The sequence below is a fragment of the Eucalyptus grandis genome, chromosome 8 (genome assembly GCF_016545825.1).
Source record: "Eucalyptus grandis isolate ANBG69807.140 chromosome 8, ASM1654582v1, whole genome shotgun sequence".
NCBI classification, from domain to species: Eukaryota; Viridiplantae; Streptophyta; class Magnoliopsida; order Myrtales; family Myrtaceae; genus Eucalyptus; species Eucalyptus grandis.
Window position 1 is genome coordinate 67,457,095 of NC_052619.1, and position 120,806 is coordinate 67,577,900.

The following is a 120,806-nucleotide window of genomic DNA, read 5'->3' on the forward strand; positions in this document are numbered from 1 at the left end:
TGCATAGTCAATCCATTGTTATTCCTTTCGCCATCCTAGTGGCGTTCTATCTGCAGTAATAGTGCTTACACTCTCTTGAACTTACACGAACAGTTCCTAACTTGACGGCCGTGTTGGCCACATTCAAAGCATGCTCTCTTTTTACTCTGACATTGGGCTGACTCACTCTCTTTTTCCACAAACTCAGCACACAATCGGTGAGTCATCTACTTCCCATCAAGGAACATCATGCACCATTCCTTGCACTCTGTAAGTCTGTTCCAAGTACCCCCACTAAATGTCCCGAGAAAGCATGATTCCTCTATTCATCTCTATCAACGGTGGTGACAAATGGCTGTGATTCCATCTTTCTATACGGACCATCTTCGATCAAATGACCTTATCGACACACTCAGAATAAGTCCTTTCCCTCTTACAACGCAGGACAAATCCATGCCATTTCTTATAGACACGAGACACACATCGACTGCTGAGCATTGACTTTCCAACTCTACTCTTCCGGTTGGGTGAAATAGGGCATCTTTCTTCCGACATGACTTTCTCCCCCAACCAATTTTCATCTCTGTCTAAACTGAACCTTGACTCAGATACAGAGATTTGATTCTCGATCACAACTCCAGATTAGGCCTCAACAAGCATGGCAACAACAGCGGTCACAACACTCGCAGCGGTAGAAACAACGGCAACAACGGCGGCTCGGTTTTGAACTTACTGACCCAACGAGCTTCCAAGGAACACTAGCGCCTGAACAATCCCAACAAACCTAGGATCATTCGATGTTGCTACACTCTCAGTACCGACCTACGGCGGTACTTTGGTTACAAGCGCTCGCCGAAGTTTGCGAGACCATAGGGAGTAATTCTCCGGTCCCGACAGCTACTGGGAGATCAGACGTAGCATCGGTCCATCGGCAGTGGCGGTGTACAGTGGGTCTCCAGGTTCTGGCCGGCCACCGAGACCTGCAAACGGAAATAATCCGGGTCCATAGGCCGGGTAAGAGTTGCTCGCCCCGTATCCAGGACTCAAACCACTCTGATTCGGAGAGATCCAGTTCACCCCGTATCCAGGAGCCGCTCCAGGTATGTGCGATGGACTTTCCTCCATCCCACCAATCCTCCCGGGCTCAATTTGAGGTAAATTCTGAGTCGAACCTCCTTGATTTGGCTAAATTGATATAGGGATCCATTGAATGTATGGTCCTGTGAAGGGATTTACAGGATTAAATCCTGTGTTGGGCTGTACAGGCTGCACGAGACCTGTTTGACTTTTTGATTGATTCGTTTGCTATTCTGCAGGGATAACGTCTCCTCTATGATTGTTGAGGGACTCTGGATTTCCCTCAGAAACACTGGAAGCTGAATCCTCAGTCTTCGACATGGTTCCTCCCTAAAACAAAAAATGGCGATGCGGAAGCTAGGCCAAGGCGGGAGGCTTTGATACCATGTCAGAAATATAGAAGGCCTGAAGTTTGGGAGAAAAATTTGTATTGCTTTTCTCTGTCTCTTGCAGTATGTAATTACAAACTATTTATAATACAAAGTGTCTAAATAACAAAGGAATAAAAATATACACAATATTCTAAAGATGTACATAAAATATTCCCTATAATCAAAAATCAATTAAGATCAATTTGCATCGGCAATAGTATCTTCAACACTATCGCTTGATTTCATCAGCAATCTACACAATATCATCCATCTTTAAATCCGTGTGACAATGGAAATCGAATAAATTAATAAAAAGTCAAGAAGTTCACATCCATCTCTCGTTTATTTTTGGTAGTGTTTTCTTGATTTGTCCAACATCGTCATCAAACGTTTCATTCCCATCGCTGCGCGGATTTGGGCAAGAAAAGAAGCAGCATTTGGCGGATTTAGAGACGATTTCGACCTCATCTGGTGGGATCATCTGAGTTAAATAAGGATCAAACATAATGCGATTTTAGGTAGGCGGCCATGGAAAACGTGGCTTTGTTAGAAAGTATAGATACGTAAGACAACCTCCATGTGTGCATTCTGTTCAAAGAACCTCATATATACGTTCTCCTCCACCACTTCTTACATGAATAAGGGTTAAGAGGATCTTCATCTCTCTTTCCTCTCTCTCTCTCTCTCTCTCTCAATATGACAATGGAATTGAAGGTCGAAGTTGTCGCCAAAGAAACCATCAGACTGTCGTCACCGACACCAGACCACCTGAAGAATTTCAAGCTCTCCGTCTTCGACCAACTCGCTCCCATCCTCTACACCTCCGTCCTCTTCTTCTACACCTCGAACACAAACGCTTCGTCTCACCACCGATCGAGTTGTCTCAAGTCGTCGCTGTCGGACGTGCTCACTCGCTTCTACCCCCTCGCCGGAAGGATTAGGGACAATCTTTCTGTCGACTGTGAAGACGGTGGTGCCGAGTTCGTTGACGCCAAAGTCAACTGCCCTCTCTCCCACATCCTTGACCGCCCCTGCCCAGTCTCGCTGCGTAAGCTCCTCCCGATCGACACGGAGTCCCCAGAGGCCTCCACGGGCCGCCTCTTGCTCGTCCAGGCCAATGCCTTTGGCTGTGGTGGCCTCGCCGTTGGGGTCTGCGTTTCCCACAAGATCGCTGATGCCTCCACTCTTAGCACCTTCATCAAGGCATGGTCTGCCGCTGCCCTCCTCAGCGATGTCAACGTTGGTATTGAAATCCCGCCACTTGACACGGCATCAGCGCGGTTCCCACCTTTGGTAGAATTGGCTGCCATTTTGCCCACAGTGGTGCTCCCGAAGGCGAGGTGTGTGACAAGGAGGTACGTGCTCGACCCAGCAAAGATCACCCCGCTTGCTGCCAGTGAGGCTGTGCCAGACCCGACCCAGGTGGAGGCTGTGGTGGCCCTTGTGTGGAGGTGTGTAGCCCGCGCTTCAAGGAAGAATGACCCCGGGCGGCGATCACTGCTTTCCCAAGCAGTGAACCTCCGGGGGCGGCTCCCAGAGCCACTTCCAGAGACCACGATCGGGAACTTCGTCGGGGGCTTCACGGTGGAGATGCCGCCCCAAGCAGAGGAGAGGGAAATGGAGCTGAAGAAGTTGGTGAGCGACATGAGGGAGGCGAAGAGGGAGTACTTCGATAACTACACACCAAGGCTGAGCGGTCTCGTAGTGGGCTGCATGGCGGTAGTCGAGGCTGCTGCCAAATTCGGCGCGCTGATCAACAGCGGAGACGTCGACTTCTACAACTGCAGCAGCTGGTGTGGCTTCGGGCTCTACGAGGCCGCTGACTTTGGGTGGGGGAGGCCGGCATGGATCAGCTTCGCGGGCGTGGAGTACAAGAACAGCATTGTCCTGGTGGACGCGAGGGACGGTGGCACGATTGAGGCCTGGCTGACGCTGAGCCAAGAAGACATGCACGTGCTCGACGCGGATGAGGAGCTGCTCCGGTTTGCTTCCGTGAACCCCAGCGTCTCCGGCTCGTGAATTGCGTGAGAATTTTTATTGCTCGAGTGCGTAAAAACTGGAGTGGATAATCATAGGCTCGTCCTGTATTGACAGGGGACGTCACGAGATAGATCCGGGGACTGAAATTTGATGCATATTTGAACGAGATAGATCTGGCGAATAAAATTGATACACAAGCTAGAACGAGCTTAATTAATATGTACTTTTGGCATAGACTTATGGTTTATAGATATCACAGGATAAATCGATCGTGTTTCTAGTTTATTCCTTCGGTTGTCTTGTGCATATGCATATGGCAGTATTTTATTTGTAGTTACAACATACAAATGCATCTCTCTCTCTCTCTCTCTCTCTCTCTCTCTCTGATGTATCTGATGTGTCTAGTACTAACTTCGTTTTTTTTTTGGGTCGAACTAGTACTAACTTCGTTTATAGAGTTGACTTTAGAATAGATTTTGCCTTTATTTCTTGTGGATAATTTACTATCTGAGACTCATGTCATAGAAAGTATCTTACATGTGAATTTGTCTTCCTCCATGACGTGTGATAATTATGTGGGTGCACATCATCGAGAAGAAACTTCACTCATTTTGTGCTTCTAAGGGTGAGTCTGATAGTCCACATATAATTTTAAATATGAGATAAATTGTTCTACACCGTGTCTGGTTGTGCCCTCTTGATTGAACAAAATTGGATAAATCTAAATTTTTATAAAACCTCGAACGAGGGACCTTGCGTGTCTTCATATGAAATTGAAACATGAAAAAAAGAAAAGAGACGCGAAAGGAGTGGTGGGGAGAGAGAAAGTGATGAGCAATTGTGCTCTAAATTGTGTTGGCGTTGATGAAGAAAGTAGAGTTCAGAGCCACCGTCTCGGTGGTTGCTCGTGAGTGGTGACCATTGCGACAACCGTAGATCTCTCTCTCTCTCTCTCTCTCTCTCTATATATATATATATATATATATATATATATATTATATGTATATTTATATAATGGAAGGCTGGAGGCGGTCGCCCAACAAATCAAGGTCTTTTTTGGTTAATTTATTCTTTCTAAAGTTTTTAGCTTTTCTAATGTTGAATATGACTTCATACCTAGCGACTTACCGAAAAAAGAAGTTCCCTATGTTGAAATTGTTGTACAAAGTGGAGCTTGTGAGGGGAAAACTATTGAAATGAACATGTATATTGTGTTAAAAAGTCCCATATCGAATAATTGGTGCGTTACAAAATAGCTTCATTATCTTAAGTTTTTGATAGAAGGTAAGTCTAACTGAATGTATCGATGGGCTTGGATTTGAGTTTCCTCTGACGATCTCACTAAGTAAAGGTATCAACAAATGGTTGATGGCCCCAATCTCTTCTGTTTCAGTGTGTGACCAATTTATTTCAGTCCGTGATGAATATCTCAAAAAAATGAATTTCATTCTCTTCGGAGAAAGAGATTAGGGATGAAGGTACGCATTGTGCAAGTGTGAATCACTTTAGAAACTCTCATATTCATATCAAAATTTTGGTGTATGCTCCCAGTAAAGATCTCTACATGTATTGCACTTTAATTTGCGAACTAGCGCACTTCATTACTTTTGCCAAAACGATAAAGTTTCTTGCTCAGACTGGATTTCCCCTTAAATCAATGTGAGACGACCACTAGCAGAATCCGCAATCTCGGTGTAGTAGAAATGGCCAAATGCGACAAATATACATGCTTTATCTATAATTGACATGGTGGAGCAAAAGGAGGGAAGATAAAGAGAAAAGTTGGTAATCGCCCAAGTCTTGAAGTCTCAACTCAAGTCTCTCTCAATAGCTAGGGCATGTCGCCGACTCGCCATGCCAAAGTTAATGCGGAATCTCTCTTGATGGAGACTTTCAAGGCAAAAGGAATACAGCACAAAATCCATCAACGTCTGGTGGGGGACTCCCTTCTTGCTGCTCGCGAATCTCTTCTTGCTGAATGAGAAGTGGTCTTTCTGTGATATCTGGAGCACTGTCCTACTAGAAAAGCTTCTCCAATGAATTTCAGAAATTTAAAATTACATGAAAGAAAAATGTCCAATAAATTTCTGCATAATACTATTAATGTATGCAAATTGAAATAGCAAGTGGAGGGCTCTATCAAGTAACTTTACTTCTTTTAAAATAAGCTAACTTTGTTCAACTTAAAACAAATATAAACCAAAAAGACGAGGTGGTCACTGGTCCTTTTCACGTGGCCTTTTTATTTTTGGGTGGACCAATCTTGGTTCAGCCACTTCTATCTTACGAGTAGGTCTTTGATATTCTTTTCATATTTGGGTTTTGGCAGATAGAGAAATTATCTGAATTGTTTGACTCTAAGTGGCGCACGAGCAGAATCGATATATATATATATATGTTGATTAACAACAGTCATCGAGTCATTGTCCGTGGCCTTTTCTTATATTTCTTTGCCATGCCTCAATGTTTAACATTATCTAAATTTTTCTTTTTTAATTACTCGGGGCACGAGTGCGAAGACTCGGCTATCTGTATCCCATGGAAAATCTTGTAAGCCCCATTAAGTTTAAGTCTTTGGTTTGTGCTTGTGATCTTGATTCAGAGCAATTTCTACGTATTTGGTGATATTTGAATGGGCGACATCTAGTTCAAGAGCTAAAAATCCCACGACCCTAATCTAGAGTAGTTCCCACGTAGCTGGTGGAATCCGAATGGGTGACTTCCAGTTCCCGTGCTGGAAATCCCCATCACCCCAACCAACTGCACAAACCTTGAAGGGTTGAGAAAATTTTATATAAGTAAAGTGAAGATGAAAGTGTAAGTGGCCTTATAGGCGGAAACCCACTTCAACACAGAATGGAAAAATAACTCATAGAACAGAGCACGGAGTTCCAAAAAAAAAAAAAAAAAAATCGATCCATTACAATTGGACAAAGAACTAACTCATTTTTGGAGTTGTTAGACTGTTCTACTGAGATAAAATAAAAAATGGAAAACCGCCAAAGGCCCCCAATTTAAGAACAAATCACTTACTATTAAACTATGGTTTTTCTATAATTTAACTAAACCGGCAACTATCATTTGGAGGGAAAGGCATGGTCGTGGGAAAGAATCAGATTCCTCATGGTCCAAAACCGACCCATTCCTATCCTCATCATTTTTGCATGCCTTTCTGACCAAGTTGACCACTTGAGGATACTCATTAGCATAATTAAAATTAAAATTTTAATGGACTGGGATTGGAAAGTTAAGATATGTAACAACTCTTCCTAATCATTTAGCATAGTTTTTTGTTGTCACAATTTGACCTTTGATTATTGCCCAAGCTCGCAGGCCAAAATAATCCTTTCAGATTTCAAGTCATTTGGCACTCCAGGATTGCGAAGAACGTAAACCAAAAATCGGGCGTCGCGCATTTTGGTCTTTACTCATTTGGAGTCGAAGGCTTTTCTTTTGTTCCCTTAGCCTTCGACTTTTCGTGCAAATTAATGTAAAGAGCAGGCATGCCAACTTTTGCGGGGACCCCACCCTCCGAAGGCAGGCCAACCTTCACATAATTTAAAGAGGAGACGGGCCGACTTGTCTCCCGATGGAGATCCCTTCTCATTGGCATAGCCCATAATCCAACGTAATCCCGAAATTAGTCAATACTTGCGTTATGTATTGAACTCCGGTGTCTGCTAGTAAGTTATGTGATCAAGAAAGAAAGAACTCATGCTAGTGGCCAAACTATACAAAGATAAACCGTATGGGAGCTGGCCATATTGGAACACAAACCTTTTGGCTACAGGCCAATTTTCCCCAATTTTTTTTCTCAACAATTGTCACAGGCTCAACTAATAGAATACATGTTGACTTTAAGACTGGTGCTTTTCTCGATGAAGTTTAGTATATATTGGACCAGATGTGGCCTCACATATGGAGCTGTGTAATGTGCTAAGATTAACTAATGCTTTAATCAAACTCCATCGTTTAGAGGCATGCTTAGGTGAAGGTTGCATGTGTTCGACCTGCGTTAGATGGTGGGGTTGACTTGGTTTTTGGAAGGGAAGATAATATAGCCTATGCATAGGATGTTATTGTTTCCTTTTCTTATATGCTTTTGTTCATTTTTTTTCATGTTCATGTGATGATGTCAACATGGAAGTATGATAAGAAATGTGACATATGATTGGTCATATAATCGTGGTTACATAGATACTTTTTATACAATATCCTTAACTCAGGGTATAAGAGGACTAGCTGAACTAATTCATTTTTTTGGATAGACGAGTAATTGATGGAATTACAAAACTCGAGGATTGGAGCGATATGGAATCTTGCTGTATATGCTTAGCGTACACATTTGCTGATAATGGTAATGAATGTATGGGTGAGCAAGGAGGCCGCCATACTTGTTTAGAAATGTATGTGTAAATCCGTTGGCCGATAACACGACATGTGATGATTATTAAAAACGCCCTTGTTGTTCCTTGTTTTCTTGAATTTGAACGAATTACAATGAGCACCACCACTAGGGAGTATGCGAAATCATTCATTTAGCTAGTGCTCTCTTTTAAGATTTATATAATATGTAGTCATTTTCCTTGATTGTTCTATGTTACTTGTGAAGGATCAATATAGCCTCCATAATCTTATACGTGGCAAGATTAAGAGCGTGGGCTCAATCTCGAAACACAAGGCTTTCGGCCCAGGACGGTAGCCCAGGTTCATTGTTAGGTCCTCTTGTAATATTCATATCTATTTCACTTTCTCAGGAAATATTGTCGGGTCACAGATTAGAAGCACAAGTCAATTTAAATCGAGTAATCTCAAAAGAATTTTTTGGCGAGCCCTGCCTTTTTAAATATATCTGTTCATCAAGATTTTCCACATCGCTAGGGGGATGGGCTACCCTGCGTTTCTACAGTTCTGAGCATTAACACGAGGACCCCACACCATTGACCAGGATTCGAAATCAAACCTGGGGAGAGAGGCCAACATTGTACATCACTCAGAGATTAATGTGCCCCACGACTACACCGAAATACTAGACGGCTGGAGCCCATCCATAATTGCAAGTTAGGGACATTACTGGTACAAGTAGGATCCGAAATAGTGATGTTTTCAGTATCAGGCCATAGTACTAGACTGTCGCCACTGTCACCATCAGTGATTACATGATATCGTCATTTTTTTACTTTGATCACGTAGTTAGCAAACTTAGCAATAGATGTTGTTCCTTAGTTATTTATAATTTACATAGTCACCATACAGTAATTTTATAACACATACAAATCAAGGGCGAATCTCCATGGGCTTGCTTGTCCACGACTTTGGTTTCACATCTATTAAAAACTAGCTTGTATCTTCTCTTCCAAGCACATCCAAATCTAGACATGGCCCGAGAGAAGTACGATTAAAAAAAATAAAATCTGGTCGATATATATGGTAAATGCATATAATTCGTTCATACATCAAACAATGAAGTCTTCAACTAACCATTCATGCATGGAATTGATAACAAGATGGGCACATTAATTCTCGACCAAGCCCTACCTTGATCTGCATGGTGACAAGCTTTTCACGTGGCACGATCCGCATCACTTGTTTATGCAATAATAATTGATTGGCGAACATCGCATTCATTGCAAAAGATAATGTGCGCGACCTCAATCACGCAGTCGAAAGAAAGTCATTGACGGTTCCGATTGAAGTTCCTTGCTACGAGATAACTTTATCAATGGATTGTGAAATGCAAATTAATCGATTGTCTGAATTGTGACTTGCTCAATTCGGGATGATTATCTAGCGGGATTTGCCCATGAAAATATTTAGTCCGATATTGCTTTGCAACTGGAACGTGCATGTAGTGTCATATATATTAGTTTTTATTGAAAGAACGTCCTTGCAATTGTGCAATTTTATTAAGCATAGATAAGTGCCTATTAAAATAAATAAATGGGTGATAACACAAATGGTCTCTGAACTTTTGGCTTGATATGTAATGTGGTTCTTGAATTTTTAATTTGTCCAATGTGGTTCTTAATCTTTAACTCAATGTAAAATGTAATTCTTGAACCTTTAATTTATTTAGTGTGGTGCCTAGTCTTTTGTTATAGATTTTCATTGATTTTTGCTTTTGTTTTCTTTTGTTGGTTAGGTACCAAACGTTAAATTCACAACTTTGATATCAAAGCTTGTTTTGTAATGTCCAATTAAATTGATATATATATCTTCCCATTCAAATAGAGCTCAGTCTTGCGTACGAATTGCTATTGCAGCTAGAAAGTTGACCAAAGAAAAGGAAGAAAAAAGAAAAAAAAGAAATACTTAGAAGTAGGAAGAAGGACAATAAGTGCTTGCCGGAGGGATTGGTTGGAGAGCAGGCACTATATGTGATAACATCACGGGTGATAACTATTCGTCACATGTTCATCGATCGCGACTCTCCATCTCCATCCGGACTAGGGATGACTCTTGGACCCACTCGAGACAAGGACATTTCAAATCGTCAATTCATCAGCACAAAAGCTCAAATTAACAAACATAAGCAACTAATTTTTGCCATTCTCATAGGATTGACTAGTAACCATATGGAATGATGCACGAAATGCGTGCTTGATATCCCACCCTGTCAAGTAAAAATAGAATAGTATCGTATGTATTTTAGCTTTGTGTAAGGTTTTTGACTCATATTTTAATCAAATTTAAGGTCTCAAACTTTTAATTTTTCTCCCTATGTGGGTATGCGTACTTATCTTCAAGTAAAGGAGGTAATTCAATACTCTGTGCAAGCATAGATGATTATTCAAAATATTTGGAAAATATTTGGCTGCTACCCAAATTATAATTTTTGCGCGTTCGTGCTTCCTAAGTCTTATGTGCCTACTTGCTTTATATATCGTTATTTTTCGCTTCATAGCGGCTAGTAGGTAGATTGAAGCCAAAATTCATTTTATTAATAAATCTTTGAGAAACAACCCTAGCCTTGTTAGCGACTGAACCTTGACAACTTTTTGAGTTTGGAAGGAAAATCCTAAGAAAGGGATCTTTTGCATACTTCAAATCAAAATGTACTTCCTCAAATAATTTCAATTTAATTCGCAAAAGTCACTCATCCCGTAGTATTGGGGCTAGTAAAACATTTTACATGAAGTGCGTGCCAATTACTTTTTGATTAAAGAAATTATTTACATGTGAACGGCGCACTTAGGGGGTCGCAATGGGATTACTCCCTTCTTGTTTTTTTGTTTTTTTTTTCTCTCGACTAGACATTTTTCTCAATAAATAAACAGCAAAGCAACGAAAAAACCCTAGTTGGTGAATCTTTCGTTCGTTTGCAAACGCACCTAATCCGATCATCACATTCCATCCTACTTTGGCAGCGTTTCTAATTCGTCGTGAGCCGGAGCGGACGCGTGGAAATCAATGGATCAGTATAGGGAATTTGATTCGACGATCATCCATGCAAAACATACAAAACAAAAATGAAAAATCAGGTGACGAACTTCATGTTGGTCTTTTGGATTATTGTTACTTCCATTTTCGAATTGAAACCCTTTGGTAAAATTCAGATTTCCGGCTCGATCAAGTTTGGAGTTTCAAGGAGAGGATGACTCTGCGTCCAGTTTAAGAGATTGTAGAGCATTCGAAAGGGTTTGCGAGCAGTCGGAGATTGTGTCCCGCTTCGACCTTTCCGATCGGAAGACTCTCATTTGATTGAAAGACATTGTGCTATAGACTGGAGTACCCTTTTGGCTATATTAAATATTTGATTATCACATGTACTTGATAAACAAGGCGATTTTGAAGGGGTTTCAAGTATTCGTTTCCTTACCAGAGTTGGGTTCAGGAGTCGAGACTATTTTAGTGCCATATAAGGAACATGGTCGAGTTCGAGTTCGATGCAATTTGCACTCGTATCTCTGAATAATCTCAATCGGTTGCCACATGCATAGTTGCTGCTTTTGAATCGGTACTGCAAACAGACGCGCATGCACAGCAGCAAGCAATAGACGGATTTGAATGTTCAACTAACACCATCAATACTTCAATTAAGTTGACAAGAAAGTTTTGGGCCCCACCGGCATTTGTCAAGCTGGTCTAGAATCCGTGTGTACACTCGTCTTCTCTGGTTGAATGAAGATTGATCCTGCTAATTAATTCAATAACCTCGCAAGAGATAATCAGAAGATTCGGCACGGGATTGTGCCGAGTCTATCTTTTTGCACATGCAAAACAGTTGATGCAGAAACGCTATGTAGTTTATATTATAATTGGCGATGGATCGACAACTCGATCTCTATTCGTTCGAATTTGGGTAAAACGATGATTTTGCACATGTAATGACTTGAGCCACATATAGAAAAGAGGCACTCTTGATTATATCACTGTTTTTAATCTTGTGCTTATTCATCACTCCTTGAGGCTTGAGCCCCTACCATAGAAGTGCAGGATATGCATACAGCACATAAAAGAACCGGAGATAAACATAGCAGTAAGGACATAGACAGTTGCATCAGCACACCGGTCAACACGCATGGTGTGAACATCGCCAGCTATGCATATTCCACCTTCGGAGATGCTGATGATGATGCGAATGAAAGAAGCTCCTTGTCCTTCTCAAACAAGGCCATGTCCTCCGGCTTGAGATTAGCATATGCTTCTATGCCTCCTCCGTCTCTGGTGTCCAAGAAGACGATGAGGTTCCGGAAAGGAAACGCAGAGGACCCGACCCATGCAGGCTTGCCCCACCCAAAGTCGGCCTCGTTGGTAGGGAACCGACACAGGCTTGTGAAGCTGAAGGGCACAATCTCGCCTTTCGTGATCTGGGACGAGCGTTCCTTCAAGAAGTTCAAGTGCCCTTCTCCTTCTTTTAGCTTCTTCACGTAGCTCGTGTCCACTTCCTTTATTGCTTCTCTCACCTTGTTATCGAAAAAATAGAAAAAGAAAAGAGAAGACAAAAAACAAGCATAAATTAGGAAGACTCAAAAGCATTCCATATGCTACGTTGTCCATGATAAGCAAAAGGAATTTGTATTGTAAAGCAATCTTTGTAGCTAGCACTAATGCATTATTCTTCACTTATAATCCAGAATCATCTTAATCCCACGAAGGATCAAGATTAAAATATTATGCATGGAATGTTTCCGATAGCTTAAGTTTTCAAAGGAATTAGTCATGCGCTCACTTACTAATCCTTCTGAAAAAAAAATGGATTGACGCTAATCTTAAGCTCATGTCCTCTATTCGGCTGTCTAGAATGATTCTCTCTAGCTATACCTGGTTCACGATCATATGTTCATCAGTATCAACGGTTGGCCTCGTTAGGGCAATCCTGCTAATGTTCCCAAAATGGCGGTCTGACAATGGCGGATCCATCCTCGGACGCAAGTTCACTGCATGTAGCACCGTGTATATCTTGTCATTCTCGCTGATGCGGTCCCCTTTCTTTTGCGTGCTCTCCATGTATCGCCTCCACAAGAAGGCCGACAAGGCCTCGACTCTAGTTGGCCGCCTTCTCTGGCCTTCGGCCTCCGCTATCTCAGCAGTGCTATACTTATCTCGAAGGGTGGTTATCGATCTGGCGTCGAAGACGAACCGCTTCGTTACAAGGCCTTCCTTCAGAAGCCCCGTACTCGGTGCATATCCCACTAGATTTACCGGCGGGAACAGAGAGGATGACTCGAAAATGGGAGATATTATATGGCCACCATCGCCGCGAGTGATCGCAGCCCAACTATTGAGAAAAGAGAAGAATGACAACGCGTCAGCCAGCTTGTGGGAGAGGCATAGCGCGAGGCACAGCCCTCCGCACTCAAAGAAGCTGACTTGCACGGCGGTGGTGAGATCCCCCAAGTCGTAGAGCTTGAAGGGCAAGAGCCGGTCAAGCTTCTCGGGGTCAGGACTTTCGAGGACCTCCGAGAGCTGGCACGTGGCCCGAGCCACCGCGAAGGGGACGCCATCGTCGTTGCACTCGACGTAGAGGTTGTCTCTTGAGCGCCCAGCGAGCGGGTAGAATCGAGTTAGGGTTTCGGCGAGAGACCGCCTGAGCTTGGAGAGTTTTTCCTCGTTGGTGAGGAGGTCGTCTTTGGGGAAAAAGAGGAGGAGGGGCATGAAGATGGGGGGCGAGATCTGGTCGAGGAAGGAGAGGCCATGGCGGCGGAGGTTGGGAGGCGTCGGAGAAGACGGCTTGATGGTCTCCGTGTGTTCTACTATCACATTCATCGTTTGAACAGTGTTATGAGAACTGTCTAGAGTGTTTGGGCTGGAGATGGTGATGATCGAGTGCAATGGGAATTATATAGAGGACACTAAGGTCCTGTAGTTTTTTTTTTCTTTTTTTTTTTTGTTGGAAAGGTACTTCACTCATCCACCTTATTTTGCCAAATAAGAATTTGGGCTTTGCTACTAATAATGACAATTTGTTATGCATCATAAATTTTAAAGGAATGAACCCCACAATAATTTATTATTATTTATTATTTAACTTTTATAGTTGAAAAGAGATTGTAATTCTCATCTCAATAGATTAAAGACTCTAAAATAAAGAAAATCCTCCAAAAAGCCTACACCTATTTTTTTTTTAAGGACATAATCATTTATAACTATTGTTATTTGATTTTTTTTTGATAAAAAACAGTTCGTGTTATTCTCAAAGTAAATTAAATACTGTCACTTAATAATTTCTCTAAGGATTTTATCCCATATATAAGTAAAATCGTCCGAAATGCCTACACCTTTTTTTTTTTTGGGTCGATCGTACCCTAAGTTTCAACTTACTATCAGATTTTTGTTCAATCCCTTTGTAGAGCGTAGGAGTCAAACTCTACACTTGAAACTAAATGTCTCTACCCCTGACTTCCCTAAGAAGCTAGGGAATTGAAGACCCCCACCTCCCCCTTCCATTGGGGAACGGTGTCCAATGGTTATCTAAATTAATTACAATTTGATCAATTCAATCATAAATCTTTAGTAATTCAATTATAAATCCTATAACTATGTCAATTGAATCATATACTTTTTTCTTTCTTTTTTTTTTTCTTAAGAAGAAAAAAATTAAAAGAAGGAAAGAGAAGGAAAAAAAGAAAAAAAATTATATTAAAAATTATTCACGTTAGTGCCGGTGTGCCACATAAGACGAGTGGCGTTCACATCACCAATTTCCAGTTGAAATTAGGAAAACGCTAAAAAGTTTAAGACTGAATTAATACAATTATAATTTTTAGGACTAAATTAAACAGAATACAATAGGATTTAAAACTTTTCAGAAAATTAGCATGCCAAATATATATAATTATTTATTATTTGATTTTTTATTATCTAAAACGGGCATGTTATTCTCACAGTAGATAAATATTATCACTTAATCATTTCTCTAAGGATTTTATCCCAAATATAAGGAAAGTCGTCCAAAAAGACTATACCTAATTTTTTTCTTTGGGTTGATCATACTCTAACTATCAACTTACCATTAGATTTTTGTTCTATCTCTTTGTAGAACGTGGAAGTCAAATTTCACTCTTGAAACTAAACGTCCCCACCCATAACTTCCCTGAGAAGCTAGGGAATTAAACAACCCACCTCCCCCTTTCATTGGGGAACGGTGACGCAACCTCTAGTGGTTATCTAAAGTAATTGCAATTTGATTAATTCAATTATAAATCTTTAGCAATTCAGTCCTAAATCTTATAACCATGTCGATTGAATTATATATTTTTTCTTTCTTTACTTTACTTTTTTTCTTAAGAAGAAAAAAAAACTAAAGAAACAAGAGAGAAGAAAAAAAAAAAAAAGAAAAAAATTATATTAAAAATTGTTCATATTAGCGATGGTGTGCCATATAAGACTGTTGACGTCCACATCACCAATTTTCGACTAAAATTAGTAAAACGTGAAAAGAAGTATTTGACTGAAAACACAATTATAATATTTATGACTAAATTAATAAGAATGTAATAGGTTTTAAAACTTTTTAGAAAATTGACCTGCCAAATATGTTCCGGTGGGGTGCATGTGATTAACTTGATGGTAACGATTTTAGGAATGCGTGGCCACGTTCGGACTCATTCAAACTCACCACCGTAAAGGACAAAAATCAACCGATAAATCGGAACGGGCGCGTCTCGTTAAATGCGAACCGGCGGCGCGAGCGATGGCAAACTAACCTGTACCCTAACGAGGACGAGTACTGGGAAAACCGAAAGGGTAGAGCGACACGTGGCACATCCATGTCGTGCGATAGAGAGGAGCGGACATGTACAATGGACACATCAGCAAAACGAACGGTGCCCGTTTCTCTAGTGGAGAAATGGCTTCTTTTTGCAGTCTCCTTTAACCAAGGGCTCTGTTGTTTTCCGGTGAAAAGAGAGTAAAAATTAAGGAACCCCAAATTGAAGGAGTTAGGGATTTTTTTTGTTTTTTTATTCAGTTCTTTTTGCTCCATATAGAAAACCGGTGTCAAGTATAAATAGAATAGTCTTGTGAGATATTTTAGCTTTGTAGTAGGTTTCTTACTCGTATTTTTATCAAATTTAAGTTCTCAAACTTTTAATTTCTTTTTTACCCTATGTGGGTATAGGTACGTAACTTCAAAAAAAGGAGGTAATTAGATACTCCATACAAGCATTGATGGTTATTCAAACAATAATTACGTGCTCCCCAGATAGGATTTAGAGTGTTCGTGCTCCCTAGATAGATATCTTATGTGCCTATTTGTTAGGGATAATTATCCAAAATATCCCAAATTAATTGTACACTGGCTAACTCAGTCTTAAATCTTTCAATTATACAAATTTGGTCTTAAACCTTTTGATGATTTGCTGTTTTAGTCTTAGACCTTTCAATTATAATAATTTAGTCATAATCATTTTGAAGTTTTGTCAATTTAATCATAAACCTGTTATTTGGATAATTAGTCAAAATGATTATATTGACAAGCCATCAAAAGATTTATAACTAAATTGATAAATTGTAAAAAAAGTTTATGATTAAATCGACACAATTGAAAAGTTTAAGAATTAGGACAAAAAAATTTTATGACCGATTTGGTCACCGTACAATAGGTTTAAAATTTTTAGATAATTTTCTTTTGCTAGCTTATATATTCATTATTTTTGACTTCATAGCAGCTAATTATGCTTTGGAATGTATGAGTTAAAGAGAGTTACGTAGATTGAAGCCAAAATTTGTTTTGTTAATAAATCTTTGGGAAACAATCCTAGCTTAAGCTCTTACCTTCTACTTTTTGGCGCTGTTAGTGACTAAACCTTGACAACTTTTTCGGTTTGGAAGGAAAAACCTAAGAAAGTGATCTTTCGCATACTTCAAATCAAGCCGTACTTCCACAAATAATTTTAATTTAATTCGTAAATGTCACTAATCCCATAATATTCATGCTAGTAAACCATTTTACATACCGACAAAAAAAAAAAAAAAAAAAAAAAAAACCCCATTTTACATGAAGTGCGTGCTAATCAGTTTTTGACTAAAGAAATTATTACATGTAAATAACACGCTTTGCGGGGTCGTAGTGGGATTACTCCCTTTTTAAATTTTTTTTTTCTCTCGACTAGACGTTTTTTCTCAATAAATAAACAACAAAGCAACAAAAAAACCCCTAGTTGGCAAATCTTTCATTCGTTTGCAAACGCAACTGACCCGGTCATCACATCCCATCAGTCATCATCCATCTCATATCAACTTTTGCGGCGTTTCTAATTCGTCCTGAGTCGGAGCAGAGGCGTGGAAATCAATGGATCAATGTTGGGAATTTGATTTGACGATCATTCATGCAAAACGTACAAAACGAAAATGAAAAATTACGTTACGAACTTCATGTTGGTGTATGGATCATTGTCACTTCCATGTTCGTATAGAAACCCTTCGGTAAAATTTAGATTCCCAGCTGGATCAAGTTTCGAATTTCGAGAAGCAGGATGGCTCTGCTTTCCGTTTAAATAATTGTAGAGGATTCGAAAGGGTTTGGGAGCAATCGTAGATCGAGTCCCGATTTGACATTTTCGATTGGAAAAATCATTTTTTCATTAAAAGACATTGTGTTACAAATTAGAGTACCATTTTGGTTAAGTAAAATAATTTAATAATCAAATGCATTTTATTTGTTAAACCGGACAGTTTCAAAAGTGTTTCAAGTATTCATTTCCTTATTGGAGTTAGATTTGGGAATCGAGACTATTTAAGGCCATATAAGGAATACGGTCATGATAGAAGTCGAGTTTGACCATATACTACGCAAATTTAGCACGTCGTGATAACACAATGTACCAAGCAATTCGCACCCATAATAATCTCCATTGATCGCCACACTCATAATTGCTGCTTTCGAGTCGGTACTGCTTACCGAGGCGCATGCACAGCAAGCAATTGACGGATTGGAATGTTCAACCGACTCCATCAATACTTTGACAAGAAAAGCTTTGGTCTCCACAGGGATTTGTCAAGCTGGTCTAGAAGTCTGCACGTAGGCTTGTCTTCTCTGGTTGAATGAAGATTGATCCTAGTAATTAATTCAATAATCTCACAAGGGATGATTAGAAGATTCGGCACGGGATTGTGCCTAGTCTAGCCTCATACACATGCAAAACAGTTTATATTATAAATGGCGATGGGATCAACAACTCGATCCTCTATTCGGTTGAATATGGGAAAGAAATATGATTTTGCACATGTAATTGCGCGATCCAAATGTAGAAAAGAGGTACTCTTGATATATCACTGTACATTAATCTCATACTTATTCATCGCTCGTTGAGGCTTGAGCTGTTACTATAGACGCGCACGATTTGTATACAGCACACAAAAGAAACCAAACATAGGAAAACATAGCAGTGAGGACGTAACTAGTTGCATCGACAAAAACACCGATCAACATGGATGCTGTGAACATCGCGAGCTACGCATATTTCACGGTTTGAGATGCGGATGATGATGCGAATGAAAGAAGCTCCTCGTCCTTCTCGAACAAGGCCATGTCCTTCGGCTTGAGATTAGCCGCTTTTCTTCCTCCTCCGTCTATGGTGTCGAAGAAGACGACAAGGTTCCGGTAAGGAGGCGCAGAGGACCCAATCCATGCGGGCTTGCCCCACCCGAAGTTGGCCTCGTAGGTTGTAAACCGACACAGGCTCATGAAGCTGAAGGGCACGACCTCGCCTTTCAAGATCCGGGCCAAGCGTTCCTTCATGAAGTTCCAAGTACCCTTCTCCTTCTCTTAGCTTCTTCACGTAGTCCGCGTTCACTTCCTTTATAGGCTACACTGTCCATGATGTGTTGACACCCAAAATTAATCCTAGAACCACATGTTGATCATGAGGAAATAATAAGCAAAACGCCCCATTTTGGTTCATAAAGTTAAGGGCAAATAGCTTTTGTGGAAACTACTTAAGCTGAGCCTCGATGGAATTCTAGGAACTTGGGTAGATTTTAAAATTTGTAACAATATAAATTGCAGGTTCCAAGGTATATAAGGTAAGTTTCAGATTTTAGAAAATACAAAACTTGTTTTAATGGATAGATTTCAGGTTCTAGGTGGAACTTGTACGAAACCTGAAATCGCTCATCCTTATCCATCACAAGTCTTGCGTAATGGTTTGGACTGATGGAGAGTATATAAAACAACATTAAAAAAATGGTTAATACTCTAAAAAAACTCCAAACTGGTACATATGTAACAAATTTACCAAAACTATTTTTTTGATCATGAAAAACCTCAAATTGGTATACCCGTGACAAATTTACCCCGACTAACCATAAAAAACCCTAAACTAGTATACCCGTAATAAATTTACCCCAAACTAATTTATTCAATCGCAAAAACCCCAAGCTGATAAATTTGTGACAAATATACCATCCGCTAAATTAGATTAATATCATAAAAAAATCACAAAAATTATAAATTGTGCTAAACGGAGTGTAAAATCTTAAATTGGTATACTAGTCAACTGTCACGTGTCATTTGACTTAATAATTTGATTGTAAAATTTAACAAAAACTAATATATGGTAAAATTGTCACAAGCATACCGGTTTGGGGTTTTTAGTGGTCAAAAAAATAGTTTTTGGTAAATTTGTCACAGGTATACCAGTTTCGGGTTTTTTTAAGGTATTAACTCTTAAAAAATTTCTCCACCCACCAAGAGTCTTGCCCGATGACTTTGAAGGATGACAAGTACATAGAACAAGGCCGCGGGATTTGCACAGCATCTTTGACAATGTTTCCGACGTTAGCCACCTTCATTTTGTCATTTCTAGCACTCCAAATCTCAATACGCAAAATCAAGCTTATAGATTCAAAAGTCTTAGGCTAAACAAAATCAAGCTTATAGATTCAAAAGTCTTAGGCTTTTTAATAGTACTTATGATCATAGCTCACATAACAATATAAAAATTTTAAGAAAATGGCAAAAAAGAAAGCATTTCTTCCACTTTCATATATCACATCTATAGTATTTTTGTTGCCGAGGGTTCAAATCCCTCTCTTTTCGTATAATTTGCCACGATGTACTAAATGATGACACATAACTTAATTCCAAAAGTTAAAAACATGTTTTTATATAGATTCGAAATTAGCAAAACTGGAGGGAAACAACTTTAGGAATGCGTGGCCACGTTCTGATTCATTCAAACTCATCGCCACAAAGGACAGAAATCATTCGACAAAAAAAAAAAAAGGACAGAAATCAATCAATGCGAATCGCCCGCGCAAGCGATGGCAAACTAACCCATTGACTTTTCTCTAACCATGGCTTGACCGGAAAATGCTACCGAGGACGAGTACTTGGGCCCCAACAAAAGGGTAAAGCGACACGTGGCATCTCCGCATCATATGATAGAGAGGAGCGGATATCTATAATAGACACATTAGCAAAAGGAAACGGTGCCGTTTCTCTATAATAGAAATGGCTTCTTTTCGCAGTCTTCTTTAACCGATGGCTCTGTTTTTTCACCGAGAAAAGAAAAAAGATTAAGGAACCCCAAATTGGAGGAGTTAGGGGCTTTTGGAATCGAGTTCTTTTTGCTCCAAATACAAAACCGGTGTTCCAAATTGATGATTTTGAGCGACTTTATTGGTTATGTGAAGGTGGGTATTTTTGTTGCTCAAGTAAAAGGTTGAGCATTTTTTTTTTATTATTAATTTGAAAAGAGGAGATCTCTTTAATCTTACGACGATAAATTCGTGTCATCCCTTTGGATTTGGCCCAAGAATTGTGATCCTCCCTGTGTAAACCCCACATCGATGAATCTTAGCCATGTTAATTACACAAGGGCAAAATACTTGAAAATTTCAATATTCTTGCTATGACGATCAAATGGTGTCTTAGCTCAAATTTTTATGTGCTAATTGACTTTCATTCCTCGGTTCGATGAAAGATAAACCATGCATTTTAAGGGTAAACATTTCCAAGAAATTTACTTGCTTGTAACCCAATGTCGAAATGTTCTGCCAGGTACAAATAATAAAAGAGGCGGCCAAATTTTTCATTATTTTAATGTTGGAAATATCACCTAATCAGTTGAAAACCTATTATACAGATTCCCACTCAAACTTAAACATTTCAATTTTGCTAAGTTAGTTATAGCTTTGGTGCGAAATTATAATATAGTCATTTTGGTCAATTTTACATTGAAATAGTAGTCTAGTTGTCACTAGTTGTCTTACATGACACACAACTGCATCAACGATTTTCCGGCAATAAGAAAGTCCATTTCACAAAATATTCTCCAAAAGTCAAGGGAAGAAATTCTCATTTGATTTGAAAAATAGAAAGGGAAACTGGAATATCACTCTTGAATGGTGATCTTAAATAAGTATTCTCCTTGGAAGATGAACCCACCAAGCACACTGTGTATGCTATTCAAACATGGTTGCAAACCAGTGACATAGAAAGTCCGTTAAAGGAATTTGACAAAGGAATTTTCCTCTCTTCTTCAGAAAAAACCCAAAGCACCCACAGTTCAAGACCTTTGTGCATAGACTCCTACTATTCTATCATATTTTCTTGTTAAAATATACCCATCCAAATACGACAACCTATTTCTATCATTACTCTCATTGACATTGGAGTTAATGCGTCTATTCTACATATCCTTGCTATTTTAACTTTGCTTCTGAAGATACCTTTTCCACAAGAGTTCAAAACAAACCCGTCAACATACAATTTTTGTTTCCCAGTGTTCAACAATTACGAAACTCCTCGGCTCTAGCTCACCCGATAAAGATATTATTATTGGTTGTGATATCCTTACGCATATTCCTAAACTTAGAATTTTGCCCAATGGACTACAGCTCAATGGACAATTCAAGGAATTTGCAGACATCCAAAGTTTCTTCACTATTTAGATGAACATTTTAGATCCAATCTTGCAAACCCTTCTTGAGGCATGTGTAGAATCATAATCAAATTTTGTTCAATGTTGCCCTAACCCTCTATGGAAATATCCTAACTTTTTCATCCATCTTCCTTTGAAAAAAAATGATGATATCAATCCCACCAAAGTTAGCCACTCAGGTATGAATCTAGAACATTGCTTTTAGCACAAAAGGAATGCTCAGACTTGCTTCACCAAGGACTATTTTAAGTCACTAGATTCTTAATGGACTCGTGAGGCATTTTATGTAAACAAGCGTGCTAAGTAGAACGGAGGAAAAATTAGACTGATCATTAATTATTAGGCCCTCAATCAATTCCCGCAAGATGATAAATTTCCTCTGCTACATTGGCCAAGCCAAATATATTCTCTAAGTCTAATTTCAAAGTTGGATTTTGACAATTGGGAATTAGAAAACTAGATTTTGTATCCCCAGTCGACATTTGCAGTGGATAGTGCTCCCTTTTAGTCTCCAAACAACTCATTTACTATTTCAAAAGGCCATGTGTAGAATTTTCTAGCCTATCATGGTCAATGCTCAAATTTAAATTGATGACATCTTCCTCTATAGTCTAGATGAGGATTTTCATTGTAAATTACTAGTCCAATTTGCAGAGTTAGTACTAAAGCATAGGATTATGTTGTCCAAAAAAAAAAAGAAGAAGATGATTATTGCACAGAAAGAAATCGAGTTTCTTAGAATGCACCTCAAAGATGGGACGTATTATCCTAGTCCTCATATCGTTGAGGAATTGCAGAAGTTTCTTGATGATCATCTCTCTCGCAAGCAAGTTTAATAATTCCTTAGAATATTTAATTATCTCAAGGATTTTGTCTAAAAAATTACAGAGTTTGTAAGTCCACTACAACAAATGCTCAAGAAAGATGCTCCTCCATGGGGACCACAACAAACTCAATTGGTAAAAAGAATTAAAGAAATTCTACAACATCTTCCCCCATTGCAAATTCCTTCCATTAGAAAAAGAATTTTGGAAACAGATGCTAGTGATGAATATTGAGCTGCTATTCTTCTTGAAGAAATTGATCAGAAACGAAGAGTTTGTGGACATAAGAGTGGAAGATTCATGTAAATGGAAATGCATTACCATTTTACATTCAAAGAAATCATGACAATAAAATATGGCATCAAGAAGTTTGAATATCATCTTATAAGACATCATTTTTCCGTGCAGATTGATATGTCCTCATTTTCTCATATGCTGAAGTTCAAGCAGAAGTAGATCCCACATCCTCAGCTCCTTAGTTGGGCAGAATGGTTTTCAAAGTATTCCTTTGAAACCAAACATATTGCAAGAAAAAAGAATATACTTGCTGATTTTCTATTCCGACAAAAAAAAAAAAAAAGAATTTACAGCTACCACATCCATAAATATATATGTAGTGAGAAATCTCAGAGGAGGTGTTAGGACTCAAGAAATGAAGCTCAAATGGCCTTCGTACTAATATCCACCAGAAGTCCCTAAGCTCATTGAAGACAACACTCTTTTTGAAAATCTTGGGAGTTTTATGTGGCAGTACCATTTTCATATTTTCAACGATTATGGTGGTCTTATTCTTTGTTCAGATGGACCACAACCAAAATATTCATTCATCCATCCTCTGTCTTTATTGGTATTTTTTTAATCTTTATACCATCACCATCGAATTTCTGACGGCCAAGATACCCCTCATCATTAGCAAGATCATCCAAGGAGAAGCTAAACACAAATATTTTGGGCAAATGCTTAGTTGGTTTAAACCATTGAGCGTATGAAAAATATTTTCCAAACACAGCTCAGAGCATGCAAGCTTGACTTGGAATTTAGTGTAGTTTTTTTATTCTTTAGGTTGTGGTTATTTGTCCAACCTAATGTAGATATGTTTAAAACTCCAGCAAATGTTGGAGCATCCACATATAAATCCCAGCTTGTTCCAAATAAGATTTTTACAACTCTTTTACCCTCGACAATATTGAGCATTGCAGAGAATCTTGTGCCAATACAATCGAGTCATTCCACGATAAGTGTGGCCAATAGAAGCTGATACTAGTTCTCTAGGATCATTGTGATGACTATTGCGCAACCTCACCAACGATTGATGTTTGCCTAAGGAGATGCTATGGAATTGATATGCAAGACAATTTTGTGTCACAACATCAAGATCCAACTTCATCATCGTAGGATCCATGGGGAGGACAATTGTCATAAAACTCTTTTGATCATAGTGAATTGCAACTTGCACTTAGTCTAGCCCTCGACAGAGGAATCCCATCATTTTAACTTGGAAATTTACCCCAACTTCGCATTCCATCAAGCTCCATTAATGGTCCAACAAGTCTCTCATTAGTTATCCAAAAGACAAAAGTTGTTTGAATTAAATGTAGAAGTTGTTGTAGAAATTTAAGAAGTGAAGAAGCTCCTTGAAGGACTCAGGTAACGGCATACAGATAATCCTGAGAAAAGCACATTCAATAATCCCATTGACATCCCATCAAGTTCCCATCAATCTTTGGAGTTCACAGAATATGACCAGCTCGAAGTCCTAGTAAGTTGAGAGACTCGTCAAGTAGTATAGAAGGCATAAAGATGGATGTGGCTTAGACAGCTTGGATGATAGCACTGAAGAATCAATCCATAAATATGACATGTGAATGAGTTAGACATAAGAAAAAACTAGATGCAAGAAGAAATTAGAAACATGTAGAGAAAAAGTTGGCTTAAATGCCGAGCAAAAATACTGTTAATGTCCTATTTGGCATTGTTCATCAACTATTTATGGCACTGTAGCCATTGTAGTAGTATTGTTTAGTGATGTAGTGTATTGTAGCAGAAGCAAAAAAATGTGTGATAAGAATCTGTCAAAAGCAAAATCTTAGTCTTATTAGTATAAGGGTCAAATTATTGGCATTTGTCTATCGAAAGGAGTCTTTGGGGTTTGTCTTATGTCTATATAAGGCGGTGTTTGTAATATTAAGGGGTAGAATGCACCCTTTCTAAAAATAATATTATGTGGTTTGCTATGAATCCTTAAAACTTTCTCAAATCTTCCTTTCTGCTTGGCATGATTCTTTAAAATGAGAGATGTTCTGATCCATACTAGTAGTATGATGTGCACTTATTAAAATATGAAACTTATAAAATTTTATATAATAGGAGTCAAAAAATGAAAAAAAAAAAATTAGTGGGTCATAGACAATCTCTACTCTAACGCCGGAAAGGCCGTTTAGTTGGACACCATACCTACCTCAAATTCTATTTTCGTTTTCCCTGGCCCTTATCATGGGCCAATTAGGAATAAATTCGCAAATTTGAAAAGTTTAAGATTGAATTAACATTCAAACAATGGGTTTAAGATTAATTGGACAATTTTCCCCTCTATCATTTGATCAATCTTTGATATTGCGGGTTTTAAAATTTCAACACGCGCAATATTCTCTTGTTATATGATAATTAAATTTTAACTTGCAGATATTTTTGGGAAAATGTCAAAGGTATACTTTTGAGCAAATAACCACTTACATACTTTTATTTTTAAAAAAATACTATTAGCAAAACCCCAATTGAAAAGACAAATTGCTCCTCCTTACAAACTCATATTTAGCATCTCGCTTAATAATTGAGTGGTTTGATTTTTAGTTGGCTTTGGAGGGGCTTGAGAACTTAGGATTTAGGGATAGAGATTTTTGAAAAGTAAGTGATGTTTTCGTAACAAGGGCACAGGGACGATTGTCAAATGGTTTCCAAAAAAAAAAAAAAAAAATCAGGTATGAACTTGGGATTTCCTCAAGTAGAGATGTGTAAGGGGTATCGGGTGAAACGTACTGTATGCTTTTTCTTTTTGTATTTTGCTTATATTTTTATATGACCTTCCTTGCTGAGTTTAAGATGAGTTGACGCCCGCGCAACAAAATGGGCAAAAAACTGATTGAGTGAGCTCTTTCAAGCCATATCAATTGGGTTAGGCGATAAGAAAAGACAGAATCCTAATGTTCTGTGCCAAACAATAGGGATTTTCTTTTTGTGTTGGAAAGTTTCAATTAGTATTGATAAACCCAAATAACTGCTAGTAAAAAAAAAAACGATCAGTGACTTTCCTTTTTTTTTTTTCAGATAATTCGTTGATAACTTACAACACTTCTTTTAAACTATCAATTTCTTTCAAATTGTGCAATTTAAATATTCTTGTACTAACTTATCAACTTTTATATGCATAATGTACTAACATTTTTAGTTTACTAACTCTTTATATGAAAGTACCAATCTATATTAGAGTGACTTACTAACTTTTGTTAGATTATATTAATAACTACGTCTGGATTCGTCAATTCTCATTTGAGTTCCTTCTCTATGTTTAGTTATTTTCCATAAATTGCCAACTTAGTTTTTGAATTACAGTCTTTTATTTGTCTTAGTCATGATTATATTAATAACTCCTTTAGGAAAAAAATAAAATTCAACAAAAACAAGTTTAGGTTAGACTTACTCTTAAAAGGGCTTAGAACCTCACTCGAGTCGTTTTTATGAGGGAGTGAGGATCATATTATCACCAATCAAACTTCGCAAAGACAGAGAATGGGCTACAAAGTTCCAAATTGTCGGTCCAGATGAATGATCCTACAACAATTAAAAGGCATAAGAGGTTTGAATGTCACTCTTGAACATGGGCTTTGTAGTTGCTGGGGAATATTGCAGCTGGTTTGGCTAATTGTACTAGTTATAAGAATAACCTTAAACCGACCATGAAATGGCAGCAGTGCTTAAAGCCGGCAGAGTATGTCTACTGTGAAAAAAAATGGAGATACGGTACATGCCAAATGCTCTCACAAGCTACTGCAACTAATGCATGGCAGACTAACAAAAGGTTCATGAGATCAAGTTCTGGGGTGATCATTTCAATCAAGATCAAGGCGCGCCCTACTTGGATTGTCTTTGACCTGCCCTTGCGAAGAAGGAAGAACAGTCCATAAAATCGATGAAGTTCTGTTCCCGGGGCACCGCAGTACGAGGAAATATCATGCCAACCCGAACCAAATTCGCAACGATGGCTCGACAAGGAAGAGTAAACCACGCTGAGCACTGGTTGATGAGATTTCCAAGTATCAGGACATAAGAATGAAAACCATGGCTTCCTAACAGCACTCATATATAGTTCCAAACATGATCATGGATGAAGCGCAAGCTAAAAGACCATCGAAGGAAAATGATACTAGATTAATGCAAGTCTTTCTGATGTAGGACCACACATCCCACTTCTTCACATACAAGGGACGTCAAAAAGTGGCCCAGTGAGAAAAATTTATGCGAAAAGGCAAATTTGATGAATATCTTTTCCTTTTTAGAATTTGTCATCTTTGCACAGCGAACTGGCCCAAGGATTCTATAATACGCAAAGCTGATTTGCACAGATCAGCCATTCTCGTACCTAGAAATTTGTAGGTGTCGCATTATGGAGCCGACCAATGATCCATTCACAATGTTATGTCTCGGGGCATATGCCGTGCGTTGTATGCCCTCATTATGTTCGGTATCTTGGCAATAAAGAGCTGGCCGGCCAAGGAGCATGAATCTCCTTGGATGTTTTGCACAATATCAGCAGAAAAGTGCGGTAAAAAGGGCTGGCTTGTATTTTCTGCCTCTTCTGGCTGGTATTGATCATTGTTATTATGCAAACAACATTGTATTTGTCTGTTTTTCCTAGCTCAAGTTAGAAGTCGGATGTAGTCCAGTCTCCTTCTGTATGTCAGGAAGCTGGAGAAGTGCTCGAAACTCTCAACTCCAGTTAATTTAAACAAAGTTGAGAGAACTAGTACTTGTCGACATATAGGACTGAGAAAAGCAATAAAATGAAGCAGTCTTTATGCCTAACATTAAAGAAAAAAGAAATGGAGACTTAAAGTAATCTGAGAACGAACCTTTAATTCATCGGGTGATCCAGTCATTGACCTGTACACGATTTCAGATGAGTTACCCACTTTATTCGAACTATTAAATTTTCATCTGCTGAGTGCAATGCAATTCATGCCTGCCTTCTGCTTTAAAGTTAGAAATTCTAATGCGGTTGAGATGGAAACAACTTGTAGCTCTAATCATTTGATTTCATGCAACTTCTTGGTGTAACCAGAAACCTGTACAGGAAATTGGGTAGCTCCGCGCATGTCGATGTACCTAAAGGGATATGATTGATGCATCTTACCTGAAATTAAGCAAAAAATGGGCAAGTTAGCACCTGAAGAACTGGTCAAACCTATTCGCCTGCGGTAACAATCCACAGAAAGTGCTTTAAATGATTGGGAATGGAGCAACGACTTTTTCACAAGCTAGGGCAAAATCGATGAAAAGAAAACAAAAAGGGAAAAACGTTATGGTTCATAACAAAGTTCTACAGGAAAATTTCGTTACTTTTTGCTTAGTTTAACGTGGACACCTTGTGAAAAGAGAACTACAAATAGTACAATACAAGCCGCCACAGAACATGAGAAAATCGTGGTCTGTCAGAAAGGACAGCCGTGTTCAGACAACATGAGTAAGCCAGAGTTACACAGAGCTTTGAGTCGAGGGAGATTAAATTATGCTCCAAAATGCTTGGAATTCCTTGTGGGGAAACGTTCTCTCCGATTGATCAATGCTGCCTTGCTCTATGTCGACATCTCGCAGGACATTCCATTGTTTTTTTTCATGCTTCAACATAGCTAACATATATTTTAATTGTTTGACAACGTTGGGAACGCGTTTATTCCTATGCATCATGAATAACAAGGAAACTTCACCAATGACATTAAGCATTATATATTACAAACCTGGACCACCATAGAATCTTTGTGTAGCTCCTTCTCACACATTTCGTAGAGTTTTGTGAAACTATGAGTCTAGGCTACTTGCAACCCGAACTCTATAGTGAAGATCAGTATGATGAGTCCCATGTCCTCGACCTGAACCTTTCGACGCTGGAGTGTTACTCAGTTTCATCCACGTCCAGCCTACAGAGCATCCACAGATGTTTCTTGGATGAAACAAGAAATTGCAAGAGGTTGAAGGTAGAACCATCCATCGGAGAATCCATAGAGAGTAAGGAAATTGTGCACCGTGGCTGCAGCGGTATGAGGACTAATAGCTCTAATAGCTTGCGTAAGCTTCAGTTCAGGGATCATATATGGGCATACACCCAGAGGTACTTGGCAGTCGAGGCCATGGAAGAAGCTGCAGCGGCCATCATGCAAGGTGATCAAAGCGAGATGAGGGAGGAGGGAAATGGAGACGCGATGAAACTTGTCCAGCGACTCATCGCTTGTGCAGAGGCTGTGGCTTGTCGCGACAAGACACACGCCTCCGCATTGCTTTCGGAGCTCAGTTCCAAAGCTCTGGTGTTCGGCACGTCGTTTCAGCGAGTTGCATCTTGCTTTGTGCAAGGCCTTGTTGACCGCCTGGCACTTGTTCAACCATCGGGGGCTGTGGGAATCGTTGGTCAAAGTGCAAGGGAGATGGTGATGACGAACGAGAAAGAAGAGGCTCTTCGCCTCGTCTATGAGATTTGTCCATACATCCAATTCAGTCACTTTATTGCAAATGAATCAATCTTGGAAGCCTTTGAGGGAGAGAGTTCAATTCATGTGGTGGACTTAGGCATGACCCAAGGCCTGCCTCATGTCCACCAGTGGCGCAACCTAATAAGCAGCCTGGCAAAACGGCCAGGCTCGTCATCTCGATGCCTCAAGATATCTGGTGTTGGGAATTGCGAAGAAGGCCTCCAAACGATTGGGGACAAGCTAAAACACTATGCAAAAGGCTTGGGAGTGAATTTCGAGTTTCTGATGGTCCAAAGCAACTTGGAAAACCTCCAAGCAGAAGACTTCAGTATCCTAGAAGGCGAAGTCCTAGTCATAAACAGCATTCTTCAGCTGCACTGCCTGGTGAAAGAAAGCCGAGGAGCACTGAACTCTGTCCTGCAAATTCTGCATAAGCTTTTGCCGAAGCTCCTGGTCCTGGTCGAGCAAGACTCAAGCCACAATGGGCCGTTCTTCCTAGGGAGGTTCATGGAGGCGCTGCATTATTACTCCGCCATCTTCGACGCCTTAGACGCCATGCTTCCCAAGTATGACACCAGGAGGGCCAAAATAGAGCAGTTCTTCTTCGCTGAAGAAATCAAGAACATTGTAAGCTGCGAGGGGCCCGCGAGGGTCGAGAGGCACGAGAGGATTGACCAATGGCGCAGGAGGATGAGCCGTGCCGGGTTCCAGTCTGCGCCCATTAAGATGCTAACGAAGGCCAAGCAGTGGCTTGCGAAGTTCAAGGTATGTGAAGGTTACACTATAGTGGAAGAGAAGGGGTGCTTGGTTCTTGGCTGGAACTCCAAGCCCATCATTGCAGCTTCCTGTTGGAAATGCTCCTAAAGCCTGAGTGTCTTGGCTTTAACCGGTTGACTTCACAACTTGAAAAGCAATATTTGATTAGTTCAATAAGTTTCAAGTACTATCCGTATAGTATTTGGAGCAATATGGGACCATAAGCAAAACATAAGCCATGGTCCTATCTAGAATAAGCTTATTACACTATGAATTTCTATGTTAACGACAAAATTTACGGCTCTATATTGAAAGCTACTTTTGCAAACGAGACGATAAGTCTCTTGATGTGATGTAATCAATTTCTTGTTGTATTCGTATTTGATGGGGCCGGCAGGCCTTGAGCTAAGCTTCGAAACTTGAAAAATGTTAAATTTCTTGTCTTGATACAACAATTTAAAAGTTTTTTTTTTCTATTTTATTTGCTTGGGAACTGTGAAAGATGAGACTATCTATGTAAGTTGAAATGGTACAAGCAAGGGTTATGATGGGCCCCGTGTAAATTGGTCTATATTTTACGAACTTTTCATCCTCGAAAGAAGCAGACTAAACTAAAGTCCGTGTAAATTGGTCTATATTTTACGAACTTTTCATCCTTGAAAGAAGCAGACTAAACTAAAGTTATGTTTTTGTTCCAAGTTATTCATATTCTCGTTTGTCATGTCAACCCTAGTTTCTCAAGTAACTTTTCTAATTTGCATCCGGTCAAATTATGTCTCCCGGTCATGTTAGAAAGTTCCACCATTAATTTCGACATTCGGATTGCTTTTAAAGCACTTCTTTGCAAGGCAGAGAGAGTCCAATCAAGAGCCCGTTCCGCTCCCAGGTCGTCTGGGTTTCTCTCTACCGTATGGTAGGTGTTCTCCTTCCTGTAGCTTCGCAAATCTCTTTGAAGAAGTTCCCTTGAAGAGCTTTTCCCTCTGACTTCCACTTTAAGAATCCTCTTTTCCTTCTCTTGTCCTGTCTTCCTGCGTATTCGCCTGTGTCTTCTCCCTCGTATATTTTACCCTCAACTGTAGCAGCTGTTTTCTCCTCTTTTACCTTAGCAATCGCCTTTTTGTGCCCTAATCACGCCACTGTTAGACGTGATTTTTTCCCTAGTTCTCTTTTTCCTCTTTTTTTCTTTGTTGACCTTAAAACCCTAAATATCGTCACTCCCAATAGTCATCTGCTCCTTCTACTTGCAACAGCTTTTTGCTCGCAGTAGACCATCCTGCCCGAGTGCTCTGTTCTCCCCTGTTCCAGAATGCCCGAGTACTCTGCTCTCCCCTGGCTGAAATATCTACTGTAAAATAGTAAAATTGATCAGGGGGGCAGCTCTAAGCCTCTATCCCTTTTAAAAGCCCCAATCATACTGTAGCTACCCAACATCTTACACAAAGGATAAGCTGTGTTCTTGAAAGAAATAATCGTCTCTCTGTTATTTCTCTGCTGAAATAGTTCTCTGTGAGTAAGATAGAAAAAATGAATGATCAGGCTACTGATGAGAATCGAGTAGAGGCATTATGCAGAAGCTTGGGCAGATTATGGTCAGAGGATGATGTGATAGATGTTACACAAGGAATATCTGAAGAAAAACTGAAAGAATGCCGTTTAACATTATTTGGAAAACTCTATACTCGTCCTAACGTGAATTTTCAGGCTTTTCTCAATACTATGAGACTGGCATGGAAGACGGAAAAGGTGTCATGTACTAAGCTTGAAACAGGTTTTTTTTTTCTCATTTTCCTTCAAATTTGAAGATGAAAAACAAAAAGTACTTGACTTCGGGCCATGGTCCTTCGCAAGCAACTTCCTAGTGCTTCAACAGTGTGATCTGACATCCCAGAAATGTGTTATGATTTTGAACATTGTCCCTTTTGGGTTAATCTATATGGACTTCCACTTGGCAGAGTGACGAAGGAAGTTGTCAAAGAAATAGCTTCCAAGATCGATGAGGTAATTGATGTAAAGCTGGAAGCTAAAGGAAATAGTACGTATAAAGTTGGTAAAGCCCGAGTTAATCTTCACTTAGGCTCTCCCCTTAAAACAAGAGTAGTTCTCAATTTGGGCAGAAAGAAATTATGGATAGAATTCAAACGAACGGCTCCCGCACTATTGTTATTCTTGTGGAAGGATTGGGCATTATGCCACAGCATGTAAAGAAATTCCTTATGAAACTACAAGGCTGGAAGAGAATTCACCAGGTCATTTCGACAACTGGTTACGTGATGAAGTTAGGGAACTCAGCCCCTATGGTAAAATATTCTATGAAAAACATGTCGAATTCCTTCATGATCCTGAAGTGGTGCTAGAATCCCCCCTTGCTACGGAATTTCAATATAATCAACACTCAAACCAAACGACAGAGCAGCCCACCCTACCTATCAAAAGTTAGCAATTTTGGAGGAAGAAATGAAACAACAGGTAGATCCTCTTCATTAGTCTCTCGCCATTACCATAAGGGAGGAAAAAAGCCCACAGAAAAGAGGAAACAGCTGTCTAGATGAAGATGAAGAATCAATGATGTTTATTTACATCAAACAGCTGAAAGAAAAAAAAAGGTAGAGGGAGAACATCAGTTAGTAAATGAAAGAGGCCAGAATAAGGGCAAAACTAAAATCACAAACATTCCTACTTCAAAAAAAGGAAAGAGATTTTGTCCATACGGTGCTCAATCTAAAGAAAAATTGCAGCTTGTGGATATTCCTATCACGGAAGAGAAGAAGTCAACGCACTGGGCTTTGGTGGTTAGCTCTAACAAGCCACCAAGTCAGCCATGAAACTTATCAATTGGAATTGTCAAGGGTTGGGCTCACCCCTAACAATTCGAGCTTTACAAGCCCTAGTGTCTCAAGAACGGCCAAATATTCTACGTTTAATGGAGACAAAAAATAAAGAGCAGCTGGTGCAAAATTGGCGACATAGATTGAAGTTCCAAATAGCTTTTTGGTGAATCCATATGGTTTTTCAGGTGGTTTGGCAATCTTTTGGGATGAAATGGTTACTATAGTTGTGGATTCGTCTTCTGAAAATTTTATCAATGTGCAATGTTGGCTCCACGAAAATACGTAACTCATGAGAATCACCTTTATACACGCTCCAACCAGCTTTAATGCTAGAATACTTTTATGGGAAGAATTACAACGAGAAAGCACATTCAATCACCTACCTTGGCTATGTATCGAGGACTTCAATGAAATCCTATATCATTGGGAAAAGATGGGAAAGAGATTAGCAGAAAACTTTCATCTTACAGCCTTCAGAGACTTCTTACATGCATGTTCTTTGATGGACTTAGAAAGTAAATGATGCACTTTCACATGGACAAATCGAATGAGTGGTCAGGAAAATGTCAAGAAAAGGTTGGATATAGCATTATGTACCATGGAGTGGAGAATAGCTTACCTTGCCGCGGAGGTCATAGCCCTACCAGCAATAGGCTCTGATCACGGTCCTCTCCTGCTGTCCCTGAATCCCAAAATAGATCGCAGAAGATGAGAGTTCAGGTATGAAGCATATTGGGCCGAGGATGAAGATTGTAGGAAGCTTGTGAAATGAACTTGGGATGATTCCCAAGGCAAAAATATGGTTGAGAAACTAAAATTAGTAGCTGCAAAACTTGCTGAATGGGGTAAAAGAAGATATCCCAATGCATATAAACGGATAGAAGGGTTGAAAAAGGAACTTCAAACATTGATGAATAGTCAAGATAGTGACTATGACCAACAAAGAATTCAACAAATTAATCAAGAAATCAACTTCCTTTGGCGACAAGAGGAGATGTTCTGGAGCATGAGATCACGAATAAAGTGGCTGCAATGGGGAGATAGAAATACAAAATTATTCCACGCTACAACTATTCAACGTAGAAACCGGAACCGAATATCCATGCTATTGAACGAGCAAGGGGAATGGGTTCATAATCAGGAGGCACTTCAGGCCATGACAATTAATTTCTTCAAAAACCTATATATGTTATATGGACAGCGAAACTTTTAGCCCATCCTAGATTATATTCCAAATTTGGTGGATGAACCTATGAATCAATATCTTATTGCTCCTATCATAGTGGAAGAAATTAAAAATGCTACCTATCAATTAGGACCTAATAAAGCTCCTGGACCGGATGGGTTAAATGGCATATTTTTCCAGCACCATTGGCGAGACATTGGAGAAGATATCTGTCGGGAGGTTCAACAATTCTTTGAGACCGGATCCCTAAATCCAGCCCTTAACCAAACACAAATCACTTTCATTCCCAAAATCCAAAATCCAGAAAAGATAGAACAATTCAGACCTATCAGTTTGTGTAACTTTGCCTACAAAATCATTTCCAAAAACCTCACGAATAGACTGAAACCTCTATTACCAGCCTTAATCGAACTAGAACAGAGCGCCTTTGTGGGAGGTCGGCAAATACAGGATAACATCCTAATTGTTCAGGAGGTCCTTCATAGACTAAGAACTCGTAATCGACAGAGACATTTCCAACTTTAAACTTGATATGCAAAAAGCGTATGATCGGCTAAAGTGGGATTTCCTTCAAGCATGCTTGCGGAAGATGGGGTTTTGTGAAGAATGGATTAAATGGACCATGCAGTGTGTTACCACTGTCTCTTATAGCATCGGGCTTAATGGTATAACCTTACCATATTTCCAACCAACTCGGGGTATTCGACAAGGTGATCCATTATCCCCTTATTTATTGATTATTGTGGCTAATGTTCTATCCCTTTTGTTAAAGCAAGCCATACAAGCAGGCACTCTTCGGGGAATCAGGTTGAACAAAAATTGTCCCACTCTTTCACACTTATTATTTGCAGATGACTCGATCTTTTTCCTAGATGGTACAATCTTGGAATGTCAAAACTTGGCGTCTATCCTTCATCAGTATTGTTATGCATCAGGCCAAGCTATCAACCTTAACAAATCAAGGATATTCTTTAGTAAAAGCTGTCCAGAACAACTGCAGGAAAATATGGCGTATGAGCTGAGAGTTCCAATTATTAAGAAAACAGGGAAATACCTAGGATTCCCTTCGGACTGGGGTGCCTCTAAAAAAGAAGTCTTTGCTATCAAAAGCGGGAAATGAGACACTTCTCAAATCAGTTATACAAGCCATACCCCAATATGCTATGTCTATTTTTTAAATTCCAGCATCTATTATAAGAGACATAGAAAGGAAGATTGCTAACTTTTGGTGGAGAAACAACAACAAGACGAAGGGTCTTCATTGGAGAAATGGGAACTCCTTAAACTTGGAGATACAACCACTAGTGGATCGGGCTAAGCGAAATTTGGAACACATGTCGGGTACCACTTTAGCCCATTGTAGTCGAACCACGAACAAAGTGGTTGATTGGTTAACTAAAGCCCATCGAATGGGTTGTCTTAATAGGAATTGGGTTAATAACCCACCGTAAGCTCTTTTAGATCTATTGTGTGTGGATGCTAGTATTGTATTTGCTACAAAAGTTTCCTAGTAATGAAATTATGCTTGCTTGAAAAAAAAAAAAAAAGAGAGTCCAATCAGCTGAAGTTCAAAGCTCTAGGTGCTAACCGGAGAATTAATGTTGAGGCATAGCTGCTGGGTTACGATATCGTTTGATTTGTTTGGGTAGGCTAGGACCGTCTTTTGGGTGTGCGTTGGTGTGGCGGGCTTGTTGGCTCTTGGGTCTTGGGTCTTGACAGTAGGGTTTGATCTTGTTTGGGTCAAATTGGTCGCTGGGCTTGTGAAAGGATTTGGTCTGCCCTTACTTCTAATTCTTGTGCTTAATGATAATTTACTCAACTGAAAAAAAGAAGAAGAAGTCTACATTGGGATACAATACAACCAACAGAATTTAAACACCATTGAGATAATTTTTTATTTAATAAAAAAATGTGAAAATTGGACTTTCAAAAATATTTTGAGAACAATGTAGGTAACTGGTCAAAATTCATTAATTGAATGCATTCCAAAAATGCTAAAAGGCCAAAGTAGGTGGGGATTCGCCTCACTTGTTTTGGGTTTTTAACTTTCTTAATACTAGTATTTGACCAAATGGAGTCCTTAAAACATTTGTCAAACACTCTCATATTTCCCTAAAAGGGCTTTGGAAGCGCACTTGGTAAAGCTAAACCAAACGAAACTTGGAAAAGCTAAACCAAACGGAACTTGGAAAAGCTAAACCAAACGGAACTTGAGGCAAAGTGGGACTCTGTTCTCTCCCAAGCATTTGATCAAACATGTAGCAGACACGTGAAGAAAACTCTATCTAGGCGCTTCAAACGTCTGGACCTTACGTAGGCAGACTACCGTAGTCAAAGGAACAACAGAAATGAAAAACCCACCTCTTTGCTTTTGGGGGAAGCCAAAAGAATTCGTTTTCTTTATGACATTCGAGGTTGGTCATCATCAAGCACCCTCGCTTGTGGCCTCAAGATGAGCTTTTTCCATCTATATTAACTATGTTCAAATTCCTCCGCAGACTTCAATTTATTTACCTACTCCTGATGTATTAGTATCCATTTGGTAACCCGGGAACGCCGTATAGCCGATAGCCGGCGAGGTAAATCCGGAGCGGTGCTAGCGCATGACCCACTACACAACACCGTGCTTAAGACCACTAGTGACGACGCTGGATTCGAACACCATCCCTTGTGTTAAAGGAAGGAGCCCAAAACCAACGCCGTCACCACATGGGGCTGTAAAGAAGAAAATGATCATTTCATCAAAATATGAGTCTAATAGACAAATTAGGAGATGGGAGCAAACTTTGTTAGTGTATTATATAAGGGATGTCAAAATCAAATTGAAACCATAACTAAATTAAGCCAAACCAAATTTGTGTACTTTTGGTTTGATTTGGGTTTTGATTTAGATAATGAACAAATAATTGTTTTATTTTGATTTGGACAGTTTTGGTTCGATTGTTGAATCGACATAACAATCATCCATTGTTAAAATTGCAATTGACACAATTTCTTTCATTTTTTGCTAAACATTTTTTTAATATACTAGGAGTAAGCATAGTTTTATGGTGAAACTAGGAACTTGAGGACTGGATTGGTGAGAACTAACCCTATTTTAAGTTTTAGGATATGCGGGATAAATTATAGATTCCAAAAATTGATAATTCTATTTTAATAGGTAAGCTCTAGGTGGAATCGAGAACTTGGAATCTAGAACAAGGTTTTGTATTTTTCATGTTTTATGTTTTCATGTAATCTTGCGACATTTCATAACATCTACTTATGAGTGTCTACTATGAAACCACTAGTTTAAGTTTCTATTTCTGGCAATATCAATGATTGATACTTTTACTTTGTTCATGTGCCCATATAAGAGTTGTGATCAGTGGATTATAACAAATGATGATCATCAAAGGTAATAATCCAATTCAATCGTTTAATTGAAAATATATGTATAACTTGAGCATAACTTAGGCAGATCGTAAAACTTGTAATATGATTAGATATATAGGATAAACTCAAAATTCAAAGTTATAAATTTCAAGTGGAACTGAACGGAATTTGAAATAGTTCACTCCTAAGTTTTATATAAAAGAAAATCGTAAAATTAATACACACTTAAACTGTTGACATCCCTTAGATTATGGTTTAATGTCATGCTTAAGACCCTCACTAAAATTTTGTAAAAAAATGTTCTGTGGAAGTGGAAGTGGGACCATTCAGTCTCTTTCATCCGCCACGTGGATGGCCCCAAGTTCACCTTCTCTCTCTCCCTCCTCTGTTTGTGTGACTGCGGATAAGAGCACGATCCATATCGGGACGAATTCTCCATTCCTGATGACCTGTCTCGCCATCCGCCTCTGAAATTCCAGCTCCCGGAGGACGGCGACGGCCCTCCATCGGCTCCACCACTTCTTCGGTAACCTCTTCCCGGGCCACCAGACCGGAGAAAGAACCGGAAAAAATGGAAGTGGGCATGTCCCTGAACGCAACGGTCCGTCTTCCCCTGGCGGGCTCCCGAGTGGCCCACGACGACTCCCCCGGGCTGGCCAGGCACTCCCTCTCCACCTCCCGCGCCGCCGCCGCCGCCGCCCGCGGGCCCGCCGCGGGCGGCCGCCGCTGGTGGTGGAGGCCAAGGGCAAGCGGGGCATGCAGGCCCGCCAGTTCCAGCGGCCCCCGCCCCCTCCTCTGCCCAAGATCGAGGACGACGGCAACCCCAGATTCGTCATCTTCATTCGGATGGCCAATGTTCGTTCCAGCGTCCAAGTTGGCGTCTTTTTTGAAAGATATTTCGTGGGCTTTTGAGCGTTGTGCGTGAACGGGTGAGTTTCGCTTGCTTTTTTGCAGGTTTATCTTTGGTACCCGCTCAGTCTGATAACTGGCGGCACCACTGCCAAAATCATGGTGGCGGCGAAAGATAATTTCTTGGGGAAGTACATTTACAAGGACACTCTCGCCAGGAATCTTGCTGCTGTTATCTACAGAGTGAGTTTCTCTTTTCTCGGGTTGTCGAAATTCTTGTTCCAAGTTCAATGATACATGTACCGGCCCAAAAGGAAAAGTTCAATGCTACATGTAATCGATGCTCTGGATACTGTTAGTTTCCTAATAAAGAAAGCTTGACTAGTAAGGATGTCACACGGTGGTGAGCATGTTTTGATTTTGGGTCTTCATCCTGAGTAGTTGCTGCACACCATTCCTTACTGTTACTATCCAGATCAAAATTTTGAGAGTGGTATATTGCCATTGGTATTGCCATGTGTGATTTAACAAGCCAACAGGTAATATAATTAATCATGGAAAAGAGATGGAGCATTCACAGAAACATTTTGAGTTTCGCAGAAGATGATGACCTGTTTCATTTGCTCTCTGAATCAAATGGACCATGTCTGGGCAGGTTTGTGGAACAATCAAACTTTAGGTTATAACTTGCGGGCATGATGCACGGTTATGTTGGTGAAATTACTCTTTGGTTTCGTACCAAGGTTTTTGTAGAAATGCCTTGGTGGGTTGCATCACTGTCCAATAGTAGGATATGCACACTTCTGAATGTAAATTTATATGCCACCAAACACACATTCTCAAGCACTTGAAAAAGCTCGCAGAAGGATGTGTGTGCATGACACGCGCGTGCGCGAGAGGCCTGGGCAAATGCAAATTGCTAATTATTGATGGATTTTAAGTTTCAGGTGATTAAACAGAGGCCTAACTAAATCCCTTTTAATTTTGCTCCTGGATGGGAGTGCTCAAGTTATTTGACATATATTGTCCATATCATCTCTATTTTTTGTACATGCCCTTTCTTTCCTTGTTACAACTTAACATTTGGGCTGGGAATCCTTTAACCGACTAACGAGTGTATTTTCCTTTTTTCAGTTTGAAACCTCAAGTTTTAGACTTTTCACTACAGCCGTAGTGCCTTAAAGATTTAAATAATCTACTACTTCAATTATTCCTTGTTTATTTATCTTTGAAGAACAAAATTTGTTTATTCTATGTTGGTCTTCCTTGAGACTGGTTCTTTTGCTCCTGGATTATTTCTCACATTAAAACATGGTATATTTCAGGATGTTACTCTTACTTTGAGGCCTTTTTGGTGTTAAAAAATTCTGGCAATTGCTAGCTATTTGCAGCATGACAGTGTCCTAGCACAACTTCTCATTCTCTGCTTTGAAAAACTTTATAATCTCATGCCTTGTTGTTTTGTTACTGAGACACCTTTACTAATCTACAGGATGAGAAGGAGATTCAGAAGACTGCACTCAAGCAACATCGTGTCCTGAGGACGGCCACTGAGTTCAGATATGGCTACAAGATTGTGGTACGTGTGCAGATTTATTACTCTACTCTGGACAAGTTCGATTTGCTGTTGATCCGCCTTCTACCTCCATAATTAATTGTTTATGCATTTCTGGAGATATTTTCTGATTAAACCTTGTGATTGCCGAATTTGCAGGAAAATGGTAATGTGCGAGCAGCACTTTCAACCACAGACGTCATTGAGGTGAGGAGCCTATATTCATTACTGCTGATTTAAGCAACTTACTCGTGAAGTTGGACATGAATGTTAAATATGTAGGTTTTTTAACAAACATAATCTTTGTATGGCTATGATGACATCAAGTTTTGTTTTGCATATAAGTCATGTTTTATTTTGGGGTAGATGGTTTTTCAGTTCTTAACTGGCACTTATGTCCACACTCTTCCCTCTGCAATTTTAGCTTCCAACACAAGACCAGCTGAAGACTGTGTTCGATAAAGTGAAGGACTTATTTGGAGATGCTAAGGAATCATTCGGAAAACTCACAGCCCTAAATTCAACGACGAGCGAAGAACCCAAGTCTGAGGAAAGCTCTAAAGAAAAAGAGAAGTGAGTTGGAATGCGACATTATTGATCAGTTCTTTTAATTGATACAAACTTTAGCTTTAGAATCATGGAATCGTGCTTAATTCCTCGATCTTCCAGGGTTAAAAGCTGAGATAAAGAAAGGAATCCCTAGAAGGTGGCCGCTTTGTTCGTTTGATATGGAGGTTGCTGAAGGGATTACACAGATTCAGGCGAAGTAAGGCATACGAATTAAATTTCTCTGCACAGTTTAGCTTTGTGATATTTTTGGAAATTTCTGTCAATCTAACTGGGTTTGCTTTAGCAACATCTCCAAGTGCAAATATAGCATCTCTTAGATATTGATTGTTGGCAATTACAAATTTACTACTGTGTCCTGTTAACCACGTCCAAACTTCGCATATTACACGCTGGTAGAAATAGTTATGGCAGCATAGACAGAGTAATGCTAATTGCATTGGCTTACATCAGAAGAAAAGAGTGTCCATGATTCTCCATTTACTAAAAATTGCCAGATGATACATTCTTAGCGTACTAGTTTTATTGTGTTCTCTAAAGCAAATCCTCCTTAAAAGCTAGAACTCCTGACGTTGTCGGACAGTCGGGACAAGAACAAGCGGTGTCTTCTTCCTCGTAGCCAGGCCAAAGATCTCACTTAAGTCCACATCGTGCTCTTTAACGCCTGGTGGCAATGCCCAATTAAAATGATACAGGAGTTTAGCCAATGAAGTCTCGACGGTTGTTAACCCAAAGGCAAACCCAGGGCAGCCTCTTCGTCCTCCCCCAAAGGGTAGAAACCTGAAATCCTGGTCCTTCACATCAATGTCACTACCCTCGAACCTCTCGGGCCTGAACTCTAGGGGTCGGTCCCATGACTCGCTGTCTCTCCCGAGAGCATAAGCATTTATCAGCACCCTAGTTCTTGCAGGTATTTCATAGCCGTCGAGCACACATCGCTCCATGGATTCCCGTGGGACCAGCAGTGGAACTGGTGGGTGTAGTCGCATAGTTTCCTTGATCACAGCTTTTAAGTAATGTAGCTCCTGGAGATGTCTCTCCCCAAGCTTGTCACTAGTGGGTGCATTTCTGCGAACTTCTTCTTGTGCCTTCTTCATTACTCTAGGGTTTCTGGCTAGCTCTGTCATGGTCCATTCTAGAGTTGCCGCGGTTGTATCAGTTCCAGCTACAAACATGTCCTGTTGAGATGTGACAATCTGTAAGGAAGTCTCACTTCAGCAGTAGAATTAAGCAATGATGATATTGCCCTCTAGCTGCTAAACCATCTGATATGTTACGATTTTCATGTATTTTTCGAAATGCTAATGCTAATGCTAATGCTAATCCATTTACTTCGACTCGGGTAATTCTGTGATGTGAAGTAACGAGTCTTTGATGCAGATGGGCATTCTTGTACATTGCATCAGGGAAAAGGACATTGCATTAGTACGCGAAACTCGTGACCGACATCATTGGATAGGATAGGAAAATTATGTATAGACTAAGTTAATGGATGATGTGGTGAATGAAATCAAGTCTGAACAGATAGAAAGTTTACCAGGACTATAGCCTTGAGATTATCATCTGTGATGGGCACTTCCAAGTCCTTCTGTTGTACCCTCATCAACACATCTAGCAGATCATCCCTGTCATCATCAGTATCAAAACCCATGATCCTTCTCTCTCTCTTCTTCACATGGTCTCCGATAATCTCATCACAAACGCCTCTCAAGCTCACCAAGTTGTTCTGCAACCTCCTCTCTAAACCAGTGACCCAGTTCACCCATTCCCACCTTGGAAAAAAATCCCCCACACTGAACCCAGCAAGCAAATCTTGAGTCTCAGTCAAAACTCTCATCAAATGGCTCTTCTCTCCCTGTTCAGAACCCTCCGTGATGAACCGGTTCCCGAACGCCACTCTGCATAGCACGTCATTTGCCAGCCCGAAGAACATCTTGCTCATGTTGACCTCCGATCCCGAGAGAGATTGCAGTGCGCCAAGTAGACGAGCCATTTCCTCTTCACGCACGAGTTGGAAAGAACCCACCCTTTTCGAGCTGAGCAGCTCGGTCACGCATATTTTCCTCGCCTGGCGCCAGTATGGGCCGTAGGAGGAGAAGGTGATATCGGAGCAGCCGAAGGAGAGGTACAGAGCGGCAATGAGCTGGGGGCGGTTTGCAAAGACATGGTCATGGGTCTTGAGCACGAGTCTCGCCAGTTTCGGCGAGGATATGACAATGGTGGGGACTTGGCCGAGCTGGAGGTGGAAGATGGGGCCGAGTTGACGGGCGAGGTTCGCCAGGGTGTGGTGGGGCATGTCGCTGAGGAGGTGGAGGTGACCTATGAGAGGCAGCCGTGGCGACGGCGACGGCGGATGCTGAGGTTGGGAGCGTGAGACGTCGCCGTGGCGGTGCTTGCATGGACGTTTGATGTAGATGAGGATGGTGAAGAGGAAGACGAACGAGAGAGAGAGCATATGGGTTGCGAGTCCATCGCAGTCCATCTTGATGGTCGCCTTTTCTCAACGCTGGAATGATCTTTCGATGGTTGTCTCGATGATCATACTTCTCATTGAAATGCTTCGCTCGGAGTGTGTGAGATTGCGCTTGACATCCGAGGGGTTGGTGGATGCATGCTCTGCCACCAAGCAGTGGGAAATTCGACACTTTGAATCGTTTGAGAGTGCATGTGGCCGAAGTGGCGGAGGAAATGTGGATCGAGAAAGAGTGCATCTCTAATATAACCGCTCTTGCTTCTACTGTAATTATCTTACTTAGACCAAAATGCATCTCACCAGATCCTTTGTTGCCACAAGGAGGGCATTACATGCCTAGGAGTTGATTTTCTTGACATATTTTTGCCTTTTGACACCGAATGAAAGACGTGCATCGACAGCAGTTCAAATCTGTTCAGCAAAGGTAAAAAGAAAAGAGCATTAAGTAGAAGCTACGTATGACAAATTGACCGCCACTTCAGGGGATATTTGTACCCTGAAACAAGAGATATGGGGGGGTCAACAATTATGTAAGCTTGACATCTACGACGCCCGAGGCACGTTGTCTCCACTTTTCAAAGCATTGTTAACTTGAATTGTGTCCTGTAAAATATATGTTTAGCACTTTGTGCTCGGTCATATTCGTACACCATTGATTTCTGAGCTTTTGGCTCTTGGTTAATCCAATCTCTAATGCTCTTTTCAGCAGAGTCCTCCAACTATAGTGCTCTGTTGGCCAAATATAAAATCAAAAGTGACATTGGATTGATACATATAGAAAAATTAAATATATACTCGGGGAGAGATCACGTCACAGTCATGCACAACTGTCATTTGACACATTGTACATACTTGAGTGGAGCTTAGGGTCATGAGACTCATGACCCTTGTTGCTCAAGACGACCACGGTTGAACCTCGCCTCACCATTGATGAAAGAAAAGAGCAATTGGCTCATGGTTATCACTCGTCACTGCCTACTCGTTTTACTTTTTCCCTTCTTTATAAAAGTCCTATTTGTCACGGTGGGTGCGCGTGTGATATTCTATGACCTCTTAGACTTCATTTGGTGATGGTTTTATTTCTCCAAATTTCTAATCTTTTATTCCTTGAATTAAAAAAGAACATAAATCCGTTTAGTAAAGTTAACTAATTTTTTTATTCCTCGGAAAAAAAAAAGTAGCTAGGAATATAGATTTAAAACAGAAATAAGAAGTTAAAAAAAAGTAATTTCTTGTTATTGGAAACAATTTTTGGAATAAGTCATTTTTTTTTTCCTTTTTCTTCCTCTTCTAACTGGTCATTGCCGTCGGTCGCCGCCCACCACCCACTTGCCCCCCCACAGGTTGTGGTTGCCAACGCTAGTTACCGACTGCCTCTGACCATTGACACAACCATTGGCTAGAGGAGGAGGAAGGAAGAAGAAGAAGAAGAAGAAGAAGAAGAAGAAGAAGAAGAAGAAGAAGAAGAGAGGAAAACAAAGAAAAATCTAAAAAAAAAATTACTAAAAAATCAAAAGAAATTTTATGTTACAAAAAAAAATTTGTAGGTCATACCATACGTACTTCTATTTTTTTCATTCTAGGAATATAATTTTTTTTATAGTAACTAAGGGCCTGCATGGTTGCAATTTGTTTCTGTTCCCAGAACAGAAATTTCTGTTCTTTTGTTCAGGGAACAAAAAGGAACAAACGCGTTTGTGTGCGTTTGCATTTCCTTTTGTTCTTTTGTTCTCGTGAACACAAAAGAAACAGAAACAAGAAACAAAAAAACTTATTTCTTGTTTCGAAACACAAATCGAAACAAAAAAGGAACAAAATTGTGTTCCTTTTTTATTTCTTGGATAGTGCTCGAACGGGGCCTCCTCTCCCCCGCGACGAGCTTCCTCCCGCGACTGCGACAAGGGGACGAGCAGCGAGCGACGAGCTTCTCCTCCGGCGACTGCGACGAGCGTCTCGCGACGAGCGTCTCCTCCTGCGACGAGCGCCTCCTCCTGCGAGCGAGAATTCCATCGTCTTCTCCGGCGCCTGTCTCGAACCGCTGCTCCTTCACCGGGTAAACGTCATCACTTTGCTCCTCCTTCACCGATTGTCTTCACTTCGGCGAGAGCTCGAGTGTTAGGGCTCGCTCGAGGCAGCGCTTGCCCAGATCTGCGAGCCGCTTGCTCGGCGACTCTCGCAGATCCGGGCGAGCGTTGCTCCCAGATCCGCGGCAGCGGCTCGTCCGCTCGCTCGAGATCCGGGCGAGCGAGCGAGAGCGGCGAGCTTCGCTGCTGCTCGGGCTCGGCTCGAGCGAGCGCAGCAGCGAGCGTCGCTGCTCGGGCTCGGCTCGAGCGAGCGAGCAGCGAGCGTCGCTGCTGCTCGGGCTCGGCTCGAGCGAGCGAGCAGCGGCGTCGCCGCTGCTCGGGCGTCATGGTGATCCATTCATGCGACCAACCGTTGAACTTGCTGGGGTTCTCTTAGGTCAAGATAGTAATTGGAAGTGTCATTTTTGCGACAATTGAACACACTCTGCAGTCATGTTTGGGATATAGCATATGGTTCCATGTCCAAGTTGTTGAACTTGGGTACAACCGAGCCGGCTTTGAAGGAGAATGAGTATTGGACAAAGTTCTATGTAATGCCATGTTGAATGATGTGGAACCTTTGTGGATGCGTCTAGAAAATTGTCATGGTTGATGGCCCGAGTGCCTTCGGGAAAAAATGGGATGACTAAGGAATCCATAGATATCTTGACAAGCAATTCAATTCGACCCGCACCGACATAATTTATGGTTTTGATCAGTAATTTGCACACTGTTTTTCAGTTTTAGGCATTCTGAATTATTTCCTATTTGTTTAATCCTTGCATTGTTTTATGCTATCGTCATCTGCCTTCAAGCACTTGCTTTCTAGAATTCTTTAGGAGCTCTGAATTACTTTACATGTAGGTCTACACACTTTGTCACGTTTCTTGTTTACTTGCATCGACGGAATCCTTTAACAAACATTCTCCATGGATAGTTGATTCAGATGTATGATCAGTGCAACTTCAGTCATATCTCTCGTGAAGATGCAAGTTCTGTCTAATGTTGATGGCGAGTTGTTAACTCATATTATTATTGTTCAGAATCCTTTGAAAGACGCTGCAGACTCTCGAGATGTTTCCAGTCTATGCGTTCTCCCTTCAGCAACTCGTTTGATACCCGTGAACTTCCCTTGTAAGATGTGTTCAGCTAATATTCATATACACCATCTGGATGTTGTCTGATAAACTTGAAATTTGGGAGAGAAAGTGCCATTAAGATGTTAGGGTTGTCTAAAATCTTGATATCGGAGCTTAGAGGTTCTTTTGTAAACTTAACATATGGATATAGGGATTAAATGTGGCTTTTGGTTCTTCACATTTTAGAAATTGCATTCTCCTTTACCATATGGATAGCTAGGCTGCTTATAGATTGCTTAAAATAGGAAATGATGTGGCTTATTTCATGATGCTTAGGCACACGATCTCACATCATGCATCTGATTTCATTCCAAAGATACTAATGGAAAATATACACTTCGTCCTCCATCATGAAATTCCAATAAGTCTTCTTCACAAAGAGTTTAATAAAGTTGATGACCGGAGTGATCGACCATGTTTATATTGTGAGGACTCCAATACCATGATTGAGATCCCATGCTATATAATACATAAATCGGCATGTGTCCTGTTGATGATAACATAACTTGTGTACAAGGTCTCACCCATATCAAGGAAAGTGAACTACGGCAAGAGATGGATGTTCTGGTAATAATTATAGCTCATATCTCTTGAGTCGAGGCCAGATTGGTTTGCTCAACTTTAATGGGTATTTGTAATTTTATTTTTTTCCATTTTGGCTCCCGGGATTGTTTTGTCAAAAGTTCAAACAGGAATCCTTCCTTTTTATTAGTAGTTTTCTAATCAAGTTTGTGCATCCAATTGTTGCATTGGGGTGTCGCCTTGGACAATAACATTGACGGGGAATGTTAGCGATCACCGGTAGCTGGCTAATTTTGCATTCAATGTTGGTAACGACAATTATATCTTTGCTAATATGCTCATGGTGGTACATCTTCCTTTACTCTTACCCTAAGGTATGGCCATAGCCTGTCACACATCCCGCATTAAGGGAAGGGGATAGATTGGTTCTGCAAGATTTGCTTTTCCTGTTTCGGGCATACACGGACATGATCGCGAGAGAAGAAAGAGGGTAAGAAGTGGCATCGAAGATATATTTGGTTCGACAAAGGCCGACGGTATAGACCAAACGTCCAATCGATCATTAGCTGAAGCGGGAAGAAGAAGGATGAAGGGTGCAAAGTGCCGGTATCTTGCGGATGATGAGGAATTTTTGAATGTCAAAAGCATCTCATGGAATGAAAAGATCTGTATTTAACGTGAGCAGAAAACGTTCTTCAGTTTATAGTCGGTAGTATTGTATAATTGTGTTGCAATGAAGAAAATACATTTTATGTCTCGAGAAAATGTTGAAGAATGTCCTGAGTTGGAAGACGGCGTGAAATGCAAGAACCGCAAGATTCTTGAGTATGCACTTATAACTATGTTCAGAATGTTTGACTTTACTCACCATGAACAAAATTAAATTGATGAACATTTTATGATAATGAGAATTCAAAGTCAAGTTTACACTTTATTTAAAAAAAAAAACAAACTGGAAAATTTTGGTACGAACTTAAAATATTTATTCTGTTCAAAGCAAATATGATCAAGTTTAGAATGTTTGTTTTCACTTAATATGAACAAAATTAAATTGATAAGCATTTCATGAGAATGATAATTCAATACCAAGTTCACATTTTATTAAAAAAAACAATTGGAAAAAATTGGAACAGAAATTTTGTACATAACCAAACGTGTTTCTGTTCTTTTTCTATTCCGAAACAGAATTTTTTACAGTTACCAAACGTGTTTTGTTCTTTTTCTATTCCAGAAACAGAAATTTTATACATTACCAAACGCATTTTTTTGTTCAGAAATTGTTCCCGTGAACAAATACTTTTTTTCTATTTCTGTTTCCTGAACAATTTTTAAACAAACGCAAACAAACGCGCCCTAAACATGTTCTTTTACTTAGAAATTATTTTAGTGAATAGAAATAGAAAAAAATTATTTATGAAAAGAAATTATTCCTCAGTAGAAATGTTACCAATGCACCCTTATTATCTCCCTTCATCTTTGTTAATGGAAGTTATAATTTGGAAAAAAAGAAAACTTCATTTTTAAAAAACCAATTGAAAACAAAAATAAAATTTAAGATGTTATAAGATACAAGTGATCCCTAAACTTTGACTTAATGTGCATTGTGATATCTAAACTTTAAATTTATTCAATGTTGTTCCTAAATTTTAACCTAATGTGCAGGGTTATCCCTAAATATTTAATTTGTTTAACGCGGTTTCTAGAATTTTGGTACATGTTAAATTTAGGCCATGGACTATATAAAAATGTTCATATTGTCCTTCAAATAGTTCGACCTTAGGAATAATATTGAACATTTCCAAATAATTTATAAATTAAAGTATATATATATCAAAAGTCTGTAAACTAATTGAACAATTAAAAGTTCAGAAACGACATTACATGTTAAGCTAAAGTCCAAGAATCGTATTGAATAAATTTGAAGTCCAAGGACCACAATATACATTAACCAAAGTTATAGAGATCATTTTCGTTTTCCCAAAAAAGGAAAAAAAATAAGAAGAAACCATAGAATGGTACAGAATAGAATAGAAAGAAACAAGAAGAAGCTCGGTTTCGTTTGGACAAGGTGGTCCCGCGCAATCCAACTTCCTCGTCCACGAAACCAGAAACACTTCCCGACAGTTCCAGAAGCGCCACCCTCCTGTTCTCCATACCTCTCTCGAACGTCCGTCTCCTTCCTTTATAACCTCTCTCGCGCACCTCCTGTGCAGCATCGAGCTCTGCAAAATCTGCTCTCTTTCTCCTCGCAGTTGATCCGTTCGAACGAGCCCGAATGATGTCGCGGTCGCTGTGCACCCGCCTCGAGCCCACCGTCCTCCCTCTGCCGCCGTCGGCGGCGGCGACCAACTCTCCCGCTCCGTATCGTCGCCCTCTGCACTCTGTCGCGTTCGCGCCGATGAGAGCCGCGCGGTGTGGAGGGATCAGGGCCGAGGCGACGGCAAATGGTGGCAGGGACAGCCTCGATCACCTTCAGAGAGCCAACACCAACGGCATGCGCCGACCACAGTCTCAGTCTCAGTCTCAGTCTCAGTCCCAGGTTCAGGCTCAGCCCAAGAGAAGAACTACCCCTGTCGCTCCTGTTGGTAAGTTGCCCACCCGCCACCGACCCCTTCATTTTCTCATTCCGGTTGAGGTAGAATTAGGCACCAAGTCCGCACTTAGATGGAAAATTTGAATCTTTGAGCGAATTCGACGGATGCTTTCGTGGAGAGATGTTTCGAAGCAATCTCACGTGCGCACTTCATCGAAAAATTGAATATTTAAGTGAATTTGACGCAGAGAGATGCGCAAGGTTAAAGCTTTTGACCAGTTTGATGGGTCATGTGGACATTCACGGACGTATATAACTTGGGTTAGGAGCTCAATTATAATGAAAATCCTTCTGGTTGGGCAGGTTTATGGGATAGGTTTCCGACTGCAAGGACGGTGCAACAGATGATGGAGACGATGGAGAGGATAATGGACGACCCGTTTGCCTACTCGGGTACCTGGCCTTCGCCCCTGCCGAGCGGTGGCGATGGGTACAGCCGAGGGAGGACGCCGTGGGAGATCAAAGAAGGTGAGAGCGAGTACAAGATGAGGTTCGACATGCCGGGAATGACCAAGGAGGACGTGAGGCTGTGGGTTGAGGAGAAGATGCTCATGGTCAAGGCCGAGAAGTCGCCCAAAAGGACTGCAGAGAATGCGGTGGCGGAGGAAGAGGAAGAGGAGTGGTCCGCGAAGAGCTATGGGAGGTACAGCAGCCGGATCGCATTGCCGGAGAATGTGGAGTTTGAGAAGATCAGAGCAGAGGTGAAAGATGGAGTGTTGTACATAACAATACCCAAGGCCAGTTCTAGGGGCAAGATTCTGGATATCAATGTCCAGTGACTGTGAATCTATTTCTTGTTTAGAAGGAAATAAAGGTTAAAATCCATAGGCCCTTCTTATTGCCACTCCCTTTCAACTATATCTGATCTGCATAGCAGATGACAGACTGCCTTATCAAAATTTTTGTTCCTGAGGAATATAATAAAGGCTTAGCATAAGTGCAAAATCTGAGCTTGGCTGTGACTCATTTTCAGTGTTCCTGTATTGAGAATTTTGATCTTGCTCACCAACTTGCATATGTACTTGTATAGAAGATAATGAAAAGCAATCTTGCACTAGTGCGGGAGAGCTAGGTTATACTTGTATTCAAAACATAACTGCTTCTAGACGCTAGCTATCATCCATGGCAGCAGTAAGAGAAATGTAAATAACTCTCTATAGGAGTGGGGAGATGAAGCAGTATGTTGATCCACATTTTAGTTCATGATATCATCTTTCTGTGACCCGAAAACAGGTACTTGTAATGTAATTGAAAAACTGTATTTAGCATTGAACCTGATCTTCCGAGGAAATGTTTGCCAAAGGAAGAACTCCATGTAGGTCAAAACAGAGTCGTTTGTATATGCATAGGTTTTGTGGATGAATGTACAGTATACCACAGGTTGGCCAATGTAGGACCAGGTTTTTGGACAAGTGATGAACTTCGCATGAAGGAGATTAAGTTCACAGGACTTGAGTTCAACCCTAAGGTGATTTGTTCTATCTGCTGCATCATTCACTTCTTCGCGAGTTCATATATTTAGCCTTACCAAAGTGCAGATCTGAGTTTTTGTTTGATTCTTGAAAGAGAAGCCTATTTGTCGTGGAGGGCGACTCACAAGATTGGGTTGTCGAACCATTATTGCTCGCTAGGTTGTTTGCTATAATTGCAAAGAGCAAGTGCTTTAGTAGCCTTTTTGACGATTTTCCTAATGCTCCTGCGTTCGTGAACTACGTATCGTACGATCGAGCTGTTCAGTGGATACGATAACGTGATAAGATTGTCACAGGCCAAAAATTGACGGGTTTTGCCTCTTGATTCCAGATGGGCAAAAATCGTAGCTTTACCCGTGAGTGTCACTCACGGTAAAACGGGGCAATATCAGCTCTAGTTGTTTTTCTCTCTTTCTTGAAGCTTTCTTCTATTAAATACAATTAGGCAGGTCTTCTCTTGCTTGTCAATCAAACTTCTTGCGCATATCACCAGATGCATCACAGCAGAAGCAAAGACATTCCCTCCAACGGATATGGAACTGAAATTTGGGATTATACAAACCAGCAAAGCCTTGCTTTTCAACTCCCTGACACTTGAAGAGTATCAAACTCTCTCTAGGACCAACTCTCAGCACTTGTCCATGTCCTTGTTGTTCTGTTCTACTCAAAGTTACATGACAAAGATGATCGCAATCTCTCAGTCTGAGCCGAAGCCCCTGAGCATTATTCTTGGTGGCCAAGGATATTGTCATCGGACACCCTAAGCTGCTTCTATCTGGTCCCTGGAAGAATCAGGGACAATTCTTCATCTGAATATGATTATTAGTGGGATTCACTTTGTTGAAGCTTACGCCCAATGTCCACTCTCAAGCATTCTTCACCAACCCAACATCAAGATGATGAAAAGGTTCCTTCTCCTTGGTGTTTATTCCATTGACATGGAATCAGCCAGTCAGGCTGTTGTCAGTTCAAGCCACCTTCTTTGGGTGAGCTGCGATTGCCCTCGCTTTATGCGTTTCTCACAAGTTGGGCGATGCATCTATGTTGAGCACATTCGTCAAGTCCTGGGCTCTTAAGGCCCTCGAACCCACCCTTAAACCTATCCAGTCTGTGTTCAACATTGCCGGGATTCCACCCACCCACCCCCGGCCCGAAGAGTCGGCACCAAAGTCCAGATGCCGTGGGCCCATATAGAACATGACACGAATGAAAGCTGTCTCGCTTCTTTGGAAGTGCGTGCCGAAGGTGGCGAGGAGGAACCAGGGGTCCTCATCTGGGCCGTCTCTGATGTCTCAACCAGTGAATTTTACGCAAAAGGATGGTCCTTTGGCTGCTGGAAATTCGGTGGGAACTTTGTCCGGTCCTTGTTGACGAGGATCTAGGCACACCATAAGATGGAGCTGAAAGAGTTAGTTTTCGCCCCGAGGAAGGCTCACAAGAGCGATAAGTCCTCAGCCTGGAGGCTTCAGGGGACAGGGCGGTTTCGAGCGTCTCCAAGGCTGCCAAGGAATTCGGGGAAATGGCAAAGAGTGATAGGGGATCTCTTCAAGTGCTCCAGCCTGGTGCAGGCTTTAATGGTATGAGAGGTTGAAGAGCAATGTGGTCCTCATAGATGCTAGAGAGGGTCATGAAATGGAGGCAAGGGTGATTGTAAATGAAGCGGACACGGCACTGCTGGGTCATGATCAAGAGCTGTTGGAATTTGCTTGCTTTTACCCTTGTGTCATGGAATGATCATCGGAGTATTTATGTCAAATTGAGTATCTATAAAACTTTGGTAGCATGTTCTTTGCTTTTGTTGATTAACTTTTGGTTTGTGATCAAGTTGGTGCGCAACCAGTGATTATTGGTGTTCAAATTATGTAAACTAGAGGCGAAGCTTTCGATAAAATTAGATGTGCAACCTCATTCGTGCTTGTCCTGATCGACTCTACTCATACTTCTGGTTATCATATACTTATTATAAGAGCTTAGTGTATGTGCAACCTCATTCGTGCTTGTCCTGATCGACTCTACTCATACTTCTGGTTATCATATACTTATTATAAGAGCTTAGTGTATCATCACATAATTCAGATTTTCTTTTTCCTTGTCTCCTCGAGAGATTCTCCAGCTCCTACTACTTGACATTATGTGGGTCCAAAAATGTCATCAGGATAACACAGTCAAGACCCGTGAGACCTAAGACATGATGTTCCAGACAGGAAAATAGATGTCTAATCCTCGTTTCACGGGAAAAATGCGTGGCATTATGATCAATCTTTCACTTTCACAGTAACCCGAGCATCTAAACATGAACAAAAGAATTGAACCAGTCTACCTTGTATATATCACTGTCGCCATCACTTTGGATCTTCCTCGTTTCTTTTCTACATTTTGTACCCTTTGAAGCTCCGTTTTGGAACTCAATGTCTCGCTTGACCATTGTGTTACATGAACAAATCAAGAGAAATATACTTGGTCTCAACATAGGGTTGGGCGGCCCCGACAATCGGGAGGAGTCGCACAACATTCAGTAAGGGCTCAGCAGCCTTCGCCGGCATGTGGGAGGCGCCGCCATCATCCCTGCAGCTCCTCTTTATTCTCTCTTTTTTGTTTCTCTCTCTTTTAGGTTTTTTTTTTCTTTATTTTCTAATATTATATCAAAGTTTCAAAGAAGTTGATAATTTTTAAAACTTGGTAAATTTACCAGCCACGTTGAGAAAATCGAAAAAAAGCTGGTAATTTACTTGTTTATTCGAACGTCGATAAATTCCTGATAGTATTGTTAATTTACGAAATGCAAAGTTTTGCAATGCCTCGTATTTTCTGGTCGAATCCTAGTTCAGCTTAGCATTCCTCAACTTGTGCCTAAAACTTCTCTCAGTTTACTTAATGACATATATGTTGCTTAGATTAATATTACAGATGAACGAAACCAAACCGTGGCCAGAAAAAGCATAGAAGAATGAGGTGCGAGAGTATTCTGATAATTTAAATGTCTTTCCTTTGATTGCAAAGTGTCCAAGATTTAGTGTCGGGCAGGCATAGCCATTACCCGCACCTATGTACCTGTGTGCTAGCCATCCTTCACACGATATCAAAACTAATGCACTGATGCACGTCGACCAAACTTGGAGAAGCAAGCTTCGTTTAGCTTAGCATCTGCCAATCTTCACCATCGTACATGTTTCCATAATTAAATCTCCTAACAGCTTGTTAGGATGATGGTAAGCGCAATCCTTAAAGAGGAAGCAAAACTTTTAGATGGGTCAGCAGACAATCTAGAAGCGACAAATCCTACTAGAGCATCGGTCATGCTATGAACAGACCTTGATTTATTACAGGTAACTCCGATTGGTCGGAGGGTTGGTCATAGTCGAACTTCAGGGCAGTGTACAAGTGCACCGGTACTCCAGGTATGATGGTTGGGTCCCCAAAATCTGGAAACTCTATGTTTTGGAGTCCAAGGCATGTGGAGTAATCCTGAAGCCACCCCACCTGTAGAATCTCATCGGGAGATGTAAAAGGTGACTCAGTGGGGGTTGAAGAAAAGTTCCTTCGGGAAGATTCCAAGTCAGTAATGCAGCTCGGGTTAAAGCCCTGACTTTCCATGATTGGTGTGTTGATTGAAGGGGGCTGAATGGCTTGTTGATTTCCCATGTGGCTTTTTGTGGGTAGGGGAAAAGAGTCGATTCTCGTTTTCACCGGACTTGCCTGAGTAAAGCTGTTGATTGCATAATCAACATTCAAAGGCTTAGTTTCGATTGGGTTGGGCAGTTGTGCTCTCGAACTAATGGACGTGATGGGTAGTAGTTCATCTACTTGGACATGATTCTGCAGGCCACCTACAGGCCCAGCCACGTGACCAAAGCAATCTTCTGGTTGATTCCCAGCATTTTCTTGGTGAAATTGTATTTCTGGAACTTCTCTCCAAGGGTACGATCTCGGGGTAATACCATCAAATGCTGTGAATTTCATTTCCTGCTCCAGCGGAGGGAGTGAGTGACTGATTCCTGGACCAGATTGCTCAGTGATTATAGTCCCTCTGGTGTCAATTTCATTGTTTTTGGAGTTCAAATTCTGGATGAGCAAGTTGTTGCCAGCAAATTTTGAGTTGCCATTTGTAGCATCATTTTGCTGGAAATTGATGGAGTTCTGATGGCTCGATGCTCTGGCAGCATCTTGTGGGTTTAGATCCGAATGCTTCATCCCGCCATAAGAACTTCTCATATCATTTTCCTTCTGCAACCTGCTCAAGTAAAGCCGGTACTTCTGCATAAAGCAAAGTCGTCACTGCCTTCGCAATCTAATGGAACAAGAAAAGAAAGGCAGGCTGTGGTCTATGACTACTTGCTCAGTTTAGTGTCGGTTTATAACATCAGTTTAAGATAACAACTATTTGCTTATAAACTAAACTACTTGGAATAGCAAGGCATTGAGCTTAATGCAAACTAGCATAAGCATTGCCAGATTTTAGGGAAGGTATGAACCTGCAGGTGGCTGGCAACATTTTCTCTTGTCAACCATGGAACATTCATCAAATCCAGTATTTTCTTGGGACCAACTTCTGCAGAACAGACAAGACATGTTACATCCTTTCCAGAATAAACATATTGACCGGTGTGCTTCAATTTGCTTGTCAGGGAAAAAAGAGGAGCTTTTGATAAGTCCTAACAAAAAATTTAATACTTACTATCATATCCAATCTGATTCACTGCTCTCACAAATTTCTGATGGAGATCAACAGACCAAACTACTCTAGCTTTCTTAGCGGAAGACGAAGGATCAGTCAAGTCTTTCTCATCATGCTTATTTTCTAGGTCTTTCCTTTTCTTTCCTGGTGTCAACATATCTTCTCCACTAAAGAAATGCCCATCATCCACCCAATCATACCCGCTTTTCGTTACCTGAAGATCTTCAAGACCATCATGACTCTCAATGTCCTTTATCTCGTGGATCCTCTTTCGAAAGACATGTTGCCATATGTTGCGGAGCTCTTTCATTCTGATGGGCTTGAGGAGATAATCGCAAGCCCCATGTTGAACACCCTTCTTAACTCTGCTCGTCTCCCCATCCACAGACATCACTGTCCATTCAAGTAAAGACAGATACTTCACGTAGTGAGTTCAAGGAGCGGTACTTCTTGATTATATTAATGGTGTTAAGGAGAAAAAGGGTTCATATGCAGCGACAAAGTACTGACTTATTACAGGAAGATCCATCTCGAGGCCAACAAGTTCTAGGAGTTTGAAGCCATCCATGTCTGGCATGTTAACATCGCTAATAACAATGTCATATCCACCCTTCCTTTCCCGAAGCAGTTTCAGGGCGTCTCTTGCTAAACCACATGTGGTAACTGTAAGCAGAACGGTGGAGAAGCAGAACGTGAGAAAGTTGCAAAATCTCAGTGCGCATGACAATTATTAAATAACTAAGGATTAAAATGAGTTCTTTGGCAGCAATCTAGGCAAGACCAAAAATGAGCTTCGGCCTTATAAGTGCCACAAAGTTCTGGTTTGTCCTTTAATGTATGAGCAACTATGAGTAGTCATAAACTAAGTCACAAACACCAAATCAATCACGCAAGAGGTCTTTCAGTTGACAGATAAGTTTGGAATCTCTTAGTGAATTAGAATTCATCAGCCATTTCGTCAGCCAGTTTAACGGGTGAACAGAGAAACTTTCCAATTCCCTTCACGCAATTGTTCCCAAGAACTAACGATTGTAAAAGTTAAAGTTTCAGGTGCCCAAGGTCACGTAAGATGCAATTAATTTCACTGTAGCTATAGATCAAACTCTAAGCCCTTAATGACTAACTAGCACATCAACGGCACTTTTTGGACATATGTGTAAGTACACACATTAACAACTCCAAAATAATGCGTCAAATTTAGTGGATTTCTGCATTCATAAAGGTGCTCAACAATTTGATGGATGCATTTCTTTACTCATAATATGTATCTAGTGTGTACAAACATATAATTGGAACCATTAACATTTAAAGCATGGAACTTTCGTCAGAAAGACTAGGTTGCTGGACAGTAGGAATTGAGGGAAGCACTTAAGAACTTCTGTCAAAACTGTTTTCTAACTGTCTTCAACCATGGCTATTTTAGCTCCTAAATAACCACTGGGGGATATATAGTAATATGGTTGCAGCTCGCAACCTCTGAGCTCTTCTCAGGCTGTTGAAGTCATGAAAAACATACCTTTCCTAATCAACAAGGACATTTTTTTTTCTTCTCTATACATGCATCTATTCATTGCTAATTGAATTGGTTCACATATTATCTGTCCAGTCATCCATTCAAACGTCGGATATCAGGAACAATTACTCAAACGAGTCTCATCTTGACTGAATTCCGAGGCCAAGGAATGAAACCCGGCATAAATAATTGGACTAGCATCAGTATCCTTAGGCTAAACGTTGTCCTTTCTGAGCCTTATGCATGTACACACTGCAGCTTCCAAATCCAAAGGCTTTAAATGGGGATTATTGGAATTCCCTCACAGAAACGCTAAATTGAACAACTAATTGCATACAAAGAAACACTTGATGATTCTTGATTATGGCAGAATCCAGCAAAGAACAGATTACCAAGAACATAGAATTGGAACTTCCTTTTCTAACCATTACCTTCATAAGAACATTTCTTGAGCATCTTTTCGAGGATCTTCAACCAAGTGGGGTCGTCATCGACCACAAGGACGCGCAATCCGGCGGGGAACCCGTTGCTCCGAGGAGAAGAGAAGCCTTTGCTGCTCTCCATCATCAATCAAAAGTGAAGGCCAACAAAAGATCCTCCAGAAATCTCTGCTTCCCAGAGATACAAACCTATATGTATGAACAACTAGGGACAAGAAACAAAAGGACCCTTTCTGTGGAAAACGGAAAATTATCCAGAGGCAGATGTAGAGAGAGAGAGAGTCTGAAGTGGGAAAGAACTGTGGGTGGCCTGGTGAGTTTTGAAAAGAAAGGAAATGGGGGGGTTTTGATGTCTGGTTATAAGGGGAAGAGGAAGAGGAAGCTGAACGAATATTGGCGCCGGCTAAGCTAACGGTCCCTGTGCCTCGTGTCAGCTTTTTATCCCCTCTTTCGGCTTCTCTCTCTCTCTCTCTCTCTAATGTCAACAAGTATTGTAAGTTTGCAAAGATTTCAAGTGCTTCGATGCTACATGAAAGCCAACTCTACGAGAGGCCGAAATTAGAATAATCCGGCGGGGTGAAAGCCTAAGAGAAGAAAACTATGCGAGAATTATATTGCTTTTCTCTTTTCGTTGTGGGTATAATTCTGAAAATGAGAAGACATTGGGTGAAAGTGAAAAAGGAAAAAGCTTTATGGAGGACAGAACAGAGAATGAGAGAGAGAGAGAGAGAGAGAGCACTTTGGAGTTTGGACTAAATGGAGAGAAGAATCAGACCAAACCGGCTGCAAGGGATGACATTGTCGCGAGAATGTCGGGGTGAAGTAAGCATCTTGGAACCGTGACGACTGTTCAAGTGAACCAGTCTCTTTCTATTTCTTCGGTAAAATGTGAAAATATACCATTCTTTTAAGACACGTACGATAGCGCGGACATGTATACTTCGGTATTTACCCTTTTTTTCAGGAGGTGAAAGGCTGCCAAATTCGGCAAGTACTAATCGGATCTTCGCGTGTTCAGATCCCGACGTTTAACGGGAAGGAAGAATACAAATTTGTACAGGCGAAATCATGGGAGACGATCATCCCATGGTTGACTCGTGAATCACCATGGCAGAAGAAAACTCAAGAGATTAAGCAGAGTAGAAAAGAAATCATGAGAATTAAACGAGGAGATTACTATTTGTAAGGTAGTAGTGGCCATGAAATCATGGGAAAGCCGACCTTGTGGACTAAATTCCTAGATTTGACGTCTTATCAGTGTTCCAATTCATTTTTAATGCTCTGGCAGATTGAGTTTATCCCAACATTTTCCGTCTTTTGTAGAACTTCGTCCAAGTCATTTTGCCTCTTTCACCTCACGTTTTGCGACGAACTTCTGCGGTGTATATCTTCATGCGGCCTAATGCTAAAAAAAAAAAAAAATAGAGCTAGAAGCTTCTGATGGTTCATTGTTAACATGCTAATTCCGACTACTCTGTTCCTTTTCAAACTGCAACGCTTCATCTACAACTTCATAAGCTGATCTCATCGCGAAAAATCTCATGAGGCAGAGTAAAATGTGAGGCAGAATCTTGAAAACTGAGGAAAAATATCTGATGTTTTTAAATCTTCCTGCTGCATCTGCTTCTTACATATTTGAAGCCATGGCATAGCTGTGATAATGAGAATGGTCGAGATCATTCGAATCCATCTTGATAAGCTGACCATTTCAAATAATGTCGAGAATTCAACTGATCATCAAACACTGTGACCCAAATGAATTTTCTTGCTTAGACATAATTTTTGCGCTGAATGGCAAGGCAAGATATCCCTGCAATATTAAGCCAAGCATGACTACAAGGCTGAAAATTGAAAATGAAGCATCCAGTCGCGCATCATCATCGCCTTTAGCTGATGAATCGACACGTCCATCTTATATTTTACGGTTTATATATAAAGGTTGAGATTAAAAAAAAAATGGTTCTTCGCCTTTGTCAGATGATTAAGAAGTGCACTTCCTTCTTCACCAATAAGAGAGGAAACATGTCACTAGCCAGAACCACCTGAACTTGAAGCCGTGGAAGTTCAATTGGTGAAGAAGAATAAAAAAGTTCAAGGGCACCTCTGGTGACCTCCTTTTGACTTTGCATTGCCCTGAACTAATGCAGATTTGACATGTGCTCGAGACTCTGCACTCACTCACAAAGTCCGTCTAATTTTTCATCTGCTCATTCAAGCAACATTAGAATAATGGGAAAAAAAAAAAAAAAAAAAGTGGGAAACATACAGAAAACTCTGGTTGCCCAGATGTCCAATACTTCCCACTTCTTTAAAAGGCCTAGTGTACTTGAGCTGAGTGGGTTATAAAGTGTTTTTCATTTATGGCAGAATATTTTAGGTGGATTGGTAATCGAACTGACTACAGAATGCCGCATAATCAAGGCAAAAAAAATTAACCTATCTTTTTCAGCAAGTGCTGGAACCTTGTGGTCTCAGAAAAGCTTCAAGCACAGCACCATCACAAGGGGCACAAAACATCCCTGTCAATGTCTAAGTAGAAACCTCGAAGTATATGCACTGTCTCCATCTCGGTGGAGCGTGATTCACACGCCTGATTTACCATGTGTCGTATCATGAAAAATTAGACTTGAAAAGAGGGTTCTTCCCAATATTAATTGGTTGGCGAGTGTTATAATCAAATGCATAGAGCAAGTCATTAAGAAGCATTAGGTCTTAATAATTAGTGATACACGTGATGCAGCCTCTAAGCAGATGACATGCAAACCTGATAACCCAATCAATTAATTCCTGCAATTTAAAAGGACAGCTTTGTTCTCCAGAATACGGCATAGTTAAAAGGTTGGTATAGGCCAATTAACACGGGAATAATGGATGAATCTCTTAGAAAGGAATTAACTTTGATTTAGTATAAGGAACTAGCAAGCTAGCCTTTTTTCTTTTTTGTTTTTTTATTAGTTTCGGTTAACTGAGGCTACACCCGAATGCTAAAAAGCAAGCAGAAAATAGAGGAGACCAGAACTGCACTATTTTGCTCCCACACTGGTGATGAATGCTGATAAGGTGGCATCTTTCTGCAAAATCATCTTCATAAACAAAAGAAGAAAACAAAGCCAAGAACCTTTGTTTGCACCAATAAGCACTTAAGATTTCTGAAGCAACAAAAGTAAAGATTTCCAAATGGACTGCACATTATGCAGCAAACAGATAAGTGATTTGAGAGTAACTGACAACACTTGATGAGGCTTTTTCTTAGTGGATTAACCAACATTTTCTCCATTACGTGGGATATTTAGAATGTGATTGGTTTTTCTCCATTCAAAATTCTTGCTTGATAAGCTCAATTATGGGCATAAGCTTTTGAGAGTGGGGTTGAGAGAATGAGCTTTTAAATAAAAAATTGAGTTGGCTTTAAAAGGAAAATGCCCACTAAAGAAAAGCCCTTCATGTGGAATGGGAAACTATTTTATATTGCAGGTAGAATGATTGGTGACAAACAATTTGCGGATGGATGAACTCCATGCAACTTCCTCTGAGTGGAGTGTTTGCTTTTTGCCTTTGATAAATTTAATTCAAAAGCAAGAATATGCTCTGGTCTGGTAATGCCCTTTCCATCATGCTTCCCTGTTGCTTCTTTACCTGTTATATTCTCTCCTTTATTTTATTTTCTGAAAAAAGCTTTCCAAGAATTTATGATTTTTCGAACTCTTTCTTCTAACTCCTCCCCATGATGATGCTGACTCATGCAAGGAAATTATTTTTTTCCTGAGAATATGCCAAAGCCTATATTTGGCTCCAAAGTGGCTATCCACACTGAGCTTATAGTGTGCATAAAATCTCATAGTCGGCATAAATATGATCTACTGTTTAAATAAATAAATATTTCAAAGTCATTAATTTTTCTGTTTTTCCGGAAGGTTCCGTGGTGTTCTCTTACCCAAAAGCAATTTCTCACCACTTGGGAACTTACAGCTGCATAAATTAGTCTGAAGAATACGATTTGCTTAAACTGGTCCAACTGTCGGATTCTAGTATGGAAGTTGCGCCAAATCACTAAGAAACGGTCAAAGTCAAACTTGCTTTTCAATCCGTACCCGTTTTCACCAGAGGCCCAATCATTTCAAGTCAGATGCCCCTTACCCATGATGTTGCAAACTCTAAATTAGTCCGAGGAGATCATGCCTAGGTAACAGAGGTCAATTCTTGAAAGATATAGTCAAGTTCAAACTATCAATAGCATCAGTCAACCAGGTCTTACCAGAATTAAATTTTTTACTACCTTTGGCCACATGCCACATGCCACCTGCCTCCAATTTTTCTCTACTTCTTTTTTTTTTTGTCAGACTCACCACCGACCTAAAAGCATCAAAATTGGTGTATTGTTTGCTTTATCAGGTGTTCGTTTCTAGCCCTGATTTTTTCTATGATGTATTATAAACATAAACTCTGAACAAGCATGTCACACGAGTGCCTATGTGAATGGATGGTTGAGAATTGTTAATTCCAGGAGTCCCTCTCAAAACCACATAGCCTACATTGCAAGAGTCATCTTTTTATGTAATCGGCACTGCCAAACTTAGCTTTTTAGTGTTTCAAAGTTTTGGACAAAGCCTCTTTCAAAGTGCTTGAAGCACTGATGCAGTGATGGCATATGAGTTGTGCAATCCAGAGCTCTCTATCCTTCTGTAGGGACCCGGTCCAACAAGGGCAGGGAATGGTTGATGGGGTTAGAGAGTTTGGATAAGGAGCAGCCCCAGGCAAGCTTTTAGAATAGCGAAGGAGGTAGGAATGAACCAAATAGGGGAAAAGCGATTCTAATATGTATATATGTGTGTGTGGAAATTGGAATTAATTCACACAAGGTTTTTGATGTAACATCAAGCTTTATTTTGGAACTCCGGAGAGGCCTTCACTTGTTTTGATGACATCCAGGGCATGCCATCAAGACGACGAGACATACCTGGAGAATTGCAGGGAGGACAGAGAACCACAAGAAGGTGAAAAACTCTTCAGGAAAAGTCTGAATTTTACCTTGTTCACAAGTACGTCAGCTAGGCCTAAGTCAGCTGGGACAGTATCCGTGCACCTGTAGTCCATCCACTCCATCAGGAAGAGGAAGAACTGTGCAAATAGACTGTAGGACAACCCCAATTAGATGCGATTGCCACAATTGTCACTCGGCGGGGCTGCCGCACTGCATAAATCATCGGTTTCTTCTCAGGATGATCGTGAGAGAGAAGCAGTGAAGGGGGCAAAAGGGCAATTCAATTTTTAATATATAACAAACCGCGAGAAAGAGGATTTAGTTCAAGTTTTCTTGAGAAGAAATAAATTCGGAAAAAAGATTTTGTTATTGACGACGGAAAACAATTGGATATAGCAGGTGATTTCTCAATTTATGACACCATCAAGCCATTGTCAGTGCAACTTAATGGCAAAACTCTCCAAAGGAAAGTGAACCCAAGCTAGAGTACTATTATGATAGGTAAACTCTGTCTGTAAATCAAAAGACAGAACTGTGAGTTTTAGTATAAGATAAGCTGAAGCAAACAATATATCGAGTAAGTTAATTCAAAAATGTCACAATATGGTATCAAAGAGGGACTCCCTCCGGTAGGTATATTTGGTTTGGGTATGAATTAGACGGAAGCTGGTGGCCTATAACTACCCAATCTAACAATGGCATGAAGTGTTTGCTATGGCTAGAGAGACTCTAGCGGAGAGGCAGCCTAGACAAGGAATTGCTCTTGGTAAGCTTTTAGGATGGCAAAAGGGCATGAATAAACTGAATTGCGCACCAAACGAGAGGAGAATGATTATGAAACATATATGTAAAAACTTGATTGACTCACAAGTACACTTTTGATATAATGACAACCTTTGTTTTGGAATTTTTAAGTTAAGTAAGCCCAAGTTAGAGTATTATCATAATGAGTGACCTTCTAAGAAAATATGAACCTATACTCCAAAGGACAAAACCGTGAGGCTCGATATAAGATAAATCAAAGGAGATAATATCTTGAGTGAGTTAATTCAAAGATGTCACATTAAGAGCTTTGACAGACTTGCTAAAGGATGACTTAATGGCCTCTTTTGCCACCTTTTTCGCTTCCCTCTTTTATGAATTGTGTGCAGTGAAAAAAAGAAAAAGAAAAAGACAGGGAGACTCTTTGAACTTTGAAGCCAATAAAGATTTGATTTTTCCTGGATGGCCTTGATCTTTGTCATGTTTAGGATTTATGCAAGACAATTATATCAGATAGGCAGTGAGGACAGATTGCTTTGAAACATTTTATTCAAACAAGAAATGACCTTTCTTTGCAGAGTCACACCGCAAGCAAAGAAAGATTTGATTTTTCCTGGATGGCCTTGATCTTTGTCATGTTTAGGATTTATGCAAGACAATTATATCAGATAGGCAGTGAGGACAGATTGCTTTGTATTCAAACAAGAAACATTTTGCAGAGTCACACCGCAAGTAAAGAAAGGTATGACCTCTCACGCGCGTGCATGCATGTGTAGCTTTCTCATTATACCTTTCCTCCATTAACTTCTTAACAACATTCACAAGCCATTTTGGCTTCCAAAAGCATGCTGAATCATTAGGCCAGTTTGACCTGTTGCCCCGTGATCACTCTATCCAGAATTTCGGAGGGCAAGAGTTCCCTGACCCAGATCAGCAATGGTGACTGGCATGTCATATCAGGTCAACAGTCAAACCTAGCTTTTGGCTGAACAGGTCGACAGTCAAAAGTAATTGGTTGGTTTTCGGCTGTGATGTAACATTGGAAACCATGCAATTTGTTTTATTTCAAAGACAAAAGGACGTGTTTAAACAAAAAGGAGATAGTAATCTTAAAGCCCCCAACTTGGCTTTTAGCTTTTCCCATCGACCTTAAGAATAGTTGCATTGATCTGTTAAAATTTTAGAAAAAAAGTATTCGATGTCCTCCTATGCTAGGCGTTCCATATTAAATATAACTATCTCAAAGTTTCCATTCTAAATCTAAGATTGCCTACACATATGGCGATTTACTTTGACTAACAGGACAAATATTTACAAACATGATAAAAGTAAAAAAGCCAACAAGCCATGGTCAGGGCAAACTAGGTGTCGTTTGGCTATGTTTATTTTTGTTTCCGTTTGCAAATAACAAAATGATTTAACTTGTTTTCACTTTATTTAAACAATTTTTTTTATCAAAATTTACACTTACTAGTAATACATATGTTTATTAAACAATATTGGTCACGTCTAACTTCTAGTAATTTTTCTTATTATATTTTATTGCCAGGACAGTATAGTTAAATTAAATATCAACAGATTAATATAGATTATAAAATAAACAAGAGCAACGGAATTATTTTTTGAAAACATTAAAATGAAAGATGCTCGTATTTCTTAATTCCCAATAGTAACATTATTGTTTAGCATGCGTAAGCAAAAGTCTAATTAGTTAACATTCAACTAATTTAAAATTAGAGATTTAGATTGACAAATTACGTTTGTTAAAAAGAAAAATTTTACACTTTCGAAATAAAACCTCACCTACATAAAAGTTTTCTTTTTGTATATATGAAATTAGCATCAAATTACATTTGATTCAGGGTAATTTTCATTTTTCTTTTCATATGAGAAAAAGAAGAGAAAAAAGAAAAATGATAAGAAAATTCAAAAATATTTAAAAATTATTTATGTCATGCCAACCGTGCCATGCATAAAAGTTCACATCCACATCAACAATTTTCAACGATTTTTCTATTGATATTTACTGGAACGGCTGAATTGTCATCCTTTCAATGAGCTTAAGACTATTGCAATGATTTTTTCATTTAGATGAGCACAATCACACCAGTTGAATCCGTCTCTTTCTCAGGTTCTAGTGTGGGACCACGATGCCTAGACCCAAAAAGAAGGAAAAATAAATTCAAAAAAAAAAAAGAGAGAGAAAGAAGGCGAGGAAAAGGAAAAGTTGGAAGAAAAGAGTCAGCCAGCGAATTATGGCCAAGAGCAGCTCGATGATGCGGGGCAAATTTTGATCCTGTACATTGGAACCCATGGTTATGGACCTGAATCCATTAATATGGTTGATGATGCGGCGCAAGTTTTGGATTCCTGGAATTTCTCTCCTGGAGTACGATCTCGGGGTAATACTATCAAACGCTGTGAAGTCCATTTCCTGCTCCAGCGTAGAGAGTGAGAGACTAATTCCTGGACCAGATGTCTCGGTGATGATAGTCCCTCTGGTGTGGAATTCATTGCCTCTGGAGTCCAAATTCTGGATGAGCAAGTTGTTGCCAGCAAATTTTGAGTTGCCAGTTGTAGCATCATTTTGCTGGAAATTGATGGAGTTCTGATGGCTCGATGCTCTGGCAGCATCTTGTGGGTTTAGATCCGAATGCTTCATCCCACCATAAGAAATTCTCAGATCATTTTCCTTCTGCAACCTGCTCAAGTAAAGCCGGTACTTCTGCATAAAGCAAGATCGTCACTGCCTTTACAATCCAATGGAACAAGAAAAGAAATGCAAGCTGTGGTCTATAATTACTTGCTCAGTTTAGTGTCGGTTTACAACATGAGTTTTAGATAACAACTACTTGTTTATAAACTAAACTACTTAAAATAGCAAGGCATTGAACTTAATGCAAACTAGCATAAGCATTGCCAGATTTTAGGGAGGGTATGTACCTGCAGGTGGCTGGCAACGTTTTCTCTTGTCAACCATGGAACATTCATCAAATCCAGTATTTTCTCGGGACCAACTTCTGCGGAACAGACAAGACATGTTACATCCTTTCGGGAATAAAAATATTGGCTTGTGTGCTTCAATTTACTTGTCAGGGAAAAAAGAGGAGCTTTTGATAAGTCATAACAAAAAATTTCATACTTACCATCATATCCAATCTGATTCACTGCTCTCACAAATTTCTGATGGAGATCAACAGACCAAACTACTCTAGCTTTCTTAGTGGAAGATGAAGGATCGGTCAAGTCTTTCTCGTCGTGCTTATTTTCTAGGTCTTTCCTTTTCTTTCCCGGAGTCGACGTATCTTCTCCCCTATAGAAATGCCCATCATCCAACCAATCATACCCGCTTTTCGTTACCTGAAGATCTTCAAGACCTTCGTGACTCTCGATGTCCCTTATCTCGTGGACCCTCTTTCGAAAGACGTGTTGCCATATGTTGCGGAGCTCTTTCATTCTCATGGGCTTGGGGAGATAATCGCAAGCCCCATGTTGAACACCCTTCTTAACTCTGCTCGTCTCCCCATCCACAGACATCACTGTCCATTCAAGTAAAGACAGATACTTCACGTAGTGAGTTCAAGGAGCGGTACTTCTCGATTATATTAATGGTGTTAAGGAGAAAAAGGGTTCATATGCAGCGACAAAGTACTGACTTATTACAGGAAGATCCATCTCGAGGCTAACAAGTTCTAGGAGTTTGAAGCCATCCATGTCTGGCATGTTAACATCGCTAATAACAATGTCATATCCACCCTTCCTTTCCCGAAGCAGTTTCAGGGCGTCTCTTGCTAAACCACATGTGGTAACTGTAAGCAGAACGGTGGAGAAGCAGAACGTGAGAAAGTTACAAAATCTCAGTGCGCATGACAATTATTAAATAACTAAGGATTAAAATGAGTTCTTTGGCAGCAATCTAGGCAAGACCAAAAATGAGCTTCGGCCTTATAAGTGCCACAAAGTTCTGGTTTGTCCTTTAATGTATGAGCAACTATGAATAGTCATAAACTAAATCACAAACACCAAATCAATCACGCAAGAGGTCTTTCAGTTGACAGATAAGTTTGGAATCTCTTAGTGAATTAGAATTCATCAGCCATTTCGTCAGCCAGTTTAACGGGTGAACAGAGAAACTTTCCAATTGCCTTCACGCAATTGTTCCCAAGAACTAACGATTGTAAAAGTTAAAGTTTCAGGTGCCCAAGGTCATGTAAGATGCAATTAATTTCACTGTAACTATAGATCAAACTCTAAGCCCTTAATGACTAACTAGCACATCAACAGCACTTTTTGGACATATGTGTAAGTACACACATTAACAACTTCAAAATAATGCGTCAAATTTAGTGGATTTCTGCATTCATAAAGGTGCTCAACAATTTGATGGATGCATTTCTTTACTCATAATATGTATCTAGTGTGTACAAACATATAATTGGAACCATTAACATTTAAAGCATGGAACTTTCGTCAGAAAGACTAGGTTGCTGGACAGTAGGAATTGAGGGAAGTACTTAAGAACTTCTGTCAAAACTGTTTTCTAACTGTCTTCAACCATGGCTATTTTAGCTCCTAAATAACCACTGGGGATATATAGTAATATGGTTGCAGCTCGCAACCTCTGAGCTCTTCTCAGGCTGTTGAAGTCATGAAAAACATACTTTTCCTAATCAACAAGGACATTTTTTTTTCTTCTCTATACATGCATCTATTCATTGCTAATTGAATTGGTTCACATATTATCTGTCCAGTCATCCATTCAAACGTCGGATATCAGGAACAATTACTCAAACGAGTCTCATCTTGACTGAATTCCGAGGCCAAGGAATGAAACCCGGCATAAATAATTGGACTAGCATCAGTATCCTTAGGCTAAACGTTGTCCTTTCTGAGCCTTATGCATGTACACACTGCAGCTTCCAAATCCAAAGGCTTTAAATGGGGATTATTGGAATTCCCTCACAGAAACGCTATATTGAACAACTAATTGCATACAAAGAAACACTTGATGATTCTTGATTATTGCAGAGTCCAGCAAAGAACAGATTACCAAGAACATAGAATTGGAACTTCCTTTTCTAACCATTACCTTCATAAGAACATTTCTTGAGCATCTTTTCGAGGATCTTCAACCAAGTGGAGTCGTCATCGACCGCAAGGACGCGCAATCCGGTGGGGAACCCGTTGCTCCGAGGAGAAGAGAAGCCTTTGCTGCTCTCCATCATCAATCAAAAGTGAAGGCCAACAAAAGATCCTCCAGAAATCTCTGCTTCCCAGAGATACAAACCTTTATGTATGAACAACTAGGGACAAGAAACAAAAGGACCCTTTCTGTGGAAAACGGAAAATTATCCAGAGGCAGATGTAGAGAGAGAGTCTGAAGTGGGAAAGAACTGTGGGTGGCCTGGTGAGTTTTGAAAAGAAAGGAAAGGGGGGGGTTTTGATGTCTGGTTATAAGGGGAAGAGGAAGAGGAAGCTCATCGAATATTGGCGCCGGCTAAGCTAACGGTCCCTGTGCCTCGTGCCAGCTTTTATCCCCTCTTTCGGCTTCTCTCTCTCTATCTCTAACGTCAACATATTTTGTAAGTTTTGCAAGAGATTTCAGGTGCATCAATGGTGCAAGAAAGCCAATTTATGGGAGTGGCGAAATTAGAATAATACGGAAAGTAAAGGGTGAAAGTCTAAAGACGAAAACCCTGAAACTATGCCAGAATTAATTTGCCTTTCTTTCGTTGTGGGTATAACTCTGAAAATGAAATGACATTGTGTGTGAGTTTAAAAAGGGAAAGCTTTATGGAGGAACGGAACGGAGAGTAGACAGAGCAGGGAGAGTGAGCACTTTGGCGTTTAGACTAAATGGAGAGAAGAATCAGACAACAACTGTGTAACTGTTGTTAATGATTTATGTAAGCAAAATGATGGGAAACAACGAGAATGTCGGAGTGGAGAAAGCATCTTGTTGTAACTGTAACAACTGTTCAAGTGAACAAGTCTATTTCTCTTCTTCACCAAAGAGTAAAAATGTATCCACCATTCTTTTAAGACACCAGTACGATAGCATGGATCTGTATGCTTCGGTAATTACCCCATTTTATATGAGACGCAAGTGGGATGCAAGACTGCCAAATTCGGAATTCGGCGAGGATTAATAAGTTATAATGAGTGTATGAGAATTTGTGAGACCACTTGATAAAATTTGAACTCGAGTTCCTCAGCTTTGATACCATAAGAGAACTTGGTCCAAGTCATTTTCTGCCTCTTCACTTCACCTTCTGCAACGAATTTCTCCGCGTAAATATCTTCATGTGGCCTTATGCTAAAGAAACAGTCCAAGAAGCTTCTGATGATTCATTCTTAACATGCTTTTTCGGAGTACTCTGTTCCTTCTCAAACTGCTAGTCTTTATACACGACTTCATAAGACAGGTCAAAGCTGATCTCCTTGCGAAAAATCTCTTAAGGCAGAATAAAATGGGAGATATAATGTTGAAAAATTAGGAAAAATGTCTGGCATGTTTAAATCTTCCTGCTGAATCTGCTTCCTACATAATTGAAGGCATGGATTAGCAGTGAAACTGAGAATGGTTGAGATCATCTCATTAAACTGATCATTTCAAATGGTGTCAAGAATTCAACCACCTGCACTTGAAGCCATGGACGTTCAATTGGTGAAGAAGAAGAATAAAAAAGGATCGAGGGCACCTCTGGGTGACCTCTTTTTTACTTTTCATTTCTCTGAACTATTGCAGATTTGACATGTGCTCAAGACTCTGCACTCACTCACAAAATCTGTCAAATTTTGTTCCTAATTCCAGCAACTTTAGAATAATGAGAAAAAAAAAAAAAGTGTGAAACATACAGATACCTTTCATTGCCCAGATGCCCCATATTTCCCACTTCTTCAAAAGGCCTAGTGTCCTTGAGTTGAGTGGGTTATTAAGTGTTTTCATTTATGAGGGAATATTTTGGGTGGATTGGTAATCAAACTGACTACAGAATGCCCCAGAATCAAAATAAAATAAAATAAAATAAAAAAAACCTTTCTTTTTCAGCAAGTGCTGGAATCTTGTGGTCTCAGAAAAGCTTCAAGCACAATACAATTACAAGGGGCACAAAACGTCCTTGTCAATGTCAAATTAGAAACCTCAAAGTATATGCATTGTCTTCATCTCGGTGTAGCGTGCTTCACACACCTGATTTACCATGTGTCGTATCATAAAAATTAGACTTGCAAAGGGGGTTCTTTCCAATAGTAATTGGTCAGCAATTGTTATAATCAAGTGCATAAAGCAAGTCATAAAGAAGCATTAGGTCCTAATGATTAGTGATACTCATAATGCCGACCTAGCAGATGACATGCAAACTCAATAACCCAATCAATTCTTTCCTGCAATTAAAAAGGACAGTTTTGTTCTCCAGAATAAGGCACAGTTAAAAGGTTGGTATAGGCGTATAATCATGGGAATAATGAATGAATCTCTTAGAAAGGAGTTAGCTTGGATTTAAAATCAGGAACTAGCAAGCTAGTCTTTTTTTTTTTTTTATTAGTTTCGGTTAACTGAGGCTACACCCAAATGCAAAAGGCAAACAGGAAATAGATGAGCCCAGAACTGTCCTATTTTGCTCCCACACTTGTGCTGAATCCTGATAAGGTGTCATCTTTCTGCAAAATCATCTTCATAAGCAAAAGGACAAAACAAAACCAAGAACCTTTGTTTGCACTGATAAGCACTTAAGATTTTCTGAAGCAACAAAAGTAAAGATTTCCAAATGGACTGCACATTATGCAGCAAACAGACTCGTGATTTGAGAGTAACTGACAACACTTGATGAGGCCTTTTTCTTAGTGGATTAACCAACATATTCTCCAATACATGGGATGATGTAGAATGTGACTGGTTTTTCTCCATTCAAAATTCTTGCTTGATAAGCTCAACTATGGGCATAAGCTTTTGAGAGTGGGGTTGAGAGAATGAGCTTTTGAATGAAAGTTTGAGCCGACTTTGAAAGGAAAATGCCCACTAAAGAAAAGCCCTTCATGTGGAATGGGGAATTATTTTAAATTGCAGGTAGAATGATTGGTGACTAACAATTTGGGGATGGACCAACTCCAGGCATCTTCCTCTTAGTGGAGTGTTTGCTTTTTGCCTTTGTTTAATGTAATTCAAAAGCAAGAATATGCTCTGGTCTGGTAATGCTCTTCCCACGATGCTTCAGCCTGTTGCTTCTTTACCTGTTCTAATCTTTCTCCTCTACTTTATTTTCTGAAAGATACATTCAAGTTCGAACCATGAGTAACATCAGTCAACCAGGACTTACCAGTATTAAATTCTTGACTACCTTTGGTAACATGCACCAAACACCAATCTTTTTCTTTTGGTCAGACACTAACCACCAATCTAAAAGCATCAAAATTGGTGCTTGCTTGCTTCATCGGCTTCATTTCTAGTTCTGATTTGTTCTACAATGTAATCTAAACATAAGCTCAGAACAAGCATGTCACACGAGTGACTGTGTATGTGGATGGTTGAGGATTGTTAATTCCAGGACTCCCTCTGAAACCTCTCAGCCTGCGCAGCAAGAGTTAGCTTTTATATTATTGGCACTGCCAGACTTAGCTTTTTAATGTTTCAAAGTTTCGGACAATGCCTCCTTCAAAGTGCTTGAAGCACTGATGCAGCGATGGCATATGAACTGTGCAAGCCAGAGCTTTCTAGTCTTTCCTACTGGTAGATTACAGCACAAACACAAGTTAAAACAAAGATTTGAAAAGGAGAATTTTTCTTGGTTCACTTGCAACACTATGTACAATAACTCCTCGCATTTTTATTTGTAAGGACGACAAAAGTCAAAACAAGCCCTTCTCAAGGTCAGATCATGTAATCTAGAAGGATATGTGGTGCCGGTATTATTACACATAGACTCTCGATATAAAGGTAGAAACTACTTAGGTTCTCCATGGCAAGAGTAAATGCGTCAACCACGTCAATTTTACTCATAAGAATCCACAAGTCAGCAGAGGTAACTCCACTCAAGCTGCCTCGGCAAAAAGGGCAAGAACCAGACCGTGCATTCCTGAGAATTTAGACACGGATCAGACAAGAGATCCTCTTCTTCTTTTTTCAGGAACCACAACACATGTTGCTAATCTGTTAGAAAACAAACAAAAGCAAAAACGAACAAGCACCAGTTATTGTAGCAGCTAATGCACATGGAATGCCCGCAATCAGGCAATACTGTATTCGCATGACTTTCCATGCATATCCCGCATTCGTCATCTCTCTCCAGTTCTCTATTGCAGAACTCCCCCTTGCCTTCTATTCTCTCCGGGGTTGCCCTATTGATACCTCCAATTCTGGCAAACTCGCCTTTGAGTTGCTTCAGTAAAGGGTATATAACAGCTGCAAGAAAAAAATTTTCTTGGTTCAGTTAATTAATCTTTAAATCAAAATTTTGATTATTTACTTTTATTGGGGAAAATGGATTTCTTCACAGACCATAGAATTCCCTGAGAGAGGCCTTCGCTTCTTTTGATGACATCCGGGGCATGCCATCGAGACATACCTGGAGATTTGCAGGGAGGACAGAGAACCATAAGTAGGCGAACAATACCAAATACGAGATGAAAAACTTTCCAGGAAAAGCCCGAATTTTACCTTGTTCACAAGGACGTTAAGAAGGCCTAAGTGAGTTGGGATGGTATCCGTGCAACTATAGTCCATCCAGTCCATCAGGAAGAGGAAAACCTGTGCAAATGGACTGTAGGACAACCTCATTTGGATACGATCGCCACAATTGTCTCTCGGCAGGGCTGCCGCGCTGCAGAAATCATTGGTTTCTTCTCAGGATGATCATGAGAGGTAGTAGTGAGGAGGACAAAAGGGCAATTTCATTTACCAGGTAACAGATCGCATGAATAGAGAGTATTTACTTCAAGTTTTCTGGGGAGGAAATAAGTTCGACACAAGATTTTGGGATTGACAAGGGAAAACAATTGGACACAGCAAGTGACTTTCTCAATTTATTTCACCATCAAGCCACTGACAAGGCTGCTTAAATGATTTATACAATGCAAAGTGCAGGCTCATCAACCTCGGAATTTCTTATGACCCGACCTTCCTATCTACGAAAACTGACATGAACAAACACATAAATAAGAGCAAGAACAGAAAAATAAGAAGACCATGAAACACATTTAACCTTTCCGTGTCTTCACCGAATAGGTTGCCAAGAAATCAATTACTCAATGCCTTGCATCATGCCCAAGAACGTGCATATAAACCATCGGTTCGTGGGCCTAAAGTTTGGGTTAGAACTTACATGCTATTTGCATGCTGTATGTCGGCTTCAGGAGCTTTGACGGACTCGCTGAAGGACGACTTAAATGGCCTCCTTTGCACATTTTTCACTTCCCTCCTTTCATGAATTGTGTGTGCAGTGAAAAATAGAGACAAAAAGAGGGGAGACTGTTTGAACTTTGAACCCAATAAAGATTTGATTTTCCTGGATGGCCTCGATCTTTGTCACGTTTAGGATTTATGCAAGACAATTATATGCGATGGGCAGCTAACTGAGAACTTACATGCTATTTGCATGCTGTATGTCGACTTCAAGAGCTTTGACAGAGTCGCTGAAGGACGACTTAAACGGCCTCTTTTGCCACATTTTTTGCTTCCCTCCTTATATGAATTGTGTATGCAGTGAAAAAAAAGAGACAAAAGGAGGGGAGACTGTCTGAACTTTGAAGCCAATGAAGATTTGCTTTTTCCTGGATGGCCTTGATCTTTGCCATGTTTAGGATTTATGCAGGACGATTACATGAGATGGGCAGATAACTAAGAAATTGAGGACAGATTGCTTTGCCTTCAAACAAGAAACATTTTGCAGAGTCACGCTGCAAGCAAAGAAAGGGATTGCCTTCTCTCTCGTGCATGCATGCATGTATACCTTTCTCATTATACCTTTCCTCCATCAACTTCCTAACAACATTCATAAGCCATTTAGCTTCCAAGAACATCCAGAATTATTACGCCAGTTTGACCTGCTGCCCCTGTGATTACTCTATCCAGAAACTCAGAGCAAGGATTTCTTGACCCAGATCAGCAACGGTGACTGGCGTATCATATCAGGTCAGCAGTCAAACCAAGCCTTTGGCTGAACAGGTCAACAGTCAAAAGTAGTTGGTTTTTCTCCAGCTGAAAGCCTGAGTATGATATGAAATCCCACCTTTACATTCAGCAGTGATGTAACCTTGGAAGCCACCCAGTTTGTTTTCTTTGGAAAAAACAAAAAGGACGTATAAAACCCTCCAACTTTTTTGCTTTTTAGCTTTTCCCACCGACCTTATAGTGATTTGTTAAACTTTTAGAAAAAAGTATTTAATGTCCTTCTACGCTAAAATTACATAATACATACATACATACATATATATATATATATATATATATATATGTATATATGCTGAAAAGTTGAAATTACATGTATTGGAAGATGCAGAAACTTAAAGCATCAAGTCATCCACTAGGGCGGTAATCCGCACTCTAGGGAGTATTGATGTGTATTACAAGAAATGATTAACCAACTATCATGTAAGTTGATAACTCTGTATAAAACTATGTATGTGAAAACTAACTTACTTTGAAACCAGGGGATACAAGGTAAGAGAGCTTGGAGATGGAAGAGATGAGGATGGAGATGGAAGAGATGAGGGTTTACAAGTGAGAGAGAGAGAAGAGAGAAATCTGGAAAATTTTCGATCCCCTTCTTCTATGTCGAGAGGGTGTATTTATAGGGGTGCTTACGGTGAAAGTGCTTCTGATCTTTGAACAGTGTAAAGTGAACAAAGTGAACGAGTGTATGAACAGTGTCTGTCTACTACGCTCCGGTGTGTAGCCTTTGCGCCGTTTGTACCGTGATATCGCATGTGATGTCTTTGAATTTAATCTCTGTCTAGGTTGATCCCGTAGCGTCGTCTTCATTGGTGTTTCCACTATGATGTGATTTGTGAGGATCCGTCTGAAGTGTCTTGAGATTTGGAGGATCCACATTGTGATCCTTCCGCTTCTGAGAGCATTGTTCTGAGGATGTTGCAATATTCTTCTTTGCTTTGATCGGAGTACTATATGAGAGAACAAGGAAGTATAGAGATTAACAGATCTATATGAAAGAAGAGAGAGGTGTAGGAATGTCTGGTTGTTTTTTGCCATTTCAAGCCATGTCTTGACAGATGTTAAGCCTTTCGGCTTTGGTGGTGTATTGGAGGGTTCGGCAGTGGCTTTGCCTTTGCCTTTATTTTTGTCTTTTTTGGATCTTGGCATGATTGTATCCCCTGTAAAAATTCTATTGTGAGAAAATCAGGTAATGAATTTGAAGAATATGTATATATAAAGAATTTGAGGTTTTCTATATTAAATGTAACTATCTCAAAAGGTTTTTAGTCAAAAACTAAGATTGCTTACGCATTCGGCGATTTACTTTCACTAGCAGGACAAATATTTACAAACATGATAACAGGTAAAAAGCCAATAAGCCATGTTCGGGGCAAACTAGGGTGTCATTTGGTTATGTTTATTTATTTATTTATTTATTTATTCAAATAACGAAATGGCTTATTCACTTTATTTAAAGAATTTTCAATAAAAAAATTAAATTTAATTACAGTTAATAGTGCTACATCAATTTTATTGAACAATATTTGTCATAGTATTGCTTATTTTATTTTATTGCTTGGTACTTTTTAGTTGTAAAGTGTATAGTTAAATTACATATCAATTGATTAAAATAGGTTATAAAATAAACAAGATCAACGGATTTGTTTTCTGAAAACCATTCAAACTGAAGGTGCTCATATTTCTTAATTCCCATCCGTAACATTATTGTTCATATATAAGCAAAAGTCTAATTAGTCACAAACATTCAACTAATTTTAAATCATAGATAGAGATAGACAAATTATGTTTTTTATTATGAAAAAAAATTACACTTTTAAAATAAAACCTTATTAATATAAATTTATTGCACATATGCCAATTTAGGGCTTTAATTTGATCAATTTAGTTCTAAATATCTTGGTAATTTGTCAATTTAATCTTTCCAACTAATTTTGATTGAAATCATTGACGTAAACAACTTTTTCAATTTATTATTTTTTTTTTGAATTTTTCATCTTTTTTCATAATGGCTAACCAATAGGCAAGTGCCTAGAAGCCCTTTTCAATTGCAGGGGACAGCCCTTGCTCAGGCTGCCAAGCCTTCACGAGATCAAGGTGAAGGTTCCAACTCTTGCCAATCACCATAACCAAAAAAAAAAAAAAAAAACTCAAAAAATTGTTTTTGCTAATACCATTTATCAGGAATGACTAAATTGACAAAACATTTAGAATTAAATTATCTAAATTAAATTGTTTAAGATTAAATTGATATCCACACAACAAGATTAGAATCTTTTGTTGAACAATTCTCTTTTTCCTTCATGAACCCTCTAGAAGAGACCGAATCAACACCGTCTGGTCCATCTCTTGGTCAAGTTCCAATATGGACCACTCCCAATTTCTATTGAAACGGCAAGCCTAGACCCTAAAACAAAAGAAAAAAAAAATAATAAAAAATGAAAAAAAAAGAAAAGGAAAAATTGGAAAATTGGGGAGAGAGAGAGAGATTCAGCCAGCAAATTATGGCTAAGAAGAGCGGTTCAATGATGCGGGGCGGAATCGGCAAGCCCTATCTCCCCATCCAACCATCCAATCTATAGTGCGTGGGTGACCCACTTCCTTTTTATCATCATGGTCATGATGGAGGGCACCCACCACGACCCACTATGCACCAAATGGTCCCCACCCCACTCCATCCTTCAACCTCCCAAAAAAAAAAAAAAAAAAAAAATCATCTTTTCAACCTTTTCACCAAAAAAATACCCCTCCAATTCGAGTGCCGGGACGTGATCATTTTATTGTGGAAGATAGGATTTTACGGTGCTCGGTACACGACGATCGACCGACCATCCTAAAAATATCCGCCAAATTCTCTACCGTGATCATGTCAGAGATGATTCTCAAGATTTTTCTTTTTTTTGTTCCATTATTTTGGTGGGAAAGCAGGAATGAGGGATTAGGAATGGAGTGGCAATGATGCACGCGGGCCTTGGCCGGACGAGGAAATTAGTTAGGTAAACAACCGGGACATAAATACTATATGACCAAGAATCGATTTGATTGAGTTTGGTGGAGGGAAACGGGGAAAAAGAAATGCACTGCTTTTAATGTTAGCGTTATGATACATGATCGAAAAGTCCACCTACACTATAATATGGAACGACGACTCTCAGAATTCGTATCAACTTTAACGAGGTCCCTTGAATTCTTCTTCGAATCGATATTCTATTTTTCAGTACGGCTCGCCGAGGGAGTGACGTTATCCCATTAAGAAAATAAAGCATTTTTTTTACGGTCACCGGATCGAGGGCCTCTGTAGGCGAATCAGCAATCGAAAGGTGGTCAATTTAATGTCGCGGTAGGCGTGCCCTGTCGATTGAATAGAATAATTGGGAATTGATTATTGAGCGTGACCGTATTTTTTTGGTAGTAAAGTAACAGGGACGGAAAGGGATTTGGTGCGGTTTGACCAATTTATTTTTTCCAAAGAAAACAGGGGAACCCAAAATGCCAAAAAAAAAAAAAAAAAAAAAAAAAAACAGAGACATTTCTTTATCCTCAAACTTGAAAAAAGATTGAATTTTTATAATGCGGAAGAAGGATTGATGAAGGGGCAACCCGAGAGGCGCAAGGCACAACAACATCGTTCATCGTCATCATCGTCATCCATCCCTCCGCCACCGTCGTCGCCATAGATATAAACGCAGAGAATTATCGGGGAAGAGGAGAAGAGAGGCTTGGCTTCCTCTTTCTGACCAGACGCGAGAGAAGATAAAGGAAGCCCGCTAGGCACCCAAGAGACAGTCGCCATCAGAGCCGCCCCGTTTCATCAAAAGGTTGGATAGAAAGCTGGAGAGAGAGAGAGAGAGGGGGAGGCGGAGAGAGAATAAAGTCCCTTTTCCGCTTGTCTTTGTTGGAGAATAGGTCCCCCAATAATCACCAGACCCATCTTCTTCTTCTCCCCTTTCTTGCCCTCCTCCTACTCCATCCTTTTTTCTGTCCTGTTCCGTGAAGGGTTTTTTCCTTCTCCGGCTCTGTTTCCCCTGTTTCTTGAGAGAGAGAGAGAGGGAGGGAGAGGAGATGGAGATGATGTATTACCAGCTGGCCAGGTCGTCTTCGTACCAGGACTCGCTGAAGGTCTTGGAGGCCGACATACAGCACGCCAACGCTCTGTAAGTTCGGATTTTTGCTGGTTTCGTTCCTTTCTTTGGGTTTTTCTGAGGTGGGTTTGTTCTGCTTTTGTCTTAATTTTTTTTTTTGTCCGTCTTTTCCCTTTCTGGGTATCTCCTTCGGTGTCTTTGTCTTGGGGTCTTTGTGTTGCTTTTATGTGTTGTCAACAGCTTTCTTCCTGACTCTACGGGCAAAAATTATGGAACCCACGAACAGTAAACTGGAAATTTTCCAACTGAGAGAGAGAGAGACTGTTGGTGAAATTGGCGCTTTTGGGCAGTAATATTCGGTCTTTTTCATCAAGTGTTCTAAGCGAAATGAGCTAAAGAGCTAAACCCCGGACATGAATTTGTTGACTTATCTGGTCCAGCAGTTTCGTTTGATCATTCACAGTGCATTTTGCTGCCTGAGAGTTAGGGAAATTATTCTGTCTTGCCACTCGCGGAGATGTGGAAAGAGATGAACTTTTGAGGAGCGATGGGAATATGATCTGCTCGGCGGGGTTTTTTCTTCTTCTGTTCTGAAATTTGAGCTCTTTGTGATCAGGGCGGCTGCGATTCCGAGGGCAAAGGGCGGCGCTCGCCTTCAAATGAAACTGGTCTACAATCACTTGGCTCCGCTTTTCTTGTTTTTGCTACAATGGATGGATTGCTCCTGCACTTGTCTACTACCCAGATACTTAGACCTCTTCCACATACTCATATACAAGGTATCTCCACCAGTTCGAAGAATCCTGAACTGTCAGACGTATAATTCCTTGCTTCATTGTTTGTACATGTTTATCGATTGTTCTAGTTGTTTTTGCCAGGTTTATAGTGATGGAAGGCCCAATATATCTACACATGGGAGAAAGGCTACCATAAAGGACTTCTATGGTATGGCTTAGAACTTCTCTTTAATTCTTCTTGAGGATTGGCAAGTGAAAACCCTGATTGTGGTTGGCCAGAAATTGAATTTTGTTTGTTATGCAATTGCAGCTGTTATATTGCCATCTCTTAGACGGCTGCACAGTGACATGGAAGAGTTGGGTGATGTCAAAGGCAAGCATCTGGCTATGGAGTCTGTGGGCAAGAAGAAAGTGGAAGGCGACTTCAGGTTTGTCAAAGTAGATTTAGAGAGAGAAGATGAATGTGGGATTTGTTTGGAACCCTGCACCAAAATGGTGTTGCCAAATTGTTGCCATGCAATGTGCATAAAATGCTACCGGAATTGGTAAGTACCTCCGCTGCCTTGACAATGTTGTGATTCATTTTCATTTTTCAAAGTGTCCATTTGTTTCTTATTATTGTTGGTCAAATCTCAGGAATGTGAAGTCCGAGTCTTGTCCCTTTTGTCGTGGAAGCTTGAAAAGAGTAAAGTCTGAAGATTTATGGGTGCTCACTTGCAATGAAGATGTGGTTGATGCGGAAACGGTCTCCAAAGAGGACTTGCTTCGTTTCTATCTCTACATCAATAGCTTGCCAAAGGATAGCCCAGACGCCCTTTTCTTAGTTTATTATGAGTACCTAATATGATCCAAAGTAATTCCCCTGCTGTACAGATTAAAAACGAAAGGCCGACCGTCTGATGTAGATAGGGTCTGGTAAGGAGAGTTTCACTCTGATCGATGGAATAATCAATTCCACTTTGTACTTGTCAAAACATTTATCTGCGCAAATGCAAGATATTTGATCATACTGTGAGTCTTAATTTCTGGAACTTGGATTCTGGTCACAATGGTGAATTACCTGGAGTAGTAGTGTGTACCTGGTGATTTGTTGGTAAAGCCGAATTGTTAGCCTTATTCGAAATTCGAAAGTTGGTCCACGACGATCTTAGGTCTCTGCTGGTTCGACACAGCATGGACACAGCATGGACATCTAGGACGGCTGGTCGATGCTCTTAGTTTTTGCTTGTCTGGGCAATTACACGATCTATTAGATGTTCCAAAACAGAAAGCAGACCTGTACTCCAGGTTTATTCAAGGCCATTAATATCTGGTTCGCCATTTACAGATGGACCGGAACAATTCTGGTTTGAATGTTTGAACAATAGTGGTAATTTACCTGGTAGGCTAGCGTGCCATATCTGGTCTGGAGGACTAGTGTTTTAACAATGGAGAGAGTTATGTGAGGCTACTGAACTTGCTCTTTTGATCATTATGCGAGAAATGAGTACTGACTTTGTCTGCACTTGGCGTTTTTCTAGAGGCTTGCCATCCTTGACGTTTTCAAGAGTGCCAGTTTGACTCTTGTGACCAGTTCCATTCTGGACCATTTCTTCCATAGGAGGGAGTCTGCTAGCTTTTTCTGTTTTGTTTTTTATTTTATTTTTTTACCCAATCCTTCGAGTACGATCGTCCAAAAATGATTTTTTTTTTTTTTCCATTCCTCATATTTTGGATTTCTCATGGAAATGATCCACAGAAGGCCTTGGTTTTCCCGGACATGGGCATCAAACTTTGTCCTTCTTGACTCTGTTTCTGAAACTTAAAATGTTAAAGTGCACCTGTGACATCTACTCTGGCCTCATCGATGTGTTTGAGAGTCGGAACGCTAGGCTTGTGTTCGACTGAAATTTGCTCCTGTAACTGGAGATCACATACGTGTGGAAATATAAAAGATAATGCAACTAAATGAATAATCTCTCCAGATTGAATGCTAGAAATAGTCAATCTTTTATTACATATGGAGCAATTGTATCCCTTCTCCAAACTAAGAAAGAACTACAAAACTCAACGAACGGATTAATCGATGAAAAAGGAAAAACTAAACTCAGTGAGCTAACCCAGCCTCTCGGAGCCAAAGGATAGTAGGAAAAAACTTAACTCAGTGACCTTTTGCAGTCACTCGGAGTCATAGGAAACATTGCTTTAACTCGAAACTCATCCCATCTTCTGCTTGATGACAGCCGGCAACGGAGGGTTAGTGCAACCGTGGTTGAGGAACTGGAGGGTGATTTGTTTGTTCATGGCCTCCGTGAGATGAATCCCGTCCCAGTTCATGTGCTTTGTGGCGTCACTACAGGCGGAGGTGCTGCTCGAGCCGCACAGGTTGTGGATGTCGAAGTTGAAGGGTCCACTGGCGACCCCGCAGCACGCCTTGAAGGGCTCGGTAAAGTTGTACTGTTGGGGGTTCTGGAGGATGTTCATGTATGCTTTCCAGAAGTCGGCGTAGATGATGGTAGCCGAGCTGAATGTTTTCTGCAGCTCGGCCAGGTTCTTCTGGAGCAGCTCGTTGTGGGCCGTCACCATGTCATTGGCGCTCTTGGAGCAGCCGTGTTGGTCGCGGTCAGAGGTGGGGGTCGAAGCTAGGGACACGGGGAAGCACCCGGATGGAGGCAGGCCTTGAACGACGAGGTACTTGGCGCCGCTTCCCAGCAGTTCCTGTTTGCATTTGGACAATTGCACGCATTAGTCTGCGAACTGGATTTGCTTGACTTCATGTTCCTGCATTTTTGCAATGTGTTGCGTACCTTGACAAGTTTGCAGACTTGACTAACGGAGCGCTGGTTGAACCACTGGCTGGAGATGGAGGAGGAGGATGAGTTAAGCAGGCGAGGGTAGTCGCTGAAACCGATCCCTCCAATCCAAAACAGCGAACCTTCCATGTGGATGCTTCCGTTAACATTCACGCTTCCGCTTCCGGTCACGCTTCCGCTTCCGCTACCGCTACCGGTTCCGCTTGCACTACCACCACCGCTCATATCCCCCTTCATGCTTCCGCTATCGCTTCCAGTTTGGCTTCCACTTCCGCTCATACCTGCACCTCCGCTTCCGCTTCCACTTCCGCCAACACTGCTACCTCCGCTTCCACTCATGCTTCCGCTTCCGCTTCCACTGCCGCTTCCGCTTCCGCTTACTCCTCCGCTTCCGCTTCCCTTGACGCCTCCGCTTCCGCTTACTCCTCCGCTTCCACTTCCCCTCATGCTTCCGCTTCCGCTTCCACTGCCGCTTCCGCTTCCCCTCATGCTTCCGCTTCCGCTTCCGCTTCCACTGCCGCTTCCGCTTCCGCTTCCACTGCCACTTCCGCTTCCGCTTACTCCTCCGCCTCCACTTCCGCTTACTCCTCCGCTTCCGCTTCCCTTGACGCCTCCGCTTCCGCTTACTCCTCCGCTTCCACTTCCCCTCATGCTTCCGCTTCCGCTTCCACTGCCGCTTCCGCTTCCACTCATGCTTCCGCTTCCGCTTCCACTGCTGCCTCCGCTTCCGCTTCCACTCATGCTTCCGCTTCCGCTTCCCTTGACGCCTCCGCTTCCCTTCCACTCCGCTTCCGCTTCCGCTAACGCCTCCGCTTCCGCTTACTCCTCCGCTTCCGCTTCCACTCATGCTTCCGCTTCCGCTTCCGCTTACTCCTCCACTTCCGCTTCCACTGCTGCCTCCGCTTCCTCCAACGCTGCCGCTGATGCTTCCCTTTCCAGTCCCGCTCCCGCTCCCGCTCCCGCTTCCATCTCCGCTGCCACTCATGCTTCCGCCCCATTGTCCACTTCCGCTTCCTCCTCCGACCATGTGGCCAGTTTCTGCGCCTTCCGTTAACTGTCGGAACTTGTTAAACCAATTTATTTGCAAATCTATGGTCTTTGGAACGGTGTTCAGGAACCAGCTGTGAATGCTATCAGGAGAGAAGAAGTTGGTGGGGAGGGCAGTTGATCCAGCCACGGCAAAGTTGGCACCGTATGTGAAATTCGCGGAAGTGTTCTGGAATGCCGGAACCGGGGGAAGGCCGAAAGCTTGGCACACGAAATCTATCATCAACTTGCCATCGCAGAGTTGGTTCCCGGCGGAGGACGAGCCGAATTGAGAACCCCCCGAGCCCTGCTTGAGCATGCCCAGGGCCATCGCGTTCCCGGTGTCCGTCAAGGACTCGCCAAAGGCGAAGATCGCCTTGAAGACTTTCTCCATGGGGACGGCCTCGGCCCCCTTGGTGATCAAGTGAGGATGCAGGGGATGGAGATTGAAAGTAGCGGAAGAAGGACGAGCTTGTATCAGGAATGCGAGGGTGACCAGGAGAGAAATGCACCTAAAGTTAGTCATTTTCTCTTCACTGATTTGGTAGGCTATAGATAATCAAGAATTGAGAACTTTTCCTTTTGGGGTTTTCCTTGATGCAAACTTCGGGGGAGCTGTGGAAGTTTGAACTTGGAATGGAGACATTTTATAGAGACTTGGAGGGGAGACAAATGAGCGAAGGTCCCAAGTTTTAGGAATTGGATTTGTGGTTTTTATCGAATGATCTGCAATTCCTTGGTTCAGAGACGATTCTTGAATTAGTTTGCTTTGCTAATTTAGTTAAGTTGATGACATCCAACAAGTGCTTCGTGGACAAGGCAAGAACAATTGTAGTTCAGCCCATTCTTTCAGAGGACATGAATTGGCGTCCAATGATTTTTTTTTTTTTCTTTTTCCTTCTCCATGCAAGTGATCCTAGACCTCCCATTGTCTTATGGAAAAATTTATCCAAAAAATTCTAAGTTTGTTGAATTTTTGTCAATTCAATTTTAAACATTTTGATTTTACCAATTGAGTTCTAACTTTTTGCATTTTGCCAATTAAATCGATCTCGTCAATTTTGATTGAAAATTAGTAATGTGAATACTAGTAATCCTACATGACATGGTTAGCTCTGACATGGATAATTTTTAATAGTATTTTAATATATATTTTATATATATATATATATATATATATATATTTTTAGAAAAGGCTTTACTTAGAAAAATGTTGGGTAATTGGTAAGCACAATATGAAACGCGAAGACAGAAAAAAAGAAAAAGATACGAAGTGATAAAAATTAATTGATTCATTTGGCAGTATGACTAAATGATTGAAAATCGACATATTTAGAAAGAACTAAACATGACATAAAAATCAGTCGTGGCAATCCTTGGAGTGGATATCTTTTAAAGAATATCAACACTCGATCATCTTAAAATATGTTTTTGGATATTTGGAAGGTATGTTCAAATAATAATAGCATCAATGGATGTGAAGTCTCTGAGGGCGCAAATAATAACTTTTTTGCTCCTAGTACAATTTAAAGCAAGAAATTTTTTTTTATTTATATATCATGAACGAGTTAATAAACATCTAACCGCATTTGATAACGGTATAAAATTTATGTTCCTTGAAAAGAAATTTATTTGATAATGGTATAAAATTTCTGACCCGCTCCTCCTGATCTCACCACCACCCTCTACCAAACCCACCCGCTCCTGGAGAACATTGTTCTCATCCACCTCATTGCTAAAAGTGGTAGATCATGACTTTAAATGACAGGTCTATCACCATAATTCTATTGCTCTTCGAACAAGGATCATGTTGAGGCCGATGACAATCGATGACATTCTCGACATCCAAGTTCCGAGGACCATGAAATAGGCATTTTAGGGTTTCACAAGCAATTAGAGAGGCTGGCGCCATCGACAAAGTCATGGACCAAGAAGATGTTGTCATCGAAGACAAAGGCACTAAAGTAGCTTTGCCATGCTGACCAGGTGGCTCTGGCAGATCATCTTGAGGAGGTCCTCGTGGTGGCCCATGTCGATCTTCCGACTAAACTTGCCCTAGAAAATGACAACGTCCTTGCCATGGAGGGAGCAGCGCCAGGAGGAGGGGGAGGATGAGGATGAGGATGAGGAGTAGCGAGACTTGGCGAGGAAATTGTTGGTGGTAGAGAGTGGAGCTCGAAAAGTCATAAGATGATAAGATTGTCCAGGAGGGAGTGGTAAAACTTGGAAAGGGAGGTGCTGTTGGAGAGGGAGGAGGTGTCGATGTGAGTGTCAAAGGAGAGTCTAGGGAAGGAGGTGGAGGTATAGCAGCTGCCAATGGAATAGGCGGAGGCCGAGGGGTCGGAGGAGGCAAGGGCCAATATGGGGGTTGGGGACATGGAGACTCTCAAGGAGGAGGAAGAGGGTGGTCTTCTTGCGACAGAACGCATGGCAAGAGAGGAAATGAGCAATGAAAAAGTTTTTTTTTTTTTTTTTTAATTTCAAAATATTTTTTTCTTATTTCTATTCCAAACATATTTTGAGCCCAAAATTTGTCTTGTAAATAGAAAAATGAAAATGCGCTAATAAATAGATTTATATTTCAAACCTATTTTCAAAAACAAAAAAAAAGAAAAATAAAGAAATTGAATGATTATCATAAGCATCCCAAGTATTCTTGAAATTGTATAACATTGTAATATAGTATCCAGCTAATAATTAGATTGTCTAGACAGTAAAGATGTTTGAAAGGTGTTACTATATGAAAAATATTTCTAAGCGATAAGGGAAGTTAGCAAATTAAAATAAACAAATAAATAGTGGTAAGAAATTCAAGTGATAGTCACTGAAAACATCACATGGTAATTTTATGGAAGAAAATTGGGGAGTCACACTACTTTAGGTAAGTAATCTTCGAAAAGAATTGTTAGATTTAAAGGGTTTCTATCCAATGCAAATAACAGCTGTTAAAAAATAAAATCAAATACTGAGTAACTTAAAAAGAGAGATAAAAACTCAAGAATAGTTTGTAATTTGAATCCGACAAGAATTAGTAAGCCGCTTCGATTCATGTTGATATTTCATATAAAAATACAAGTCATGCAACCTAAACATAGACAAGTTAGCATGAAAGATTGGTGATTTGCAAACTTAAAAAAAAGTTGCTTTATTTACAAAGTTGTTTGTAAGTTATGAACAAGTTAACTTTAAGAAAAAGACTAGTCGATTTTTTTGGTGATGATGACCTTATGAGTTCTAAAAGTTTTAGTTCGACGTAGCACTTTAGCCCAAAACTTTTCGCGTGCATCGATGTCCTATTAACTCGTCGTCGCTCAATAATCATTCCATTGCTCCTTCAGCTTTTGGGGAGTTGAAACGTGCAAGCATGGTTGTTCTTGTTACCTTTTTGTCCACATGGCCGTTATGCAACTATAACCTTGTTGAAGTCGAAAAGGATGTCGTTCACACAAAACACATAAAATTATGTCATTTTTGTGTCTTTTTATGCTGCGTTAGAAATTACCGAAATTTTAAAAAATAAACTTAAAATGGTTTTTAAAATGGGGAAGGGGGTCGACGGGGAGGCATAGCTTGTAGCTGGTGAGGGCAATTGGCATTTCTTGAGCCACAAACAAGGTTGCCACCTTTGCCACGACCAAGTAAAAAAAAAAAAAAAGTCCTATAAATTGTCAATCTATGAAAAAAACAGCGCACCTGATGAAAGAACTAACTTAGAGAGCGGTAACGGGTTTTAGGAGTTCAATGCACCAAAATAAAAGCTTTAGGAATAAAGTATTGGAGTGACATAAGTTTTCGAACTCTCGATTTTCATTACATTTATTTTTGGCCAATGGTCTTTGACTCATGCCAGTTCTCATTTAATTCTACGAGCATAAAAAAGTCTGTAATTATGATAAGGAAGTATACGATTCTAATTTAAAGAAGGGACTTCACTTCAGCAAAAAGGGAGGTGCTCCGAGGAAGGAAGCTATGGGAATATTGTAGCTTGGGCATGAGTGGTTGACCAAACCTTTTTTATAATAGGCGTTTCCTAAGGAAAGGGAAAGCTCTTTCAACATTGGGATCATGTATAAAATACGTTTGCTTGATCTAGTTGTGAAAAGAATTGATTTTTTTTTCTTTGCTTTATATAATTTCTTTTTATTAAGGAGGGACAGACTGATTATGAGTAAGTTACACGAATTGCCCAGCTGCTTTGAACAAACTCAGGGCCATCATCTTCGAGAAGGGGGGGGGGGGGGTGATCTCCAAGGATAAAATGGCACCTGTGCATCCGAACAATTCACCCACACAGGTTATGTCTAATTCATATTTGGTCATTATATTAAGATCTGGAGTGAAAAAAAATGTGGTCCGCGAGTTGAAATAATGAAATGTAAATTGGGCAATTTGGTTAGTAAGAACGCATCAAACCTAATGAATTGTTATGCAGTAAGAGAGTTTCGATTGAATAGTTGTGTTGATGCATTTGACATTATTACTAAGATTAATATCATGAAAAATCCTAAACCGGTACATTTGCAACAAATTTACCACAAACTAATTTTTTAATCATAAAAAACTTCAAATCGGTACACTTGTGATAAATTTACCATATGTTAGTTTCTGTTAAATTTTACTATTAAGTTATTAAGTTGAATGGCAAGTGACAGTTAGCTGGTGTGCCAGTTTGGGATTTTACTCTTCATTTGTCACAGTTATATAATTTTTGTGATTTTTTGTTGTATTAATACAATTTAACGGATGATATATTTGTAACAAATATATCAATTTGGGGTTTTTGATAGTCATATAAATTAGTTTGTTTAGTGTAAATTTGTTATATGTATACTAATTTGGAGTTTTTTTTATGGTCAGTCAGGATAAATTTGTCACATATATATCAATTTGAGATTTTTCATGATTGAAAAAATATTTTGGGGTAAAATTTGTCACACGTATATCAATTCGGGGTTTTTCATTAATCTAAGTTTATATTTCTTTTTCCAGATTTATCATAAATTTTTTTTATTTTATTTATCACGTAGAAGGATTTTTTTCTTTTTTGTTAATAAAATAGAACTTATTCTAATGAACTTAGAAAAAATGAATTCAACTTTAATGAGGTATTAAATAGAGTAAAGTAACGACCTATTTGAAAAGGAATTGCTTTCCATATAATATCTTATGTACAAAAATATATATTGTTATCGTGTCATTTAAGAAAATGAAATAGAGATAGATAATATATTATTAATGGATAAGAAATTTTCTAAATCAATTAATGGAGTTCTCAAAAACATTGTCGGAAAAAAAATGAAATGATTTTTTTAATCATCTATTTAACATGGAATCATTGACAATTATTATGGCCGGTGGCGGCTGGCGGATACTCGAGGGATAACCCGTCTCGCTCCCCCATGCCTTCTGACGTCGCGACGTTCGACGAGCTGCAAGCAACCGCCCCGCGACACGACAGGCCGGTGCGTGTCGTTTCATCGCCCCGGCCGTTGCAGATTCACACGCATATTCCCAAAACGACCGCGTCCCACCCAGAAACGCAGAACCCCAGCAGTAACGACAGCACGATCCCCTGCTTCGCGACCAGATCCCCTCCCCTGCATTTTCTCTCTCTCTCTCTCTAGAATCTCAATTTCAGCAGCGAACCAGCAAGACGCGGGGATCGGCGATCCGGGAGCCGGGCGTTTCGCGGTGAGATGTCGGAGGAGGACGGCGGCCGCGGAGCCGGGAACGGGGCGGTGGCGGCGGCGGCGCCGGAGCCGTACGGCGGAGGAGGATCGAGTGCGGACGGCGGAGGGGGCTCCCGGCCCAACGGCATTCTCCATACCGAGCCCTCCGTTGCCGACGGCGATGATGATGCCTCGGGGGATCAGGTGCGCTGTTTTGAATCGCGTTTTTGCATTCGCGGGAGCTGGATTCTCTGTTTTTCTGATCTTCCGTTTGGTTTGGGGGGGGCGAAGTCTCGTGGTTTTTGGCTGAGCTGTGTGCATGGCGTTAGGTTTGTGTAGAATCGAGGATCTTGAGGTTCCTGCCTGTTTGTGCTTGAAAGGTTATGGAGCAGTAGGATGAGTAGCCGTGAGGCTTAATTTGGTGCGGTCTCCGTGGTGTTGACCGAGTGAAGCGAACTGAGAGATTTATATTACCGGGGATGCAGGGGGAGTTTGGGTGGTTGTTAGGGAGATGTTAATGTGTTTAGAAGTCTTGACTTGCTCAGGGGAATGTGCTGAATCGAGAACGATTGTGAATCTGGCTTCCTGCAGGTAGCTAACATGGAGCAGGCTGATTCGGACGACGAGGATGCTGTGATGGTTGGTGAAGATGCCGGAAAAGATGAGTTTGTCGATGCGCCGGACGAGTTGAATGCTGATGCGAGGGAAGTGGCGGTGGCTGCTGGAACAGAAGGTGGGTCGGAGGAAAGGAGCAAGTTGGATGGGAGTGACTTCAGCCAACTTGAGAATGGACCCCAGGTCCATCAGTCAACGGATGAGCTCTTCCGGCTGCAAATGGGGTTGGAGAAGGCCATTAGTGAGAAAGAAATTGCTATAAGGCAATACAAGGTTGATTATATTTAGAAACAAGGGTCTCATGCTTTATTGATGCATCACTTTCTCATACTGGACTTTCCGATTGTGCAGGAAGAAAGAGATATATATGCCAAAGAACTCAGTGATCTTTGCCATCAGCTCAAAGGTTTGACTGTCAAACAGCCATTGCTTCATGCAAATGGTGATATAATGATTAATCGAGAAGCAGAATCTGAATATGGGGAGGAAAAAGCCCATGTACCTGGGTACTCGCCACATGATATGATTAGGGAATGTTCAGACTTCATTAGAGTTGCGCTAGAAGAACGTTTACAGATGGAAGCTACGATAAGAGACCTTCATGCTATCCTTTCTACACAGGATCAACAGATGGAAGATCTTAAATCCAAGATTGCTGATTCTGCCCAGAAATCTGCCGATATATTTACGAATCGCCAAAATATTGAAGATGCTGCAAGTAGAATATTAGATTCACTTGCCTTAGTAGTTGAACATGAAGATCTTTTGGATGATTCCACTGGCGAGAAAATAAATCTTGTTGAGAGGAGGACGTTGCGGTTAATTGAAAAGTTTAACCAGATTCATTTACAAATTGATCATCTTAGGCAGTGTTTATCTGAAATTTCTTCAGAATCTTTAGATTCTAGGATGCAGAAGGATAGCGGGGATGTAATCATTGCAGCTTGTAATGAGTTGTTGGAATGCAAAAGGAAGGAAGCACACTCTGCTGAAAAACTAAGCCAATCAGAAGATGAACATAGAAAATTGATTGAACAGGTTAATAGGGACAAGGAATTGGCAGAAGAGACTAATGCAGAACTTAGCCGACTTAAAAGTGAAGTTGAGCAGGAGAAGATGCGTTGTGCCAGTGTTAAAGAAAAGCTTAGCATGGCTGTGACAAAAGGGAAATCATTGGTGCAGCAGAGAGACTCACTGAAGCATTCATTGGCTGAGAAGACAAGTGAGCTTGAGAGATGCTTGATTGAACTTCAGGAGAAGTCAAGTGCGTTAGAGGCGGCTGAACAATCTAAGGAAGAGTTGGTACAGAGTGAAAATTTGGTTGCACTCCTGCAGGAAAATCTCTCGCAGAGGAATGCAATTCTCGTCCGGTTTGAGGAAATTCTCTCCGAGGCTAGTTTACCCGAGGAAATGAAATCGGTTGAGATCGTTGATAAATATAAATGGCTTGTGGATGAGAGAAATATGTTGAAAGTGGTTTATATAGAATTTCAGAAATTGAAAGATTCCTTAACTGAGATAGAGTTACCTGAATCTGTCTCAACTTCCAACTTGGAATCCTGTATTCTTTGGCTAAAGGAGTCATTTACTCAAGCCAATAAACAAGCAGAAGCACTACGAGGTGAAACTTCTCAAATAAAAGAAGCTGCATACAATGAGATAGATAGGTTAACTGCTGCATGTTCTGTTGCATTGCTGGAGAAGGAATATCTTGAAATGGAGGTGGACGAAATAACATCTGAATACAATGATATTATCAAAAAGGAGCGACAAGCGTCATGGGAGAAGGAGCAAATGGTCATGCTGTTGGTGAAAGCTTCTGGAATCTCGGTTGAGGAAGACCTTGGGGCCTATCAACGGCTACCCTTTTCTGACTGCAACCTTCTCATTGAAAGATGCTTTGAAAAGGTTAAGGAACAGAGAACTTCTGAGTTGGGTCCTTCTCATGCTGATTTGGAATCATTTGAAAGAATTAAAAGTCTGTTATATCTGCGGGTTCAGGAGTTAATGCTATATGAGAATGTACTTGACGAAGAGATGCTGGAAAAGTCTCAGAAGGTTGATAATCTTTCATATCAGTTGCAATTGTTGTCTAAAGAACGTGAAACACTCAAAGAGGAAAAGGATCATTTGCAAAATGATCTCGAACGGTCAGAAGAGAAATCTTCTCTTTTGAGAGAGAAGTTGTCTATGGCAGTCAAGAAAGGAAAGGGACTGGTTCAAGATAGGGAAAACTTGAAACATCTTCTGGATGAGAAGAACTCAGAAATTGAAAAACTGAAGCTTGAAATACAGCAGCAGGAATCTGCAGTCACTGAGTCCAGGGATCAGATAAACAGAATGTCTACTCACATTGAGCACATACCAAAGTTGGAGGCGGATCTTGTTTCCCTAAAAGATCAACGGGATCAATTTGAGCAGTTCTTATCGGAGAGTAATAAAATGATGCAGAGGGTGATTGAGTCCATTGAGGGTATCGATGTTCCTGCAGACACTGTTTTTGAAGAGCCTGTGGAAAAGGTAAAGTGGCTGGCAGAGCACCTCAATGACTGTCAAAAGGCTAAGGAAGATGCTGAAGAAGAGTTGGCCAAAGCTCGAGAGGAATCTAGGGATTTATTTGGCAGGTTAGCTGAAGCCCATGCTGATCTGAAATTGTTGCAAGATGAAAGGCAGGGTTTTGAAAAGTTGAAAGAAGAAGCCATTGACTTAGAAAGCAAGTTAGTTGAAGCCAAAGCATCTATCAAAGCTCTGGAAGATTTGTTGTCAGCAGCACAGGATGATGTTTGCAGGCTTATGGAAGAAAAGAGGGAAATAGAAACCAGTAAGGAAAATGTTGAAAAAGAGCTGCTGAAAGCCATTGAAGAAGCTTCTTTCCAAGCTAGTAACTTCACTGAGGCTTGTGCTCTCAAGAAGTCCCTAGAAGAGGCATTGTTGCAGGCAGAGAATGATGTTACTGCACTCACCAATGACAAGGAAGCAGCTCAAGTCTTTAGAGCTGCAGCAGAAAGAGAGCTAGAGAAACTGAAGGAGGAAATCTCCATTCAGACTGGCAAATTGGAAGATGCACAACAAACTATAAAGTCACTAGAAGATGCATCATTGGAGCTGGAGAAGAAAGTTGGTTTATTGACCGAGCAGAACCATAATTTAGAAGTTGGGAGAAGCAATATGGAGACTGAGCTGAAGAAGCTGCAAGATGAATCTGTAACCAAGGAAATCAATCTGGCAGATGCTTATGTAACCATTAAATCATTGGAAGATGCAGTGTCAAAGGCTGAGAATAATGTGTTGGAGCTTGAGAATCAAAACAAGGGATATAACCAGGAAGTGTTGGCACTCAATTCAAAGTTGAATGCATGTCTAGAAGAATTGGCTGCCAAAAACGGTAGTTTGGATAACAGGTCTCTAGAAATTGTCAGTTACCTTAATGAGTTGCATGCCCTTGTGAAAAACGAAACATTGCTTCCCCTCATGAAGGATTGCTTCGAGAAAAAATGGGAGTGCCTGAAGGGCATGAATGACATCCTTGAAAGAGTAAAGGATCAGTACCTCTCCTTACGTTCAGAAGCAGCAGAAAAGCAACTTGTCGATGAGGTATTGTAGAATATCTGCTTCTTTACTGCTGATTATTGTTTATGCGAAAGGTTTCTTATGAAGTTTTTCTCTTTCTTTATCTCAGGAAGACTTCATTACCAAAAAACAGTTCCCTGTTGAACTTAGTAATAGCCTGGGTGTTGTGATGGAAGCTGGTCTGATGAATGAAGTGGGTGAAGACATCTCTTCATTGTTTAGAAGGACCATAGAAGGTTTTCAGTTAAAAAACAAAATTCTTGTTGATAAATTTGAAGGCTTGTCCGCATTTATAGATGAAATTCTGGCAGCTCTTTTGAAAAAGTTAGAGGAAAGATGTGATGATGTAAATGCTATGTCTCAGGACATGAGATCTTTGAAGCAAGATATGAAAGAAATGGATACGTACAAGCTAGAGCATGGAAATACAGTCTCCATGTTGGAAGATGATGTTGCGACTTTATTATCTGCCTGTAATGCTGCCACCACAGAATTGCTGCTAGAAGTTGAGCACAATTCTCTTGGGCAGTTGTCTGGTGCTGAGCTGGAAACCTCAGGTAGATCTTATGAAGAAGAAAGAGGAAGTAGTATAATTAATGCAGAATGGTGTCATAAGAACATTGATGGCAGCAAATTTGCCAAGCCTATTGGAGATTTGTTATTTTCCGTTCGAAATGTTCGTGCTTTGATTAAGCAGTTCCAGAGCACAAGTGAGGTGGCAACTTCAAATATACAAAATTTGGAAGATGAACTTAAAGAAGTGAAAGCAGTTTCTATGGAAGCTATAGAAGAGAGAGATATGATTAAGCAGTTCCAGAGCACAAGTGAGGTGGCAGCTTCAAAGATACAAAATTTGGAAGATGAACTTAAAGAAGCGAAAGCAGTTTCTCTGGAAGCTATAGAAGACAGAGATATGAAGCAAAATAGGGTCTTTGAGCTGGAGACTGAGGTAGAGACTTTGCAAAATTCATGTGGTGAGCTGAGGCTTAAACTCGAGGACTGTCAAGCTGATTGTGACAAGTTGAAGGAAAGAGAGGCTGAACTCTTGGAGGTGCAGCAAAATAGGGTCTTCGAGCTGGAGACTGAGTTAGAGACTTTGCAAAATTTATGTGGTGAGCTGAGGCTAAAACTCAAGGATTGTCAAGCTGATTATGACAAGTTGAAGGAACGAGAGGCTGAACTCTTAGAGGTGTGCAGTAACTCATTGATGAAGCAACAAGGTGAGCAGTTTTGTGTCATGATCTCATTTCAAGCTTTTCTTTTGTTTCTATGAATCTCTGCCATTTCTCACTAAATAATATATATTTCTTTTTCGTTTGTTTAGAAGCAGAAAGTTCATTCATGCCCCCATCCCAACAGACAGCCCTTTTGGACAAGGTCGATGGGGTTAGAATCTCCTTGGAAGAGTTAGGAGGAGACACAGAGCCCCAAATTTCTCCTAATGTGAAAAAGCTATTCTATATTGTAGATAGTTTTACTAGAGCGCAAGAACAAATAAGTTTGTTGTCACATGATAATGAAGAGCTACAGTCCACCCTTGCCAACCAGGTTCTTGAAATTAAGCATCTGCAGGAGGAAGTTGAAACACGTTTGCTATGTGAAGAAGACTCAGAGAAGATGAAGAGAGATTTATCTGAGCTAAGAGTTGTTTTGGAGAAAATTACAAATATGTTTGGTGGTAGTGAGTTAGTTAGAGACCATAATGCTTCTAGCTTAAAGGGACTTTTATCAACCTTAGAAAAGCAAATTGTGAATGTGCTTATGGAATTTGAAAACTCTAAATCGGAAGCCCAAGAAGTTGAAATGAAGTTGTTAGGAAGCCAGAAGGTTGTGGAGGAGTTATCAAGTAAAGTTAAATTGCTTGAAGATTCACTTCAAGGTAGAAGTACCCAACCAGAGATCATCCAGGAGAGAGGCAATTTTGAAGCACCTTCATTGCCTGCTGGTTCAGAGATATCTGAAGTTGAAGATGTGGTAATGCTTTATTTTGGTTTATTCATACAATTCCCTCACCCCCCACCGAACCACATTATTCTGCTTTCAGACCGTGGTTTTACTGAGCACAGCAACCACAAATTTTGGAATGCGTCTTCGTATTATTTTCGAGTAACAGGCTTCTTGGTATTACAAGGTCATATTGAAGGCCCTCTTCTCATTCCCATTTGTTAGGAGGCAAGAATGGAAAATTCTTAATGGGCCATAGATTATCTCATTTTGTATTTAATTTTTGGGTTAATAACACAAAAAACTCCAAACTAGGTCTATTGTGACACAAATACCCCGGTATCACAAAAAAACCCTAAACTTGCCCATTGTGATACACATACCTCAAATATTTTTGTGTCATAAGAGACTTCGAATTTATACCAATGTGACAGATGTACCCCCATATGGAACTAAAATAGAAGGTATATATGTCACGCATATATAAGCTTGTGTTTTTTTGTGACAAAAAATATTTGGGGGTTTTGTGTCTCAATGGGCAAGTTTAGGGTTTTTGGTGATACAAAAAAAAGTTTGGGGTATCTGTATCATAGTTAGCATAGTTTGGGGTTTTTTGTGGTATTTAACCTTATTTTTTCCCTTTAGTTTAGCTCTCATAGCTACTCCCAGAAAAGTTCATGGAATGCTTACTTGATACTTCTTTTTCTTTCCTTATATAGACCATTGGAGAGCTACCTTCTTGTTCTAGCTGATGATGTAGGTAGATGTTAGTTATGGTTTGCAGAACGACCATTTTTATAGCTGCTGTTTCTGCCCTCCATTTCAGAATGGTCAAAGATTTCCTTGCCTCTAAATACTGGATGGATTTGCTGGGCATTGGGTCTTGATTTATTTCTGTTTGGGTCATTATTATTTCTGCCTATGTTGACAGTGCCTCTGTAGGAATTATCTCAACTTTGGAGCCTCTAGGTTAGAACATGTGTGTAGGAAGAAAAGAAAACCTTTGAAACTTAAATTAGGAATGGACAACTTATCTTAAGAGAAATTCACTGATGTAGCACAGGCCTACTTCAGCTCATTTTATGTTGAAAGTGTATTCTTCTTTCTTTTTCAGTATCCCAACTATTGTGGTTGCAATATGCTGGTTGTCAGCACTTTCATAATATTATTAATTTGTCATGCTTATGCAGGGATCGGTTGGAAAACCGTTGATTCCTCCTGTTCCTTCAGCTGCTCATGCTCGGACTATGAGAAAAGGATCAGCAGAGCATCTTGCTCTTAGCATTGACATGGAGTCTAATCCTTTAATCAGCAATCAGGAAACTGATGAAGACAAAGGTATTGATTGTTTGGTTATCTAGAGAAAGAAGGTCTGGAATCCAAGTATAAATTGTAAAACAACTCAATTGCAGGTCATGTTTTCAAGTCTCTCAATACATCAGGCCTTATTCCGACACAAGGGAAGTTGGTTGCAGACCGAATCGACGGCATATGGTAAAGTCTTTTACTTTAAAAACTCTTTAGGTTGCACACCAAAATTAGGGAATATTCCTGTCCAATCTAGATGTTTTAAAACTACACGATTAGATCCTTAACTTAGATTGGCTTGCATTGGTTTAATGCTTACACTCTTCTCTTTCCACAATGGAAACTTATTTTATCAGGACCAAAGCTTTATCAGACAGTGATAATGAAAGAATTTGGTTTTGAGATACTAGCCACAATAAACCATTTCCATATTAATTTTCACTCCTGAATACTGTGATAATGTGCATTTTGTGCTCTGTTTTGAAGGCCAATCCCTTTGAGCTGTCTGGAATGAATATAATGTTTTTGGTTTTTCTACTCGGCTATCCTTTGGAATTTTTTTTATTATCCAATGGAGGAGAAATTACTAAGAGATGATTTCGAAGTGGTTTTTCCTAGAAACACCTCTGCTTGCCAGTATGCCAGATGCATGTTTTGTTTTTCGCTAGAAACAGACTGAATAGTCTTTTTTTCATTATTGGAGAGAGCTTTTGCGGAATAATGCTCTGAGAGCACTCAGAAATAAACATAGGTTGCATGTGGACCATGCAGGGTATCAGGTGGCAGGATTTTGATGAGTCGACCCGGAGCTCGCCTGGGCCTTATCGCCTATTGGTTGTTCTTGCATATATGGCTGTTGGGCACCATCTTGTAACTTTTGCCATCGATTGGACCAGGACCCCAGCGACGTCATTCCCATTCTCTTCAGTTTGTATCATAGAAATGTCTGTATCCCAATTCTTTTTTTTTGTCCCTTGTTAAAAAAGGTTATTTTTCATTACTTCATAGTGCTAAATTAGGGCAACAATTTTATAGATAGGTCGCCATACAAATTCTTTGGCAGTTCAGGGCTGTCCAGAAATCGTCGGTACCATATTCCGTGGAGAATAAGGCCATATCACTTCCTGCCTTGTATCTAGTCTCAGTAAGCTTGAATTAAATTACTGATGACTTTGATCCTGCATTTGTTGTCTTGGATGTGTCGACAGACATCTTTTCGACCAAGTGTAAAAAGTGTTGTCATATCTATGAAGCATCTTGATTGGCTGGTTAATGAAGATGTCTTCGTGGTGCTGAATTGATCTTGGTCATTACATGCCTAAGAAGTATATAGACCGCCATGGTTATGTTCATGGTATAGCAGCAATACACTGTGTGGCTTAGATTTCTGTGTTCCTCATTTTTTTTTTTTTGGAACCTTTTTAAAATTTTCGGCTTTCAAGTGTTTGAAGCGGGTGATTCTATGGATCCGAGTTTCGCCAACACGTTTTGAGAAAATGAAGAGAAATGAAAGCTACTACCCATATAGATCTTTCCACATGGAGCAGATTTTCTGTGCTTGGCGTCGCTCCATGACTTTTGGATGCTTTCATGTGGAAATTGAGGTTAGCTCTAGATTGATTCGCTTGCAATTTCCACGTCAAGAACACGTTTCCTCTGGTCGATGTTTATGTGGTTTACCATGTTGTTTTACATTCAGCAATGCCTCCATGGCGCTTTTTTAAGTGCCCCATGGTGCTTCACTTTGATGAAAAATGTGCTTTTAGTAGGTTTAATTTAAATTACCAAAGCAACTCATTTAACTATCATTTGTACAAACATCGCTATGTCCGAACCTGTTGGATCATGATTTGTCGAGGTTTGTATTTGCATCACAGAAAAAATATTTGTAAGAGAAACTTACGGTCAAAGACTAATGAGTAGACCGGTATGAGCATGAATTTGCATTAAAAAGCAACTAATGGGATCCTAGAACTATGAAGTTGATTTTAAAAATGACAAAATTCTCATGTATCATTTAATTAAAAAATGTTATTCTAGCAAATTTTATTCGCTTATCCTATATTTGCGTGAAAATTATTCAACTATTGAGTGAGGGAGGGAGGAAGAGGTGACTAATATTGTCATCCCATTTAGTAATTACCATGAGGATTCTATATTTATTATGGAGTTTAGTTTTAGGCATAACTAGCCCATCATTGCTAGACTCATTAAATTGTTAGATTGGGTAGAGTGGAGTTGGGTTGAAACTGGTTTAATTCAAATTGATCAATTTAATATGTTTGAAACATATTTTCACTCTTACCAAAAAAAAAAAAACATATTTACATGTAAAATAAATATAATGATTACAATTCATATATTGCTAAAACACTTAAATATTTAATTCAATTTAGAAAAACTCATATCTAAACTTAAATGAGAGCAAGAAATGAGCACAAGATTAAGTGAGATCAAAAGAGTGAAAAAGAGTCATAAAATTGGATCTGGTCTAAATAAGTTGTGAACTGATTCAACATTCATATTATTTTGAATTTTATTATTCTAAATTCATTTATGACTCATTTATTGAATATGGTTAATCTATATGACAAATATATGCTTAGACATGAAAGCACGATTCTTTTTGATAAATCTAATCACCGGAAGTCTCCCACACGAGGTAATAGGTAATGAGTGCCTAAGGCATAGCGTGTCCATTCACAGCAAGCCTCAGAACTTGTTAGCTCGTGGAAGATGGTGTTTGATCGCTCTACCACTAGCTACCAATCTCGGTGCTATCGAACCACCAACCACTGCAAATTTCTTATTCGTCTGTTGACTGATCAACGTGAATCTTTGAAAATCTAGTCGTACATACTAGTCAAAATTCGCGTTCCTAAGATGTTACCTGCATTAAACGTCAATATCTAGACCAATTAACAATCAAATCTCATTTTTTTTTTCAGCTAATGAGAAAGAAAGGTAGAACACTAAGGTGAGTTTTTCCTTTTCCTCTGACGTCAATCGAAGCCTCAACTTGCAAAGATGGAGGACGTCGTCTTGCTCTTGAACCCGCAGGCTGCACTCAGTTCAAGATTCTCGGAACAGTAGTGCATACGGTTGATGAGCTGAATCTTTTGCTCGATTGCTAATCCGACGATTCTCGATGGCGGGATGCGCGGGAGAAGGAGGCTGTCCCAGCGACTACGTTGCCGTCGCCATTTCTTTTCTGTCCTTGATCTTGTGAGTTCCTTTGTAGCTTCGCTTCGATGATGCGTCGGTTTCTTGGCTACCCTGAACTGGGTTTTGTCTGTGATTGGCAAATTTTCGACCTTTATGCTTGCGAAGTGAATGAGCTTTTTTGGGTCAGCATCGGTTTTTATATGGGTGGAGAAGCTGGGGTCATGGGGGCTTATTCGAGCGAATTGCGGTGCTGTCGAGAGATGTTTAGCGCAGTTTCGAAGTGGGTCGTGAAGGGAATCTTTCCTTTTATTGTTGGGTTTAGTTTTTTCTCTCCTCGGATCATGCTCGATTTGTCCTCCAATGAAGTTGGGTTCAGGAATGGTTACTCTTTGTTTGCAGTTAGGCGATTCGTTTGTGCCTAAAATGCTTTGAAGCTTTTCCAAACAAACCATCTAGCTGGGGAAATTACCTCCTCATTAATGACAACATTCAGTAGAAGGTACACTTTGATTGGAGGGTGCAGTGCTTAGATTTAGATGAACTGTGATGGGGGTGTCTACACAAGGAAAGTCAATTTGGTTTGTGTGGTTGACATGGAGATGAGGACAGAAAAGAAATTAGTGCATATTTGGTAAACATTATATCCAACTTGCAAACATTTTTATTTTTTTCAGTGCTTAGATTTAGCTGAACTGTGATGGGGGTGTCTACACAAGGAAAGTCGATTTGGTTTGTGTGGTTGACATGGAGATGAGGACAGAAAAGAAATTAGTGCATATTTGGTAAACATTATATCCAACTTGCAAACATTTTTATTTCTTTCAGTGCTTAGATTTAGCTGAACTGTGATGGGGGTGTCTACACAAGGAAAGTCGATTTGGTTTGTGTGGTTGACATGGAGATGAGGACAGAAAAGAAATTAGTGCATATTTGGTAAACATTATATCCAACTTGCAAACATTTTTATTTTTTTCAGTGCTTAGATTTAGCTGAACTGTGATGGGGGTGTCTACACAAGGAAAGTCGATTTGGTTTGTGTGGTTGACATGGAGATGAGGACAGAAAAGAAATTAGTGCATATTTGGTAAACATTATATCCAACTTGCAAACATTTTATTTTTTCAGTGCTTAGATTTAGCTGAACTGTGATGGGGGTGTCTACACAAGGAAAGTCAATTTGGTTTGTGTGGTTGACATGGAGATGAGGACAGAAAAGAAATTAGTGCATATTTGGTAAACATTATATCCAACTTGCAAACATTTTTATTTTTTTCAGTGCTTAGATTTAGCTGAACTGTGATGGGGGTGTCTACACAAGGAAAGTCGATTTGGTTTGTGTGGTTGACATGGAGATGAGGACAGAAAAGAAATTAGTGCATATTTGGTACCATTATATTCAACTTGCAAACATTTTTATTTTTTTCAAGATTGGTTTGACATGGTAATTAATCCATATTCCAAATCTGATCAGCTTCATCTCAATGAGAGCATGGAGGATGATGACAAGAAGAGGTGAAAAAATTCTGGAGAAACGATTTAGAAGCTTTGATAAATGATTCCTAAGCTGTTAGTGTTAATTAAAACTTTGTTTGTGGTGCTTCTAGTATGGGTTTTAGGCTAGGGGCTGCAGGAATGGACTCTGGAGGTGCTAGAGTACATGAGACTGGATTGAGAAAGATTACAGAAAATGCGTCTAAGGATGACTTAGAGGAGTGCCGTTATTGTAGTGCAGCCAGCAACTGTAGTAGCTGGTGGAGGGGTACAGTGGTCCATATTTTCTGTCTTGCTTTTTTTTTTCACAGTTGTAGTAGTAATTCTTTATTTTGAACGACCAGTTACAGATATTCACAGCAGAAAAGGAGCTAATGCCCATTATGCAGCAAAATGATAGCCGAAGAGCTAATCCTAAGTCCTAAGTTTAAGAGGGTGCCAGTGTGTTGTCTACGTTTTTGCTCTTTTTGTAGCCAGATGGCGCTGCCTTTATTAAATGATCTTGAACGGTTTCTGATTTAACTCTTCTGACCCTTGAAACGTGTACCAGAGATGGGTTGTCCTTTTTATCTTTATCATTGTTTAACTTTGTAGTCTTATGCTCCCAGGCTTCTTTACCGATCGATCCTTCCCTTTGTGATCCACAAATTTTCTCGGACAAAAGGGAGTGGCTTCTGGATTCCCGTGCTTCAAGTTTTTGCCAGCTTTAACCTTATACTATCAATTGTGGTACAGTTGTATGCACATCTCATGTCCTACACATTTTCAGCCTAGTGGTTTTATAATTGTCAGCAAGGAAAGCTGCAATTACCATGGTATGTGGTTTATGCAGATGTCCGTTGATTTGCTGAAATTCGAAAGGAGGCATTGGTGGCAGTCTTGCTACGTTTGGGCAGGTTAACTTTAGAGTTTTGCTGTCACTATTACTTTCTTCATTATCAGGATGTGTCTGACTGATACACAATTTGAACATGTGGTGATTCCAGTTTGGATTGAAGGTCCACTTGGATTTGGTTTGCTGCTCAGCTGTCGTATAGTACAGGCATTCCAGTTGTATTTCATATTTGCCAAGTAAGTGTAAAACAGGGACGTTAGAGTTCGCTCACTCCTGCAGCAATGAGTTCAAACGATTATATCATCTGCCAGGGGAGGTGTGTCTGTGTGTGGGAAGGAAGAGGGAGAGGGAGGGAGAGGGGAAAGTGGGGGAGGGGGAGGGAGCCATCAGCTTAAGAGAGAATACTATGTGTTGGTTTCTCCAAATAAAAAATGAAGGAGGTGGTAAGCAGGCGTGCTGCAGTTAATCAGGAGGAAGGGGGCCGTCACATTATGACATGCCTCACTTTCAGACTTTTTAATGTTCTTATCCACACATTTATTCTGGTTATTTTATGCTGTCAGACCTTTTTACATCCTGTTCTCTGCGTCTGTATCAAAGAGTTTGTGTCACCAAATGGCTTACTTTGCAGGAGGCGTTTACCACCAATGAGGTCGCATGTCTGTCTTCCATTATTTCTCTTGCCATGGTTTGCTGGGGCAGCCTGTAAGAACTTCCGAAGTTTTTACTTTTTTATCAACCATTGTTATTTGCAAATGAAAGCCAAAAAACCCTTTCGTCAGTATGCGGTTGATAGTATATTAGGATTGTTGGCACTCATTGGTGCCTTATGATATGCTTTCCTAGATGAAAAGGTTGATAATCTATCACTTTGTCTGTGGGAAATTAGAAGAAAAAAGAAGCTTTGGGTGTTAATATATCCATTGAGGTCCCCTCTTCATTAGGGAGAATAAAAAGAGAACTTATGTGCTTGCATAATCAATGAGGAAAGCTGCCTTAGTAGACATGTATGCATTTTTTAGCAGAATTATTTGCTGCCGTGCGCTTGTGGGTGGGGTGTTTGTGTTTGTGTTTGTCCTTGGTCAATGGAAGATGGTTAGTTTACACCTTTCACCCGAAGTCACTGTTTTAAGGCATGTTTCTAGAAAAGGCATAATGAGAATCTTGTTTCCATCATCGCTTGGGTCATTATTCTTGTTTTGTCTTACTATGGAATTTTGCAACAGAATTATGTACTGTCAAGCGCCATAAGAAATAGGTTGTAAGTATATGAGGCACATGGGCAGTGATAGAGTTTCAGTCTAGACATTTTCATAGCTTTGACAGGAATGCTCGTTTTGTGCTGTAGTTATTCATGTGAAGCAGCCTCTGAATAATCATTGTCACATGGGTGCTCAATGGGTTGTCCCAGTGGTCTCCTTCCACACGTTGTATGTCGCCACTCTTGTTGCATTTACTGGAGCAATTCGGCATATTGAATTCAGATTTAATGAACTGCGAGATCTCTGGAGAGGAATAGTTTTGTCTGCATCTTCTATTGGTAAGATCATTCCGGATACTATTTCAAAGATAATTTGTCTTTGCCTTGTCCTTTGATTATGGTGATGTACCTGTACGTTCCTCTGCTTCTACTAGAGTCAATAGCTGACCCAATGTTTCTTTCAAATTATGCTTTGTGAAGCTTGACTTAAAAATCAAACCCCAGAAGTTAGATGCCTAATTGCAACATTAACCAACATGATTGTATTTTACTTTTCACTGAAATTTGTATATGAGACTCATTGCTTAGTTCCTTGTATCTGCATTTTATGGAATTGTACAGTCTTAAATAGGTCAAACTGCTCCGTTTGTTCTCATCTTCTCAGTGGTGCTTCCTTTCAATGCAGGAGTATGGATAGCTGCTTATGTTTTGAATGAAATCCACGACGAAATCGCATGGCTCCAAGTTGTCTCAAGATTTCTACTTTTAGTAACTGTATGCTTTGTCAATGAGTCATTGTTTTTTTTCAGGCCCTGGTATCTGTAATTGTAGATTTAACCTTGAAACTCACATATTTGCTAATTATTCGTGTCTTATTTGCAGTCAAGTATTCTTGTCCTAGCTTTCTTTTCCATCTCAAGTTCACAACCTCTCCTGTCTCAAATTAGCCTAAGAAGAAGAGAACCTTTGAAGTACGAGACGATGGGTCAGGCTCTTGGAATACCAGACAGTGGTCTTCTAATGCAAAGAGAACCGAGTCAAGCTATAGATCCAGATGAACCGCTGGATAAACTTCTTCTGAACAAAAGATTTCGTCAGTCCTTCATGGCTTTCGCAGATAGGTCTGTTTTTCCTTCTCGTATAGTGATCTCAAATAATAGCTCTCTGCCAAATGCCGGGTCTTGTAAAGCTTCAATTTCAGCCGGATTACATGTCAATGCATATAGTCTGTTTTCTGCTGTAACAACTTCCTTGTAAATTTGTTAGAGTAACTTCATTGCATTTAGTTCAAAAGAAGGAGAAGCTTTTAAAAGTTTTAAAGCATGTATCTTTCCTCATTACAGCCCAAAGGGGGCTAAAGGTGTTTCACGTTTAATAGATTCACAAATCTTGGGGCAGACAAGAGAAGTTCTTAAAAGTTTTCAAGCATCTATCTTTCCTCATTAGACTTAAGGGGACTAAAGGTGTTGCACATTTACCTATGCTTGCTTGCAGTTGTTTGGCTGGGGAGAGCGTGCATTTCCATGATGACGTCCATGAGCTTGGTAAAATTCCTGTAAATGACTCCGTGCGGAGAATCTACATGGCCAGAGATATCATCGATAAGTATATAACTGCAGGTTGCTGATTTACTGAAGAAAATTTGTTCTTGATGTTAATCCATTGAGTGCACGAGCTTACTCTCTAAACTAATCTTAAAGTTCACATAGATAATTGACTGGCATGGAAGGATAGTGTTCTCTGCATGAAATTAAGTATGATAATGGGGTAAGAACGAAAAGATGAAAAGTCAAGGGGGAGGGGGCAAGTTTTTGTCCAATTATTTGCTAATTTTCTTGATTGACTCAAATATGTAGTCTATTTCTGTGATCTGACAAGTAGACTCAGAATATCTAAAGCCATTTTTTCTTTTTGTTGCCTTGGTCCGAACAGAGAAATTGTGACAGGATGTGATAAAGTAGTTCAAACTTTATGCAAGGGAGAACTAGCTAGTACATGAAATGTTGAACTGAACAGTTGTCAAGTTTGTTTGCTTGGACTTCTGAGAAGTCAAAAGTGTCTTTTTATACCTTCCCAAAATTATCAAAATTTCCAAAATTATGAGAAACTTATATATATATTTGCATCTCAATAGACGACCCTTTGTAAAGGTTTCAAGTATTCTAAATTAGAAAATAAGCAAAGTGTGAACTCATTAGATTTGGGGAAAAAAAAGAACAACAAAAGTTAAAAAGGAAGTCATTCTAAACAGACTCGAAGTTGATAAAAGTGCTATTCCTGACTGAAGTCTCAGCTCATACTGGCATTATCTTTTCTGTATACTTATTCTACAGTGTTGAAAGTAACGGTTGGAAAGCATCCATTTTGATTTGTGTTTGGCTTTGATCTTTCAGCTTTTCCTGCCTCACATATTTGCTAAACTTAACAGGTGCACCAATGGAGGTTAACATATCTTACCGATGTCGACAAGATATTTTGATGACTTCTAATTTAGCACATCCAGATCTCTTCAACAATGCACTAAATGAACTACTGCAGCTCATGAAAATGGTACATTGTCCAATGTGTTCTTATTATGTGTATTTGGGGGGAAAAAAGAAAGCTCCTATCCCTTTGTTAGTACATATTCTAAGCATGGTTTTGTCCTTTTCTTGAAACCTGCTCTTGAAGAATTTGGCAAAAGATTACTGGTCTTCCATGTTCTTCTTGAAGTTTAAAGAGGAAGCGAGCATGAGATCGGATGCTCATGAGATGGAACCAATGACCGGTTGGAACTTTTCCCCTAGATTGAGCGGTGTACGTGGTGCAGACGACCCGTTTCACCAGGAATATCTTACAAAGGACTCAGACCACAGTAGCGGAAATACAGATGCAACTTGAGCTAAGTGGAGAGAAAATACAGCAGTGTCAATGAAAATCACTCGCATTCTAGCTATTATGTCCAATGCAAGCTCAGACATGGATTTCATCTATGCAGCATGGAAACAATAAACAATGGAAGAGCGATAGCATATGGGGGAAAGGCAAGCACAGGATGTAGCAATTCTTACACAAGATTATACAACACTACAAAGAGAGTTGAGCACCTGACTAACGACTTTGGTCGCCTGTGGAATTGAACATCCTAGATAAGCTGACTAGGGTACTTTACTAATGATTGGTTGATATGTATGTCAGTCGAGGTGCTTGCAAGTGCATCTACTTCAAGTCAAGTGAACATAAACGCACACTTCTCATCAGCACTTGTTTGAAGTGTTCTTTGTATCATATGTACATCAATGTCCTATAAGTGCAAACCTTATTTTCTTTTTTCTTCGACACAGTTAATACAGAGTCATTCCCTTGCTCATGCAGAACTGATCACATATTGATTATTGAGCTATTGAGAATGCTTTCACGAGTGTTTTCTTTCCCACGACAATGAATTGTCACCTGGAGAGATGCTACTTCTTTTCTATTGGCATCTTTCTGTGATCAAATTAGGCAGTTAAGCATATCACCTGGCGAGACAAATAGAAAACAGCAACATTGTCTCTACCATCAAAGTGCGCAGCTAAAAGAATAAGTTGAAGAGTTCTCGAAACTCCCTTGTTTGATGGGAAAGAAAAAGAGCACAATACAAGCTCTGGGAGTCTTATTCTGATGTTTTACATGTTATTCTACAAGAGTGCTAACTATATGAGAATTTGACCGGCTCTTCCAAGATTAGTTTCCTTGAGGCGACTGATTAGGCTACACGCACATCACCGATAATTTTGTGAAGGGCTACATTTTCCTCCATCCTTAGTTGCAAGGAGTATCCATGCCAATGATTGGGGGGTGAAAAGATATGGATCATCCACATGCACTTACTGTATAAATGTGGGTAGTGTTCATGTCTGTAACTCACCAATCAGAAAATGGGTCGGCTTCAATCACAAATAGAGGAAAATATGATCCTTCCGTGAAAGTTGTGACTGTTTGAAGCCACGACAAAAGGCAAGCGAAAGTCTTTTCCCAACATGTGTACTTACCTATAATTTAAGACCATAAAATTCTAACCATGCATGAGACGTTAAGTGAGAATTGAAGTCCAACCTCCTAGTGGATACACATATTGAAGGATTTGGCTACTTTTGGCATAGACGTTTCAAGAAGGGCTATTGACCCCACAAATGTTGATTGCACCTTGTAGAAGCAAAGATGCAACGTGACATCGTCCACAATCAAGGCTCGTTCTTGGGGAAGAAAATGGTGTGATTCAGCTTATCAAATACAGTTGTGCATGCCACTTAGTTATAGTAAAATGAAGTTATGTGTAGATTCTGTTTGACACCTACAAACAAAATGATTTTGTGATTTAACGAATGGATTGATATTATCAAGTGCAAGATCAACAGCGATACACGTTGGCAATGATGGTGCATGTCTTACTTAGGTAGATGAGTTATGAGCCTTTGGCACTTCCATATGGGATCATCGTAACAAGGCTCACCTATTTCAGATCAATAGGTCGTAAATGATGTCGAGTAATGACCTATCTATAATCAGAAATCCGAATATTCAATAGTTGATTCGAGAAGATATATGATGTATGCTCGACCATACGGGAAGATGAACCTGACCCTTTTGCACAAATGTTGATTCCGCATTTAAAAGAAACCTTAGCCATCAACTGTTCCGCCTGACTTCATTAATTTCTGACCTCCCAATCTTCATTCCGTTGCCTAAATGTGCACACATCTGTCAATTTCATTGACCACGCGATTTAATCATAGCCGAAAATGCTACGTTGAGCACATGGCGTTCGAAATTGGTAAACCCCTGACATTGAAGACTTGCGGTGGTCCTGTTTTCTGTTCTTCCCACATCATGAAAGATCGTTCAATGCGTTCCACCAGCTTTACTGTCGTCTCAGGGTTGCTGATGAGTTGACAGAATGCTATCTACTTCTAAGGATTCAAAACAATCATTAAGGATTGACTGCTCCCATCATTTTCTCGATTTGTCCCTCATATGTGATCACAACTATCCAAATCTTATGTAAAATTTTGTGATTACTACTAACCGTTCAAAAAACTTAAATTGTGAATGCGTGATCTATTATTTAAATATTCTAACACTCACCTTTATGTTTAGGCTGGTATTTAAATATTCTAATACCCCCTTAGTTTGTATTTAAATATTTTACGTGAGATTTTGTAGAGTTATTGTCAATTCTTTTAAAAGTTTAAGTTATTATATGAATGTGTGTTTTGTTATTTAAATATTATAATACTCTCCCTTATGCTTAGCGTAAGGTCACCTTTAGCCAATCGTTGGCCGTTGCATAGCCAAAGACTGGCCAAGGAAGAAGAAGAGCAACAAAAAAAAAGAAAAATAAAAAAGTATAAAGAAAATTAAAAAAATTAAAAATCATTTTTAAAAAATAAATAATAAATAGAGAAAATAAAAAAAAAATTAAAATGAGTCAATGGAGGAAAGTCGAATCAAATTTTCCAAATCGAATAGCAGAAATATTTTCTAATCCCTTTTCAAGTTTTAGTCTAAAAAAATTGCATGAATAGAGTCTTGGTATTAAATAATGCCTTCATATAATAATTTAGGCTTATCGATTGCAACCTCACAAATTTCAAACTATGCATTCGGGCCTTGGCTTGCACCTTATCATCTATGAGGTTAATTAAGTATTTCATGGACTCGATCATCATATAAATGCTCCAAAGTCCTGTGAGCTTTTGAAAGTTTCTATCGTTAGCAAATCTTTGTAATTTTATATTGGCCGAAAAGAACCGCTAAGATTCTTACAATTCTGCGGATTCTTACAATTCTTTAACTTTTTCTGACAGACAAATCTTTATTATATTCTCTTTTTTGGGTCAAGATCTTTATTTTATTGAAAATATTACTTTTGCCAATAAAAATTTGGAGCCATAAAGCATACGATAGAGATGCAAAAGTCAGCAACCTCTCTTGCAAATTAGTGCATGCTATCGAAAACACCGAGGGCTATTTTTGGAACTTTTCCATCGGTCGGTCGTCCTAGTACAAAGTACTCCTATTTTAGGAATTCTTTCCTCGAGAACAGTTCTATAAATGTACATGATGCGTGCGTTCTTTGGAATTATTCTCCGAAGGGAAACTTTTCTACATAACTAGAAAACGTGCACGCATGATTTCTATATGTAAAAAAAAAAAAAAAAAAAAAAATGACGTTCAAAAAATTAAGAAAAACACTATTAGAAAATACTTTTATCATTGAGTAATGGAAATCATTAGCAACAGTACACAATAAGGATAATTGTACAAAACTATGCGGAAAATAAAACATGTTTCCTGATTTGAAAATTTCTTAGGGAGGTTGTCATAAGATGAAAATTACTCAAATTGTAATGTAGAGACACGTGAGAGATTATATGGAATTGTTTACTTACACAGTTTGTCCATAACAATATATTTACAAAGTAAGTAGTTGATATTTTTGTAAAATTGGAGGTCGTCTTTATTTTATGTGGTAGTGTAGAATTAAAAAAAAAAAAATAGTGCATCCTATGCTGCTAACCAATGCCTATATGTATCGTTTTTGAAAACTATTATCTTTAAGGAGCTTTTCCCCCCGTTCAATGGAGGTAAAGGCCTTTTCTTTTGGGTTCAAATTATTTTAAATAAGTTTGTTCAACGATTTTAAAAGCAAAAATATAGTTGGAGCACTAGAGCACATTCTTTCAATGTAAAGAATTTCTCTATGGACTGCCTGGTCCACCCTTGAATTGAGTTTTGTAATTGCTCACTGTTTGAAATTAAAGGTGTATTAAGTCACCTGTGCAACATTTCTTTGCACTGACAGTTAATGCTGTTTTAATCAAGAAAGTTACTCTCGAAAAGTATATTTCCATTTTCTTTTCTTTAAATTAGCTTGAAGAGCAACAAAATTAGAGTTTCCAATTAAAGCATATTGCGTTGCAATGGTTGTCGGCATACGTCATATATAATTTATTTCCTTTTTTTATCAGTCACATGCTACTGACCAATTTCGTTTTCTAGAAGTTGAATTTCTCGGCATATGTTCATATAAATCATTAGATTTAATTTGTTAGAATGAGTCTAAACAGCCTCTCTTATCCTGAACATTTTTTCTTCCAGTTAAATATGAAGTAGAAAAGAGAATTGCAGAATATTTTGTATAATTTGATATATAGAAAAGAATACATGGAGAGCCTATTTATAGGCTTAGATAGAGGAAATCAAATCAGATGTGCATAATCAAAATAGATATGGAAAATTAGAGAAAATATCATAATGTTGTTGACATTTTCCTTATAATAGAAGCTCTAGCGCTCAAGCACGCTTCCCTCACGCAAACATATGCACAATGAACTTGGCATGCATAGATCACCCTCTTGAGAACCAAGCACGAGATCCATGGATATGTGTTCTCGCGTCTCTTGGCTTCATCCTCCTCCTCAAGCACACCCTCTCTTTCCTCCGCTGGGTTCACTCCTCCTTCCTCAGGACCCCTAAAGACCTGGTCGAGTACGGCCCTTGGGCTCTCGTCACCGGCTGTACTGACGGCATCGGCAAAGCCTTCGCCTTCAACTTGGCCCAGAGAGGGCTCAACCTCATCCTCGTGAGCCGGAACCATGAAAAGCTCAAGACGGTCTCGACCGAGATCGAGACGAGCTTTCCTAGCATCGAGACGAGGATTGTGGCGGTGGATTTCTCCAAGGACCCCTCGTCCTGCGTTCGGTCGATTGAGGAGGTGATACGAGGTTTAGATATCGGTGTCCTGATAAATAACGTTGGGGTTTCGTACCCTGGCGCGTGCTTTTTCCACGAGGTCGACGAGCCAGTGTGGAGGGAGATTGTGAGAGTGAACGTGGAGGGAACAGCCATGGTTACCAGAACGGTGGTTCCGGGGATGGTCCTAAGGAGGAGAGGTGCGGTTGTCAGTGTCGGCTCAGGAGCCGCTATCGTCGTTCCTTCTCACCCTCTCTTTGCAATTTATGCTGCTACAAAAGCGTAAGTCTTGGCACTTATCTTACTAGCTCAGTCACTGGTTCGATCTTTGTCCATGGAAGAACAAATTTCGTAGAAGTTTTCCTTCTATACAACGTAAATGAAGAAAATATAATTAGTAAATCTATCATTCTAGTAAACCATACTCATATGATGATAATTCCATTGCGACTATTCATATCCCTGTTCTGACATCTACTTAAAATCGATAAAATCGGGTCATTTATTAAGCAGATAGGCTAACTAGCGTTACTACTGACTTGGAGAATATATGAGCAAGGTTGCCTACACTTAAACTTTTATGATCTAATTGCTCATAATTATCAATATAAAGCCTTCTGATCACCTTGTGTAGCCTATAACTCGTAAAATAAGTAGCATTCTTAAGGTCTATTAAGATATAACAATGCACAGATACAAGTACGATAAATGCATACGTAGTCATGTTTTCCTTGGTTGTGTCTTCTAAGTCAACATGTTGGAAGGATTAATGAGGGATACACCAATGTGTTGACGCTTGATCTCGGATTAGTTGATAAAAAATGTTGATCACATGATATTCCAAAGCAAGGACCTAACTCTACCGAAGCTTGGGATCAAATCAAGCGGAGGGAAAAGTAATTTACCATCCTCCATATGCATGTATGGTTACAAGGGATAGATCACTTTGACTGACCCATGTCTAATATTTCTAATGTTGTCCAAATAGTATGCCGCATGTTTATAACTATCACATGCATGTGGCGTAGAAGTAAAGGAATATTGATTGCTTATGTAAGTAAAGAAGATTATAACTGGTCACGGGTTCCAGTTTCTGATTGGCGGGTTATAAAGATGGTCCATCCCTCAATTAAATTGGGTTACACGGCACTTGAGTTTGTTAGGTATTTCTATGAAGGGTTGGGACCAGCTGGGGCAAGGGGAAAGGGACTTATTAGAAATGGTAGTTTCACTGACTTTAAGGTTTCGCCAATTTCTTTTATTTTTTAGCTTGAATCTTGCTGGATTTCATTCAATTTTGTTTGTCTGCTAACAAAAGGGCACTTTCTGTTTCCAACAGAACATAAGGATGTCATTCAATTCTACCAAGATTGAGCTAGGATAGCGATTGCCCTCGCATCTTTCGGTGCTTTCTGGGAATCACGATCTATTTTGTTTTTTTTTTTCCTTCTCCAAAATATCTGCAATTAGTTATACCCTACCAATAGACAACCAAATACATAAGTAAATCTTTTTACTTTACCTTTCACGTATTTCAATTTTTAATTTGAATCATTTTCTATATTACAAAAAAAAAAAAAAAAAACTTGTTGAAGAAGTCCAAATCTTGAAATAAATTTCTCGTATAACGTATATGTGTATATTATTTCCACATCATGTAATTAATTCATACATATCAGTTAATATTTCAAATATTTCATGGTAGAACGATTTGGCAAAATTTCTTAAATATTAAATTGTTATTTACACGTAACGTGAGTGCACTTTTTACTAGTATTGCAACATGAATAATCACTATGTTTGGAATTTATATGTTTCTAACATGGCTGAAAATTTTCGAGACTACACGTTGTTAGAATGATGAGATATATCTTAGAAACTATTGGTGAAGGCCTCACTAGTCACTATTACCCAACTAGACAAAGTGAAGAGTATGGAACTTTTCAAGTAATGGGATCCAATAAAAAAGGACAAGGGAAGCAAGTTTTCTGAAATACTTTCTGCAGCACTTTTGACCTTTCAAAGTCGCTAAACTTGGTGATAGGAGAAAATACACTTCTGCAATAGACAAAACCCATGTGCAAAACTTACTTATTATGGCATATTGTGAATTTGATTTTCAGATGAAAGGTACTAACTAAGTTTAAAAATATACTACCTTTCGATAATCGTAAGTTTTTTTCTCTGTGGGATCTTAATCTCATTTCCTAGGATTCAGAACTACGCGCGAGGGAAGTAAGTCTTCACGCTTCCAAGCCTAGCAAATGAGCCGAAAGGTCAGATGAACATGTTGAGAACTCTAAAAGTACAAATGGACGACCTTAGTGCAGCTCAACTCTGTGATTTAGCCCTTCAAATTATTTTCGTTGATCATTTATTTTTCCTGATGCTTAAAACAATATATGCAGCTTCATTGACCAACTGTCGAGGTCGCTGCATGTGGAATACAAGCTTCATGGCGTTGATTTCCAGTGTCAGGTATGTCGATTTTGCCCCACGATTAGCTCTTGTCTTCCACAAACATTACCGATTGCCACGACCCTATTCTTCACCTGCGAACACAAAATTGGACTAAAAATAAGAAACTCTATAACCTCTTAGCTTAAGGATGATGAGATTAAAGAAAGATTGCGAGGTACTTCCAAAATCAAAGGAGAAAATCATTTGTTTCAAAAGTACTCGAAATTTCCAAAAGAGTGAAACCAGAGTCTAGGAGTAATCTGACTTCATACATCACCAAATAGATAAATAAGTAAAAGGGAAGACAATCCTTTTTATATTTTTATGTAGCTTGAAAAATCATGTGAAGATTTAACACTACCAAAAGCATGCCAAACCACTTCACCGTTGAGAAGAACTTAGCCCAACAAACATTACCGATCACGCTCTTTCACAAATAGTAGTTTGACAACCATGCCAAACAAATAGGTTTCAACAGAATTGATCAGATTTTGATTATATGTTTCGTATTAGAGTTTAATCTATCTTAAATCGTTCAATCAATTATTGACATATGGATGTGATTTGTGATATGTGCCAGTATCAAACTTGAAGTTGAGAATACATGGAGTTTATAAGTCGATTGTTTCATTTTGATGTTTTAGGTTCCTCTATATGTGGCAACAAGAATGGCATCCAAAGTGGCATCAATAGAGAGCAAATCCATGTTTGTCCCTTCACCGGATGAGTACGTGCGAGCCGCGATCAATCACATCGGTTACGAGCCACGGTGTACGCCCTATTGGGCTCACTCACTCCAGTGGTGCTTCGCTCGTTTTGTCCCTAATCGTGTCCTTGACGCGTGGCGCCTTTCAATTGGTCTCAAAAGGAGAGAGAAAAATATTAATACTTCACCATAAGAGAGTGAAGCTACCAAACTGGGTTGATTCTAATTGATACCATATGTCCAATGTAACTCTTGCACCTTTTAACAGACTTTGATAAGTGTTTTATGAGTACTCGTTAAGTATTTACATTAAAAGGGTTTTATCATTTCCAAAGCATTGATTTTCTTGGGTTATGCATAATTAGTGCATTGAAAATGAAATCTTTTCTTCATTAAATATGATTAACGTTAACAAGAGCCCTCTAGAAATAATCAAATAAAAAAAAAATTGTACTTGATGTCTTTTTAATGTGTGCAATTAATGCTTCTAAAATCCAACCCTTCTTTACCACACGATTTGTTGATAAAACAATTCGTAACATATCTTGGAGACGTGGAGATCTACTCTTTGATTGGAAGGGAAATCAACAGAAATTATATCGATTTTTTTTTAACATATGCACATGTTTGAAGTCTCTGGGCATCGATATGCTAAACCAATTTAGCTAATTCCACAAGGATTGGACGCACTAGCATCAGATTAATGAGAACGGCCAGCGATTCTCTACAATTCAACTCCTCCAGATTTTTCTGACCTAATGTTAAAGTTGTACAATAATATATAAAGGAAAAACCGTAAATTTTTTTTTAAAAATTTTTTTAGTAAATCCATGCGATAGTTAAAAGGCCGCTCCAACCACAAGACCTTGAAAGACTACATATATTGGAGAATGGACTTCCAAAAGCCAAATGAACCGGTTTCACGAGGCAGTTGGGAAAACAATTTTACGGCGTTTTACGTGCACTGTCAGGTTGGGTTTATTATTCCTGGAAAGGAGAAATAAATAAAGATAATTTATTCGTTTAAATCATTATACACATAATGTAGCTTTTCTCTTGCCCCTCGGATTCACGAGAATCGAGATGGCCTAATCTTGGCAAATCAATATCGGAAGAGCAGATAATTTATTCGTTTAAATCCATATGAAGCGAAGTAAAAAGAAAAAAAAACAATCTTCTCGGGAAACAAAGAAAGATCATACCGACTTGGATAGCCTTCATGTATAAAACTTAAGCCGTCTTGGTGTCTCAAGTTCTTATCCAACACACGCACGCGCAAAGCAATGGAACTTGAAGACTTCATGATCACAGCAGCGGCCGCCCTGTTAGGGTTCATCTCGCTCTTCAAGAACTTGCTCGTCTTCATACGATGGCTTCATGCCACATTCCTTAGGAAGCCGAAGAACTTGTGCGAGTATGGCTCATGGGCTGTCGTCACTGGCCCCATCGATGGCATCGGGAAAGCCCTAGCCTTCGAGCTCGCGTCCAAAGGCCTCAACCTCGTGCTTGTGGGTCGAAACTTTAATAAGCTTGAACCCACCACGAGTGAGTTGAGGTGGACATATGCAAAGTGCAAACGAGATCCAGGTCGGTGCTTATTAAATTAAGAATGTGATGTAACAAACATAGTTCCTGCCTACTTTAACAAAGTGATTGCATGCCATGCCTAATAAGGGAATTTACAATGGATAAGATTCTTTCTCCAGGTCAAGACCGTAGTCGCTGACTTAGCAAAGCTGAGTGCATAGGAAATAGAGGCGGTGATCGGGGAGGCGACCGAAGGGCTCGATGTTGGGGGCGGTGGTGAATAATGGCGGAGTGGCTTACGGTCCTCCATAGGCGAAGTACTTTCACGAAGTGGACGATGAATCGATGGAGTGCATACTGATGGAGTGCATACTGAGAGTGAATGTGAACGCGGGGGCGCGGGTAACGAAGGGAGTGATCCATGGAATGTTGAAGAGGAAGGGAGGAGCGATTGTGAATATTGCATCTGGTTCCACCGTGTACGCCTCTTCGTTTCCTCTTCAAACCTAGTATGCCTCGACCAAAGCGTAAGTTCCATATTCCAAAGTCGTATGTATGTTCTTTCACCGCATAACATGTACTAACATCCATTGTATTTGTTAATTTGATTATTGGGGAAAGTATACAAAATCTTTTAGGAATATGTTAACGAGTGCTCCTGAGATACTACGACGCTAATCAAGCAACTAATTAAGGAATAATTACTGACGTTATAGTCTTCTTCTTATTTTCCATGAACTGAGGTCTCATGCATACATAGGCTAACTGCGCATTTTGTTTTATCTATTAATCACAGTTTTACAGCAATGTTCTCAAAAAGCGTCGCTCTTGAGTATAAGGACTAAGGGATCGATATTCAGTGCCAGGTAGGTGCGTTAAATATTCTCATACAATTCATAGATAGATGTCATAATTTTTCATTGCATGAATGTGGGTGAGTGATCAACCTTTAACCTCTGTTCTGTTTATGTATATGGTGTGATGGTTCGGCAGTTGTTTTTATTTCAACTTTAGATCAAATCATAGTAGAAAAATCAGCCTAAATGTGAGAAGAACCATCCATCCATGTGTTTACATGTAATAATCACTCATTCATAAACTAGCTTAACTTAACATCAAACTATTTTAATCTCAGCAACTTGTTGTTCATATTGTGAGTCAATTCATGACTACACAGCGGACGACTCACTGTGTCGCTGTTCGTTGAATTCTTGTCGTTCTACTACAGGCTATTACTTCTTAGGGAAGTCTCTTATTTCTTAGCAGAGTAAGAAATAGACTATTATCGCTTGATCAAGTACAGAAGCAGAATATTGTACTCTTGCAACTTTGGAATTATTATGTTTGTGGTGGTTATTACAAGACATTGGAGTTCGTCATAATGGTGGAATGATCATTCATTATGAAAGTACCATCCAAATAACTCGATGTTTTCCATGAGCGTACCAAACATATTGAAATAGACACACATTTCATACACTCTCATGTGCTCCGTGGTGATATTCGTCTTGTTTCTGCCTCATCAATGGATTAGACGGCTGATATTTTTACTAAGGCACACCAAAGATCTTTTCTCCAAACTCGAGTTGATCTCTTCTACATCACCTTGAGTTTGAAGAGGGATGTTAGAGATATTTATCTTTCCTAATTGATTATAATTATTTTTATTTGATATTATAATATTTTATTATCTTAGATAGTTGTCTAAAACAGCCTATAAATAGGCTCTTGTATCATTAATATTGTACACACAAATATATACATAAATTCTCTTTTCCGCTCTATTCTACCATAATTCTATCAAAGCCGAAGAACTTGCGTGACTACGGCTTGTGGACCACCGTCACCGGCCCCACTGACGGTATCGGGAATGCCCTGGCCTTCGAGCTGGCCTATCCGTATCCGAGGTACTTCCGCGAGGTGGATCGAGAGTTGATGGAGAGCATGCTGAGGGTGAATTTGAACGCAGTAATGTGGGTGACGAAGGGAGTGATCGATGGAATGTTGAAGAAGAAGAGAGAAGCGATCTTGAATATAGGATCTGCTTCAAGTGTGTATTTGTCTTCGTATCCTCTTCAGACTTTGTACGCATCAACCAAAACGTAAGTTCCATTTATTTTTTTCGTAGTATACGAATACTGCAGAAATTATGTAAAACCTTTTATTAGTTGACTAGACAATGTAATGGAAACTTATGGGAGCTCCTCGTTTTCTCTATATGGGAAAATTTTATAAAACCGTACATAACAATTTGCACCCATTACACTTTACCTCATCTATATTTAAGGATGAGCACTAGACTCAATTCGAACTGCCTAGTTTGTTGAGGTTACTGGTGATCGGTTAATAAGTATAAGAAAAAGCTTTATTCTTTAAACTAGCTTATGGGGTGGTAGAGGCCAAAAACCACCCAACATTAGTATCTAAGCTGAAGTTGCCAACAAATCTAAACCCAATAACCACATGGGAGATTGTTGAAATTGTCCCACATCGGTTGTGAGGTGGTCAATTCATAAGTATGAGGGAAAAACTCAGAGCTAATTTTTTAGATGAGAGAGACTTAAGACCACTCAACACAATTTTGGGCATTTCCCAGTTCTACAAATTTGGAACCGGTAAATATCGATTTAGTTCCTGATTTTATGTATGGACCCAACCATCCGGACTAGATCGATATATACTAATTCTTTTTATTCCAAAACCCTAATTCTTATTATCTTCTCACGATTTAGTCATACTTATCGCTCATGCCTATCACTCTCACTTCATTTCAGTCACTCAGTGCTCATGCCTCCCTTGCGGCTCAACGCCTCTTGCTTATGTCTCTCTCATGCTCATACCTATCACTCTCACTTCTTTTTAGCCACTCAGGTCTCGCTTGAATCGCATCCCTCTCGCTCAATGTCTCCCTCTCACAGTCTTATCTCAAGACTCAATTCTCGCCTCTCTCTCTTGCTCTTGTCTCCTCTCACCAAATTAGCAACCGATCATATGTGTTAGTTAAAATGCTTGAATGAAATGCATGAACAAATCTGAAAAGCATTCTTATGCTTAGTGTTTCAATTGATATTGTCAGTTCCCGAGTGCACTAAAAAACTAGACCGGATCCATCAATATGGTTTGTAGGTGGGTCCAGGCCTAGGTGGGCCAATTCTCGATTTCACCAACTAGGAATTGGCCATTTTGGTTTGATTACTAGTTTTAGGGTGGGAACTGGGTCTCTCTAAAATCAGTCACCCCTATCTATATCAAAGTCTTAGAAGTTAGAAATTAGAAGAAAGCTTCATAAGCAAAAAGATTTAACTACCCTTCGTTTTTAGTATGATAAAATAACATATGGTATATATACTTTGCCTTTTTTAGCCCAAAACACCTACAAATTTCGACAATATACAAATATTGACTCGTCTATTTATATATAATTTGTTAAATATCCAACAATGGGTGGCACTATTTCCCCGCACACGTGAGAGAGAGAGAGAGTATTGAATTGATCGGCAGGCCCGTATTTTTTCAAGATAATGGCAATTTCTTATATAAAAGTCACGAAGTTAAAATACCTAGTGTCTAACAAAACTCAAGATGCAAAATTGCTTTTTAGCTCTCTATTAATTCAGTGAATTGATAAGAGATTTTTTTTTCCCTCGAACAAAAACCATGATTTCTAATATGAAAGTCACAACGTTAACTCTAAAAGATATTCGAGACGTAGAATATAATCTTAGGAATGAAATCCTAATCTTATATTGTATGTGTATTTTAGTGCATAAGAAATGAGATATCATTGATTCACATGTGTTCATATCTCTACAAGTGGCACATGTCCCGTGAAGTATTCGTTTTTTATTCGAACCATTCTACCATTTATTTTTCTTTCAAATATTAAAAGTTAATCAACGGAACAAACAATTAACAAATTTCTTTCCCTTGAAAACTAAAGAAATTTTTTAATTTAAAAATAATAAAAACATTTAATGATAGAAGGAGGTCCCAAAAATCCAAGATTATTTAGTTTTAGGAATTCGAAGTGGTCAACATTAAACAGAAGTTAAAGATCAAATGCTGAGAGCTGAAAGTTTACAAAAAACAAGGTCCATTCAGATAGTGCCTAACTCCATTTGGTTTATTACTCAAATAATTATTATTAAAGAAACTTGAGTTCAAAATCTGCAAAACAATTTTATCATCCTTCACCTCTAATTTGAATTTATCTTCTAGTCATGGTTCACTTTGCAAACCGAAATTATCTTATCTATTATGAGCATTAATATCCTTAGAATGGAGGTGCCCAAAAGGGAAAAAGTACCAAAAAAAATAAAAATCCAAAACTATTGCATCTATGCCAATTTACTTTTAAATCTTTCAATTATATCAATTAAATTTTAAACATTTTCACATTTTACCAATATAGTCACTCCGACCAATTTTGGTTGAAAATAGTTGACATGAAAGTCGATTATCTCACGTGACATCGCTAGTACTAATGCAGATATTTTTGTTTCCCAAATTTGTTATTACTTTTTTTCTTTTTCTACTTTTGTATTTTCTTTTCTTTTCTTTCTTTTCTTTTCCCAACTATGGGTTGGCAAAGTCACCAGTCAACCCTCACCAGCCACATGTGAGGTCTAAGAGAGGGCTTCCACCCCTCGTTAGCCACGAGAGGGGGCTCCACGCCCTTATTGGCCATAGGTGAGGGCGTCGGGCCCTCATCTACTCATCTATTTGCCAATGAGGGTCACTATGCTCTCGGCTAGTCTAGGCGAGGGTGACATTGCCCTCACTTGGATCATAGTAGCAACGATGGTGAGAACCACAACACCCTTGCTTGGCTAGCCAACAGGCGAGAGTGTTAGCCCTCACTTGTGGCTAGCGATGGTTGGCCGATGACCTTTCTACCCCAGAGTTGTGAAAAAAAGAAAAGAAAAGAAATATCAGAAAAAATATTTAAAAATTGTAAATAAATTTCGCACTAACGTTGGTCGTGCTATGTAAAACGATTGGTATTTATGCTAACAATTTCTAATCAAAATTGGTCGGATGGATTACGTTAACAAATTGTCAAAAGGCTTGAAACTCAATTGTTATAATTATAAGTTTTAAGACTAAATTAGCACAAGTGTAATAAATTAAAACTCTTTTTGTAATTTTCCCACCCAAAAATGTAATACAATTTGCATTTAGTTATTGTTGACACACAAAATTACCCTCGGAACCACATGCTAATCACAAGAGATCACTGGACGAAACACTCCATTTTGACTTGCGAAGTTAAGGGTAAAACATCTTTTGTGAAGGCTATTTAAGCCGAGCCTTGATGGGATTCAATAGCCTAGAGTTTAATTGCCATGTATCATGCTACAAGAATAGTGCACTAGATTTGAAGATAAAGCAAAATTAGTATTAGAATTTGAGCGAGAATAACTGTTGCGAGAAATGCACATAAAAATAGAGAGTGATTATTTGCTTGAGGAACAGGCCGCACAAGCATCATCGATGGGGCAAGAAATGGTCATTAAAGGATAAGTTCATCAAGAAGAAGTGGAAAACATGGAGAATGCAAAGAGTATTGTCCAAGAAAGAGTGGCTGACTAAGGAACAATCAGTCTACTCTATAAATATCGCAGACCTACCATTGAGAAGCACCCCTCGAATAACACAACAATTATATTTACTTTATCTTTACTTTATCGCATCTTAGCTGTAGTTTCCAAATTCCCGTGGTTAATTAAATTTCAATGTGTATCTCTAT

The 120,806-nt window shown here is 39.8% G+C and overlaps 15 protein-coding genes across 17 annotated transcripts; 9 read left to right on the forward strand and 6 right to left on the reverse strand.

Annotated features, from left to right (window-relative positions):
- Window positions 1-2,084: 2,084 nt before the first annotated feature.
- Window positions 2,085-3,721, forward strand: LOC104417761 (BAHD acyltransferase BIA1). The gene has a single exon (XM_010028983.2). It carries the CDS (start codon window positions 2,124-2,126, stop codon window positions 3,444-3,446), a length of 1,323 nt encoding a protein of 440 aa, XP_010027285.2. The 5' UTR covers window positions 2,085-2,123; the 3' UTR covers window positions 3,447-3,721.
- An 8,028-nt stretch (window positions 3,722-11,749) lies between these two features.
- Window positions 11,750-13,675, reverse strand: LOC104415722 (stemmadenine O-acetyltransferase). Its single transcript, XM_010027063.3, has 2 exons — window positions 12,672-13,675; window positions 11,750-12,313 (listed from the first exon to the last, which is right to left on the reverse strand). The coding sequence occupies exons 1-2, from the start codon at window positions 13,614-13,616 to the stop codon at window positions 11,948-11,950; spliced, it is 1,311 nt and encodes a 436-aa protein (XP_010025365.1). The 5' UTR covers window positions 13,617-13,675; the 3' UTR covers window positions 11,750-11,947.
- Window positions 13,676-28,634: 14,959 nt separating this feature from the next.
- On the forward strand, window positions 28,635-30,161 carry LOC104417762 (GRAS family protein RAD1). Its single transcript, XM_010028984.2, has one exon. It carries the CDS (start codon window positions 28,635-28,637, stop codon window positions 30,159-30,161), a length of 1,527 nt encoding a protein of 508 aa, XP_010027286.2.
- Window positions 30,162-37,853: 7,692 nt separating this feature from the next.
- On the forward strand, window positions 37,854-40,761 carry LOC104415723 (protein HHL1, chloroplastic). The gene is given in 7 exon segments (XM_010027064.3): window positions 37,854-38,136; window positions 38,139-38,297; window positions 38,397-38,534; window positions 39,784-39,870; window positions 40,006-40,053; window positions 40,271-40,419; window positions 40,516-40,761. Coding segments are annotated over 7 exon segments (717 nt in total). The 5' UTR covers window positions 37,854-38,013; the 3' UTR covers window positions 40,529-40,761.
- A 209-nt stretch (window positions 40,762-40,970) lies between these two features.
- On the reverse strand, window positions 40,971-42,895 carry LOC120287462 (tryptamine 5-hydroxylase-like). The gene is made up of 2 exons (XM_039300267.1): window positions 41,951-42,895; window positions 40,971-41,591 (listed from the first exon to the last, which is right to left on the reverse strand). The coding sequence occupies exons 1-2, from the start codon at window positions 42,893-42,895 to the stop codon at window positions 40,971-40,973; spliced, it is 1,566 nt and encodes a 521-aa protein (XP_039156201.1).
- Window positions 42,896-48,798: 5,903 nt separating this feature from the next.
- Window positions 48,799-50,169, forward strand: LOC104415724 (small heat shock protein, chloroplastic). The gene is made up of 2 exons (XM_010027065.3): window positions 48,799-49,195; window positions 49,507-50,169. The coding sequence occupies exons 1-2, from the start codon at window positions 48,886-48,888 to the stop codon at window positions 49,980-49,982; spliced, it is 786 nt and encodes a 261-aa protein (XP_010025367.2). The 5' UTR covers window positions 48,799-48,885; the 3' UTR covers window positions 49,983-50,169.
- Window positions 50,170-53,754: 3,585 nt separating this feature from the next.
- LOC104415725 (two-component response regulator ARR11) lies at window positions 53,755-57,963 on the reverse strand. The gene is made up of 5 exons (XM_010027066.3): window positions 57,295-57,963; window positions 55,861-56,013; window positions 55,351-55,743; window positions 55,148-55,224; window positions 53,755-54,929 (listed from the first exon to the last, which is right to left on the reverse strand). The coding sequence occupies exons 1-5, from the start codon at window positions 57,428-57,430 to the stop codon at window positions 53,970-53,972; spliced, it is 1,719 nt and encodes a 572-aa protein (XP_010025368.1). The 5' UTR covers window positions 57,431-57,963; the 3' UTR covers window positions 53,755-53,969.
- A 7,150-nt stretch (window positions 57,964-65,113) lies between these two features.
- LOC104415726 (two-component response regulator ORR26) lies at window positions 65,114-69,547 on the reverse strand. Its single transcript, XM_018861807.2, has 5 exons — window positions 68,136-69,547; window positions 66,703-66,855; window positions 66,193-66,585; window positions 65,990-66,066; window positions 65,114-65,771 (listed from the first exon to the last, which is right to left on the reverse strand). The coding sequence occupies exons 1-5, from the start codon at window positions 68,269-68,271 to the stop codon at window positions 65,229-65,231; spliced, it is 1,302 nt and encodes a 433-aa protein (XP_018717352.2). The 5' UTR covers window positions 68,272-69,547; the 3' UTR covers window positions 65,114-65,228.
- A 2,304-nt stretch (window positions 69,548-71,851) lies between these two features.
- On the reverse strand, window positions 71,852-74,200 carry LOC104415728 (E3 ubiquitin-protein ligase AIRP2). Of its 2 annotated transcripts, none has more exons than XM_010027068.3 (5): window positions 73,628-74,200; window positions 72,702-72,864; window positions 72,543-72,609; window positions 72,233-72,446; window positions 71,852-72,120 (listed from the first exon to the last, which is right to left on the reverse strand). In XM_010027068.3, the coding sequence occupies exons 1-5, from the start codon at window positions 73,708-73,710 to the stop codon at window positions 71,916-71,918; spliced, it is 732 nt and encodes a 243-aa protein (XP_010025370.2). In that variant the 5' UTR covers window positions 73,711-74,200; the 3' UTR covers window positions 71,852-71,915. The 2 variants fall into 2 exon arrangements, with proteins under 2 accessions (XP_010025370.2, XP_010025371.2); XM_010027069.2 differs by having other exon boundaries at window positions 73,366-74,200.
- Window positions 74,201-77,797: 3,597 nt separating this feature from the next.
- Window positions 77,798-80,063, forward strand: LOC104415729 (E3 ubiquitin-protein ligase AIRP2). The gene is made up of 5 exons (XM_010027070.3): window positions 77,798-78,367; window positions 78,912-79,074; window positions 79,174-79,240; window positions 79,343-79,577; window positions 79,669-80,063. The coding sequence occupies exons 1-5, from the start codon at window positions 78,276-78,278 to the stop codon at window positions 79,877-79,879; spliced, it is 768 nt and encodes a 255-aa protein (XP_010025372.1). The 5' UTR covers window positions 77,798-78,275; the 3' UTR covers window positions 79,880-80,063.
- A 1,165-nt stretch (window positions 80,064-81,228) lies between these two features.
- LOC120287463 (GDSL esterase/lipase At3g48460-like) lies at window positions 81,229-82,103 on the reverse strand. The gene is made up of 2 exons (XM_039300268.1): window positions 81,819-82,103; window positions 81,229-81,729 (listed from the first exon to the last, which is right to left on the reverse strand). Exons 1-2 carry the CDS (start codon window positions 82,101-82,103, stop codon window positions 81,229-81,231), a joined length of 786 nt encoding a protein of 261 aa, XP_039156202.1.
- Window positions 82,104-88,389: 6,286 nt separating this feature from the next.
- On the forward strand, window positions 88,390-97,255 carry LOC104415730 (golgin subfamily A member 4). Its single transcript, XM_039298756.1, has 8 exons — window positions 88,390-88,723; window positions 89,111-89,407; window positions 89,486-92,728; window positions 92,814-93,924; window positions 94,029-94,678; window positions 95,839-95,986; window positions 96,061-96,142; window positions 96,728-97,255. The coding sequence occupies exons 1-8, from the start codon at window positions 88,547-88,549 to the stop codon at window positions 96,828-96,830; spliced, it is 5,811 nt and encodes a 1,936-aa protein (XP_039154690.1). The 5' UTR covers window positions 88,390-88,546; the 3' UTR covers window positions 96,831-97,255.
- A 1,515-nt stretch (window positions 97,256-98,770) lies between these two features.
- On the forward strand, window positions 98,771-106,004 carry LOC104415731 (regulator of G-protein signaling 1). Of its 2 annotated transcripts, XM_039300696.1 has the most exons (12): window positions 98,771-98,786; window positions 98,905-99,181; window positions 101,221-101,341; window positions 101,445-101,508; window positions 101,599-101,683; window positions 102,079-102,152; window positions 102,796-102,987; window positions 103,334-103,422; window positions 103,531-103,769; window positions 104,143-104,267; window positions 105,077-105,198; window positions 105,319-106,004. In XM_039300696.1, the coding sequence occupies exons 2-12, from the start codon at window positions 99,105-99,107 to the stop codon at window positions 105,526-105,528; spliced, it is 1,398 nt and encodes a 465-aa protein (XP_039156630.1). In that variant the 5' UTR covers window positions 98,771-98,786; window positions 98,905-99,104; the 3' UTR covers window positions 105,529-106,004. The 2 variants fall into 2 exon arrangements, with proteins under 2 accessions (XP_039156630.1, XP_010025377.2); XM_010027075.3 differs by lacking the exons at window positions 98,771-98,786; window positions 98,905-99,181 and having other exon boundaries at window positions 101,231-101,349.
- Window positions 106,005-109,874: 3,870 nt separating this feature from the next.
- On the forward strand, window positions 109,875-113,790 carry LOC104417766 (very-long-chain 3-oxoacyl-CoA reductase-like protein At1g24470). The gene is made up of 3 exons (XM_010028988.2): window positions 109,875-110,646; window positions 112,773-112,842; window positions 113,469-113,790. Exons 1-3 carry the CDS (start codon window positions 110,000-110,002, stop codon window positions 113,721-113,723), a joined length of 972 nt encoding a protein of 323 aa, XP_010027290.2. The 5' UTR covers window positions 109,875-109,999; the 3' UTR covers window positions 113,724-113,790.
- A 1,023-nt stretch (window positions 113,791-114,813) lies between these two features.
- On the forward strand, window positions 114,814-117,163 carry LOC104417767 (very-long-chain 3-oxoacyl-CoA reductase 1-like). Its single transcript, XM_010028989.1, has 2 exons — window positions 114,814-115,038; window positions 116,864-117,163. Exons 1-2 carry the CDS (start codon window positions 114,814-114,816, stop codon window positions 117,161-117,163), a joined length of 525 nt encoding a protein of 174 aa, XP_010027291.1.
- Window positions 117,164-120,806: the final 3,643 nt, after the last annotated feature.

Excerpts from the sequence above, each read along its gene's own strand:
- LOC120287463 (XM_039300268.1), bottom strand. The coding sequence starts at position 82,103 with ATGAGCGGAAGTGGAAGCCAAACTGGAAGCGATAGCGGAAGCATGAAG. Across the intron at positions 81,730-81,818 it reads AAGTCTGCAAACTTGTCAAG|GAACTGCTGGGAAGCGGCGC; the intron begins GTACGCAACACA and ends AAATGCAAACAG.
- LOC104417766 (XM_010028988.2), top strand. The coding sequence starts at position 110,000 with ATGAACTTGGCATGCATAGATCACCCTCTTGAGAACCAAGCACGAGAT. Across the intron at positions 110,647-112,772 it reads ATTTATGCTGCTACAAAAGC|CTTCATTGACCAACTGTCGA; the intron begins GTAAGTCTTGGC and ends CAATATATGCAG. Across the intron at positions 112,843-113,468 it reads GCGTTGATTTCCAGTGTCAG|GTTCCTCTATATGTGGCAAC; the intron begins GTATGTCGATTT and ends TTGATGTTTTAG.
- LOC104417762 (XM_010028984.2), top strand. The coding sequence starts at position 28,635 with ATGAGTCTAGGCTACTTGCAACCCGAACTCTATAGTGAAGATCAGTAT.
- LOC104417767 (XM_010028989.1), top strand. The coding sequence starts at position 114,814 with ATGGAACTTGAAGACTTCATGATCACAGCAGCGGCCGCCCTGTTAGGG. Across the intron at positions 115,039-116,863 it reads AAGGCCTCAACCTCGTGCTT|CCGAAGAACTTGCGTGACTA; the intron begins GTGGGTCGAAAC and ends ATTCTATCAAAG.
- LOC104415731 (XM_039300696.1), top strand. The coding sequence starts at position 99,105 with ATGGCGGGATGCGCGGGAGAAGGAGGCTGTCCCAGCGACTACGTTGCC. Across the intron at positions 101,509-101,598 it reads GTCTTGCTACGTTTGGGCAG|TTTGGATTGAAGGTCCACTT; the intron begins GTTAACTTTAGA and ends TGGTGATTCCAG. Across the intron at positions 104,268-105,076 it reads CGATAAGTATATAACTGCAG|GTGCACCAATGGAGGTTAAC; the intron begins GTTGCTGATTTA and ends TAAACTTAACAG.
- LOC104415730 (XM_039298756.1), top strand. The coding sequence starts at position 88,547 with ATGTCGGAGGAGGACGGCGGCCGCGGAGCCGGGAACGGGGCGGTGGCG. Across the intron at positions 89,408-89,485 it reads TTGCTATAAGGCAATACAAG|GAAGAAAGAGATATATATGC; the intron begins GTTGATTATATT and ends CCGATTGTGCAG. Across the intron at positions 96,143-96,727 it reads GACCGAATCGACGGCATATG|GGTATCAGGTGGCAGGATTT; the intron begins GTAAAGTCTTTT and ends TGGACCATGCAG.
- LOC104415722 (XM_010027063.3), bottom strand. The coding sequence starts at position 13,616 with ATGAATGTGATAGTAGAACACACGGAGACCATCAAGCCGTCTTCTCCG. Across the intron at positions 12,314-12,671 it reads AACATATGATCGTGAACCAG|GTGAGAGAAGCAATAAAGGA; the intron begins GTATAGCTAGAG and ends TTCGATAACAAG.
- LOC104415724 (XM_010027065.3), top strand. The coding sequence starts at position 48,886 with ATGATGTCGCGGTCGCTGTGCACCCGCCTCGAGCCCACCGTCCTCCCT. Across the intron at positions 49,196-49,506 it reads TACCCCTGTCGCTCCTGTTG|GTTTATGGGATAGGTTTCCG; the intron begins GTAAGTTGCCCA and ends CTGGTTGGGCAG.
- LOC104417761 (XM_010028983.2), top strand. The coding sequence starts at position 2,124 with ATGACAATGGAATTGAAGGTCGAAGTTGTCGCCAAAGAAACCATCAGA.
- LOC120287462 (XM_039300267.1), bottom strand. The coding sequence starts at position 42,895 with ATGGACTGCGATGGACTCGCAACCCATATGCTCTCTCTCTCGTTCGTC. Across the intron at positions 41,592-41,950 it reads ATCTCAAGGCTATAGTCCTG|GACATGTTTGTAGCTGGAAC; the intron begins GTAAACTTTCTA and ends ACATCTCAACAG.
- LOC104415725 (XM_010027066.3), bottom strand. The coding sequence starts at position 57,430 with ATGATGGAGAGCAGCAAAGGCTTCTCTTCTCCTCGGAGCAACGGGTTC. Across the intron at positions 55,744-55,860 it reads GATGGATCTTCCTGTAATAA|TGATGTCTGTGGATGGGGAG; the intron begins GTCAGTACTTTG and ends TTGAATGGACAG. Across the intron at positions 54,930-55,147 it reads ATGTTGCCAGCCACCTGCAG|AAGTACCGGCTTTACTTGAG; the intron begins GTTCATACCTTC and ends TGCTTTATGCAG.
- LOC104415729 (XM_010027070.3), top strand. The coding sequence starts at position 78,276 with ATGGAGATGATGTATTACCAGCTGGCCAGGTCGTCTTCGTACCAGGAC. Across the intron at positions 79,075-79,173 it reads TCCACATACTCATATACAAG|GTTTATAGTGATGGAAGGCC; the intron begins GTATCTCCACCA and ends TGTTTTTGCCAG. Across the intron at positions 79,241-79,342 it reads TACCATAAAGGACTTCTATG|CTGTTATATTGCCATCTCTT; the intron begins GTATGGCTTAGA and ends ATGCAATTGCAG.
- LOC104415726 (XM_018861807.2), bottom strand. The coding sequence starts at position 68,271 with ATGATGGAGAGCAGCAAAGGCTTCTCTTCTCCTCGGAGCAACGGGTTC. Across the intron at positions 66,856-68,135 it reads CAAGAAATGTTCTTATGAAG|TTACCACATGTGGTTTAGCA; the intron begins GTAATGGTTAGA and ends TTCTGCTTACAG. Across the intron at positions 65,772-65,989 it reads ACGTTGCCAGCCACCTGCAG|AAGTACCGGCTTTACTTGAG; the intron begins GTACATACCCTC and ends TGCTTTATGCAG.
- LOC104415728 (XM_010027068.3), bottom strand. The coding sequence starts at position 73,710 with ATGTGGCAAAAGAGGCCGTTTAAGTCGTCCTTCAGCGACTCTGTCAAA. Across the intron at positions 72,865-73,627 it reads ATACAGCATGCAAATAGCAT|CGCGGCAGCCCTGCCGAGAG; the intron begins GTAAGTTCTCAG and ends TGATTTCTGCAG. Across the intron at positions 72,121-72,232 it reads ATTAGCTGCTACAATAACTG|GAATGCACGGTCTGGTTCTT; the intron begins GTGCTTGTTCGT and ends CTAAATTCTCAG.